Consider the following 144,179-nt stretch of genomic DNA (forward strand, 5'->3'; position numbering starts at 1 on the left):
GAAACTGAAAACCTATCACTTCCTGTTCAATTCTAAAGGCAAGATGGCCGCCTAGTGCCTGTAACCTGGGCAGAATTTATAGCCAATAAATGTTAATATACTTGGCGAATAAGTATGTAACATACAAAATAAAACAAACCGTAATGTTTTCATTTGATGTAGAATGCAAAGGACATGTAACAGGTTCGTTAAACTTGCATTCCAGGAATATTGCATTTACCGCGGCTCTTTACCGCGGCTAGTCGACACTCCAAGCCGGCAGGCAGCACTCTTGCCTCGGCATGTCCGCACCGGTCCGCACGGAAGCAGCCGGCTGCCCGGTTCTCTCTGGATCCCACTCGCATAGCGCCAGAACACGCTCAATTTGGTGGCGGAACACGCCAGGATTGGCCAACGCCAACTCAGTCTGCAGAACTGTCAAATCAAATCATCGACACGCTATGGCCCGCCTCTCAACTCTCTACTCCTGTAAAGTTGCTGTAAGGCATTTCAATTTGCATGTTGGCCTTTACATCCTCTCAGGCTGTTCAGCTCCAGCAGTGTGGAGGGCATCCTGCAGAACCTGAAGACAGATGGATCACCATTCGCTAAGAAACAAGCTGAGGTAGGTTCTTCCCCTGTGGCTTCATCAGAATCACAGACATCATTCATTTACAGGAATCTGTCAGCATTGGTGCACAGACATATTGATGACTTATACCTAGCAACACAGTTCGTACTGACACACGTAGAACAAGGTCAGCAGAACCTTGAACATTCTGTATAAACACTTATAATGGTTGTCATAGAAACCTTTTAAAGATAGCCTAGACTGCCTCTCTTCATTTCTGATCTGCAGTGCAGCTAGCCTATCCCAGTACTGCTGCATCCAGCCAGGGCATTATTTTGCATTAGTAGTAGATGTTACTAATAGTTAGCTAGATGTTAGCTAGTTTTTAATCATTTGAGTTTTAGACATATATGACACGACATTGGGCAATGATATGAAACAAAACAAATTGAGGTAGCTTGAAAAGCACATACAGTTAGGCCCATATATATTTGGAAATTGGACACAATTTTGATCAGTTTGGCTCTGTACACCACCACAATGGATTTGAAATTAAACAATCAAGATGTGCTTTCATTACAGAATTCCATCTTTAATTTGAGGGTATTTACATCTAAATAGTATCTGCTCATATTCAGTCAAATGCTTAAGAACTCATTTGACGATTGTATGATTATGTTAGTTTGTCCAATTACTTTTGGTCCCTTAAAGGGGGTGGGGGGCACATGTATAAACTGTTGTAATTCCTGTACTGTTCACCTGATTTGGATGTAAATACCCTCAAATTAAAGTAAGAAAGTCTGCTCTTAAAGCACATCTTGATTGTTTAATTTCAAGTCCATTGTGGTGGTGTACAGAGCCAAAATTATGAAAATTGTGTCGATGTCCAAATATTTATGGAACTGACTGTGTCAATTATGTCATGACCAAAAGGAAACAGCAAATCCACAGTCAAAAAACAGAATTCAAACTAATTATGAAAACCATGAAAACACAAATAAAACAATAAAATTGTCAAAACAAAACACAAAAAGAAAAAGAAAACAAAAGAAAAAAAGGTTGGTTCTGTAGGTAATAGTACTAAATGGACGGGTCATCAACTTGATCTAGATCGGGGCGGGAGAGGGAGGGGAGAGAAGCTGCAGGGACTGCAGGAGGGGGGGGGGGGGCATTTTTCCAGTTAAATAGAATACCGGTAAGTCTCCTGGCCAATAGTGTAACGAAAGCAAAATGTCACATTGGTAGGCCGACATTGAAGTGTCTCTTTGAAGAACACCAAAAAGAGCAGCGATAGGAGAGGGCTCAGAAGGGCTAGCAACAACTTGAGAAAGTATATCAAAGACTGAATTCCAGAAAAAAGTGAGAGATGTGCAGGACCAAAACACAGTCATTGTGCTAAGCTAACTATCAGGATGGTGCGTAGCTACTTTTCTATTGTGTCCACACACCCCTCTCGCCCTCCCCCTCCTCCCTCATTTTCTCATTTTACTTTTCCTTCTCCTTATTGCTCAAAGTCCACTCTAGGGTAAACAGTATGGTACCACTAACACCAGCTCTCAACGTTGGCCTAAGTTGAATGATAATTTCGTTATTATTTGTATTCCTAAGGCCGAGCCCCATGGTTTTTAGAATTAAAAAATGTGTTAACCTGAAGAGTTAAAACACAATTTTTTGTTTGATGAATAATGGTGAACTAGTGTAAGACTAAACAACTACTGTTCAACTGTTTTTGATCTGTTGGTTACAAGAGATAAACACCTCCCAAATGTGAATTAGAATTAGGGTTGTGCTGCTGCGGATTGTTTGGGGTTACGATAATGTGGCTGTAAGAGATTTAAGTCTAGAGAATCTGATATTATCTGAGCCTCTGTCTGCCTAGTACATTAAAAATGCATAGCTACGTTTCCTACTTGACATTTTACAGCATGTTTATCAGATAAGGTTACATTCTGAGATTAATAGCATGGGAGGAAGTGATTGCATGCCTCCACGGCGGCGATAGCCGTGGCCAGAGGCAATTATGTTTTTGGGTTGTCGGTCCCATTCTCGTGAATGCGATATCTCAGGAACGCCTTGAGGGAATTTCATTACATCTGGCACAAATGTCCACTTGGACTCAAGGATGAGCTGATTAGATTTTGGTGGTCAAAGGTCAAGGCCACTGTGACAAACAATGTTTTTGGCCATAAATCAAGAATTCATTATGCTAATTATGACAACATTTCACACAAATTTCTAATAAGATAAAATGAGGAAGTGATGACATTTTATATAGCTAAAATGTCAAACCTCAACTTCCCTGTGACATCATAATGTTGTGCTTACAACTGTAGGTGAGAAAACGATCTTGGGTCATTACATAAAATCGGTTGAAGTGCTGTCACTTACTTTTGCAGACAGCAAAATCATTTAAGTTGACCCTTAAAATATATTGAAAAAGTATTTAAAAAGTTCTTAAAAGGCATTGAATTTAACTTTGGGATTCCTGCATATATCCTGCATTGGTTTTGCTGATATTGAGCTTCAGGTGATTGTTGCACCATGTGACAAAGCTCTCTCAGTCCTCTGTAAAAAAAAATAAAGAGTCTGTGTGAAGACAGCATGTTTCTCAATGGAAATTATTTACTAGAATATACATGTCAAATATGGTGATAACTTCAATTTCGCCAAACAATACACTTAATACATGTATCAAGTCTTCACTGTATATTATGAGTCTGGACATACATGGATGTAGACTGCAACTTCACTTGTTGGCAGAGGCATACAACCACGAGGTGGTTAAGTCTAGTTTTTAATATGTAAAAGGAGAGTAGGCAGCCCACTCTCTGTAGATAAATTCAAGCTGAGGCCCGCAGGAGTGCATTTGATTCCAGAGATAACCGTCTTATCTCTAAACCGTCTTTGGACATGAGGGTTGTGTGTCTCTTAAACAGCAAAGGGTTCTGTATCCTCTTGCCCAGATCCTGTCCAGGATGTCGCCCACATCACTGAAGATCACATATAAGCAGCTGCAGAAAGGAGCTTCTCTGAGCCTGCAGGACGTGTTGGTGATGGAGTATCGACTCAGCCAGGCCTGCGTGGTAAAAACAAGAAAAGTCAACCTCAAGACAAAATAATAACCCCCATTCTCTTCATTTTCTTACTCTTCACACTTTGGGTGTAATTGGACAGGAATAGGATGATTTCTTAATTATTCTTCAGATTGAGCAATTAAGATCCCAAGTAACACAAAATATCCTCAACAGGTTTCTCTGAACCTGTCAGAATTTCCAAATAAGGCACTATTGTTCAGAAATGTATTCATTGACACATTAACATTATGCATTCCTCTCAAAGGTAAAACTGTAATCTCAAAACTAATCTTTAAATCATCTAATATGTAGTAGTTGTAGTAGTTATGTAATACTTGTTGTTTCTGTTGTTTTCGCAGAGAGGCTGTGACTTCTATGAGGGTGTAAGAGCATGTAAGTTTAAAATCAAAATGTCTGTTGTAAGTTTTTATATACACTTTTGTGTAAATAAGCCAAAAGCTATTGCATGTGGTCTACCGAATTGATATATGATCACTTTACGGGTCATGATGCAGTACATTGCCGATACTTTTCTTTATGGATATGGGAATGGGCAATATTGCCTTTAGGGCAGGGGTGTCCAAACTTTTTTGAATGGTGGCCAGATTAGATAATGTGAAAATGCCGTGGGGCCAGCTGCTTCTCGCATCATATGGGTTATAAAAAAATAAAATAAGAAAATCACATACAAATGTACTCTGAATATTTTGTTTACCATCTGAAAACATTAGTTCTGCATGTGCTGTTCCTACTTGGTGCTTGTACAAACTGTATGATAGTGCTATCGTCGTTAGATGAAGGGAAAAAAATGCAAATTGAACTTGCTTGATTTACCAATACTGTGTACATATAGCATATTTTGAGAGACAAGCCGGGGGCCACTTAAAATCTGTCCGCGCCCGCAATAATTTGGCCCCAGGGCCGGACTTTGGACATGCCTGCTTTAAGGGAGTATATGTATTTGAATGATGTACCAAAAATATGTATTTCAGAAATATATGGAATGGATTGCATAGAGGGCTATAAGGAACCAAAATACAATGTAAAAGAAAAATACTATTGATCGTAATTGTTGTTAAAGGGGCAATCAGTAATCAATCAGTATCGGTGCCAGTGACTTAAAGATTACTTCCCCCTGCAACACCTTTGAGCTATGAAGGCTTGTAAGCCTCATTCTCTCAAGCCAAAAAAGCGAATGACAAAGCAGTGTTACTACTTTAACAGTATTTTGATCATGATACATTACCTCTTCTGTTTGATGTTTGTATAAAGAGATAAGTTGTGTTAAGTGGTGGTGTTGTAATTCTTACTGGTTGCACATAAATGTCATAGAGTACTTTGCCCCCTTAAATTACCAGAGATGTTGCCCGCATATCGCTCACAACTCCTGACACCCCAGATCCTCTACACTACAGTAGCTAGCAGCATGCGGTGTGGTGCCACTCGGGGCTGACATGTGGAGCAATTACTGACCTTTGTGTTACCCATGTCTGTGTGTTGCCAGTGCTGGTTGACAAGGACCAGAGTCCGAAGTGGAACCCGTCCTCACTGGAGGAGGTATCAGACCAGAGTGTGGAAGAGTGCTTCTCCTCACTGGGAGAGAAGGACCTGCGCTTCTAAGTAACTCGGCGGCTTCCCACTTCACTCACTCACCACCAAGCCTTCCCTGAAACGGCTGACTCCCAGTCACCTTACTGTCCTCTTGTCCCTGCATTCACGGTCAGTCATATGAGGACTCTACTACTGAGCTTGGGTCGTTCTGAAGGAGACCCAGGGTGTGTTTGGATAGTCTGTTATTATGTATATATAACAAGTACACACTGTAAACGTACATGTGTATTATACTGGTGTGGTTTAACTCTAGGCTGCTAAATAGAACTTTGTCTATTCTTTCACCCTTCACCACCCTCATGGAGGTCAATGACAGGTTACAAGAAAATGAACAGTTACAGGGTGTTTCAGGGCAGCTGGAAAAAAAGTTCAGATTTTTGTTCTCAGCCAGAAAAGGGGGGAAAATTCAAGTCACACACACATCTTTTAGTTTCCTCCTTTAGTAATTCTACCAAGAGAGGACTGTGCAATTTTTGAGTTTTGACCAAAGCTGATCTTCCTATTGAAGTTCACAGCCAGGAATAGAAGCAGTAGAGACTGAGAGACTGTATGCCACATATCTCATTCTGTTGTGTTGTTAGCATAATGGCATTGGAAGTGGAGTGTGTTCTACACGTTATCCCTATCTGAATACCCTGCAGCTTATTAAGGACTGGAGTGAACCACACAGCACGTTATCCCTATCTGAATACCCTGCAGCTTATTAAGGACTGGAGTGAACCACACAGCACGTTATCCCTATCTGAATACCCTGCAGCTTATTAAGGACTGGAGTGAACCACACAGCATGTTATCCCTATCTGAATACCCTGCAGCTTATTAAGGACTGAAGTGAACCACACAGCATGTTATCCCTATCTGAATACCCTGCAGCTTATTAAGGACTGGAGTGAACCACACAGCACATTATCCCTATCTGAATACCCTGCAGCTTACTAAGGAGTGAACCACACAGCACGTTATCCCTATCTGAATACCCTGCAGCTTACTAAGGACTGGAGTGAACCACACAGCACGTTATCCCTATCTGAATACCCTGCAGCTTACTAAGGACTGGAGTGAACCGAACAGCAGCATTGCATTAACAAGATGACATGGGCGGAATATGATCTCACCACTGAGTGCTTTATTACATTTCCTGTGGGTGATTGTTGATGTCAAATGTATCAATATCAACTGTACTTCTGCTGAGCACTCTGTTGTTTTAATACAGGAAATGCATTGTTTTAGTTTACTTTACTCTCATCAGTGTCCTCCATCAGTTTAGGTGTGCTGTCTGGTGTACTTCTAGTTCTATAAACATGACATGGATAAAATGTGTTTTCTCTCATATCCACGAAAAATAATAATAATTGTTATATAACTATATATATATATATATATATATATATATATATATATATATATATATATATATATATATATATAAAAAAATTGTGGGTGGGGCTGGCTGCTAGGCGACATGAACAACACTCCCAAGGTAGACTTGAAAGTATATCTCACATCACTATTTATGCCCCATGCATTTACGTGTTTTGATTACACAAATTAGATTTTAGCAGTGAGATCATTGCACCAGGGAACTCGTTTGGAGAAGCCTTTTTTGATCAAAGTCCCTCTCCTAAACATGACTTCTCGATAGCGGCATCATTTATGAGGCAACCAGAGACAGCGATGCTAAAACAGCAATAAAAGGGTTGGTAATATAACTTATTTTGTGTTTTTGATCTACAGTATGTGTATATGCGTGCAGTGCAGTTTCTCAGTGCTCATATCTTTTGTGGTTAACAAGGAAGAACTACAATCGTTAAGGGTAGGATTCTTTTTTAATGTCCTGAGTATAAAGTGCTGCTGTTATAAATCTTTGGAAAAGTACTACGGTACATCGGAACATGAAAGCGCTGTGCTCCTGCCCAGATCTTAAGTCTAAAAAAAGTAAACACATTTAGTTTAAGTTTTTGTTGGCTTATACGTTCTTCTATAGATTGAGATGTACCACTACAATAAAAAAATAAAAAAATACATTATCAGCATTATCATTACACTTATGGATGCTTGGCTATCCAGTGGGAGTGTCCCTTTTTTGACCTGTATTTCACATTCATATGGTCTGACTTCAACACATTTCTGATTTCAGATGTAGCTTCAAAGTCTGTAGATCATATTCACTGAGCAACACTCGTACTGCCAAATCCACGGTTCCAAGCACTTTCAGTCTTCCACCGAAGCTAAACTACTCGATGGGATGACCACTATGTACTGTAAACAATAAGCTGCTATAAACACTTGAGAACACAGTCTCTTTGTCCAGGCGTCACACATAACTGCTCTCATGGTTTATGACTACAATTTGCTCTTCAAACAAGAACTGGCCAGGAGTCATTTGTACTTCCTTCTGCTTGCCCTTCTTGCAACTGAACTTTTAACCCTCAGTCTGTGTAAATGCTTAAAGAGGATGTATAACTTCCAGCACATCCGTGCGTCTTGTTTGAGGCAACACACATTTGTGTTACTGTTCAACACCACTTTATTAATAACATATTTTTTCTCAGTACTTTATTAATAACAACATACGTTGTCTCAGTACTGTATGTGCCGTTTTGAAAAGTAACACAAATGTTCTCTATGTGTGTCTCAAACACACCTGTTCAAGTCCAACATAAAATTCTCGTCAAAGACAAAAAAAGTGTCTATTCAAAGGCACCCTATCAAATACTTCATGATAGAAGGCATACATCTCAGATTTATTTGCATTGTTTTTGTTAATCAGTTTTTACATATATGTACAGTTTGCATGTGAAATGATTATTATATTATCAACCCATGCTCACTCTCAACTCGTCATACCGACGTTTAGTCAAGAGCTCTTGTCGTCACTTCCAGAAGAAAAAGGTAGCCCCCTCTTGTCAGAGAGCGACGATGCGGGCAGAGGTTAGGTTTACGCGTGGGGTTTGGGAGAGGTTAGTCTCTAACCCCTTTACCCTAACCCAGTGATTCCCAACCTGTGGTCCGCGGCCCCCTGGTGGGCCGCGAAGGTATTGCAAGTGGGCCGCCAAATCATTTCCAAAAAAGTATGATTTTTGAAAAAAAAAAAATCAAAAAAAAAAAAAAAAAAATTTTTTTTGGAAAGATTTTGAAAAATCATACTTGAAAAAGTATGATTTTTGTTTCTTTGATGTTATTGCTTTTGCTTGAATTGAAGTTTCATCTTTACATCATCTTTATATTGGGTTTGTGTTTATTTGTAACCCTATCGATTTAATGGGCTTTCTTCTGATATTTGGATTTTGTTTGGATCTGATATTGGATGTCAAATTGTTATGAGAATGAATTTTTCCATTGTTGAAGGATACCGTTATTTATTAATCATTTGTTAATTAGCCTGTTACAGACAGCCCCTTGCTTGTCATTTCTGACATCTGTGTGGTGCTGATGGACAGCTCCTTGAATGATTGGTGTGTGTGTGTGTGTGTGTGTGTGTGTGTGTGTGTGTGTGTGTGTGTGTGTGTGTGTGTGTGTGTGTGTGTGTCTGTGTGTGTGTGCGTGTGTGTGTGTGTGTATGTGTGTGTGTGTGTGGACAGCTCCTTGAAAACTGTAATACTGAAGGTGTTGCAACATGTTACAGGTGCTGTGTTAGTGACTGTGGAGCTTCCAACATGTTTCTCCTGTATTCAGTTCAGTCCTTTATGTTCAATTTTCAATAAAAAAGTGCTCTGAGAACGCATTATATGGCCTTTGTATTTATGGGGTCGGAGGTGGGCCGCGAACATTTTTGAGACATAAAAGTGGGCCCTGAGTTGGAAAAGGTTGGGAACCACTGCCCTAACCCAACCCTTAAACCTAACGTTTCCACACGCACGCCTAAACCTAACCTCTCCCACCCCCCATGCCTAAACCTAACCTCTCCCAACCCCCATGCCTAAACCTAACCTCTTCCACCCCCCATGCTTAAACCTAACCTCTCCCACCCCCCATGCCTAAACCTAACCTCTTCCACCCCCCACCACGTATCCCCCCTCCCTCATAACCTCTGCATGCATCGTCCTATCCCTGACGAGAAGGGGCTACCTTTCTCTTCTGGAAGTGGCGACAAGGAGCTCTTGACTAAACGTCGGTAATTGCTGAGTTGGGAGTGAGAATGTGTTGATATAGGATTATGCTAAAACGGTCACTCATTTTATATTATTTTACAATAATATATTAGCTGGGGGGTTGTGTCATATAGAGCTGCTTCCTGCCATCTAATTTACACCAATCTACCCCTTTGGCAGCAGAATGAACATGGAAATGGTGCAGGCTGATCTACTCATCTTCACCTGTCAAAACTAACATATCTAGAGCTAAAAGTGGCACAGCAGTGAAGTATGGGCTACTAGGCTACTACCTGATTTTAAACCCTTAAGTCAGTGGTTCTCAAATTGGGTCCGTGGCACTTTGCCAGGGGGTCCGCAAAAAGTTTTCAGGAAAATAAAAATAAAAGCTTTTTTGTTGTTGTTGCAAAAGCTTCATAGTTCAACAGAAATATTGTATGCTTTAAATCTAAAATGGTTCATGGATTACATTCTAATCTAACAAACCTATCACTTTAAAAGTCAAGCACGTTACCATGGAAACAATTAAGTTTAGCCCAAAATCACAAATCAGAATGAGGGGGTCCCCGGTATATTTTCTACTTCCTTTTGAGAACCTCTGCCTTAAGTTACTAGAGACAATGAAATGAAAAACTTCAAACCCGATCAGTTACATACAGTTCAAAACATTTTGAAAACTGCAATGCAACTGAGGTAATTTGCACTTTTCCTAGCATTTGATTTACAGTTGTAGTTGTTAGGCGGGAAGAGATCCCCCCCCCCCCCCGGGAAAAGAATAAGCCATATCAAAAGTAGTGTGTGTTGGGTTGGGCTTCTACGGCAGCGTCTCCCTTCTCTGTCCAAACACTGGCTTTCTGCTCCCTGTTGTAAAATGATTTAAAATGGGTGACCATTTCCATGAAGTTGACAATCACAGTTCCCAAAAGGAAGCATTAGCAGCATTTCAGTCAGTATCTGTGCTAAGTGCATTGAGTGGAAGAGACACACATTTGAATGAAGACATGGACATTTACACAGGAATCTGATTTTTGAGTCTTTGTGGAACAGATGTAGCCCCTTTATAGCTGTATAATTAGGGGCCATCAGATTCATTGTGATTGCTCCTTGTTTAGACAACCACAGAAATATCTGATCTGTGCCAGCCAAAACGGCTCTCTTGTGCCTGTGTAAATGCAAACACACATGATTCCATAATTTATACAAGACTATTTTTGTTCTACTTTTCCCAGTGTTGACATAACCTTGGAAATCCAACTTCATCATTCTGAACACTATCCAAAAAGCAGAATTACTGATATTAGCATCAAACCAGCATCTTTGATGTACAGCCTAGAAAATTGATTCAGTCAATTCATTTTCAATTAAGTCAAAATGGAAAATTAAACAGACTAACCCTCCATTATTTGAATATTGAAGAAAATCACCTTCCTTTTATTGAAGATTTTAAAATGAATTGACCAAAACCCCGGCTTATCCTTCTTTTCGTCACCGTTTACACAGCATACAGTATCGGTGTGGCGGTTCTCTCTTGTGCATAGTGAAACCAACCTTTTGATTTCAAAACCTCAAGCATCACAGAAGACACTTTTCAGAGAGGCTGTGACATTAGTTGGTCACGCAGTTAAAATGTGTGAATGTGGCATGGGGGATAATTGCATTTACACCATGTTTGGGAAGGCCTTGAGAGATCAATCTCTCCACAGATTATACATTTTATGTGTTGATTTTAAATGTAATCAGGGAGTATTGTTTAAAAGCAGTCGCTCACCACCCAGCTCACCTACTGTAAGCAATACAGTTTGTAAACGGAGGCCTTGAAATGCCACTACAACAATCTTCATGTCATATTTTGAATGTTTTTTGAATGATGCTCTTTACCTAGTGGTGGGTAGATTTCTGTCAAAGGCCAAGCCCTGGGGAGAAGGCAAGTGGTGAGAATACCCTGCCATTGTTTTTGTATGGCTTATCTTGTGTGGTGAATTGTTTTGATTGATACCGGTGCCCACAATCGTTTATACAAGAATGCAATTACTTGCATGTATTTTCAGAGTCGAGCCGTTATTGTAAAGGGTTGGGTGGCAGTTATGCTTCACAGGTGAAGAGATTAAAAGTGTGTTTAAAGGGATTGGCTAGCAATAGAGCTTAATAGATCCCAATGACATCAGTTTGAGTACCAGCACAGTCATTTGACTCAATTTTACTTTTGAGCCTCTGGCCTTTAGCCATGCTCTCCTTCTGGCTGGGAAAGAAGACCCTTCCACTGGATCATGAATCATATAAAACAATTAATTGAAGCCCCCTAAAATGTATTGTGCTTATAACATTCATTAAGGACTTTGGTAGTTGCGACACCCTATTCCAAACATATCAACTTTTCCTCACTGGTGTGTTTATCTGGCCCTCTTATAAACAGCACCGCACTATTTTAAGGAGCCACTTGCACTGGATTAAAATGGCCTTTGAGAGTTGCATATTTGTGGTGTTGTCCTCTATTGGGCAGATGGCAGTATTTCTTGGTCAGGCATTATACAATCACACAACAATGAAAATAAAAAATAAGCCCACATAACATTTTTGCCAGAATCATTTTCTTTTTTCCCTTTTTCTTTTGTAGTCCACAGCTCTGTTGCGGAGCCAGATCGTGTCTGAAAAGTATGCCAATCCTCTCTGATGCCCTGGTTTGGTCTGGATGATCTGTGTCCTAGTGTCATTCTACGCAGAAGATTCCAGAACTTTGTTGGCCATGGCGATATGGTATATATGTGTACACCATCTCTGGAGCATCACTTAGTCAACGTGACCTACTTTGAGGTCCTTGTCTGCTAGATGGATGGCTGTGGTCGAGGCTGCCTAATGGCTGTGCTGGGCAGAGCTGAAAGAGGTGCTGCTCACTGTGGCTGCACCACAGGATCTCCAGGGAGGCCATTAGACAAGACCTTCTGCCCGAGGAACCTTTTGTGGAGGAAGGAGAGCCGGGCAGCCGTGTGTGTTTCTGACCTGGTGACACCAGCAAAGGTTTTCAAGTGAGAGCCCTCACCAAATGAAGGGACCTCTTAACTTCCTTGGTAAGAGGGGAGAAATTTGGCCGCAGACAACATCCAGTGGGATCAGGGACAGAGATCCTGAACCAAGGAGATTGGAGAGACATACAGTAATTTGATCACACGTAGACCTGGACCCTCCAGTAAATGAAAAACAGACCCTTAATACAACCTTCATCCAGGTCAGGGCCGGGGGGGAGAGGGCAGTGTGTCCCCGTCTCATGGCACGTCACATTCGATGTAGGGGATGTCACTGTAGCGGCTGTCTACCTCCACCCACTGCTGCACGGCCCGGGCCACGATGTCCTCGGACAGCCTCTGGGCGTACTCCAGCAGCACTGGGTCCACCTGGGGCGAGTCCTGTGCTGAGCCCGTCTCCGTGTGGACCAAGTAGGCTTTCTCGCCCCGCGTCCTGGCTTTGCCGTCCGCCTTCTCCGCTGAGTTTGCATTCTGTGCTGCCGAGTTGCTCCGCTTGGATTTGACGCACCCCATACTCTGGGAATTGTAGCATTGATTTACTTTAGGTGTGGTGGGGGAGGGGAGGTTCAGTGGCAGTCAAGTGCGAGTGTCTTTGGTTCAAACGATTTGTCGCTCATCAATCAAATGTTTTCTTTTTTCTTTTTTACATTTTGATTCTGGAAATGAGCGGGCAGTATTCCCGAAGTCGCGCCTTTCACCTTCCTTAGTTCCCCCTCAACTTCTTTCTGTTGTTGTTTCTTTCGTACAACTGCTCACTCTCTCACCCATGTCTCTATTGAATAAATATGACTGTTAGGAGATGCTATGCGATAGAGGCCGGTGGTTCAGAGGGCATGGGGAGGCCACCGGCTAGGAGGTCCATCGCTGTCTGGGCCCTGCGGTGCTGAAACACTTCTGGTCATTCCTGTCGCTTCGCTGCCTTGAACTTGTCGCTTCCTTAACTGCAGAGAGAGAGGGGGGGTGGGGAGAGGGAGGATCTCAGAGAGAGAGGGGGGTGGGGAGAGGGAGGATCTCAGTGATTTATTTTCCATCAGAGGCGGCCTAAAAATACCAGACGAGGAAAGGATTGTGAACGGTTTTCGCAGTAGCTATATGGCATCTACATAGAGGTGGGACAATACCTCGATCTAAATAGAAATTACGTTATATTGATACGATATTGTATTGATGCAAAGTGAAAATATCGATATACAGTACATCATCTTTAAGACACGCCTTTTAAATCCAAGTTGATGAAGCATAGATGTGCATGGCTTATGTTCATAATTGAAAGGTCATCTAGGGCTATTTAGTTAACTGATTAAAAAAACATTTAGTTAGTTTGGTTTATTGTCCTTTCGAAAAATTATTTTCGCATCTGTGGCAGTCAGACAAAATATATACAATACAGTTCAGTACAATACAATACAAATGGTTACGACATAGCAAATATTTGCTCACAGACTGCTTCACACCAACCCTAGTGAAAGATTATTAGATTACTATTATTATACCTTTATTTTATTTACTTTATTTAGCAGAGCTATACTGGAAGGTATAAAAGATCTCTGGGCACAGGAAGTCCACAAGGGGTACCCTGTACCTCCGTCCTGATGGTAACAGCTCATATTCAGTATTTGCACTTAAACACACACACACACACACACACACACACACACACACACACACACAGGCAAGGGTGACCAAACTATGGTCTCTTGTTTTTAAGTGGCCCACCATGAATTGGGCGGGGGGTATAATAGTACATTGTATATAAATTATATACATTGACCATATTGAATTTTGGTGAAATGATCTCTCTTATAACCTCTTATAAGAGAGATCATATATATATATATATATATATATATATATATATATATATATATATATATATATACACACACACACACACACACACACACACACACACACACACACACACACACACACACACAGATGATTTAATGGAAGAGCTCAGAGATAAAATTGTCAATTCTTACTTGATTGTGTTAAATGGGCATATGATATTGTCTCATTCTCATATTGATCGATCGCAGACTTGTGGCAGACTTTGAGATATCAGCAAATATTATATCGTCGTCCAAAGAATGTATATAGTGTATAATAGAGTATATATAGTAGTTAGTTGTGATTCCCACATGTAGCCTACTGTAAGGGGACACAGGCTCCAGAGACGGTGAGGCCTCGCTCGGCCCCTGTAGCTGTGCTGACCCTCCTCGGGGTCACGGGGCCTCTTTTATCATTACTATGCGACTGACTGCTTTGCACACAGAGTGTGTAACTCACTCACCCCCTTTCTACGTCACGCTCCCTCTGTCTATAACCTGTAATAGAATAGAAAGGTCTCTGGCTTCAATCCCCCTGAAGCTGTTTTGTTGTAAGCCTGCGTCTCCATCTGTTCCACTAACCGAGCTACACAGCCTGATTCAGTGTGACAGCCTGATTCAGTGTGACAGCCTGATTCAGTGTGACAGGTCATCATTATCTAGGACTAGGCCTTGGTGCACAGGAAACATGCTTCATTCAAAAAGCCGCAGACTGTCCACAACAACACACAGGTTATGAATGGTTTTGGCAGAGTGTGGAGTCCACTCACACTGTGAAATAACACTTGTCCAAAGAGGATCAGACGCCAACAAGGGGAATTTGAACCAGGGCAGGAATTGAAATCTCCCTGCCAGGTTTGATGTGAATGGATCAAACTGTGGATGCATCCATTAGCTGTAGATGGGATTTGGATTCCTGGTTGGTTGAACCAGACTTTATCTAACAGTTCTAAGCTTTGTGTGTGTGTGGTCTGACTAGTTTATCTTAAATGGAAATACATGTGCTAATACATAGGCCTAAATTTAATATTATTAATATTTAAAGTCAACAGTCTAGTTGTGAACTCCTTGTCTGTAAACCTGTCCCATGTCATACATACTTTTAAGAGGGCGTGACATCCGCGTCACGTTATTCTCCATTCCACCCAAAAAATAATCCAGCGAGGGGAGGGGGAAAAAACACAAGGTCGTTTAGGCTAAATAAATAATAATCCAGACATAACCGGGGGTACCGTCCCGTCGGTCCCCCAGCTCTCCTTGGCTCTTCAAACAGCAGCAGACCACTGTAACTTTAAATTGAATAGGTATCGACTGTGGGCAATGTGTAGGAAACCAGGCAATCTCCAAGTTGCTGCTGATAGGTTTGGTTCCTGCAGGATGAACCGCTCCGCACCAGGGTAGGGTGTTTCAGAGCTGTACTCCAAATAATCCGGAGGAAATCACAGGCGAAAGGAGTCGGGTGGCAACAGATATTTCCCCTTTGCATTGTCGTTGCTCCACTAGTCTCCACACCATACATGAGCTGTTCAGCAGCCGGCAAAATCTGAGGTTTGGACTGACTTCAGTTCAACGATAGTCAACGGCAACTAACCGTTCTGCAACGATCTGTAGGGAGGCAGACGTAGATCAGACGGTGCGCATTGGACAGCGACTGTCCGCATTTTGGCTTGTGCAATATTGCCCTCTTGCGGTTTTAAAAGTAGGTTTTTGGTAACACTTTCTATAACGCCCATGCTATGTGCCCAGTTATCCAGTATGCATTTATAAACATAGCCTACTTCACTGAGCAATTTCACGTTGAATAGACGTTTAATATAGCCTATGTATTTTATACATATATTTGCATTATAATTATATATTATAACCTGCTTATAGCACTGTAACCTATAGTTATAAGCACTCATAATTATTCCCAATGCTTTATGACTTAATCATAACACATTTTATAACTAGAAAAGTGCACTCAGTTGAGTGCAGATCTCCACCAGGCCTAACCATGGCTAAACCGAAACCCACCTGCGAAGGGAACCGCTAGATGCGAAACATAAGCTAATGGAGTCAGATGGATATGATGACTTACATCATACAGTATCATAGGCCTACTTCATAATTGCTGGTCAGTAGTTGTAATAGCCTACATCAGGGGTGGCCAAACTTGTTTTGGTTGTGGGCCACATACAGGAAAATATAAGAAGTCGTGTTCCAAAAAATATTAAGTGCCGTTTTCTACCCGTTTAGAATGGGGGAAACATGTTTTTAGACCAGAAAACCCCCGTTCATTTTCTACCTAAATAAATATGACACATATTAGGCTAGTTTATTGATGTGCTCACCTGTTACAATGGGTATTTCTGTATTTTTTCAAATTGTCTATACAATTTCTATGCCAACAGGTTAAGACCATTGACTGTAAAGGTTAAGACAGAGATAATTTTACCAAAATTCACTCTTAAAAATGTAAAAAAATGCTAAATGGACTGGTCCAGGGTACTGAAGTATAACCCTTTTTCCCTTTTTAAACCAAAAATGGGAATGAGGAATTGTTTTTTCGTTTTTGGTTTTAAACGAGAGAGAAAATGGGCCCATTTTCCTACTTTTTGGTTTAAATTGGAGAACGGATGTACTTTAGTACCCTGACCCCTGTCTTTAATATATATACAGTATATATATATATATATATATATATATATATATATATATATATATATATATATATATATATATATATATATTCCTTTAGTTTAGGTGGACGTTTTTGGATTAATACAAACTACCAAATGGACCATACTTGACTACTAGGTTAGACCACCCCGGAACATGGCGCTAATGGCATTAGCATTCCCCAAACACATACTGTTTAATGTTGGCATTTGAGCTAACGCTATTGTAACAAACACTAATGTGATTAAGACATATTTAGGTGATGTATACCAGCCTGCCAGCTTTTAAACCATGTCAGGCTAATTTGAAATCAATCTATCTGAAAGCAAAGAAAAGTGCAGTGCATTGTTTGGGGGATGGTAGGAAGTGAAATGCTTGTTCATTTTCTTTTCAAAATCAAAGCCCCACGATGCTTCCAGTAAAATTAATAACAATAGTTCAAAGTTTCATTTGTCTCATGCCAAGGTATATGGATTCCTATTAATTTGCCATATGCCCAAGTTCACATGCTCTATTAATTAATTCAATAAATAAATAATGGTGAAATACATCATCTTTTTTTTCTTCTTCCTCTTGATGAGCTGTAGGCACTGAGGACATGGGACGGGGTACACACTATACTGTACCCACAGCGTCCCAGGCAGGAATCAAACCCAGGACCTTCTTGCTGTGAGGCAACAGTGCTACCACTGCGCCCATCTTAGTCATGTGTGTAGATCGGAGTTGTGATTGGTAACAACCCCCCCCCCCCCTTCCAGGATTCCACTTCTCAAAGGCCCTACTTTTTCCATACATGTAGGCTACAGTAACAATCACAACTAGAAATAACCGCCTTGCGGTTGTATGCCTCTGCCAACAAGTCACGTTGCAGTCAACATCCAGACTCATACAAGCACAAATACCTTGAAGCCCACAGCGCAGTGGTGTGGCCATTCAGCCTTATGGCACTTTAGGGAATGTTTAGGACTACCTCAACAACACAGCTACCGGTAATCATCTTCAACATGGAAAATGGTCCTACCCCTAACCATACAGTACGCTCCCACCACCCACATACCCCTACCCACTCCCCTACCACCCCTCGAACCCCGACTCGCTACAACCTTCCTATCCCTAGCTACGCTACTGTTCCTGTTGACACCGATCACACCATCGAAAGGTCCCCTCTCTACATCTGTACAAAAGAGTTACTTCTGGACTGTTCCTGGACTCAATTTCCCATAATCCTCCACACTTCACATTTGCCCTTTCCCCTGATTCACCCATGCACACACCTGCCAGTAATCACCCATGCACACCTGACAGCACTCTGGACTAATCAGCCCCACTCACTCTGCCACTGTGAATTTAAACCTTCTGCTCAGTGTTACTTTGAGAGCGGTTCTGCTTGTGTTGACCTGTGTGTGAATGCCACATGTAAGTAAGATTTATCCTTAATATAAGTTATAATGAATTACTATTTGAATGATAAAGGCCTAATTGTTGATTAATGATATTGTTTCCCTTGTATCTATTGTATAACCTGTAATTGGATTGATGATACTTTTCTCTTGTTGTTGCAGAACCACAGGCAAAACAAACTGCAACACAGCCTCAATAAATATATTCAAAGCTTCACCAGATTGGACTGGACCTTCCTCATTTCATACAATCTGATAATTGTACCAGGGTGATGTTGGTTTCCTCAACCCCCAACCCCCTAAAAAACCTAACAAATGGCGCCTGAACAGGGACCTGAACACAGTATTTGCAAATCTAGCTCTCTTGCCATGAAGTTCAGGGCCTTGTAATACCAGTAAGGCAAGACTTAGTGGCACAGCCCCTGTTTTTTTTTTTCCCGATTTTTTTATCCCATTTTTAACCCCCATTAGTGCTAATTTAATTTATTTATCCTGATTGCTACTCCACCCTCTGCCGATCTGGGGAGAGCCGAAACTGGCTCCATGCTTCCTCCGAGACATGGGCAGTTAGCCAGCGGCTTCTTTTCACCTGACAGGGGAAGCTTCACCGGTAGGACATAGCACGTGGGAGGTTCACGCTATTCCAACCAGTTCCCCTCCCTCCGAACAGGTGCCCTTAACGACCAGAGGAGGAACCACATTAGCAACCAGGATATTGCATGTTTTGGTGAAGGGGGTTCCTATATGAAGGAAACCCCCGGGAGGCACGGAGAGAACATGCAAACTCCACACAGAAAGGCCCTTTTGACGACCCCACCCGGGCGGTGAGCACTCGAGGACATGCGGACGGGCATGCATTCCTTCAGCGTTCACAGCGTCCCAGGTGGGAATCGAACCCAGGACCTTCGAGCTGTGAGGCGACAGCACTTACCACCGCCCCCACAGTCCCTCTGTTGAAGGGATACATCATCTTATGGCAACGATGTGCAGGAGCAACATGAAAATGTATTAATCGGCTTTACCAATTCTGGCAAAGTAAGATACAAGATGTTTATTGTCACACGGATGTACAAGTACACACGGTGAAATGCTTGAGCCAAGTTATGTTCCGTTACAAGTCGTCATCGTCATCATTGTGATTCACATTATCATCGACGACATCATTGTTTCCTGTCATGCTTAACTGGTACATTAACATCAGACTATCACCACACTGACCACAGGTAATGTTGAATACAATAGCTTGAGAACAAGATGTCGATTTTTGAGTTTTGATTGGAGGGGTTCTGATGTGATACACATCCAGGTAGACGCATGGCCAAATTGTGGCTTTATCATTTTACTTTTACACACCTTCCTTGCATGTTTTTGGCTTGCTCACACTGCTGGGCAAGATGAGTTAAGTTATCCTTTATTTGTCCCCATGGGGAAATTCATCATCTGCTTTTGAACCTTCCTAGAACTAGGACCAGTGGGCAGCCGCAGTGCAGCGCCTGGGGACCAACTCCAGTTCTTTTGCCAGTGCCTTGGTCAGGAGCACTGACGGGAGTATTATTAACCCTAACATACATGTCTTTAGGTGGTGGGAGGAAACTGGAGCACCCGGAGAAAACCCACACGAACACGGGGAGAACAACTCCACACTGGAAGGACCGGGTCGAACCCCCGGGACCTTCTTGCTGTGAGTCAACAGTACTAACCACTGAGCCACCGTGCCGTCCTGGTTGACGGCGTCTATTCATGATCCTGGAGTCAAAACGTCCAAAACTCGAATAGCTCTGTAAAGTTCCCAGAGTCACAACACTAAGATAAACGAACCCAAGGGCCAACTGACCAACTGTAGGCTATGCAACATCCTCCAGGCCTCCCTGGAGATTGTTCTTTTCGTTTGTCATTTTACATTTAGAAACCTTTTAAGTAACTTAAACAGTGTAGGCTACAGCCATGGCTCAGCATGCCGCAGTTTAGCCATAATGCATGTTAATCAATGCCTTGTGTCACATCCACCCCGCCCAATTTATGCGCTCTGTGTGTACACACACGCACACACGGGGCCCATGGTGGCCCCATGGCTATTAATCCGGCCGAGGACCGCAGCTCAGGTTTCCAGCGCCGTGCCTAAAATTGGGCTGTTGATGTTTTGCCACAAGATGGCACTAAATATCTTCTCTTAAAAATACATTGTTCGAGTCAAAATAAACCTGATCGACAATCATTTTGTACACTCAATTCTTTACATAAATTGAACCTAATCCACAACAGCTGCAGGCTGTAGAGGCTACCTGAACTGCGCAGGCTACAGCAAGTGTTTTTACTGTCATTAGACTGGATTAGGATACTGAGTTTTAATTTGTCAAGGAGGAGATTCATTTCCACAGATTCATCCATACAATTAAGACCATAGGTTACTCGGGGGCACATGACTTGACACATGACATGATGCACCCAGAATGCCTGCAGTTTGTGCGGAGTAGCCTAAGTGAGGATGCAAATTTAAGAGAAGTAACTTATTTTATAGCAGGCCTATTCAGAAGCCAAGTAGCTTACTATCGTTTTATTTCAATGATGGATTGGACAAAACGTTTTTGTTTCAATGATATAGTGCATCAATTACATTTCCTGGCAGACAGGTCTCATGCCTGCGCTGATTTCACAATCCCTGTCAGAAATATGAATGTATCCATCTGCAGACACGTTTAGCACATGCTTGCAGTTTCAACTGTACCCATCTCTTTATGGTTTGACAGATCCCCCCCCCCCCCCCCTTCATGTCAGTCGGTTAAATTCATTGTTGCCAGTCCAGCCAATCATAGTATTTGACGACACAAAAGAGGCTAAAGTTGGACTATATAAAGGTGCGCGCTAATAAAGTATGATCCCTATCAGTGTGGGACATTAATTCAACCCCAGTCCAGTCGCCTATCAACTCCAGCACACACCAAAGGAATCATTTTTAAAGCAAACTTCACACCTTAGACAATGCATCTGTCTCAGATTGTGGTGTATCTTAGCTTGCTGATTGCCTTGGGTCCAGTGGGTTTGGGTGACCAAGCGACGCACCCGCAGACCGCAGCCACCACAACAGAAGACACGGAGCAGTGTTCAACATGCGAGGTCCGACAGCAGATTAAAACCATGAGATTAAACGCGATCAAGTCCCAAATATTAAGCAAATTGCGACTGAAACAAGCTCCCAACATCAGCCGAGACGTAGTGAAGCAGCTCATGCCCAAGGCACCGCCGCTGCAGCAGCTTCTTGACCAGTACGATGTGCTTGGAGATGACAATGAGGATCGGACTATCGAGGACGACGACGACCACGCCATCACGGAGACTATCATGATGATCGCCATTGAGCGTAAGTTTTTGTCTTTCTTTCAAAGTGTAATTTGTTTCAATTCAATCGTCATCATGTGGTGCAGGACGCGCACCGGGCGCGCAATCGTCTCCAAAATAGTTACGCACGGGATAGAGCGCACATGTTCACGTTTCCGAGCGTTTTACACAAAACCGACAATTTGACACTTCGTGGCTTTTAGTAGGTATTCATATTGGAAATGTGTTTAAGATTTCACATAGGCTATTAAGGGCTCGGCTCCTAGCCTACATGACGGTGCATCGCATTTCGCTAGACCGTATGCGTCATTACGCACAAGCAGATTGCAGGATTTACATTTTTCGCTTTAAATTAGGGCAGGTCTATAGAATAAAATATATAGCCTAATATAATGTTAAAAGTCTTTAAGTCACATCACATTTGTTTTTTAGTCAGTTTGGCCTACTTTTGTTTGTGAAATGTATTTGGCGTACAGGGTCAGTAAAAATCGGGGTCATTTTTTCCTCTGTCTCTCTCCAGCGGAATCCATCGTGCAAGTGGATCGGGTACCAAAGTGCTGCTTTTTCTCCTTTAGTCAAAGGCTTCAACCCAACCGCATAGTCCGGGCGCAACTCTGGGTGCATCTCCGGCCAGCGGATGAAGCGACCACAGTGTTCCTGCAGATCTCCCGCCTGATGCCGGTCACAGACGGGAGGAGACACATACGGATCCGGTCCCTGAAGATCGACGTGAATGCCGGAGTCGGCTCTTGGCAAAGTATAGACGTCAAACAAGTGTTGACTGTGTGGCTGCGGCAGCCGGGGACCAACTGGGGCATCGAGATTAATGCCTTCGATTCGAGGGGAAATGACTTGGCCGTGACCTCCGCAGAGCCGGGAGAGGAAGGGCTGGTGAGCTGAGCTTTACTTTGCATTAAATGGCATTATGCTCATGTGTAAGAGACAAAGTATGTAGTCTATTAGCTAACAGAGTTGGAATAATAATAATAGTAATAGCCAATTGGTGACATAGGCTATTATAGCCTGTTCACTGCTGTGTGGGTGAATGGGATCAGTATAGACTCCAATCTGACTCTTAGCAGACTGAAAAGTCAAGTCAAGTTTATTTGTATAGCCCTAATTCACAAGCATGTCTCAGAGGACTTCACAGAGAATATATCTAGCTAAATCTAGCTGACACAACAGTAACAATTACAGTAGGCTACACAACAGTAACAATTACAGACAGTCCTGCAAAAAAGGTCCTGCATGGGCGATCATATAAGACTAAAAAACTTTCACTCTCTCTAAAAGCTCTACAGCCATGGTTTTCAAAATATTTTTGTATTCCTACTAGATTCTTAAAAAAAACGATTGGATTCTCTATTGGACTGTATACGAGCTTTTGATTATAATAGGATTTGATACGTTTTTGCTTGCAGAGAGGCTTTTCAGAGACAGGACAGGTGTAAAACCTTCATGTAGGCTATTTCATAGGAGGAAGAAGGAATCAATCAACATTAAATTTAAAAACATATGAAAGTCGATAATAAGCAGCGACTCATGTAGGCTCACACCTGCACCGGCAACAAGATTTGAGATTTTTTTGGGACCCGGCAAAAATAATCTAAAATCTTGTTTGATTACATAAAAGTTCACCTGCCCCAAATTCCGTGTGTGCCTGTGCAAATCAGAGTAATTGCCTACACACACACACACACACACACACACACACACACACACACACACACACACACACACACACACTGACACACACACACAACTATCGGTGACAAATACATCAGGCACAAATACTGGCACTTGGCTCTGAAGCAATTAGAACACTTGTGGCTAAAAATAAACCATGGCTATCCAACCTCAAATGATCTAATTTCTCCAAGTTTCACAATATTATCATGCCATGTTCGGAATCCAGTTCTCAAAGTTCAAGGGCAGCAGATGTAAAATCAAATGCTTCAATACACTTCCTTTTGCAAACCAATCTGTGCTATTTTCAGCGTATTCACAAACACTGTCTTTTCAGCAACCGTTCATGGAGGTGAAGATCTCAGAGGGCCCCAAGCGCTCCCGGAGAGACTCGGGCCTGGACTGCGACGAGAACTCGCCAGAGTCCCGCTGCTGCCGCTACCCGCTCACGGTGGACTTTGAAGACTTCGGCTGGGACTGGATTATTGCCCCCAAGCGCTACAAGGCCAACTACTGCTCCGGGGAGTGTGAGTACATGCACCTGCAGAAGTACCCACACACCCACCTGGTGAACAAGGCGAACCCCAGAGGGTCTGCGGGCCCCTGCTGTACCCCTACCAAGATGTCGCCCATCAACATGCTCTACTTTAACCACAAAGAGCAGATCATCTACGGCAAGATCCCCTCCATGGTCGTGGACCGTTGCGGCTGCTCGTGAGTCGGGATGGGGGCTTTGGCAAGGGGGAGGGGGCTGTGTCTCGCTCCACTCTCCAACTTCAGACTTGTTGACACAACCGATCCACCATTACCAGTGCTTTCCTGCAGAACGTGGTGCAATAGAACCAGAGTAGAGGCAACAGCCGACCTACCCGCTGAGCAGCGCTTTCACAACCGACATATCCCATTCTGTTGTTTTTAGTTTTAGTTTTATTTTTCGTTCCTCCAGTGACATCGTAGCCATAGAGGCTCAAGGTCAGGTGGATGCAGGAACACAGACGCATGTTGGGAGTGGATGGAGGCAGGAATGATAAAGTTATCCAAAAACTTTCATCTGTCTGAATGTTCTGTGCTCTGTCCATTTATTCAAACATGCTGACAGAATATACTCAAGCATGCACATACGCCATCCACTCCTCACTTGCCCACTCCGCCTCAACTGCTACCCCACTCCCAGGTTATTACACCTTTTGCTAAGCTATATGTTTGTGATAATCATTTTGAGAATTGTGTTTTCAGAGTGAAACCAGGAATCCTCATGGACTTTTTGAAAGGGCTTGGGAAACCACAGGTGGAGACTGTTTAAAATGATATTTCACGCTGGTAGAACAATGAACATTTTCAGACATACTTCTATAGCCAAAATTCGCTGGGGAACTGTAGTCACCACTGCATCATTGCTCTTATTTTGAAAACAGTCTAAAAATTATAACAGTAACACATCAGGAAATTTGGACTATTTAACGCAGGTAATCTTTGTCATGTACTGGATCAAACTTTTAACTGATTTTGCCTGTTTTTCGATTATCAAAATTAAGAGCTGAGGAATGATGATCCTTGATTGCGCCTGAACTTCTACAGAGGTTTGCACACTGGAAAGTGAGCATGTTCTACCAATATGAAAGATCACACAGTCTGGACTGGTCTTCATGTACCGTGCCACACATACACACACCAACCCACATAAACAAGGAGCGATGTTGCTCAATCTTAAAACCTCTTCACTATCCAACAAAACAGCCGGACCTGCCCGATACACTTGAATTATTCTGATTGTAAATTCACATTACTGGACAGAAGGACTTGAACTGAAGGCACAATGAATGCAGTCTACACACAAAGATGTGTTTAAGACAGAGAAATTGATGATTGAGATCTATGAATGTTGATCATGCTTAAACTGTCTTACAAACAACACAGTTTGCACTATGGCACACCAATAGAAATAATTGGTTGCTACAAAAGTTGTAAAAACTGATTTTGATATGTTTGCTAATTTGTATTGTATATATATGCCATTTTTTCCATTAGCAGTTGCCTTTATGAACCACTGTTGGTAAATGTATAAAACCACAAACTAGCAAGAAAAAACATGTACAACAGCAACTCTATACTGTATACTTGTTTAACAAATAAAGTTTCTTGCTTATTTGTTAAGTTCCGTTTCTTTGATTTCTTTTTCTTTTTCTGGGCAAAAACACCCTCTGTCCTGCCAGTTGCACTTCATGAGAAACTAATGTGTAAATTGGGGCTTTAAGACTGTTATCGTTACATAACTGTTCAAGTACATTTGGTCTCAAGCCAGGGTCATGTAAATTCCTGACTTTCCTTATGACAAACATGTAAAAGGTCACCACGTCATGATGTATTTTCTCATAACAAATCATGTCAGACAACACATGAAAGCATCATTTGCAACATATTTTAAACAGGACATTGAAGGTAGCAAGTATAAAACTCAGTTCTCTTGCAGTTTGGATATGGCTTTGTTTCTAGTGTGAGTACAGAGTCAGCATGGTGTCAGCTGACTAAGCGATCATAGCCAAACTTGATGTTTCATTATCACATCACATTACATTATATACATTACATTACATCATTATCCCAACAGTCTTAACATGGTCACATCACAGCCGCATTTCACACATCAGCAGCTGAGCCATCTATGTCTTCAACACATGGTGTAAACCCATGCGTTACGTGTGAGCTTGTGCTAGGTGTGTGTGTGCGCAGGAAAGGAATGACAACACCTGATTACACCTGCACAATCCCATCATGGTAAGCCTATTTTATTGCAAGTGTAATTCCCTGACTTTGCTTTTCTCCAGGCTTTTTGGAGTCAGGGATGTTGAAAGCATTGCAGTCTAATGAGAGGATGTGAACTCTGGCGTGCTCTGACAGCATGACCTATTCGACTGACGGCTTCATGGAGGCTTGACTTCCGCCCAGTAGAGGGCGAACTGAGCACTGCCCCCCGAGAGCCACTTCCTTTCCTGCTGGGAGCTGGAAAGCTGCCACGATGATTGGTCGCAGGGTGAAGTGGATCCACAGAACCTCTTTTCCCTGGGGAGGGTTTTGAAATTCTACCCTTCTCCTGTTGCTGTCTCTGTGTGCTGGGGACGCTGTAAAATAGCAAGTGAATGAAAATCTCTGTACTCCAGAGGGGAGTCTTGAGGAAAAGTAAAGGTTAAGTATACAATATGACCTGGATTAATTATTGGAAGTGAAGTCACTTTAAACATATATCGTGATAAACCAATAGCTAAAGGTTTCCATATTGCTTTTATCATGATAAGACTGCATTCAAATCTGGTTGGCAGGCTAGCTGCATGCATAGTTGCCAAAAGTTTGCTAAGTCGTTCTCTGGTACTAGCAGTGACCAGTACAGCGAAAGTGCCTCTGAGCAAAGGCACCTGATCCCCAATATAAATCTGTTCTAACCTGTTCCCAAAGGTCTATATTACCTAAACGCAATGGACAGTTGGTTACAACTATATATATATTTTAAATCATTGTGGCTCTATCAGTCAATAATTTGCAGGTATTTCAACTGGAGTGAGGTTAAATCTGTCCCTTCAACTATCAACCCTTCATATCTCTATGCCTGACTACCTGTACACCTATTATCATGTGATTAGTCACATCTCAATGACAGTAGATATTCCGGTAACACTTTACAATAACGTACACAAATAATGTAGTTACTAGTAAACTAATCATGAACTAATAGTTCATGAGTAGCTAATGAATAATTCATCATTAGTCAATCACTAGTTAATCATAGTTAATGAGTAGGTAGTCATTAGTTAATGATTAGTATCTAAGTTCCTGAGTAGAGTATTTAATCATTACTTAATGATTACTAAATGTCAGCCCATGAATATAGTAGTTAATCATTAGTTACTGATTAGTCAGTCAGTTCCATGAGTAGAGAAGTTAATCGTTAATGATTAATAAATGTCAGTTCGTGAATATATTAGTTAATCATTAGTTACTGATTAGTCGGTCAATTCCTGAATAGATGGTTAATGATTAGTAGCCTAAATGTGAGTTTGTGAATATATAGAGTAGTTAATCATTAGTTAATGATTAGTTAATGATTATTTTGTAGGTATATCAAAGCTGTTTACTCCAAAGAGTGACTCATTCATTATTACTTAACACCACTTACCTTTATCGTTCCCGCCTTAAGTGCTGCTCCAGAGTTGTTACTGCATGAGTACCGAATCATTACTTACTTATTACCTGACCATTAGTTATTCTTTTTGTGTACCCTAATGTAAAGTGATGCATCATACTGAGTAGTCAACAGTGTTGGGGAGTAGTGAACTACATGTAGTTGAACTATGTAGTTGAACTACATTTTGTAGTAGCTTGCTGGTAGTTCAACTACATTCATATTTGCGTAGTGAGTCAAGTAGTTAAACTACCTTTTGGTCATTTTGGTGTAGTTTAACTACTCAGACTACAAACTACAATTTTGGGCAATAAAATGAAAGGAACAGGCACGGCTCCAGGGTTTTTTCTAAGGGGGGGATTGGGGGAGGCTAGACTAAGAAAATAGTCGATTTTCATGACTTCAAAGTTACTTTATGAAGTCCCCCCCCCCGCCCCCAAATAAAACCAGATATGGCACGCAGCACATTAGCTGTCATTCAAAATAAACGTAGTTTTTAAATTAATTTGTCCAAAGAATATAGAAAATATATAGCTATAATACTACAAGTGACCACAAGGCAATGGCAGAAACTTTCACATGCAAATGTTTAGGCATGAGGAGTGATTGGTTAGGTTTAGGCATGATAAGTGATGATTGGTTAGGTTTAGGCATGAGGAGTGATGATTGGTTAATAATAATAATAATGCATTTTATTTATGAGCGCCTTTCAAGGCTCTCAAGGACACCGTACAGACATGGTTAAAACAAGCAGCAAGAATCAAGGCATAAAAAGGTTTAGTTAATATCAGGATAAGAAGAAGTCCACAATTGTAATAAGCCTTTTGATTGATTGGTTGATTAATTGAATTCATTTGATAATTGATAAAAAGATACGTATAACAACTGCCCAGCAGGAATACATACAGTACATTTAAAAAATCATCGAGGTTGAGAACACAAGAGAACACAATAAAACATCATGGACCATGTTGGAAATAAGTGTTTACACTTTTACATGCTATCCTTTGGATCTGTTATTGTCTCTATACCCATGAATAAAGTCAATCAAAAGGTTTATTCTCATTGTGGACTTTTTCTTACCCTGATATTAACCTAACCAATCATCACTCCTCATGCCTAAACCCAGAGTTGGGAAGTAACTAAGTACAAATACTTTGTTACTGTACTTGAATAGGATTTTCAGGTATCTATACTTTACAGAGTATTTATTTTTCTGACAACTTTTTACTTTTACTCCCTACAATTTAACACAAATATCTGTACTTTCTACTCCTTACATTTTTCAAAACAGGCTAGTTACTTTAATTGTAATGCATGACAGACAAATACGATGTAACGTTGTTTGTTTGTCTCTCTCGTCTCGCGCTCTCCCAGCTTTTACGCATTATGTGCACCTTTTTCGTGGAAAAACCATGTCACAAACTGACAACTACTACCAATCACAGTTATAATGCCTGAAGCTCTAAAAGAAACTTCTGGAATTGCTGAACTAGAAAGTTTACCACAAAATCATACACCTTGTCCATTAGGCCAGGTGATTTGACTGCTGGCTCAGGGTAACTTCTTATTTATTTGCCACTAGAGAAAAGGTTTTTGTTAAGTGTCGAAAAGCCCATCATAAAACCGTTGTCATCATTTGCCATTCAATCATCTGCACATCAACTACACCCTTGAAACATCTCCCTCTGGGTCCTCAGATTTTGATGGGTGTGCCACTTGCTTGCCAAGGCTTGAAGTGTAACCAGCAGTCCCTCAGTTTAGCACATGGTCTTTATACCCTTGGCAGTGGACATGGATCAGAGGAATCAGCAGCAAGATGAGAAACTGATAATGAGATCCAAAATGGAGCCAAACCCTTCAGAGTAAAAACAGCTGACAGAAGCTCACAGATGGAACAGAGCTTTTGTCGTTATACCCTCTGAACAATGGCGTGTTCACCCCACACACACACACACACACACACACACACACACACACACACACACACACACACACACACACACACACACACACACACACACACACACACACACACACACACACACACACACACACACACACACACACACACACACACACACACACACACACACACACACACCACTCCGTGGCCTCACACAGATCAATCAGCATCCAGATCTACTGGACCCCAGCTGATTTAGTACCTGGAAAGATCTGGTCCAGGTGACATATCAAAGACTGCAGGATACTGTGCATCCTGGTGGCTCACCTGGTAGCACATACGACAGAGGCTCGGGTCCGAATCTGACCCGAGGTCCTTTGCCGCATGTCATCCCCTCTCTCTCTATCCTCACCTTTCCTGTCTGCCTACTGTCCTATCTAAATAAAGGCAGAAATGCCCCCCAAAAAAATATCTTAAAAAAAAGAAGACATATTTACTGAAGATTTTCAGGCTCTTAAGTCCGGTAAAGAACTTCCTAATTGCGAAGCGCAACTTTCTTTTTCAAATCACATACTCATATTTCTCTCTTATCTCCTTCTTGTCAGACCTACTTCAACAGTCACAGATCAAGGTTTAAAGCTACAATATGAAAGCATTGTAAGAGGAAGTGGGCTGTAGATCACTCAGATAAACATGTGGATGTTGTGTGATGTTCAAAGATAGTTTGTTCAATCCCTGCCTCAGGCAGCACCTGTGATGCTCTTTTTTTTATCATCAGCAGTAGTTTGAACACTGATAGAAATAAGCTGATGTAGAAGTCTAGTCAGTCTCTGACTCTAGCTCAGTCAGATAAACAGCTGCTCACTCTTTCAATTCCACCCTATCTCACTCTTTATGCTCTGTGTTGTTGTCAGTGTCAACACAGAGTGTAGAATTCAGTAAGTGAACTCTTAACAGTTCATAGCTTGCCAGGATCAGTCACTGTGTCTGTGTCGCTACCTGACAGGTGGATTATTGGTTCTATTCCCGATGGAGGAGACATATTACAGCAGAGATGGGAAAAGTATAGACTTTCTTTACTTAAGTAGTTAATTGTGTAAAAAAGATTCTGGTAAAAGTACTGATTTAACTAAATTACTCAAGTAAAAGTAAAAAAAAGTACAGGCTCTGAAATGTACTCAAGTATAAAACTAAGAAGTATTTTCTGTGCAAGGTGAATAGAAACTCATATAATTCAAATACTAATAAACTTAAAATATCCCTTCAAAACATATTTTAAGATGCATAAAGACTATACTTTGATTCATAATTTGTGTATGTTTTTCCCCCACAAAAAAGGTGCACATAATGCGTGAAAGCTGAGTCAATTTTGAAGTTGTGGGTTCGAGCCTCTGTCAGTTTTGACGGGCGACAGCCAGAGCAGAGGAAAGAGTGATTTAAAGCCCTGAGAAAACCTGCCTTCAGAAGTCTGGCCTGGTGGCACAGAGAGTTGGCTTGCTGCCTAGTATAATTATTGAGGCCTCAGTCACGTTTGAGGGCGTGGGTTCAATCCTCAATCAGTTTTGAATGTCGACAGCCAGAGGAAAGAGTCATTTAAAGCCCTGAGAAACCCTGCATTAAGAGGGCAGGTGGCACAGAGAGTTGGTCTGCTGCCCTGCATCATTGAGGTCTCAGTCACCCTTGAGGAAGTGGGTTCGACCCTCAGTCATTTTTGAATGGTGACAGCCAGAGGAAAGACAAAAGTGCCCAGAGAAGAGTTGTGAGTATGAAGAACCATGAACATCACACACATGGACTTAGACTTGGACTCTTAGATCAGCTTACTAAGTTAACTAGAAGCTCAATTATTCTCAAGCTCAATATTACAGCTATTTCTGGTGATTAATTGCTTAATTGTCCAGCAACAGAGGAGAAACACAGCAGCAGTGGCAGTGTCTTGGTGGCACACTGTGTATGTCAGTTGCCTACTGAGGTAAGGTTTGTGAGGTCAAGTCCAGGATATCCACATATCTTTGGGTAGCAAAAAGATTTGTATTTAAATAAAAGTGGCAATAGGCATACACAGAGCCGTGTAGATAGAAGAGTCCCGACATCTCCATTCACTCCAATGGACCAGTTTTTTTTCCAGGAAGTAAGGTCCTGGAACTCTTGAGTAAAAAAAGCAGCACTGTTGAGTTGCAGCAAAATAGACAGTTTGTGTTGTACTCTGAAAGGGTTTTTCATCCCTTGAATCAAATTGTACATTATCAGCTTTATTTTAGCATGCAAAAGTAGCGCGAGACCCATTCCTGGCTGTTCATTGGCTAATGAGTCACGCATTTTGGTCGTCCGCTGACGCCACTCTCTCTCTAGAGGACACTAGGCATACAGTAACAATCAAGTGTTTTTATTACACTTCTAATTAATTGAAGATATTAAAGTTTTAAAATAAATGTTCTTCAATAAACTATACTGCAAAGGAGGGTTCCGACTGCACTGACCATACAGACAAACCCACAGACCTGCCTGTCTGTTGTTGGAGGATTGTTTCTGATTGGCTGTTTGCGATTTTGGAGATGTTTTTGGTCCCGCATTGTGAGATTTGTGATGATTTTGGTCAGTAATGATGTCATAAGGTCCATGACATCATCAGTGATGTCACTCAAGCAATTATGATGTCATCAGTGATGCGAAGTTGAGCAAAAGTGTGCTGCGCATGCCAATAGAGCAGGCGAGGCCACGCAGACGCAGCAGCCGAGCTGCGGGTGAGGCCACGCTCGGGGCTGGAACCCTAGTCTAAAACAATCTCACTAAGACTGCATGAGTCTCAGTTTCTAAATTCAAAGCTACTGCAATCATTTGGACCTTGATTTATCTTACATTGTTTCATGTAGGCTAATGGTAACATAATCCATGTGCATTTTTCCATGTGTTTGCATACCATCAAGGTCCAATTTGTAAGATTCTTCCACAATAATAACAACTAAAAGCCACAAACCTTTGGTACAACTGTTGCTCAAAGATTGTTTAAATAATCTGACTGCATCCATCTTTAAGTCAGCAGGCCAGACTTTATAGTATAACACTGTGTTTATCTCTATGGGATTTAGATTGCATAGAGATAAGCACTGTGTCTATCTCTATGGGATTTAGATTGCATAGAGATGAACGGATGGTTACGATGTAACCCAGGTTTCCTGAGGGGAGACTTCTCTCCCTCATCAATTCCATTACCTAATCCAGCGCAGCTGTTGTGGATTACCACTTTAAAACACTTAATTAGCACCACCTGGGTGTGATTGTTCAGGTGTGGCTGGTTGAACTTTTCACACTGCACTATGAAAAGTTCGACCTGTCTGGTTTAACTTTTTAAAGTGGGCTATTCAGCAAAACCTCTCTCTCTCTCTTTATCACTCTTGATGTCTGTTACCCAATTTCAGCTCTCTTACCCAATTTCAGCTGTAAAGCAACATACATCTGTCAAAAAAGTATACAATGGCTGAAAATATATTTGATAAATTATGGCCTGGAGTCACCCACAGGGCCTTAGACCCTCCATGCACCGAAGGGTCTTTCAATACTGCGGTGTAGCACTAACTCTATTGTAGCAGATTGGGCGTGCTACCCTTCCGCGGGCAACGTTGCAGACAGAGTAGGAAGGCTGATCCGTGAGCGGCTGCTTCCGGGACGCGGGTCGGGGTCTTAATCGGCCTCGGCTGGGTCTACTGGGCGAGGGTGTATGATGTTGACAGACCCGAAACACCTTACGACCCCAGTTAACATCACTGATGACGCGTCCCAGCGCATGCTGTAGTATGTATATTTTAAACATGGATGGAAGACAAAAAAGCACAAGTTAAAGGAAAATAACATAAAGAATGTGATGAAAGCACCTGACTTTAGTGTAAATATAATTTAACTTATTTATTATTTAGTGTTATTTAAAAAAAACTATGATTATCTGCAAAAATATTATTATTATTATTATTATTATTATTACTCTAATTAGAAGTGTAATAAAAACTAAAAGAAGATTGTTACGCCTATTTCCACTTTTATTCAAATACAAATAACTTTGCTGCCTCAAAAAGGACAGATGAAAGTTCAGTCTGTGCACATCCCAGGTTAGAACTCACAACCTCTCTCTCAAGGCAGCTGACATACACACTGAACCACAAAGGCACTACCACTGATGCTGTATTTATCTCTGTATGACTTTTGAAGTGGCTGGCTATAGGTCAAAAGGATATATTTTAGCTTTTAGTCAATTTAGAAATAGTTAAGTAGCTAATCTGTGGGCACTTTCTTCTCTTTCCTCTGGCTGTCCATTCAAAACTGACTGAGACTCGAACCCATGACCTCAAAAGCCATTGATGACTCAATGCTGCTGGGCAGCAAGCTAACCCTCTGTGCCACCAGGTCAGACCTCTTAAGGCTGATTTTCTCAGTGGTTTTCACTCTTTCCTCTGGCTGTTGCCGTTCAAAAGTGACTGAGGGGTGGGCTGACTGTCTGTAATAACTGTTACAAAATGACTACTAATTGATTACTGGAAATAATGACCTTCAGGTGAATGATTAAGCCCTCCGCTGCGCGTCGGGCCCAATCAATCACCTGTCGGTCATTATTTCGCCAGTAATCACCGGCTCACAATACATTATCCCTTACTTATACTGAGTAGTTCATGAATACTGAATCATTACTTATTTATTACCTGACCATTAGTTACACTTTTTGTGCATCATACTCAGTAGTTTATGAGTACTGAATCATCACTTCATTATTATCTGTCTATTAGTTAGTCTTTCTGTGTTCCCTATTGTAAAGTGGTGCATCATACTCAGTAGTTTATGAGTACTGAATCATCACTTAATTATTACCTGTCTATTAGTTAGTCGTTGTGTGTTCCCTATTGTAAAGTGGTGCATCATACTCAGTAGTTTATGAGTACTGAATCATCACTTAATTATTACCTGTCTATTAGTTAGTCTTTCTGTGTACCCTATTGTAAAGTGGTGCATCATACTCAGTAGTTTATGAGTACTGAATCATCACTTAATTATTACCTGTCTATTAGTTAGTCTTTTTGTGTACCCTATTGTAAAGTGGTGCATCATACTCAGTAGTTTATGAGTACTGAATCATTACTTAATTATTACCTGTCCATTTGTTAGTGAAAGTGAAAGAACACTCACTCCAGGTGAGATTTGAACCCTCAGCCCCAAGATTGTTAAATTGTAAGTCTGGTTCTCTCCCATCTGTAGAGCCGGAGACTAAGTATCTTTCCTCTCCACATACTACTTTCTGTTCAAGTACTTATCGTTTTGAAGATATATTCCACCCAAATACTACTTTCTCTCCAAATACTTATAGTTTTAAAGGTATATTCCATCCAAATATATAAAAATGTATATTAGGGTAGGCTACACAAAAAGAGTAAGTAATGATTAAGTACTCATAAACTACTCAGTATGATGCACCACTTTACAATAGGGTACACAAAAGAATAACTTTGTACAGGTAATAATTAAATAATGATTCAGTACTCATAAACTACTGAGTATGATGCACCACATTACAATAGGGTACACAAAAAGAGTAACAATGGACAGGTAATAATTAAGTAATGAGTAACTAACAATTAACTACTATACTCACTGACTGACCATTGACTAACCATTAACTAATGAGTAATTAGTCTAAAGGAACTAAGAACTAATCATGAACTAATGATTAACTACTATACTCACAATGTGACCTTAACTAATGATTAACTAATATATTCACAAACTGACATTTATTAATCATTAACAAACGATTAACTACTCTAGTCTACTCATAGACTACCTACTCATTAACTATGATTAACTAGTGATTGACTAATGACGAATTATTCATTAACTACTCATTAACTATTAGTTAATGATTTGTTTACTAGTAACTACTACATTATTTGTGTACGTTATTGTAAAGTGTTACCGAGATTCCAAAGTTTGTGTTGCAATGATTGCAATGAGGCTATGTGATGACAGGGAAAACTATATTATACTAGGCATCTCGCTCGCTGCACTCCTAGGCTCGCTTGCTGTGGGGGCTTGCTAGCTCGGCTGCTGAGCGGCCTCACCCGCCCTGCAGTTCGCCGAGCTGGCCCTGCAGCTCACATACGCAGCTTGGCCGCTGCGCAGCCTCGCCCACAGCTCGGCTGCTGCGTGGCCTCGCCTGCCCTATTGACATGCAGCGCACAAATGCTCAACTTTGCATGATGATGACATCACTCACTGATGACATCACAATGATGTAACAATGTCTATGACATCGTTTGCTCGAGTGTAACCAAAAACCACACTCGATGCTGTGGTTATAAGATGTGCTGCTGGTTTGAGTGGGAAGGCGGAGAGGAATGGGAACGGGATTGACGCTGTTAAGGGGTTACTGGATGAGGTGGGCGTATCTGAAGCAGAGATAGATGAAGTACTGAGGGATGCGTTTGGGCAAACCCGGGCAATTGTGTCGGAGTGAGAAGAGGAATTGTATAAAACACCAAAGAAGAATTTTGATGGATCCAGAAGAGGGCGGTAATGCAACATTAAGGATGCCAACTGCCATAAAACAACAAAAAGAAGGAGAAAAACCACACTCGAGTGACATCACTGATGATGTCACAATGCTTATGACATCATCAGTGCCTATGACATCATCAGTCATGTCATAAGATGGTTTTGGTCAATAATGATATCACTGATGATGTAAGACATTAGGACATCAGTGGGACAAAAATTGAAACAAACTGCCCCAGAGATTGCCCACTTGCTCCCTTTTATAGATAATAGATTAAGACCACAAACACTTTTGTCTGCAGGGGCATAACTTTCTGTCCCAATGTTATTTATTTACAGTGATGCCACAAAGCTGGCAATGACGGATGTTGTAAGTAAGGGAACCAAACCCTCTTAGAATCTGTAAACTCTATCCTCTTTTCTCTATCTGCGACTGTGTTGTTTCCATTTGCAATTTATCTGACATGCAGATGAACTCCAAAATTAAGTCCTATACAGGTGCATTTATGTGTATGTCTTGGGAAAATATGAAAGCGTAATTTTGTATTTTCCCACTTGACTGCTTATTAAAGGATAAGTTCACCCAAAAATGAAAATTCAGTCATTATCTACTCACTCCCATGCCGATGGAAGGATGTGCTGATGTAATCCAAGTCTTCAAAAGCCCTGAGATGCCAAGTTGACTTGAAAATATGTCATTTACACCCTGTTTTTAGCTTAAATCTTCACAATAGCCATAGGAAGAAGGAAGAACAAGTGCTCGTGGGGCTACTGTAGCCTGCTACAATGAATATTTAATCTAAAAACAAAGTGTAAATTACATCCTTTCAAGTCAACTTGGCATTTCAGGGCTTGTCCAAACTTGAATTATGCCAGACGAGCAGTGTATGGAGGCATTTATTATTATTATTACACTACAGTACAGTATACAACTGAAGTCAATGGTGACGGATTTCCCCCCGTTGTGCTGGCAACCTCCCTTTGTGAAACCTCACCTGTGTTACTTACAAAGGCCACGAGGGTGAGTAGATGACAGAATTTTCATTTTTGGGTGAACTGTTCCTTTAAGAGAGACAGAGTGAGACAAACATAATGAGTTGAACTTGAACTCACAACATTGTATGGCAACAGAGGCACCAAGACACCTGCAATTGTTCCCTTCAAAATCGTCCTTTTCACTGCAGCTGAAGGTACATCAGTCTGTGATTGTGGAAGTAGACTGGACCAGTGCAACCTGTTTTGTGTCAGTGATGCTCAAGCGCAGCAGGGCGCATCAGTTGGGTCCCGCGGTAATTGTTGCTGTCTGCTTGTTTCAGGCCTCTTCGTGAATGGGAAACATTTTGACTGAGCATCGCTACATCTGTCAAGAGTCAGACCCTGGAGAACCGTATCCGCCAACGACATTCCACCTCTGACAGGTGAGGAAGTGAGAGTGAGAGAACGGGAAGAAGGATGTTGGGGCGGGAGGGGGTGGGGGAGTAGTCCAAGGCAGCTGGAGACCCCGTTATTGGACTGGATTCCTGTTGTGCAAAGTTCATAGAATCTCAATGGATAGAACTTGCACCTGTGTTAAAGTCCTCATTACTAAGTGGACATAGCTGGCACACAATATGGCTGCTGCACGTGTTCCAAGTACACAAGTCTCATTCACACAAAACGATTTTCTCAACACAGTTATCAAATATTCTATAGCAGCCACCTTAGAGCCAAGCTATACCGGCCCGTGAATGCTCCCAAATGTCAGCCAACCCTGCTACTGGCTGCAGGGGAGTAGCACCAAATTCTGGGCCATATACAGTACATAAGCAGTCTATGTGGGTCCCCTTCCTATCATACAGTACATAAGCAGTCTCTGTGGGTCCCCTTCCTATCATACAGTACATAAGCAGTCTCTGTGGGTCCCCTTCCTCTCTTGATCCATGTCCTCAGGCTATTTTGAAATTCAATGGTCCTCCCCGCATTGGGGCCCTGGGAAGTCAGTCACACTCAACCCCCTATACGACACCCCTGATTGGCTTTACTGCGATGGCAGCAACTGGAGAGCATCAAGATTCACCTAGATCCAGTTCCCGATGGCTGATGTTAGCATTCATTCAATTTTGTGAATGAGAAACATAATTAAGGAAACAACACATTGTTTGTATTGACATACAATTATTTAGTATATAGCCTGTACTGTAGCCTACAGCCTGTCCACCCAAACCACAACAGTCAAGTGCATTATTTACAGTTATATGGTAAATAACAATATGGCATTGGTTGCTCTGTTTAGATAGCAGGTAAAGCGTCACATCAATACACCGCTGATGGCAAGATGCGCTCCCTCTGGTGTAGCTTAATTTGATCTCTCAGCTATAATAATAATTGATTGCATTTCTATAGCACTTTTCTAAGTACTCAAAACGCTTCACATATAGGAGGAGGACTCAACTCAAACACCACCGATGTCTCGCACCCACCTGGGTGATGCATGGCAGCCAGACACACCACATATCAGCTATCACATGGAATGTGACCCCCGTACACCCGTTCTCTTGCGAAGAGTGCCGATGGGATCTTTATTGACCACACACAGTCAGTCCCTGTCTCTGCCCTGGGGCATTGGGGATATTATTCAGCAGACCAGAGGGAAGAGCACCTCCTACTGGTCCTCCAACACCACTTCTAGCACCATGGTCTCCCATCCAAGGACGAACCAGAGTCAGCCCTGCATAGCTTCCCACAGAAAGCCAGCGATGTAATGCAGGAGTCACGGTGCAGGCTATACCAGTGATTCTCAACCTGTTTCATATCAAGGACCCTAATGTATTCCACATTAGAGCATACACCCCCATTTGATGAGATTAGTCTCTCTGACCCAAATCTGACAATATTTTTTATTGTTTTGTTTTATGGTAGTTGACCTGGGCGAATCCATCTCGTGTAAAAAAGTGTAGTCACCAGTGGGTCAGCAGTTGACCTGGGCGAATCGATCTCTTGTAAAAAAAAGTGTAGTCACCAGTGGGTCAGCAGTTGACCTGGGCGAATCGATCTCTTGTAAAAAAAAGTGTAGTCACCTGTAGGTCAGCAGTTGACCTGGGCAAATCCATCTTGTGTAAAAAAAAAGCATGTGAAGTGATGTCACTCAACTGGAAAAGATGTCATGCAACTGTGATATTATCTTAGTCACAATTTGTGAAGGAAGTGAGGGCAGGTGTGTGTGTTGAAGGCATTTGCAATTGCTCAACTGTGATGTCACCCGAGAAAGTAAAAGTCTGTATACTAACCTCGCGTCACCAGGCTCTTCTCGGCGAGAAAGAGCCTGGCTTCCGCTCACAATTGATTTTGTCACCCTACCTGGTTCTGGCCTAGAGCCCGCCCTAGACCGGATGGGCAGCGTTTCTAGCTCGTCAACTTTTACGTTAACTTGACAATTTGACCCAAGTATCAGAACGGCAAACAACAAAACAAAAGATGGACGTACCGAACAAAGTTTTTGAAGAAGTTCTTTTAGAAACATTGCGGATTCACAATCTCACATCTTTTAAGCCAATACAGGAGCTTTGCATCAGACAATTAATCGAGGCAAGAGACGTCAAGCTAACGGCAACAAAGACGTTTTTTGGTGCACTGCCTTCCGGTGTTCATTCTGGTTCCGTGGTTTACGCCTCATGACAAAAAGCGGGGGTGAAAGGTGCCCAGACTACTGTATACAGACACCACTTAACCAATTTTAACTAAGAAGAAGACAATTGCTTGAGTGAGATCACTGATGACATCACAACTGCCTGATGTAGTCACCTGTCACCTGTAGGTCACCAGTTGACCTGGGCGAATCCATCTTGTGCGAGTGATGTCACTGGCGAGTGATGTCACGCAACTGGAAGTGATTTCATGCAATTGCTCGACTGTGATGTCATCAGGCAATTCTGATGTCATCAGTTGCTCGAGTGCTTTTCCTCTTTCTTAAGCATTTGTTCAAGGCTTGACCCTGGTATTGCCACTTGCGGCTATATTTGTGTTTACTTCTTGAAGACCAGAGAGGTTGAAACGCGGTGCGTTTTTTGTGCCCCTATTTACTTTGAAGATGTACATTGTTTGTAAACTGGTTTCAGTACACATGTACTTTATACTTTGTTATTCAATTTCTGCTCCTATCTTCCAAGAAGCTAATTTGTTGTCTTGTTTACTTCTTGTAAATGAAATAATGGTGAAGTTTAACTATTTATTACTTTGCTGGGGACCCCCTGGACCCCCCCCCCCCCAAGGACTCCTGGTGGTCCCCAGACCCCACATTGAGAACCACTGAGCTTATAGTTCATCAGGACCTTTCTATCCCTTCTATTTCTAGAGCAGGGCCTCAAGATTCCCCACACATCTGGACAAAGGAGGGGGATGCCCTATCGTGGACGTAGTGCGAGGCCACGGGTAATGGGTGGGGAGGGGGAGAGGGGCTCGCCAGGTGCATTCAAAAACATCTGGAGCCTTGAACAGATGTCCGAACGATACCGTCTGTCTGGACAAGTGCTGCTGCTGACAGATCCCTCTGCGGGAAAGGACTTCCTCGACAACAGCATGGTTTAAGAGTGATGGTGACAGATGAAGTTGTCAAACCACGAAGTTTTGAAGTGACATGACCAAGAGATTGCTGTAATCATAAACATCAACCCAAAGGACGTTTGAAGCGATAATCCGCTGAAGATCTTTTCCTGACCTTTAAACAGTCTGAAGACAAGACAACTGCCACCTGTTACCAATTGTTCTGTGCAACACTCATGAGGTCAAAGACTCAAGCCTACGGCCTCCACTGCTGGAAAAATCAGTGATTTCTAACCTGGAAGGCCAGAAGTTCCTGGTATGGGGGATGAAGATGAGGTCTTACAGACAAGATGAGACTATTGATTTGGACCTCAATCTTTTTCAGCCCTACACCCAAATGTGAGACATTTTGTGTCACACTGGTTCATTAAATCATTAATTCATAGATTGTTTAGGTCCTGAATTGTAGTTTAAGAAACACTCAAAAATGGGTTCTATCCACCTCTTACCAAGCCAGGTAAATACATTTTGTGCTTTTGACAAAATGATATATAAATATAATATATTTATAATCGTTCTAATAATAATACATACATTTAAAAGCAAGCCAGAACAAACAAATCACCATTTAAGGTGAGGCAACATTTTGTGCTTTCAATGTGATATCAAGCTCAACGGTCAGCAGCTGAGATCCAGTTCTAATGAATGAATTACATGTCTGATTCCTTTTCAACGCCTGTACAGAACCATTGACCAGGGAAAACAGTGCCCACTGTCCACTTGAGCATTGCGCTTAGTAAATCAAATGTGTCCCTGGGAAGCCTCTTAATCTGATCAGTGCATGATGTTCAGAATACCTGTACACACATTGTAATCACTTAAACAACCAGCAGAGGATGATCACCTCAGGCCAGATGACAGGTTGTTCATGAAAATCTCTCTTGGGTCAAAGGAAAGCAATGAAAAGTAATAAAATCAGCCCGTCTGGGACACGGTAAGGGCCAGATGGCCAGCTGTTGGATGCTACCTGTCTTCACTTCTCTAGTGATTTATCCTTCCCGTCTGCACTCCGCTTGCTTTTTCACTTAGGGATGAGGAATCACTATTCCGATCCCAAAAAATGAAAGTGACCCCTGGGAAACTATCTTATGATTAATTACTTTCTAACGCTACTGGAAGTTTTGGACAGGACAAATTTGGTGTTCACTCCAGATATGTTTACAAAGTGCCTCAATGTCCATGTTTGTTTGGAAGGAGGGGTTAGTGACAAGCAACAAAAAAAAGTGGCCCAAGCCATCCAAGGTCCAAGGCAATGAAGCGTGGTCTCTCTGGGGACAGTGAGTTGACAGTGATGAAGAATAGATGTTCCTCCAAGGAGACGGAGGGAAGGCAGATTATGGAAACCTCCTGTCTCCTGGGGATGTCCCACAGACGGATGCAGAGTAGTATCAGGTATGTGTCAGATGGCTGGATAGATTCCCATGTCTCAGAAATAATATTTACCGGTATGGTAAATTTTTACAGATTACATTCAATTAATTTTTACAAGAAGTGACACTCATGCGGCAAGCAGGACTTTCCAGAATTAGGCCTTGGTGGATAAGTTCAGGCAGACTGGACACAGGTTTGACATTTATTGATATGGAAGGAAATCCAACTTTTGAAAATGTCTCAAAATGTTTATAGCATGTTAATTTGAAAAACAAACATTATCTTGGTATTAATATGAATAGAGTATGTGGTGTACCACGAATAGACTAAGTTGAAAGTTGAAAGGAGACCCTTTATTTTTCCCTTCCTTCTATCAAACCTAGTATAACGGTAGCCGCGGTCGTGCTGTGCAGTGAGTAAGCCTCACTCCGAGACCTCAAGATAATGCTCTAGTGATAGAGTCTATGGGTTTTAGCCCCCTTGGTAGAGCGTCCACCTCCCATGCTGGAGGTGGTCATTTGGCCCTGGAGCCATTGGTGTGGTAGAACTCGGATGTAGTAGTCTGAAACTGCTACTTCAGAATACCCTGTGTCACTGAATAATACTACACAAGCCAGATCAAGACTTTCGAAAGCTCACGATAACTAATAAATCAATGGCATTCATTGGAGGCTATGTAAAACTTTGATTTCCAGGTTTGATTCTCAAGGCTGGGAACACCCCCATGACCGACAGCCATGCAGGCACAGATGTAGCGGCATCCTAAACTATTTGCGCTGTGAGTTTCATTGGTTCAACCTTACATGTGGTAGTTTCTTCCCAGTAGCCCAAAGTTCCTGTTTTCTCTAATTACCTAAAATGTATCCCCCTAAGAAGCATGCGGTGGAGTATAACTTCAAAAGTTGCTCTGGGAATTGTTGACAAGTGATTCATAATTAAAAACAGTATGACCTCGCTGTGGATGCCTTTGACCCATGAAATTGAATGTGGTGTGGTTGTAAATTCTCCTACACTTGCGAACCTGTGGCGTTTTAACACCCATCACATTAGTGTGTGCCTGAAGCCCATAAAAGGCACTAACTGGCTCTTCTGTGGTTGGAGAAAAAAGTGTGCAGTCACAGCAAGGCACCACCAATTACCAGCTGGAAAAAAAACTTAGATGCAACAAAGTTTTTATAGTTGGTCCCATGTGGACCATGGTATGGTTTATGGTTTTAAGTTGCTTGATTAAGTCCTTGTGTGAAGTTTGGTGTTGATAGTCAATGTTGGGGTTTGGTGACAGATTTAAAGACCCTTGCTTAACTGACCCAAAGATTTGTGTGTGTGTGTGTGTGTGTGTCTGTATGCAGTGTTGGGGAGAAGTGAACTAAATGTAGTTGAACTATGTAGCTGAACTACGTTTTGCAGTAGGCTAGTTTGCTGGTAGTTCAACTACATTCATATTTGCGTGAGTCAAGTAGTTAAACTACTTTTTGGACATTTTTGTGTAGTTTAACTACTCAAACTACAAACTACAACTTTGGGCAATAAAATGAAAGGAACAGGGACGGCTCCGGGATTTTTTCTAAGGGGGGGCTCGGGAGAGGCTAAACCCATAGAGAGCCAAAGTGAAACGTCACTTCCTGCTTTCTCCCTGTACCAGCGCTGAAAAAAATATGAATGGCGGTGAACGGAGAATAACGTTACTTTTTTGATCCCGTTTGAATTGTGCCACGGGGTGCCAACGTAAATTTTGTCAATTTAAAACATAACTTTGCATGTAAAGAAAGTCGCAGTTTGTCGTCAAACTGAAACCTAGGGGTTAGTTTCGTATAAAAACTACATAGCTCGTGGAAGCTCGTGGCATGTCGCCGGTCTTCAGCTTTGCCGGTAGAGAAAGTGACGTCCAACTTTTCACAGTGCACTATGAAAGGTTCGACCCGTCTGGTTTAACTTTTTACAGTGGGCTATTCCCCAAAGCCTCCCTCTCTCTTTATCACTCTCTCTATGTCTCTCACCCAATTTCAGCTCTCTCACCCAATTTCAGCTGTAAATCAACATAAACATTACATTTCAGCTGCTAAAAAATTTCAGAGACTTTCTGAACTGTTAAAACAGTCTCTGTTTGTGAAGTCTCTGAAAATTGTTAATGGTAAACATAATAATACAGTAATTTGAAGATATTAAAGCCGGCCACTAGGTGTAAACAGCTAGTGATGTTAAAGACAGGGCAGTGCTGTAATATGTCTCCTCCATCGAGGCTACTTAACTATTTCTAAATTGACTAAAAGCTAAATTATAAAACGGCTCTCTCAAATCAAGCAATCTGATTGGTTCACAGCCATGGTATAAATACCGTAACCCATGGCCATAACCCATGGCCATGGGTTATGAGACGCAACTCTCTTACTAAAAGGCTTTGGTTTCCTCAAATGACAATGTAGAAAAAACAAAAATGGCGGAGACAGCTGTCAGATCCTTGTGAATCGATCTTCGCTTATAACTTTACTAATACTTCGCAGAAAATTATGTTTTGTACAAGAATAGACGCGGGCTAATGTCTTCTTTGCAAAAAAAAGGCTGTTAACCCCGCATTTCTAAATAAGATGTAACGTTAGTTGGTGTCGGGCTTTGCAGAAAGCTCTCAGCTTCTCAGCAAGCGCCAGGATTGGCCAATGTTAACTTCAGTCTCCAGAACGATCCAATCAAATCACCCGCACGTCTATCTTCTTGCTATAGGTCCCGCCTTACAGTAGTGTTTCAACTGACTCTATCAGAATGCCATGCCAGTCGGACTTATAGTATTATTATTATTATTATATTATCATACTTGGAAACCGTTTTATAAAAGCAATATAGCACTCGAGCTGCGTGTGTTGTGGCATATATCCCGCTGCTCAGCAGTTATCCCACTCGGCCTGCGGCCTCGTGGGATAACAGCTGATCAGCGGGATATATTTGCCACAACACACTGGCTCTCATGCTATATTGCTTAAATATACAGTAGCCTTTTACAGATTTTGACCTATAGCCAGGCACTTCAAAAGTCATAGAGAAATACAGTCATACAGAGAGAAGTACAGCATCAGTGGCAGTGGCAGTGCCTTTGTGGTTCAGTGTGTATGTCAGCTGCCTTCAGAGGGAGAGGTTATGAGTTCTAACCTGGGATGTGCACAGACAGAACTTTCATCTGTTTTTTTAGGCAGCAAAGTTATTTGTATTTGAATAAAAGTGGAAATAGGCATAACAATCTTCTTTTAGTTTTTATTACACTTCTAATTAATTTGAGGATATTAAAGCCAGCCGCTAGGCATAAACAGCTGGTGACGTTAAAGACAGGGCAGTGCTGTAATATGTCTGCTCCATCGGGAATCAAACCAATAGTCCACTTCTCAGGTAACGACACAGACACAGCGACTCATCCTGTTGAGCTAAGAGCTGTTTGGAGTTCAACACACTGTGTTCACACCCTGACCGCCCAGGGTAGTGCAGTGACCAGGACACATACCCCACCGGCTCAATGATGATCAATGATGTGTAAATAATTTACAATTAATTTACAAGGGTCCTGCATCCCCTAATCTAAAGTGTAAACCATTCATGACACATAAATGTGTTACATACAAGGGGGTAGCTCTGTTTGTCAAAATAGAAGCCAATGCGGAAGTGTCCTCTTTGCCTGCAGGCGGCGACCCATTGGTTTGTGGACTTGTGTTTTGTGGCCTCAGTAATGAGTTCATGTCTCAATCGCTAGTTTCAGACTATGTTGTAGTTACAGACTGTTTTGGGGTGTGATTGACACGTCGCTTGTCCACTGATCACACAGATGATCACGGACCAATAGCAGGCCATGCTCTGTGGGAAACCCCTGGACTTGTGTCGAGATCCAAGATGGCAATGGCTGAAATGCCATACGCATCAAAAAACAGAAGTGCACAGACCCCTGCAGGTCATTCGAAAGAATGCAGGTTTAAGTGCACTTCCACATTGGGAAAATTTGGCACATTTATGCAACACATTTATGTGTGATGAATGGTTTACACTTTAGATTAGGGGATGCAGAAAGCCTTGTAAATTAATTGTAAATGATTTACACATCATTTATAACAGGTGAGGAACACTTCATTTACTAAAAGTTTATAGATTACTTACAACAAATTTGTGATATGTTAATATATATATTTAAATGACATTATAAATGACTTACGACTGAACGTTATTATAAAGTGTTACCAAGTTGCTAATAAAATATACTATCATCATCATTATTACCTATGCTACCTGGAGACAGAGTTAGCATTCACTAGATGTGCCTTGTAAGTGGTGAGTGTGACCAATCAATCTTGAACTAGGCTTTGATTATCCCAATGAATGGCCTGGCATTGCCATAACATGGCAGTTCCAAGTGTGAAGCAATGAGCCTTTCCACTCGACCACAGAGTCCCAGTATCACATGTTGGGTTTTAATAGCTTTAATAGCTTTAATAGCTTTTAAAAGCTATGTTCTTCCACAAGAAACCCAGTAAGATGGCTCCAACAGCGGACATCTTGATCAAAGGTGTCAAGGTTGACGTAGTCTCTGACTTTAAATATCTTGGTGTGGTACTAGACTCCAACTTAAACTTTAAGAGCCATGTAAAAAAAATGGTTAAAACATTAAAGTACAACATAGTTAATTTTAGACACATCAGAAACTGTCTCTCCTTAGATGCAGCCAAGACATTTATGCACGCTATGATCCTCTCCCACATGGCATACTGTATCACATGCTGGGGACAAGCTAGTGAATCAGTTACAAGACCTCTTGTTTCCTTGTATAAGCAAACCCTAAAAACTTTAGACAAAAAGCCTATGCACTTCCACCATTGTAAGATACTTGAGAAACATAGGCTACTGAGCTTTGAACACCTTAGACAAGCAGACTCATGTATGATCTACAAAATCATTAATGGGTTGGCACCTCCTCCACTGTGCGACTTTGTGCACATTCGTCTTACAAATCCCATCAGAGCTACAAGAATAGTGCCAGCACTTGATTGCGTTAAACCGTTCCGCTACACTGTGTTTGGACACTCATCTTTTTCTGTAAAAGCAATAACTCAGTGGAACAGTCTGCCAGAAGAGATGAGGAGGTGTAGCTCAAATGACACCTTCAAAGCTCACCTGAAAGGACAGTTGCTAGCTAATCAATCCTGTTCGCACTTTCAGTAGGATACCCTTAATGGGGCGGGGGTTCTATATGTCTGTGTGAGTGTTTATATTATTGTTTTACATTGTAGATTATTATTGTATTGTTTTAAATTGTATGAACAAGGGACTGGAGATGTAAAATAGCAAAAGCTATAATCTAGTGCAATGCATCTTTTCTCTTCTGAGATTAATGTTTTTTGTGCATTGTCCCTGAAATAAACTTCTAAATAATAAATAATAATAATAGTTAATGCTGTGAAAACAGGACGGGTCTTTACTATCACTATGCTGGATAAAAAGTTCTGCGACACATGTTTACTGAGAGGTGACTGTCAAGTTGGATGGGACCTTGGGAGAAATCCCTTCAGTCTCTATTGACCTGCACGGCCTTGTGCAATGATTCTATTAGGGATGCACGATATATCAGCAATCATATCGTATCGGCATGATACGTGTATGATGTATTTAAAAAATAATCTGAACCCCCCCCCATGAAGATGTACTTTTTTGGACTGTTGATGTTCTATTAACATCTAACAGTATAGCCAAAATGTGCATCCGTGCGTCCCCCAAATGGAAATAAAAAATGTTGCCATTCTCTACATCCAGTTTCCTATGTCTAAACAGAAACAGGTGGTGCCTTACACTGAGTTCTGGGCAAGGTACTGTATGTGACTACTTCTCATAGCAGGGCCAAAAATAGAGTGGGAAGGGGGTTAAATATAGTTCACGTGGTTTTATTTTGGATTTGATGCGTTTGTTAAAGTGCTGGGTTACTCAGCTGTGAGAGTGGTGTACAGTTGCCCTGGCTGCTGATTACGACCCGAGAAGCAGTGGCTTTGCACATTAGAGGAGTAATAGGAGAATAAACAACTATCTTGATGACGCTGTAGCTGAAAGGTGTATTCTCGTTATTCTTGTTATGGGGTCCTGATATTTGACATTCTACATGCCATTCCAAAATTGACCCATATTGCCATTATTCACACTGCATCAGCCATTAGCAAAGAGCTCCATTCAGTTGCAAAAAAATGTCAAAAACAGTGTGACAGGTGGTTTGAATGACAGCTGGGGAAACGAACCATTGCTGACCTCTTACACAGTGTGGTCACATGGTCAAAAGATGATCATCATGTTAATCCTCCCCAATCGCTCCGATATGCCCCCTGGGTGCCGGAGGCAGCACGTACACAGCACATTCTGCTGACGCACGCATTTCTGGACACAGGCACTTAAGGAGCTCATATCCAACGGTGAGAAGCACAGTTTCAAACAAGAGTCAATGCAGGAGAGTGCAACCTGGAGGGGTGTGTGTGTGTGGGGGGTGTCTCACTGGTATTTACCCCCCCCCCCCCCCCCCCCAGAGGCTCTTCGCAGAATCTTGGTCCTGCAGCAATGCTGAAGCCATCTGGGGGCTCACAGTAGAGGCCATGAAAAACAAGACGTGTGCTGTGGCTTGACCTTTCACTGTCCTAACTATAATATTATCATAGGATGAGCGATCGGGTTGCACTTCTCCCCTGCGGTGTGACTCAGTGTCCATATGAAGAGGTGCTGAGTGATAACCTTGGGTGGCTACAATTATCAAAGTCAACAGTATTTTGTAGAATGCATAGAATAAGAAGGAATTGGGGTTAGAGGTTAGGTTAGAGGTGCAGCAAAAGCAAATCAGATTTGGCACATGGAGAACCATGCTTTGGACTGCCCTGTCACCTAGTTATACTGTATAAGACACTGATGTTTTACACTGCTGCTGGGCCTGTGCTGCATAATGCGTACTCTATGCAAAGGGTTCCCACACTTTTCAGCCCCCGACCTCCAAAATAACGATGCCAGAGGCTTGCGACCCCCACTATCCCCGTAGGTGATTGAAGCATACAGATGTTCGTGCGCACATGCACTAAATAGAGTAAACAAAACAAACAAACCTAACAATTATGGTTAAAATGTGCCATTTTTAAAAATAGATTTACATTGTATTTCACACATTCTCTACTTCATACGTGCTTCATACATTATTTTGCTCAATTTCACATATTCCGGAAATCATCTCGCGACCCAGACATCGGTGTCCCGCGACCCCCCCGGGATGTCCCAACCCCCACTTAGGGAACCACTGCTCTATGCAATATATTTTCTGTCCTAAAACCCTTGTTGAGGTGGCACTATTCCTCACTTCCTATCAGGTCTATTGAAAAAAAACAATAAATTATAGAGAAACAATATTTTGCCTGTTGACTACATTTGCTGTAAAAAAAAAATCCCAACGGGTCAAGCAAAGCCTAAATCAATTTGTTCCCCACAATAAACCCCAAGCATAGAGAATCTTGCTATAATGATTTCAACACTTACAACAACACTGCAATCGATAGCAACACTGAACACCAGAATGACTCCGTAATGGGGCTAATGTCTTTAGGAAGTCGCACCACTACAAGTTAGCACAGTGTCAAGGATTTGCTCAACTTTGTGGTTGGAATTACAGCGCAAATCTCTCAAGCATTTAATGCAGCCAGGGATTATATACAACTATCTGTCAATACTAAAGGCCGAGCAGCTGGCACTAATTGAGGGAAAGGAATTATGGGTAGTAGCTGGCACGAGGCACATTGCAGCTTTGGAGCTTGCCAACTAATAGCCATTCCAAAAGTGCCACAATGAGGCACGGGGGCAGTACGATGCTGTCGCTTTTGGACAGAAATCAAGTCAGGGAGTCAGATGTCACTCTGCAATTCAAAGAGCAAGAGGCATTTCTAAGACCACTGTTGTTCGTCCATGAAAAAGCTATGTAACAACAGAACCACAACACTGAATGTGTGGGCACGATTCAAACAGATATGGGAGGAACACATTTGCATACGGGAAAGACTGGCATCAATGCTCGTGTGAATCTAATTTAATCTCTTGTGAAGCAGATTGATTTGTAATTTGAAACTAAAGAGTGACCTTATTCGCCACAGAAACATCTAAATGCGCACCCACAGTCAGACTACTGTGGGGCCAAAGGAAAATGCCCGATTTCATCAAACTCCTTACTTTGCTGTCATCAGCATTCTCAAACTTATTTATGGGTGTTTTGCTGAGCATACATGTGCTTTCTCAGCACTGTTCCACTTCACAATCACATCCGAGAGCTGCTCAGTGCAACCACAAGCTATTAGCCGATGAGCAGCTACACACTGGAGCAGCTGGGTGTTCAGTGCATTGCTCAAGGGCACCACAACAGTATAAGTGGAAAGAAGGGTAGCGTTTCCCAGTCACTTTCCTCACCCAAATTTGTCAAGCAAGTCCAAGCCATCAACCTTCCAGAAATACTTTCCAAAGCTCAGCAAACCCCTTTCTTTTCATGCTCAAGAGAGCTTTTAAATTGTGCTTAACATTTTACCAAAGAGCAACTATACTAGGTTTGGCTTGAGCTACATTATGTTTGGCTAGGATTAAAAAGAGTTGATAAAAGCCATTTGTGATCTGATTTAGCTTCTGCAAAATGTATGGCACCGCATTTTAGCCTCTCAATTTACCATAATATGAGGTATAACTTTAAGCAAGCTGACAGCCAAAAGGTTACACAAATGTCTTTCTTCTCCAAATAGGACTAGATGACATGGACTTGAGATTTGACTTGGACTCAAGCATTAAGGCTTGGACTTGAATGAAGTGATGATAAAAACTCTCTAGATACACTGATTTAGGCCATTTATTACTTGTAATTTGTTGTAAATTTCTACCCTCAAATCCATTTCTAAATGTTAATTTATATTAACTCCGTAACATTTCATGATCTATTTTGCAAGCCATCAACTGTATTTATTACAAACATAACCCATTCAAAGTTTACAAAATTATAATGCATATAATGTGAAAAAATATTTTTTATTTTGTTACGGTTGAAGCAAAGTTGAAAAGCAAAAGAGCGGATTAGTCATAATTCAGGTAGCATAGTTTAAGAATAATCAACTGCTTAAAAACAAGTTGCTTCAAAATGGCTCATAGTTCATACACGTAATTCTGAATTTCCATAATCAATGTGTTTACTTTTCACAGCTCCAAAGGGCTGAACAGAGCCTTAGCTTCCTGGTCTGTGGATGGGATGTCAGACAGGTGCTGGAGAAATGGCCGTCTGTGAATGCAGGTCTGGTTGCCCTCACCAAGCTGCTGCTCCATCCGTACAAGGGTTTGCTCCACATCGTCCCTGGTCAGATTTGTAGGCAGCTGACGGGCAAGTCGGACAGCTTCACCCTTTGAGGGACCAGTCACAACACCATCAATCAATAAATCAAAGAAAATAATAGATACATTTTTTTTTGCATGACCTCAATTAAAATGTCACTCTGGTGTTCAATATCTAACATTTCTCACTTGCAAGTAGTTTGTGACTTTGAGCGGTCGGCACTCCTGCACAGTCTTAGCCTTCCTGTGCAGAACTGCAGTCAGGATCTCCCTGAGGTCCTCCACACCGAGGAAAGGCACGCAGTCTGCCATTGCTGTCACTTCCAGATGCCTCTCGGCTGACGGGAGGCCTGGCCAAAACAAGCAGAAAACAAGGATTAATATACTCCAGACACTATTACTATCTCCAGGAAAGAATAATAAATAAATATTGTGGTTTACGCCTGGACCGGCAACCAAGTTAAACAAGTGAAGGGCCAAATGGAGTGTTAAATGACTATTACAAGCCCTCAGCAGACTGGAAGGAAGTTGTCTTGTAGGGAGGGAGAATTATGGTTTTGCTCTTCATAAAGAATGACTGCAAATAGCGCACAATTCATACCTCTGATATATGACTTCGGATGTTAAATGAATTCAGAAAGATATTACAGAAATGTAGAGTTGCAGAAACAGTTACAATATTTCTTGCATATTTTCCCTTCAGAGCCAGAATGATTTTGATGGCCTTGGTACTTAAGTGCTGCTGGCTATTTTGCCTGTGCTAGACTGCACAGTCCAGTACATGTGGGGAAAAAACAAAACAAAAACAGTGACAATATTATAACTGACGGCAACATATCTACTTAATGTAATAACTGCTTGTTGAACTCCCTCACTTTTATCGTATTCCATAGTCAAATAACATGTCAGAGAAATCCACACAATTGACCCCAATTTTCATGAATTTCTGCATTTTTGCCACAATAAGACGTAAACATCTGTATAATCAAACAAAGTTTTGGAAAATCAACAGCAGCACATCTGCAATATCACACATTTGCAGCAATCACTAGAAAAATCCAGAGGAAATTTGTAGGGTGAAAGCATCTTAGATAGTGTTAGCTTCAGTCCCACGCACACCCACTGAGATTGGCGGTGCCAACTGAAAATTACTAGAATTTCCTAAAGGGCAAACGTTCTCATCACCTGCACACTGGGGTACAAACCCACTGTGAGACCAGATTGTCTGACACAGTGACAATGTCAACCGACTCCTCCAGCACCGAAAACAACCAACATTCAGACGACCCTGTCAACCCGTTGCAAATGAAAGGAGAAATAACGTCACCAAAGTGAGGAAGATAGCTGGCTTATGTAGTGACTGGTACTTTTTCTGGCTCATGAGGATGTTATGGCTATAATTTGCATTATCCTTGGTTTTCAGTTTATTTACCTCTGTACAACATACTGTAAATTCCGCACTATAAGCCGCACCTGCAAAGTTGACTGTTTTTTACATATATAAGCCGCACCGGACTATAAGCCGCGGGTGTTTTAATGTTTTTTTTATTTTTTTTATTGTGTTTTAATGTTTAATTACCATATGTAAGGGTTCATGCACAGAGGGGATTGTCGGGAAAGAGATGGCTGTTTGAGGAAGCTCCCATTAACATTTCAACAAAACAACATAACACAACACCACCTGTGTTGTGTTATGTTATGTTGTTAAAAGAGGGCAAGAGAGGAAATTAAAACAGAAGTGGATTTATAGTTAGAAAGAGTGCTAAAAAAGAGAGATTTTTTTTTTTTTTTTTTTGAAAAAATCCATAGATAAGCCGCACCGTTATATAAGCCGCAGGGGCCAAAAAAGCCCAAAAAACGGGGAAAAAGCCGCCGCTTATAGTCCGGAATTTACGGTAGTTAAACTACTTTGATGCATATTCAGCCAGATATTAGTGCGACCAAAGAGGGTTCAGGAAGTGCTAAGTCTTGAGAGATGTTCTTACCAACACAAAGTAATCAGATTGCCTCTGTATGATTGATTGCCAGTTTGCCAAAAGTAACATGTAAAAAAATGTAAAGATAAAAAAAAACTGAGACAATAATATAGCTTATTATGTTAAGCTTCTGTCTTATATCAGTCCCTCAACATCTAAAGTGAGAAGATCGAAGGTCCCTCTTTCATCGTTCATTGTTTTTGCTCATCTACCAATCACTCTGTGGCTCTAGGCCCAAATACATCTCTGACATGCTTGTCATCCGTCTTGTCAAATAATGCTTACTTGCACACGAGTGACACACTGTGGGAGGGGACAGGGCTTCTCATCAATCTGTGGATGGTGAGGTCTTTGACCAAAAGGAGACTCTATGATTCTCATCTGCCTTAGGCAGTGAGATCTGACATAAATATAAGATCAAGAGTAGAATCAGGAGGGACATGGGAATAGAAAATTCAAGAAAAACATACAGTATGGGTTCACTCACAATGTGCATCTAAAAGTGGGAGTATTTTTTTTTTTTTTATCTATTTCTTTTTATCTTTCTATTTTGATTTCAACTGCACTAGTTTACTTTTTAAGTCTTTCATCTTTTGTATCTCTTGTCTGTACGTTTGAACATTTTAATTGTAAATCTTATACCTTTTTTGCCCTAGTGTATGATGTGGTATACAAATAAAGCTGCCTTGCCATTGTGGACAGGTTTTCAGAGAAAAAGGGATCATTTGTCTTATCCACAACTAATCCAATACTGACACAGCAATGCTGTCAGAAATAATTGACTATAATCCGGTTACTCAAGACTGTATGTTTGACATTTCTAAATGATTGGGGAACTATGACATTAATGATGGCCAATGGCTCCAACCTTTGTAAAATAAAACTGGACAATCCATGGACAAGTCAAGTTGCAGTTTACATATGTCTGTCCAAACTCGTAAATATATGTAGTGAAGACTTTGAAAGAATTTAATAAAAGTTTTTTTTTTTTTAACGAAATGGAAGTTATCACCATATTGACATGTATGATACGTAAGGGTTAATGCACGACGAGGTGTACATTATCACTTTTTAAGGGACGACGCGAGAGGCGTGAACCGTCCGAGGCGAAGTCCCTTAAAAAGTGATAATGTACACCTCGAAGTGCATTAACCCGCTTATACCATGGTCACTTGCCAACAAAACAATAAGACCAGTCATTTATATTTCCATGTGTAATAAATAAAGCAATCTAAATGGCTAAATGTCTGTTATTCATACTGTAAATCAGTCTTCCACGAAATAAAATAGTCCCTCCCACCTCCACCACCCTCCGTTTTAAAGCCGACTCAAACGTTAACTGTAGCAAAGCTTGTGGGCTTGCCTCGTGAAGTGTGCTGGATCGTAGATGAGGGCTCACGGGCCGTGGGTATTCCGTCATGATGGCTTGCGCCCTGATGATGGTGACTCCTGCGCCCGCTGGGGCTGCGGGATACATGGGCGTCTCTGTCGTCATAGGTCAAACCTCCATGACCTGACCTGTCCCGACTTGACTGGTGGCCAGCTTGATGGGACCTGCCAGTGCGTTGGGATTCCTTGAAGTATTCAGTGGTGTCCCGGTTGGTCACCCTTTGGCGCGCGATCTTATGTTCGAATTCAGCCCTTGTCTGGGCTAGATCGGCTCTTGCCTGGGCTGCCTGAGCAGGGAGTCGGTTTTCCTGGTGGCTGCGGATGAGCTCCTGCCCCGATCGGATCGTCTGGTGGGAGTGTAGGGGGTCTGGCCCCTGAGTACTACTCCTGCTGTATCCAGATTCGATCTGGTGGGGAAAGGATTGCTCCTCTGGTCGGCGAGGTGCCGTGACCAGAGCGAGCTCACCTGACTCCTGTTCCATCTCTGAGCGTCGCAAGTCCTCTGATCCGCTCGAAGGACCAATTTGTAGCGAAGCTTGTGGGCTTGCCTCGTGAAGTGTGCTGGATCGTAGATGAGGGCTCACGGGCCGTGGTCGATCAGAACCACAGAGATGTCGGTCCTCGGACGCGGTTGAAGGAATACCACTCGTGACCTGGCTGGTTGTAAGGCAGTCGGTCACCAGGGCCTGGCTGGTTGTAAGACAGCCAGGGTTCAGCTCAGGTTCGGATTTGGTCGTGGTGAGGGTAGACATTATGAAGTAGAATAGAGAGAAGGTAAGAATACCGGATACAGCGTCACAGAGCACCTTATATTATGTCTGACATCGCCGATGACCTCACAGGTGAACTCTATGCTATGACATCATCGGTGACCCCGTAAAGTCCCGTCTGCCATCACAGTCAGCCTAGACCGCCTGACGTCGCCGATGACCTCACAGGTGAACTCTGACGTCATCATTGATGATGTCATCATCATTACGTCGTTGGCGCGCCGGCTCGTGGGCATCGACTGCCCCAAGAACAGGCCTGGCGGTGGGCCATTATGGACCCTTTTCTACATTAACTTTATCACAGGAATGCGGGTTTAACGATGTTTTGCGTGTCCTGGTTGCCATCCAGAAGTGAAGAGGGTAGACTCATACAATTATCTTGGTGTGCAAATCAATACAATTAATGTGATTATTAGGTCAACTTCCAACGTTTTTGTAGAATGACACAAGATCATCTTCTCAGCTACAGTGGTAAGCACATTATGTCACAGGGAATTTGACCTTTTAACTTTTAGATGAAATCATTACTTCGTCATTTTATCGAACTAGGCATCTCACGCGCTCGATTCCTAGGCTCGCCCGCCCTGCACCTCGCCGAGCTGGCCTACTTCAGGGATGCTGGATGACCTGTCCTGGAGCTGGCAACATACAGCTGTCCATGGCTGAAGATGGGGGTCTGAAGCCAGACTCCCACTTCTTTCAGTGTCTGCCCCTGGGACTTGATTTTGCTCTTATGACATCACTGATGACATCATCAGTGGGACTCTTATGACATAACGGATGATGTCACAACTGCTTTTATGACATCACTGATGATGTCACAATGCCTCTGACATCACTGATGTCACAATTTATGACATCACTGATGCCATCATCACTGGGACTGTGTGTGTGATGATGTCATCAGTGGGACAGACAAACAGAGCCCTAGCTCCCTTTTATATATAATAATAATAATAATGATAAGACATTTGTGTGAAAATGCTGTTATAATTAGCATATTCATTCTTGTTTTATGGCCAAAAACATATTTTGTGAGGTCACAGGGACCTTGACCTTTGACCACCAAATTGTAATCAGTTCATCCTTGAGTCCAACTGGTGCCAAATTTGAAGAAATTGCCTCAAGGCGTTCTTGAGATATCACGTGCATGAGAATGGGACAGACGGACGGACAGAGGGACAATCCAAAAACATAATGCCTCCGGCCATGGCTGTTGCCTGCAGAGGCATATAGGAAAAATGTACTAAAAAATCAGCAGCTGAATGTTCAGCTTATTGGACTGGCTCAAAGGGGTGGAGTCACAAATTTAATTTCCCATTAATTTACCTGGAGTGAATCTGATCTTAAACCCATTTGCCACAAGCCTGGGATCAGAGAAGAAGGCTCCTCCGTTCAGTTCCAGGCTGTGTTTCTCCATGTTGCACAGAGCCTGAATATACTCAGGCCCTCCTAGAAGTCTAGAAAAGAGAGACCAGCATATGTTTAATATAATGTATGCTGGGGAATTAGATCAGATTAACAGAAACCTATGATTATGATTTACTTGTATCTCAAAAATCATTAAAAAAAAATCAATATGCATGTTCAGGAAATTGGATGAGCCTGCAGTTCTATGTGGCTGTCAGGATTGGCATTTTGCTGGTAGGTGAGAGGTGAGTGATACGTTACCCATTTGTTAACTGTATAGGGTTCTGCAGACTCACTGCTGGAAGTATATTATTCTCTAGAAGTCTCTTAAACAGCAAGGCCTCCTCCACCCGAAATGGATTTAACAACATGAGCTTTCGACCACATAAAACGACCCAGGCGCTCTGAGAGGCCAGCCGGTTTACAAGATGGAGGCCCCGCGGTGCCGGGCGGCTCTGGGATGAGAGGCGATGGAGCTGCAGCCGAAGGGCAGCCACGCTGCAGGGGAGGGGGCGCGAGGGCCTGGCCGGTGGGCTCCTCGGCTTCTTCTGGGGCTGTGCCGTGAAGAGCTGGTCGAGCAGCTGCTGGTTGGAGAGCGGGGCCTTGCGTTTCTGGCCCTGCAGATGGCTCCTTGGAGTCCCAGCGCTCGGCTGCCTCTCAGGGGGTCGTGCGCCTTCAGCAGAGGCCAGCTTGGTCCGGTGGTCATGATTCTCCACGTGCTTTTTTGCCCTCTCCTCATACCTGCAAAGTTCAATCAATCGGGCATTAAGAGTGGCAATAAACAGTGAAGATTTCTGATACTAGTTGCAAACCCTTCATTTGAAAGACGTAATTCAGACTTCTGACAGGCCAGAAAGTTATTGCTTCATATATTGTGCCTGACTGCATGTTCATAACTAGTCAGTTACTTACAGTAATGCCTTCTGTGTTGTACAGCTGCAAAGCCATCTATAGACCCTTCTCACGGGGGCCATTTTGTGTCGAAAAGGCAGGGTAAACACAGGTGCAAGCAAAACACTAATGAAGGTTTCAAACTTCCATGATTGGAATTTGGAAACCCTCATTAGTGTTTTGCTTGCACCTGTGTTTATTCTGCCTTTTCGACACAAAATGGCCCCTGTGAGAAGGGTCTATTGTCTTTCAATGTCTACTGACTCAATATGTTCCAAATTAAGTATTTAGTTAATAGCTACTGGGACCAACTTTTTAGCATCATACTTGTTGCTTGATGAGAATCTGCCATACATAGGCTGCTCGGACACGATACTTTCCTGGGCAAAATAGGGATTTGCAGACTCATGCTTCCATATATATTCATATGTTAAGCATTAAGGCTTACACTTCAGCACCCCATTATTCAACTGACCTGTTTCGTGAACTCGTGTAAGTATGATTCCTAGAAGCGGTGTGCCACTTAACGGTGGCGCTGAAAGGAGCCAAACATTTGCCGCATCTTATTTCATGTTTAAGACAGCAGTAACACAAGGCAGGATTCTAAACAGATGTCTTTTTCCATACACTTTTCCATACCTTATATAAGGCCCCGAGTACTGCTGATACACATTTTCCACCCTTGCAATTACTTTAAATTGGTATGCAGTAATCTAACATAATTGGGTTGTTCATAATTGCTTTCCGTACAGTGTAATGGTGTTATTCCATGATGCTAGCTGAGTGGCTGAGTGGATAGAGATCAGAAGATAGCACAGTTTGTACTTTCTTTTACTGGCGTGTCTGTGTGCATCTGGATATTGTTAGAAGTTACTAATGACTGCGTGACAGGATTTACTTATAGGCCTAATTGATATATGGTTTCTTATGCAATCCATAGAGTGAAAAGGTAAAGACCACTTGCTTGTGCCCTGTGCATTGACTTTGAGTGCGTTTACATGCAAACATAATAAACGGATAACTGAGAATAATCAGGTAACTGGCAATAATCTGATTTCCGCGTTTACATGCACTTAGTAAATAGGGGGAACTCACCTCAAAGTGTGTGAGTGGACATTGACGGCAATGAATAAACCTGATGACTCAGCAGTAACCTAGGTGTGTTTATCGGTTTTCTCATGAACTGATAACGGCCTTTATCCGATAAAGGATGCTGTTTACATGACACCTGAATAATCACGTAACTCTAGAAATCTGATAATAAACAAGTTTATTAGTGTGCATGTAAACGCACTCTATGATGCTCACGTTGAACATGGAGAAAGGATTGGCTAGGTTCCCTAGAGAAACACTGCATATCATTTGATTGCTTGATTCTGATTCCCACCCCAATAACTCTTTTTCAATCCATCCCTGTCTTATGTTCATTGATTTAAATCCTTTGACTTTGAAGGGAGCAGGGGTCAAACACAAATGCTCATTACGTCCATCTGTTCTGGGCAGATTCTGTTCTTGGCTAGCCAACTAGGTGCCACTCTTTCACTTAGGAAGTAAACATAGGGGAGATTTTAGATGGACAAAGAGTCATCCAATGTATGGATTTTTTGGTGTGGAAAAACCACAGTAAGGTTAGAAAGTCAGTATGATTTAGGTGAAAAATCCACTTGTCACTGTGCTCATCTAATGTGCATGTACGCTGGATGAATTTGAAAATTAGGAGACATAGGATCATATCAATCAATTTCATGAGTCAATATTTGCCTTCTTGGTGCCACTGTGAATGCCTTTACTTTTAGTGAACAAAAGTAATTCTAATGGGTAGTTTTGGGGTTAAATGTTGAATGAGTGTTAAATCAAACCAGTGATGAACGCAACACTTGCGACACATGGCATATTTTGGAAACAGGGAAGACATTTCATCGTGCAAAGTACCTGTTTTACTGTGGAAAATGTTGCCTACCTAGTCTAACATTAGGCACAGTTGTCTGGAAAATAAAAACATAGCTCATATCAACAACATTTCCAGGTTATGTTTTACACATGCAAATGACAGGTCAATCCCTCCCCCCCTCTCGCTGACTAACAAATAACAAGAAAATGGAAACAACTCCTTGGAAGGCGAGGGTCTGGAAACTCACTTCTTACGGTCTTCCTCCCGCAGGTTTTTCCATCTCTCGTGAACGGCGGCGCTGATATCCTGGAGGCTGGCTGTGGGCTTCTCCCTCAGGACATCCGCTCTGGCCTCCTTCTCGAAGAGCGCGGCGGGGGACAGCGGTGCCCTCATGGCCCGGTTGCTGATCAGGTCGTAGGCTGTCAGAGTGGCCCGTTTCTCCGTTATGGCGTTGAGCATCTTTTTGTTCGGGCTGCTCTGACCCTTGACCTCAACTGAGTCAGAGTTATGGTGCCTGGAGGGTTGGTGGATTTGGACGGGTTGCAGGGCGCCGCCTGTTAAGGGGTCCGTCAAGGCGATCCCCCTGCTCCAGTCCTCAGCTGATATCTGGTCTTTGCTTCTGTCTGTGGCTAACTCCGCATTGTCCACCAGTCTCTCAGGAGACTTGCTTGCTGAACCTGTTTCTGTGGTGCCGCTCGCAGCCATTTCATCATTGAAGAAAAGGGAGAAGTTACACTCCAGCCCTCCTGGGACCTGGTTGACAATCCAGTCCTCTGCTACAGAGGAAGACGAACTGCTGTTTGTGGTCTGGTGGTCCAGTGATGCGTCAGTGCTCGTCCCTGTTGACAGAGGTGTGTCACAGGGTTTGGGTGCAGCTTTGACGAGGTCCACGTCGCGTTCGGTGAGACTGTCGTCCCGCTCTGCCCTTCCTCTGTTGGCGGCTCGTGAATCCTCAGCCTGCAAGGGACTGGGTGGTGAGGAGGATGCAGCATGGCTGAGTTGGCCCCCAGGTCGGGGCTCGGCGCGAGGCCGGTAGCCATAGAGAGAAACCAGCAATGCCTCCACTGCAATCAGCACAGCCTCCTGAATGGCAGACAGCAGACAGTTGGCAAGCAACATCTTGAACCTCCATTAACAACGTCTAGGCAGGTTTTTCGGACGGTTCATTTTGCAAATGAAGATCAAGACTGCACAATGACTGATATAGGGCTGCAACTAATGATTATTGTCATTGTCGATTAATCTGTTGATTACTTTCTCGACTAATCGATTAGTCGTGTCACAAAAATGGTTAAAAATGTCCATCACATTTTCCCCCAAAGCCTAAGATGATTGTCTTCAAATGCCTTCTTTTGTCCTGACCAACAGACCACAACACAAAGATCATCGGTTTACTGACATAAAAGACTACAGAAACCAGAAAATATTCAGATTTAACAAGCCGGAACAAAATAATTTTAGTATTTCTTCTTAAAAATGTGTCTAAACGATGGCTGGCGATTAATTTTCTGTCGATTGACTACGCTAATCAGTTAATCGACTAATGGTTGCAGCTCTAGACTGGAAAGTTCTCTGTTGCTGAATTAATCAAAAAGTGTCTGAAATGTACATGGCAGCCTAGAGATGCTTTTAATCAACATTTTGATTAACTATACTCGTGGTATCTTTTAAAACACTACCCCTTCTTGAAAGGTAGAAAATGATAATAGCTACCTTATTGTGAAGAAGAACTTGGGTCTTGTCTGGTGTCAGATTGACGTCCACTGAGGAGGGTGGGACCGTGATGTTTAGCATGAGGGTGGGGTAGCGATTTCGGGCCGAGTCTGCCGGATACTGAGCAGTGTAGTGTTGACGCAACAACTGATGATCAATCACAGAGTCGAATAAGGATGATGAATGTAGACGATAGGGAAACAGCACAGAAAAGAATGGTATTAGGCTCCATCAAAGCAAAAATATTGTCTGTATCACATTTATTCTATTGATCTATCGACCATTATTCTACCTTCATCATGTCTTTTTGGTGGACAGGCCGGTTGTTGACAAATATGAATGTTTTCTCATGGCTAGTTGAGCTTGTGGAACAGTAATCCGCTCCAGGCTTGGGAAAGAAGCCATCTAACAAAATCTAAGAGGGGAAAAAAAGAAGTTAATCATACAGAAAACATGAGACAACCACAAGGAGTACAACAAATTGTTGATTCAAATATTGTGTCCCAAAGCTGTTTGGAAAATACACAATCTTTAGAGTAAGTATTATCCCTACTAACCAAGATTTAGGACAAAATGTCTTCGGTCAAAATCCAAACCAATTAAACAGACTGGAAAACTGTTAGACACCCCACTAAAACGATTGGAATAATAAATTACAGGGAATTTTCTAAAATGAGAGCTTCAAATTACTCAATATAATACACAAAATGCACCGGGTAAACAAATTAACATCCTCAGCAGTTGGCTGGCACAGGAGGCGTCTAATTGGACTTTTAAGGAACACTCTTAATTATTCGTTTTGAAATGCTGGACAACAGGGGTTTACATTACGTACACTTTACCATTACAACATTTTCAATTAGAGTGACACGGTCGATCCAGTCCACTGACTCAGAGTCATGAATGAGGCCATTAATTCACTCTGCACTGGCAGCAGCCAGCAAACAGTGCCACAGCATAATTAGGAGGAACAGCTGAGTCTCATCCCCCCAAAAAGGTTCACTGCACTCATTTGATACAGCTTTGGCTGACCAAATGTCAAGATAAATTTCATTTCTGAAAAATGAGCACGGAAAGACAGGCAGTAAGGCGTCTGAACGTGTGTGATGACGTTGGAGATATGAGCTTCACTCACAATATATATCATGGCTTCACACAACCAGCTGCTGTTCAATATTTGTTTAGATTTGCATCTTACCTGATGACTGATCGCCTAGAATCACACCTGAGGCAGTTCTCATGAGCTATAATAGATTACCCGACGTAAAACTCAACAATTTCACTGTTACGATGTCAATGACTGTTAAAACACCATGAAGAATTTAAGCTAGTTTGAAATTATGGAAAGCTATTAACGTTCTACAGATTGTAGGGGGTGAATAGCCACACTTTTTTTTCTTCTTCACATGGCCCAGGGCTCGTTATTAGCAGTAAGGCAAGCCAATGAAGTTAATAAATGCTCTGCCGTTTCAGCTCGGGGGCCACATATGCTTCTCTCTATTTCTGCTCATTAGGGTCACTTTATGAGAGCACGAATGGCACCTTTGGCCCCCGGAGGGCCGCGGCTATGTGTAGTCACGCTGCCAAAAAGGAGTGTCACATTTTGTTCTGCAGAGGGACGGCTCTTACAACAACTCTCCCCTGAGCGAGGCCCCTGTGGGATTGTCAGCTTCGGTCTCGGGGACGGAGAGGAGAAAAGTCCTCTTTCACTGCTACGGGGAGTAAGGGGAGAAGGTGAAAGGTTGTTCTCATAACTGGGCACCAAAGTGCTGCAGCAAAATAACAACAACAAAGGGAAAACGGAGAGAGAAACAGGGGTGAGGAGGGCTGCTCCATATCTGTCGGACCAGATTAGTTGGGAGCCTCGCGGCAGGTAGCGGCCGCGTGACACCTACCGTGACCAAGCAGAAAGTGACCGCTCGGCGGTAATTCAATTACGCTCAGCGCAGCGACGCTTGTTGGCTAAGAAAGATCACTCAATCCTCATCAGGGAACAACACAAGGGAAAAGGGCAAGGAAATAGTTGGCTAGCTCATGATGAGGTTATTGGCTCACGGCCAAGTCATTTAATTTAGCATCGACTCTTAAATTCTTATTTTTCTAAAGTCAGCGAGACAAATCATATATTGGGTGTGAAAGTGAGACCATTAACTTATTTCCGATGCACATCAACTTGTTTCTTTTCATTTTGTTAATAATGGTGACACACATTGTCAAACATTTTGACATTTTGTCTTGTATATGATTTAAAAATGAATAATAATATATATATATATTTTTTGACAGACTTCCACAAAGTCCTGAAACAAGTGAAACTGCATTGGAAACAAGCGCAATTATATCACGCAATAGACAGAATGTAACCTGCTTATGATTTTAATTACTTCTATGATTTTCAGAATAAAAAAACATCTTACAATGGATTGTTTATTTTTATTTTTTTTGCGGAGAGCTTCCTATGAAGAAGCTGAGCTGTCTTTGCAGCTGTATTGCCATAATACCTCCATAATGAAGGGCAAAAGGGCATGGGAGCTGAGTGAACGCAACGGTATGGGAGCAAGGAGTGCAAGAGGTGTGTGTGTGTGTGTGTGTGTGTGTGTGTGTGTGTGTGTGTGTGTGTGTGTGTGTGTGAGAACAGGCAGGGAAGGCTAACATGCGGCTCTGAGCCAGGTCAGCAATGGTATGTGCCAATGACGCTCATCCATCAGAGTGCACTGCACTCCTCACGGTTGCTCCAAATTCACCGCATCATTTGTTACAAAGTTCGAGGTGACTTTGCCCGGTTATTGTCCATGTGAAACAATAAAAGTAACAGATAAATGTGAAACCTGATACAACAAACATACCTGTCCAATCAAAAAAGAGAACCCTAAATATAACATATTAACTGCTTTATATTGCATATCAAACTGGCCATGCATTTTCCGAAAATGTAAAATGATATTCTGGCTAGGACAGCTGACCACCAGGAATTGTTATTATGGGATGTCCGAGATACTCCTAATGAAGACAGCTTTGAAGAGACATGTAGCTAAAACAAGGTTTGTTTCTTTTTTTTACATAAACAGGTGGCTTGTTTTTTCTCTCTGCATCTTCTAAATCCAAACCTTGTTTACAATATCTTACGGGTAGAGAACTCGTCGCGTCGTGTACGTACATACAATTTAATGTTGCAGAGCAAACGGGGGCAAGGAACAACTGAGATAAAGACAAAATGGTTGAGTCTAAAATGCATGTTTGATGCTCATATCTCATCAGCTCTCAACAGCACTATCACTAATGTTAGTTGTTACGACTTTGGACCGGGACGTAACAATAGTTTAGAGAGCTAATTTACCTGTTGGGCCATAGGCTAAGGACAATGACAGCTTGGGTTTTCCAAAAACTAGCAGGTGAGATGTCACTGTTGGGTAGATTTGGTTTATCAACGCAGACAGTACATAAAATAAGCACAGCAGAAAAGTCAGATAGGTCGGACCACCATACATCTATAAACCTTACAGTTACGGCTGAAAATGACAACAGAAATACCGTAAACAAGTTTGCCGATATCTCTGCAATTCAAATCAATTGGCAGTTGGCTACCCGGAAGTGACTGTTGTTGTTGGCGCGATGCCACGGTGATTCGATCTACACAAGCATGACGCACTGACAGACTGGTGCTGTCCCTACTCTTGGAGGAACATATCTTGTGATTGATGAACAGCATTTTGACAACTGCCTAATAGAGCTGCTCCATGTTCTTTGTCGTCTTGGCACCCCCCCCCCCCCACACACAACTAACCTCTGGTTGCTCTTGGTGATGGCGGCAGGGGAGAAGGTTGGTTACAGCGCTGGACCCCAGTGTAGCTATGAGGGCGCCTCTGTGATCGACCGCCTTGGCCTTCTGCCAAACCGTCACCTGGGACAATATGACACCAGGCAACTTCAATCAGTCCACATCAGGAAAAGCAGATTTCATATACTCACCTGTCAGGAGAGCTGACTGGGCAGGGGCTACAAAACACAGCAAAGATGGTCCTTATCACATTCTACAAAAGGTTTTGTTCCAAAATGTGATCATTAAAGTGACACACCCATTGTAACAAAATGATTGGTGGTGGCACGAAATGAAAACAAATGATGGTACTTTTAAAGGAACAAGTAACCGAAGTCATGATTTTCTTCCAAATTGAATATATCGCATTTTGGATATGTACCACTGAATACAAAAGCAATTTGACATCCTTAATACACATAATATTAACTTTCCAATCATGCTTGTCGAACTGCATGAAAAGTAATGATCCGGTCAGATCTGAAAAAAATGTGATGATATGAAAGCAGGACACATTATTTCGACACCCATGGGTGGGCTTGTCGTTCACGTCCATCAGTGAATACATCTCCCGGGTGTTGATTTCTGAAAGCATGCACTCTGTAGCAGGGCATGTCTCAGCTATGAAATATGCAATTTGGCGCATGTAAACGGATCACTCCTGTAAACAGCTCTTGAAGAAGCTGTGAAACACGACACAGGACGAAGAGCAAAGTTGGAGATACAGGATAGGGGGGACCGAGTGCTGATGGTAGAAAAAATGGGCGCACTATCCTCCCTTGACGAGCTCAAAATTGATTTCAACGAAAGTTATACAGTGGTCGTGTGCCCCCTCCCTGACTGACCCCTCAACTCGTCCCTCCTGTGAACCCACCCCCTCATCCCCTTTTGTGTACAAACTGGCTGCAGCCTGAAACAGAATCTGGGGCCGGTCTGCAGCTGCGTTCAGCAACTTACTCAGGCGTCATAATCTGCCAAATTCAAGTTCACAGTCAGCCATAGTTGTGCTGCGGACACCCAACAGTTAGCCGTGGGAATGGGCGTAAGGGATGGGGATTTCTGGGAATTTCTAATTACCAACTAATTTCACTGCCGGTTAATCTAAAGTTGTGTAACGGACCAAACAGCTCATCTAAAACGGGGCGAAAACAAGCATTACTGACAGCATTTTTTTTTATTGTGTACACCAAATGTATTGCAACCCCCAGCACAACCCAGACCCCCCCCTTCCTCGTAAAGTTGACAAATATAAAATCTCCTATTGTCGACTACCTCAGACCGCAACTAACGGGCTAGTCATTTAACTGCTCCCATCGCGAATGGGCATCCTTGATATCCTTCAATAAACTTAGTGAACTCATGAACACATATTAATAAGTGCAAGAGATTCCTGCAGATCCATAGTCTATCGTAGATACGATAAATTTATGTCTCTGGAACGCGACTCCTGAAACGTGGTTAACAACCGCCCTCGCTTGACCGCGTCATGTGACTGCATTATGTGGGTATTTAAAGATGGCGTCTTTCATGTCAAGTTTGTCTGAGGAAGGGCAGGGTGCTGCCCGAAATGTTACCTATTTTACCGGTGTAAAATAAATACACTCAACTTGGAGCCTCGCAGTGTGCGAGCTTTCTTTTTTCTTCTACCAGTTTCTGCCTCGAGGTCTGCACCTGCCCTATTCAGGCTTGGATGTGCGACTTTTTCTCATGTGTAACACCCGCCCTCGGCCTCCAAGACAAAAAAGAGGCGTGACAGACATATGAATTGACGAACCAGCGTAACAGCCCAGCCAATCAGATTTCACCGCAGGATTTGTGTCTGCGGAACATGGAAATTTCACTTGAGATTTAGTCGCTCCGTCGCTGGAAGTGTGCGGACGTAAGACTTTGGGTCTGACCATGTGTGACTAATCCATAGCCATTACCTCCTTGATCATGGTACGGGCCCGGTCCCATAGTAGCTACACTGCTACACAGTGCTGACTTTCTTCACTTTCTGGACTGAGTGCTGATCGACGGAGACCCGGATGATGGATCACTAGAGATCTTTTAACCCAAACCTGAATGTCATTGCACTGGCTGAAATACCTGACTCAAATTACATCCTTTCATAGAAGCAGCATCCAAGAGGTTCATACGTTTTCCAGCCTAGATTGTGAATGCTTCAACAATGTCTCTGATAAAGACATGAAAAAGAACAAGTGTTTTTGTGTTATTTGTTTATTCAGACTGTTTATCTATTATTTGACTCAGCTGAAGATCAGACTTCATTTCAGGAGGAATTAATGCAGGAATCCAGGCAATTCTGAAAGGTTCACAAACTCAGTCACAACTATATGTTCAGATGACATCATTAAAATAATTCAATTTGGGTAACAGGTTGAAAAAGTTGTATCAAATGTTTTTATAACTAGTTATAATAAAAGCTCCATATTGCTCTGAATATATTATTTCTAAATTATGATAATCATCAATTTTCAGATGGTATAAGAATATTTTCTAGTTTGTTTTGCTGTTGACATTTCATCAAACTATTTACAAGTAGATGTGGTCTCAAATAGTTGTAAATTTTCTGTGCATCAAAAAACAAATCTGAATGTGTGTTTTAACACCAAACTTGTGTGTATGAACTAAATGACTTGATGATCTTTGACTATTCCATTCAAAAATCAAAGTCCACTCCCATTCTAACAGCCCTATAACCAATTCACAACTATAGAAATTGCGTGCATGTCATTGATAGCAATGGTTTCATATACCATTGACTTGCATTAGCCTTGCCAACAAAGAGGCTGGTGACAATTTCTGAGGAAAAACAACACTGGCATGAAAATACTTTCAACTTCTTCAGAGAGGGCGATTGGTTCATAATTTATAGGATAGGCATATATAAATCCTCAACCTTTAATTTAAGGGGATTTCTATGAAAAAGCACAGGTTTCTATATGGAAACTCACCCTAAATAGCATAAGAAAGTCACATCACATCCTGTGAATTGTGTATTGGTAGATATAGTAGCACACTGGTTGCATTAGCAGTGCTTTTATCAGTGTTATTATTATTGAGGTTACCACAAATGTGATGCTATATTGTAAACACTCTGGGCCTATCAACCGCAATTGAATGGGCTTTCAAGCCAATACTGGTGGGACATGAGACATCTGAAGACTGATGGCGACACCTTGTGGTTACTGTATGAACATGTAGAAGACTGAACGCAAATAGGGATCAAAGACCTTTTTGAAGATGGATTTTTAGGAATATGAAAACCTCATTCTATTCTTAAAATCATTCAAATCAATCTACAGGCCGTAGGCTCAAGAAAAAGTTGTACACTGCTCTGTGTTTTTGTAAACCAGACAATTCAGTAGTAGATTAGTTGGTTGATTGCTGGGTGGTGTGCAACAACAGAAATATTAGCTCTTACATTCAATTTAAGGTTGCCTAAATATTAATTAACAACAGTTAGTAATTCATATTTATTATATTTGTTGGGGAAGAAAATGTTATACTTTTCCCCCTTGGTACAGGTTGTGTGTTCTGGGCATACATAATAAAACAGCTGCCAATTACATCTCTTTTCATCTTCTTCTATTTTTAGTTAAGTGGGTTACATCACTTTCAATTAATCACCAATGAAAGAAATACCCAGCTCAGTAGGAAAGTATGAAAAGTGATGGGAGAGTTAAGCCCAATTTATGCTTTGTCTGTCGACACTTTTGAAACCGTCGCCGACAGAAATGAGGACTTGAGTCGACACTTTCAAGTGTCGGTGAGAGGTGTCTGCTACCTAGCGAAATTTCTAGTGTGGCTGACTACGTCACATAGTGTCGCACAAGTCTGATTGGCTATATAGACGGCACGCGCGCTTGACTTCCTTGTTTTGGTTTTCGCTGAAATGAAACCAATGAACGTGTCCCCGATATTTTTATTAGCATGTCCTTGATGTATGACTTTGTGAAAATCACATAGAACACCGTGACCAACTTCCCAGAGAGAGAGGAGGTGAGTTGTGTGGTTGTGTGTGGCTGCAGCCAAGTACGTTACATCTTGCCTCCGGCGTGGTTTCACTGTGCATTCCCTCTCTTGGCTGTCTGCACTAGTTCTCTCTATAGCATTCGAGTGTCACGTGACCGTTGAGCCGAGGAGAGAAGCATAAATGCAGCAACATGAGCGACACTTTATTTATTGTCGGCGACCATGTGTTGAGCGACACTTTCCAATAAGTATAAATTAGGCTTTACTGACTGCCACTGTACCTTGTTGTGGGTGAGTGTGAGCCGCAGGGCGGGCTTTATAACGGCGTAGGCCATCAGCAGGTCCTGCACTTTCTTCAGTTCCTCCTTGCATTTCTTTGTGTTGGCATAGTACTGACGTCTCACTGGAAGATTCTTGAAGAGCTTCAGCACACCCACCGTGGTACCTGGAAAACACAGAGAGCAGCGATGGGCAAGCTTTCCTGGTAAGATAATATTTGAGATAGCCGTAAACTTAATAACTCCGACCGACTTAATAAATCTAACATTGAACCAATTTTGGAGAATGACCCATCGATGTTGCGAGCGTGTGTTTTTGAAAGAATAAAGCCGTGCAAGACTGAGTTTGCGGACTTGTCAGGGATTCTCCTGGTGAAATATCTTGTAATGTGTGATCGATCGCCTGTCCCAGCTCAGTCATATAGTGTGAAAACCAAAATTACTCAAAGACTCCTGATTACAAGACAGACAGTTGTATAGTGTGAAAGGAACTGAGACTGACGACTCACGAGGATCTTGTAGTCTGTACGTGCTATAAGGCTCGTACCATGTGACCACAATGTAACCGGGATTTGGGGGCATCCGGGTAGTGCAGCGGTAGATTCCCCGCCTACCAACAAGAGGGTCACAAGTTCGAGCACCCGGTGTTACCTCCTAGAGTCGCAATTGTGCACTAGTGATTGGTCGGGGCACCTCGCCTGTTCGGGGAGGGAGGGGAACCAGGGTGAATAGCGTGATCCTCCAATGCGCTATGTCCTGCCGATGAAACTCCTCGCTGTCAGGTGAAAAGAAGTGGCTGGTTTCTGCACGTGTTGCAGGAAGTATCTCCAACTCTCCCCAGATCGGGGATTTGGCCAAGTATAATTGGGGAGAAAACGGGATAAAAAATTCTGAAAAAACGTATACGAAAGAAAGATAGAGAAAAAAGTAACCAAAAACAGCTACCGGGATTTGAACCTTTGTCACGTCATTCCCTCCTCTCTCCCCCAGTCTTTTGTGCTCTACTTTGAACTATGTAAGAAAGGGAAAACATTCCAAAAGGTAAGAACAAAAGAACAAAATAAAAAAAGGGGGGTGACTTGCCTTGACCCAAGTGAGAGGGTTTCTGAGAGACGATCTTCCCTGTGAAGTCAAGTGTGTACTGGGTGCTGATGTCGTCCTCCTCTGTCTTGGTGGTGACTGACACCTGAAGGAAAACAGCACAGTGAGACATCATCAGTCACTGCTCAGTTTCAACTTCAAGCTCCAGATGGAAGAGAAATGAACAAACAGATCGGCGCCCAACGCAACACATTTAAAAAGTAATTTCAAGTCTAAAGTAATTTTTTATTTTTGGTTCCCTTGGTTTGTATGCCTAACCCGGAAGAGGGTGTGACTTTGGCACTCTATTAAACACCTTTGAATTCAGCTGGACCTATCTGGACCTACCTATCCACCTTATTTTTGAATGCCCTGCTGTAAAATAATTATGGGTGCAAGGTCCGGTCTGAACGTGACTGATTGTCGCAGCTTGCCATTTCCTCGATCGTTAAAACTCCGATGCTGGGGGGAAAAAGTTGCTTGTCACAATCACTCGTTTGACGACTTATTTGAGGGAATGTAATAATTGTATCTATCACATCCCCTATTTCTGTTGCTCTTTCAACAACTCGGGATATTTATCGACAAGATTTTTGCCAAGCTGGACGTGATTTGCTCCGTTCGCCTGCAGCTGTCGTTTACAGAGGGGCACTTGCTATGTTGTGTCTGTGTCAGGCTGTCAGCAACGTAACGGGGGACAGGCACCGGAAGAAGCACCCACGTAAGGCAATGGTGGCTATAAATAAGGTGGATAGAACTGCCTATAGGTCCAGCTGCTAAAAAAAGACAGCAATAAGCAAAACAAAACTGCCTGGAAAGTTGCGCTGGGGAATTTACCGAAAATGTATCGAAATCAACCTTTAGAAGTTCCAAAGGCTCATGTCAATTAATTTAATTAATTAATTAAATATGTAAATTCGGGTTGATACTTTCCCCAATGCATGTGTTCATGAAGTCCCCTTAAAAAAATACGACATTGTGTTCAGTCACGTGCCTCCACCCCATCCAACTAACATTAGTCCGAGTTCAGGCGCTCACTCTAAGCGAAGCTGTCGGCATGGAGGATGACACGATCGAAAACACCGACAAACAGTACAGTCCAGACCTTGTCAGAGAACTATGAGGGCAGTGCAGGATTCCCCCACCTTCTTAAAGTCGAACTGAACCCGTTCGTCACGTGCATACGAGTCCGTTTCAGATTGAAAACATAGTTTGTCTAAGATGACAGGTTGAGAGGCAGGTCATAGTATCATGTCGATGATTTTATTTGACAATTCTGGGGACTGGATTGGGCTTTGGCCAATCCTGGCGTGTTCCGCCAGGAACACAGTCGATACTGTTTGGCTCAAATGCCAAACTAAAAAAGTCCCCTGGTTTTAACATTGTAGTCGGTGACATCTCGGGTTGCAAACAAAGAGGAATTATCATACCTAGGATGTATATTGGATAATAAATTATCAGGTGAGAGTATGGCTTTAAAAGCCATCTTTAAGGTAAACCAAAAGGTACATTTTTTGACTAGACGTTCCTCGTTTTTAGACAAAAGCACCCTAATACTGGCAGGTGCTCTTATTCAATGCCATTTTGATTATGCATGTACCTCCTGGTACACGGGCATTACCAGGGCCCTTAAAAATACACTTCAAATAGACATCTCAAATTAAACTAGTTAGGTTGTTGCTTTCACTCCATCCCAGGACTCACCTTCTCCCTGTCCACTTTTCCAGCCTCAAGTGGCTCAGAGTGGAGGAAAGAGTCAAACAGATAAAGTTGTGTATGGTCCATAGATTATGCATAATGCCGTCCCTAAATATCTACAGAAGTACTTTGTCAAGGTTAGTGATGTACATAATTACTCCACCAGAGGGAGCTCCTGCAACATTGTACCCTTTAAATTCAAGACCTGTATGGTAAGGAATTTATTTTTATATTCAGCTGCTCTATTGTGGAAAGGACTCCCGGACAGTCTGAAACTGGTTGACATCATCATTAAATTTAAGTCCACCCTAAAAAACTGGCTTATTTATATTTTATTTTAAACAGATTGTAGTTCCTATAGGTTTGTACTTTTTATGTATCAATGTTTGTTCTTTGTTGTTTTGAGCTGTCTGTTTGAGACCAAGGACCACAATGGAAACAAGTCCTCTGACTTTATTGTGTTTTTATCCTTGATGTTGTTGTCTGAGATGCATATCTTTTGTTCATGTACTCTTTTCCAAACCTATAACCTATAAAAAACCTATAAAACATTAGGGTTAAAATGAAGCATATCCCAAACTTCCAAGACTTTGTACGAACCATGTAAATAACTTCAATTTCTATTCTTGCACAAAATATATAAATTTAAGCACTTTCAATGACCCATGTTTATGTCTATTTTCAAAAACTTTCAAGGCCTTGATATTTTTCTCCCTCAAATTCAGAAACGTTCAAGGATTTCAAGGACCCGTGGGAACCCTGGCAGTGTTAAAAGAAAGAGTAAAAAATAAATAATTGTAATCAAAGTAAAAGTTTGAAATCATTGTGATATTGATTTGAAGTCCTTCACCCAGCCCTACTGGAAAGCAGTGACAAATCATGCTGCTGACTTCACAGGCGTGCAATAGCTACAGTGAAGGAACACGTCTGACCTCGGCCACGGCGCAGATGGAGCCCAGGGCTTCTCCCCGGAAGCCGTACGTCTCCAGCCGCTCCAGGTCGTCGTGGCTGCAGATCTTTGAGGTGAAATGTCTCACGGCCATCACAGAAGTATCTGCAGCTTTGATTCCATGGCCGTTGTCTCGTACTTCTATCCGGTCTAACCCGTAGTTCTCCTGCAATGTGAAATTCAACACAGGACAGTCCAGTTTAAGATAACATGCTTCCAATTCAGTAGGAAGGGAAATTATTGAGCTAACCATATCATGTGGCTCAGTTGTCATTGTTTTACTTCCCTGAACTGTACACAAACAACATGGTTTATTTGTTTTCATTCATATCTTTACAATTACTTATGTCACTACATGCTTTGATACAAAATGGGCCAGAAAACATATGGTCACACACACTTTCCTCTGCCAGTGTTCAACTGATGGCATCGCCATGACGCCATCTACAGTAACTTATCAAATAACCTCAGATCTCAAGGTCTGTAGAGTGACCTTTTTATTACTCATGCAGAAAGTCAGATCAGTTTCAAGAAATCACTAAATATTCTGACCACCAAACTCCTCAGATGCAAAACAAAACAGTAGTGTCAACAGTAGAACAGTAGTAGCAGCCCTGATGTATTTATTGGGTGTCAGTCAGCCTCCAAAAGACTACAATCCATATTGATTTTTACCAAGCATGGTACTGACCTTTGTATCTATGCATTGAAAGAGGTTATTGAATTTGATATGTAAAAAGGTAAGAATTCCTCTGTTTTAGTAGGATTTATTGATGCCTCTAAGGCATTTGACCGAGTTAACTATCAGAAACTGTTTTTAAAGCTGAGGGAGAGGGGCGTGCCTGGTAGCATTATTAGAATCTTGGCTTTCTGGTATGCTAACCAGACCATGCAGATCAGGTGGGGTAATACGGTCTCTGCTCCTTTTGGTGTTGGGAATGGCATCCGTCAGGGGGGCTTCTTTTCCCCCGCCCTCTTCAATCTTTCTATGAATTAACTCTGCTCAGCAGCTGCCGAACGGGATATGTGATTGGTAACACCATTGTAAATCACTTTATGTATGCCGATGATTTGGTCATCCTGTCTCCAAGCATTACTGGTTTCCAACAGCTGCTGAATATCTGTTCTGACTATGGAGGTCGTTTTGATGTGAAATACAATGCTAAAAAGAGTGTCACTATGATCTGTAGAACAAGAGGTGATAAGGATCTTTCTTTTCCTTCTTTTTATCTGTCTGGGCAGGTGCTGGCCTGTAAAACTAAATATTTGGGTCATATTATTACTGATCAAATGCGTGATGATGATGATGACATGTACAGACAGCGGCATGTAATGTATGCTCAAGCTAACATGCTGAGGAAGAAGTTTTATTTTTGCTCAGATGTTGTAAAGGTAAACCTGTTTAGAGCCTACTGTACTCCTCTCTATACTGCCCCCCTGTGGGTTAAGTTTAAGCAGGCTAGCATTCAAAGGCTCCAGGTTGCTTATAATGATTGACTGAGGATCCTTCTTAGGAAGCCAAGGTGTTGCAGTGCCAGTGAGCCACCTGACGTATACGTTTATCTGTCGTCTGAATGTGTCTCAGGATATGATCATTATGTTGCTGTCTCAACCTAGTCTCAGTGCCATTAGATACCAGTCTTGCATCTGGAAACATTGGTACAATGCCTTATTGTAGTATTGTTGCGTGGCTAGTGTTTTTGTTGTGATGTTTGCCTATCTTATATGTATTGTGTTTTTTATTGGAGCTTGTGTCTGTCAATAAAGTGATGATGATGATGATGATTTTAGCTCAGTTACTTCTACTCCTACTACAGATAAAATTGTCTATGTCCGCTGCTTAGGAAATCTCAACTGCTCCAATGGGTAAATCTGTAGGCTGTAAGAAACTGACTGTACCAGTTTGATGTCAATGCTTGAAGCTCCAGCGTCCAAAGAATTCTCCATCAGCTCCTTCACAACATTCACCACAGAGGTGATGACCTGGGAGCTGGACAGAATCCGCACGGTGTCTGGAGGGAGCTGTTTCATGATGCCAGGTTCCTGCTAAGGGCAAACAGCTGGCTTTCAGTTTGGGCCGACATTTGGTGCATTCAATACAATCCTGAGTGAGAAATGTTAAATTTTCGGGCTGGTAGCTTCCCAGACAGTCCCTAATTAACCGGAGAGATTCTAGTGTACATACACACACCATGTCATAAAATAGAAGGACAATAATAATTCAAATACATTCAAGTCTCCTGCCAGAGCCCATGGGATGATGGGCATATTAACAGTAGCACATGCTGTGGGGGGGGGGGGGGGGGGGGGATGACCTGTCCCTGGCTGGAGCTGTCCCTGAAAAATGTCCGTGATTTTCTACTGGCGTCTGCGGCTGATATGACTCTAGCTCTAGCAGGCTCATTCTTAAATCTCGAGTGAAGAAGATACTTATAGGGTATGACTGTAAGACCTACAGCATCCATTGGGACCAACAATGCCATGATACCTTGTCGGGAAGGGGGTTAAATAATACATTTTGAAAAACCGGCATATGGTCAATTTCAAAGGGGACCCCTGACCTCTCACCTCAATATAGGTATCTGAATGAGAATGGATTCTATGGCCATGTTCACATTACAGGCAAATCCGATTTGCTGCTAAAGTCATTAATCATCATTATCTTGATTGGTTTCCCAAATCTGATTTGGGAGTGTGTCCGCACTGCCACAAATCTGATTTGGGCAAGTGTTCAAGTCGGATCTGTGTGTCCAGACCTCCATATGTGGTTTGGGACAAGTGACACAAATCAGACTTGGAGCATCCAGACTCATAAAACCAATCTGGATAGAATCATTAATAGGTCATTAAAGTTCACAAATCTGATTTGGCCTCCTAGTCTGAACATGGCCTGCTATGAGTACCCACGAGTCTACCCTTTACAGACGTGCCCACTGGCCAACCACTCAGGGAGGCTTAGTGGGCCAGACCAGATATCGGTATCACTCAAGGTGGCAAAATCTAATCAATTTTAGATAGTTAGGTTTTCTTCTATATCAGACACAGGTTTTTGTTCCTACCTGACATGTTTCGACGGCAATACTTCTGACAGGACGATCACGCCTCTGTAAACAACATCAGCTGTTAAAGACACGTCACACACCATCTAGTGACACCTCTGATGAAGACACGTCACACACCATCTAGTGACACCTCTGATGAAGACACGTCACACACCATCTAGTGACACCTCTGATGAAGACGGAAGTATTGCCGTCGAAACATGTCAGGTAGGAACAAAAACCTGTGTCTGATATAGAAGAAAACCTAACGATCTAAGCAAAGTATAGACACTATGAACCTTTTTGGTCTAATCAATTTTTTTTTTAAAGGTACATGTCCATAGATGATATTTTGGTATGATAACCTTTGCTAAATGGTAGCTTTGTCAAAGTTATCAGCACATGAAGTTAACCACCCCCTACAATAAATTGGTATCTAGGCGCTGGTGCATATCCTACTTTAGGCTCATTTTCAGGACCTTTACTCATGTTTTATGAAGGCATGTTTGGTCTAATTTTAAAGGGTAGACTCATAAGTTAATTTAAGCAAAGTTGTGAGTCTGTCTAATAAACATAGAGGTCACATGGGCTCTTCAAAGTGTCAACAACATTCGTTTTTCCACCATTTCCGGCTAAGCTATAGTCTTTATTTGAGCATTATGACATGTAGGAACATCACTGACACAAATAACAAAACCTGAAATACTCACAGGACTGTAACAATTTAGGAAATGTTTGTATAATCTTCCCATATTATCCCACCATGAAGGCTGATTGTGGATGAAAGATGAACCCGGGCCAGAATTTTCACTAATTGGTACCACCCAAGTTGGCAAATTCTAGTTTTGTATTTTGAAAAGGTCTGTACCTTTAGATGATATTTCAACTTGATAAACCTTCCCAAGTTAGTCACAGTTAACCCTCAATGACACCAAACGTTGATCAATATTATCTAGGGACAATTGGACATGTACCTTTTCAAAAAATCTGACTAGATTTTGCAACCTTGAGTGATACCAATAAGTGAAATTTTGGGCTTTGGCCCATGGACTATTACGGACGGGTTAAAGTCGAGGTGAACCCGTTCGTCACGTGCATCTAAGTCCGTTTCAGACTGAAAACAAATTGAGAGGCGGACCATATATATATCGATTATTTGATTTGACAATTCTGAGGACTGGCTTTGGCAATGGCCAATCCTGGCGTGTTCCACCCCCAAATCGGGTGGGATTCAGCGTGTTGTCGTGCTACGCGTGTTGGATCCGCGGAGTACCAGGCAGCCAGGCTGCTTCGTGCGGAGCGAGCGGACAATCCGATGCATGGGTGCTGCCCGCCCGCCTGGAGAGACGACCCCTGACAGCCAGGGAGGCTGTCAGGCTCGGAGGCGGGCGCCATTATCGTTATAAATCTAAATAATATTCCTGGAATGCGTGTTTTAACAAGCCAGTTACGGTACATTTCTTTGCATTCTTAGAGATTATAGTTTTTGTTTTTTGTTCATGTTTCTAACAATTGGCCAAGTTAGTAGTTAGTTTATGGGATAGGAATTCTGCCAGATGACAGGCACTAGGCGCCATTTTCTCTTTCTTTTGGAAGAGAAAATTATCCTGAAATGAAGATTTGATTGACAGCTGCATGTCATGATATGATTGGTTGAAATGGGGTAGAAATTTGATAGTACTAGGTGACGTCAGCAAACTGTACATTACTGTTATCAATGAAATCTTGAAAAATGGACTTTTGATGTGAAAAAGTGTGAAAAATTAAAGAAATTTGACTTTTGTGATTTTGTTTGCATACATTATTAAATAGGTGCATTGCATACCCAGGTATTTGAACTAAAAGAAAAGAAAAGAAAAGTCTTTTTTGGGTTCAGCTTGAGTTTAAAAGCATAATAAGCATCACATGTCTGTTTGGATCCAGGCATTCAACAAGTGTTTACATGTTTTGCTGTTTCCTGCTCTTTCAGGAAAACATTCAAAAGGCAATTAGGTCACGACCAGGCCAATCCTGCTGGGGAACACATTGACATTTTTGTAAAGGGGCACAGTACAGTGAATGACGTACTGTGTGTGTGTGTGTGTGTGTGTGTGTGTGTGTGTGTGTGTGTGTGTGTGTGTGTGTGTGTGTGTGTGTGTGTGTGTGTTTGTGTGTGTGTGTAAGAATCCCCCTTTATTATTTCATAGGTAATAACATTGGATATATTGATTGCCGGACTGGAAATGTCCCCGATTTTCATTTGAGAAATCTGGTCATCTTATCATAATGCCCTTAATTTGGTTCCTTCCTGGGTGTTTTAAATTGGAGAAGCAGCTCAAGCCATGGCTTAAGCTAGCTAGCTGTTCTGCAATTTATAGTTAGCTTGTGAGGCCCTTTACATACAATGCAAGATAATAGGGCCCTTTACATACACTGCAAGATAATAGAGATTTACGAACCCAGATTATGATAAACTGTTAATTTCCTTACTCATTGGGCTGGGGGCTCTGAGTCTGTCTGGCTCTGTCTGTCCTCCTCGTGGGATCTTTCATCAACAACAAACAACACTGCGGAAACGACGTACATTTCGCGCTTTACGCCCCTCGAGTGATCCAACTCGGCGATTGGTTGGAGGTGACATGGAGGCGGGTCCAGAACGTCGTGAACCCACGTCTACTTCCGCTTTGACATTTGGCGACGTGCTGCGCCTCGAGCAACACATACACATTAACAGGAGGATAGCTTTTCTTTATAGAGCTTTGGTCTTAAATACACCCAGTGCTCGCTGCTACTTGAGTAAGTATGAAATTCGGGGTTGTGTGGATGTTATTTTACACTATTAAAACGTTACGTATCCCACTAGACCAACTTGGCTTGTGAATATAGATAGTGGTGATTTGGCTCAGACTACATCCTGGCAACGAAAGCATACCAATGGACGTCCCACTAGCAATGCATGCGAGCTAGAATGTAGAAATGTAACGTTACTAACTGTTTAGCGTTACATAACACCAGTCCATCAGCTCAATTTCATGTTGGACCAGGGCCGTGTCAGTCTGCTGTAGCTACGTCAGTTATTCAGCAAATATACTGATCCCTGCTGTGACTTTTTGGGAGCTTGCTAGCCATGACAGTGGCTTGCACAGTATGTATTATCGTTTAATTAGCCCGTCAAGTTTCTCTTGCAAGTGTCCACCATACCATAGATTGGTGTCACCAGCCAATCTAGTTGTCTGCAAACAACTAGTTGTCTGCAAACGCTATGACGTTACTTTCTAAAAAGCAAATTACCCTATTATCAGATACAATGTTATCAGCAAGAGTAGCCTAGCTACAGTATATCTGCAACGTAATGTTGCAACTTTGAACTTTGAGTCTCTCCATCAGTTAACTGATCTGGGTACCAGTTGTAGGCCAAATCTAGAAGTTGGCTTCGTGTTACAAAGGGCTATAGTTTTCAATGCTAATTTGATCCAATGATATTTTTCATGTAACTTTTGTACCGAACGTCATAGCTTGAAACTGTTTATGTGTATGCGTCTGGTAGCAGTATTAGAAGTAAGTAACAAGGATGAAAGCATTATGCTAAATCATCACAAACCAAACACTAATGTTACAGGTCAATTTGTCTAATCTACCACCAGCACCGTCAGTCAGCTGTTATTTATAGGGTGTTTTCTATTCCAAAATGCAGTTCGGCAGACACATTTTGAATCATTCAACCCCCTGTGGTTTGGGAATGTAGAATTTGACATCATCATCATCACCACCACCTTTAATTGTTGTAAGACTTGCTTGTTTTCATGAATCCAGTCTGCCTAACTGAAATTGTGCCAGAGGGCAAAGATGAACAAATTAATTGCACAGGGTGTTTTCATGTTGTTGGACTTGGCAGTTGGGGCAAAGTTCTACAGTGCCACAGCATGTGTTTCTAAAAATACATGTAGGCCACACAGAAAATTGAAAATGGTGCACCTTGCCAATTAAGATTCAAAGTAGGGATTGCCATTTGCAAATATTTACACAGGGCTATGCTGCTACATTTGTTTTCTGTGCTCAGATTCAGTGCCTGTTGAAGACACTTTATATACCGTAAATTCCGGACTATAAGCCGCGGCTTTTTTCCCGTTTTTTGGCCTTTTTTGCCCCCTGCGGTTTATATAACGGTGCGGCTTATCTATGGATTTTTCCAGCAAACGGCCACTCGGGAACCTCCAAAATCTATGGATGTTGGTATGAGGCAGAACGAGAGCAAGACAGACATTATGAGAGCGAGACCCTGATTGGATGATGTTGCAAAAAATGTGCCTCGCGACCTGATTGGAGCACTGTGCCACTACTCTCTCTCAGCCACTACGGTAAAACACCCTCCCTCCCTCCTCCCTCGCTCCGGGGGGAAAAAGGCAGCGATTGAGCCTGAAAGACAGTCTGAATGAAATTGAATGTAACATTCCCAGTTCTATGTATTACATTCTAAAAAACTAACAGCAACATTTTGGAAGGCTAAGCCACACAACTAGCTCGTTGTAATCTAACATCATGCTTCAAAAGATGGAGAACTGGCTGTGTTACGACGATGGCGGCGATTGAGCCTGAAAGCCATGTCTGAGACAGTAGCGAGACAGGAACAACAACAGCAGCAGCAGCAAAGGATCATGCACAAACCCGAGACGAAAGGGACTGTCCGTCAGGGCGCGGACGACTGTGTGTCAGCAACTCCCTCCCGACTACCAGGAGAAAATTACAAACTTCGGCGAATTCACACAAAGAAAGATCAAGGAATATTCCATCGGACCGGAGCAGATCATAAATATGGATGAAGTGCCTTTGACGTTCGACCTGCCTCTCACTAGGACTGTTAACAAGAAAGGTGAATCGTCCATCACGTTGAGAACCACAGGTCACGAGAGAACGAATTTCACTTGTGTTCTTGGCTGCACAGCAGCTCCCGCCGATGGTGATTTTTAAGCATCTCACAATGTGTGATTTTGTCTGGGGATTAGTGACCTGACTTTTGTTTTGTTGAAATGTTAATAAATGGGAGCTTCCCCAAACAGCCATCTCTTTCCCGACAATCCCCTCTGTGCACGAAGCCTTACATATGGTAATTAAACATCAAAACACCCGCGGCTTATAGACCGGTGCGGCTTATATAAGAAAAAAATAGTCACCTTTGAAGGTGCGGCTTATAGACCGGTGCGCCTTATAGTCCGGAATTTACGGTAGTTTAAACTTTACAGTCATCTTCTTTCGGATGTTACTTGCCTCCCAGACTTTCTTTTGTAGTAATTGCAAATGTACTTGCATTTGGCACCGTGACACAGATGATAGAATCACTTGACCCTCAGAGGCTTTGACAGCTCATCTTGTTTACTCTCTGGGGCCCAGAGTGCATGCGTCGAGTGTCTGGTCCCAGACAACTAGCTGATTCTCATCAAACTTTGTCTTTTAGAAGAATAACAGCTCACTTTTTGAAGCAACTAGGACTCCTATATGTTAAGGTTGTTCCATCTGACCCTACCCATACCTTCAGAATGCAGAAATAAGGTGAGTTTAATGCCCGGCACAGATTTCCACAAGTATTCAGACTGCAAGGTAAGAGAGCGCTTTGCCCAGAGAGTCAGCAGGCGAGCTGTCAAAGTGTCTGAGGGTAAGACAAAACTGGTATGGCTGATGGCAGTACAATTTCCTGATGCCAATAGATGTTAGAATGTTATATCATGATGATTACCAGGACAACCAATGATGAAAGAGGGGGAGAAGTTACAAAAGCTATATGTTCCACCAAAGTGGAATGTGGTTTTTAACATGAATCACTAACCGTTCTATTCTTGTCCACAGACCAAAATGAATGTGGGTGTGGCACACAGCGAGGTGAACCCAAACACTCGGGTCATGAACAGCCGAGGGATCTGGCTGACCTACGCTCTTGGTGTTGGAATGCTTCACATCGTGCTTTTGAGCATACCATTCTTCAGTGTGCCTGTGGTGTGGACTCTCACTAACGTCATACACAATTTTGTAAGTCAACATTCTCACACTGACTGTGCCGGTTTTCCAAAACAAAAATAGGCTTGTGTTCCTGATCCAGATTATTGACAAATCCTTCTCCAAAACCTTTTACAGTTTTAATTTCAGAGTATTTTAAACCACCAGTCTAGAATAAGTGGTTTCTTAGCGGTTTAAGGTGTGATAAACCACTGCTTGTGCCCTTATTTATGATTGTTACAATTTCTTCACCGCAGGTCTTGCCTAACAATCACCACCCAAATAAACTCATACCTCAGTAGATTACTTATGCATGCTTATTCTGCAGGCCGAAAAACAAAGTACGGTCTCTATATTCCCACTGCCGAGTCTTTGTTTTGCTCAGACTACTTGTTAAGAGTTATGCTCTATTTCTGGGAAGCGATCCTTGTGACAGCCCGGCTGGTGATCCATTCTCACTCCGCGCCATGTCCGCACACAAGACTAGCCTTTCATTGTTATATGGATGGCCTCAAATAAAGAAACAAGGTCCATGTGTGTGACATCATTTACTAGCCCAGGCTTGATGCAGTTAGCAAGGATTGTGTATCGCAGCAATACGGCAGGCTGTGAACAGTAACAGCTAGAAGTGTGCTAGGTGAACTATCGATTGTTTCCCACACAATATAACACCAGTGTCGTGTGTTGATTAGGCCTTGGCTCAGTGTCAGCATTTTGAAATTCTCACTTTTGCCCCACCATACTTTCGCCTTTCGCCCGCCTTTCCGTTTAATTTATTTTTAATCATGCATCACAAGTCCCAGAGCAGAGAGATGGAAACAAAAAGGCTCTTCCGTGTATTGATTGGCTTACCATAAAACACAATAAATCCACCATAGTTTTGTTTTCTGTACACGGTGATTAGCAGAGGTGTGGACTCGAGTCACATGACTTGGACTCGAGTCGCAAATTTGATGACTTTGGACTCGACTTGACAAAATCAACAAAGACTTGCAACTCGACTTGGACTTGAACACCAATGACTTGTGACTTGACTTGGACTTGAGCCTTTTGACTTGAAAAGACTTGATACTTACCTTCCTCCAAAAACAAATAATAAAATGTGTTATTTAAATGTGCATTAATTTAATTTCTTTTCCTGAATCAACTAACGACGGCAGCCAATGAAGTTGCAGGAGAGAGCCATAAAGAAGGAACATCACTTCACTTCCTACTTCCTTCATTGAACGCCAAAATGATCCCAAAGATAGTTTCTTTCGCGTATCACAACTACGCAGTAATCAACAAGAAATGTCTTGCTGTTTGCAAGACATGCGGTTCGAAAATTACGGACGGAGATGCAACCACTTCCAACTTCGTTCGTCATTTAAAGCTGCACAAAGAACGGTAAGTCAGTCTAAATGTCGATGCTACGTCCCAGTTACTAACGCTAGCTACTGCTACACTCACAGGCTATGTGTCGGCGTGGCTCGGCCATTGTACTGCAATGATATGTTTAAAACACATGAGTGTTGCAGGTTCCCACCGACTCCTGCTTTCATGTTGAGCCAAAACGAGAAGACAAATAGGTCCCTATCGTTGCATCGGCGCTGTTTCTAGGCCGAGCGCCTGGCGCAGCTCAAATCAGTGGGCGTGGACCAGCGCACTTGATATCGTCGTGCTGGCGCTAGGCGCAGCCTCAACCATTACAACCACGCCTTTTAAGCGTACAATTATGCACCGTCATGCTCATTGGATAACTGCAATAAACGAATCGCACGCTTGCCTTTTTAGCTCCAATTCCAGTGATCCCGCAAAACCAGACGAAAGCCAAACGATCTGCCCCCCCCCCTCCCTTCATCCAGTCTGTCTGTCTGCATTATAGGCTATTATTCCATATTATTATGCTTCTCAAACCAATCTAACTGCAGTTTCAATACTGCAAGCATGTAAATACGCTACACTATAGCAAGATCAAAGTGAAAATAATGTTCTAAATGCATCAGCTAGAAAAATATAGCCTATTAGATTGGTGAAAGTTTGTCCAGAAAGATATCATTTTCTCTCGCCTGCTGCAGGAAGGATGATGCACATAAATATAGCCTACATTATGTAAAGTCATTGCATAAATGTGTTTTTATTGTAAAACTAAATGTGGAGTAGGGCCAAGTTATTGGAGCGGACATCACAGTATAGCAGATGACAGTAGAAGCTTCCGAAGCGCGTTCCGCTGTCACTTATCTAAATCACGTTAAATCGACAAGGGATATTTATAGCCCCAGTAGGACATATGTTTCACATAGGGTGGTGTTTTCATTTCGATGTTTTATTTGGTCCAATATTGAAATGTTCTACAATTGGAGGTTGTCTTACCATTACACATTATTTAGATCCTCCCTTAATATAGGTGTGACCTTACGAGAAATGCTGAGCAGGTCTTGGACCTCTAAAAGGCAAGCAGCCAGACACTAGGAGAGTTTACAGAAAAATAATCTTTATTCACAATTTCTGTTAATGACAGTTTCTATTCCAAGAGAGGCAAGTTGAATATACAAAAATAATCTTCTCTTTGTGCAACAGGTTCACAAATGTCTTTCCTGAATAATCCTAGGCTACAGCAGTGACCACATAATCATCCTAGAATAACAACACAACAGGAACAATATTAACCACACACATAAAATACATCCACCATGTGTACAAATGAATAAATAAACTGCCCACTTCCCGAGCAGTAGCAGCAATGCTCACCCCTTAACGGAGATTAGAGGTCTCACTCTGGACTCGAGCTGCAAAGCCCCGGGACCCACCGCTACGACCAACGGCGCTAGGAAGAGTCACAGCCCATTAACCCTCTGACACATTTAAACATCTTGACAAGCATCCGGACACATCGATTAGAAAGAAAATGCAAACAACATATAAACAATAATAAAATACCTGCGCAACACTGGCACGTGCCTACCCCCCTCCGTGAAGCCTGCCTGGCCGATAACTCCTTCCTGGAAATAGTTAATCACCCATCAAGCCCACATTCAGACACTTCACTAATGTTTTAGAATATTCGTGCACAAAAGTACTCGCATACTCACACGTCCTGATAAATCAAACAGCTTCGCTATAAGCGTGCCTCGCTGTAGCTCACAGTGCCGCTCCGGTATTAACGTCTCGGCTGTAGTTTACTGTGTGCCGTGCTGACTCCGGTATTAGCGCGTCTCGGCTATAGTTCACTGTGTGCCGTGCTGACTCCGGGTCACACAACTCAAAATGCAGCGCCTGAGTGCCACACGTCCCGACTCAAGCGACCAGCGCGCGTCTAGATTCAAAGAGAAATGTTTGCTCGTGCTATGCCGGCGGAAATACAAAACAGGGAAAACCTAGGTCCGCCCACATCCCTGTCCGACACGCAACCCGACCTGCGTTAATCGGTTCCACCCGGCCACACTCACCCCCCCAAAAAATAAATCAGTGTCCCACTGATGCCCATATGATGTACTAACACCTAAAGCCCAATTCTCCCCTGGCCACCAACAGCTGACCTTGGCAGATTAAAAGGATTTGAATGCCAGCCTGCAGTGCTCCGCTTCGACCTCCGCAGGGGCCCGGGATCCCCAGTCTCTTCGGCCTCGGAATCCTGCGTTCCAGGGTCGCTGTCTCCTGACCCCTCCTCCTGCCCCATGCCCGCAGCTCCTGCCCCAAGTTCAGGCTCCTCCTGTGCAACATCTGGCACCTCCTCCATGTCTGACCACTGCTCCTCCGACTCGTTGGGAGCCCTGATGCATATTATGCTGTCATCCTCTTCGTCCCCGCTCTCCTGAAGCTCAACCCCCTGTGCCGCCGTGCCTTCCTCCTCATCTCCCGCCAGTAGCACTCCAGGGCCACACAGCCGAATCTCAGAGCGATGTACATTCCTGAGAGCCCGTGAGGAATCCACCGGGACAACTGCATAGACGGGCTTGTGAGGACTCAAGCGAGAAACTATCCGATGGGGAATGGGGAGCCAGAGGTCTTGAATCTTATTCCGCCCCATACACTTCCGGTTCCGTACATAAACCAGCTGCCCCGGCTGCAAGTCTGCATTCTTGGTCGGCGGCCCCCGGTGCTGACGTCGAGCCTCCGCCGCTTTTTCCATCTGCCTCGCCGCCTGGTCATATGCCGCTCGCAGCCGTTCTTGATGCTCCTGAACCCATTCCCCCGCACATCCAACAAAATCGTCATCTCCCCCACTCAGCATAAGCTCCAAAGGCATGCAGGGAGCCCGTCCAAAAAGAAGGAAGTAAGGAGAGTATCCTGTGCTCTGATGTTCTGTAGTGTTGTAAGCGTACACAACCTCTGGAAGATGCTCCGCCCATCTTCGCTTCTTCTCTGGAGGGAGGACACGCAGCAAGTCATGGAGAGTTCGGTTGAACCGTTCGCACTGTCCATTACCTTGCGGATGGTACGGCGTTGTTCGGCTCTTCCTCATTCCATACAGCTTGCACAATGACTGCACCACCTCAGCTTCAAAGCATCTGCCCTGGTCTGAATGCAACCGAGCTGGCACTCCATACGGCTGAATCCAATGCCTGACCAGACACTTGGCCACGGTTGCCGCCCGTTGGTCCCGTGTTGGAACTGCAACAGTAAACTTGGAGAATACATCGGTGAGTATTAACACATTTTCCCTCCCATCCGATGACGGCTCCAGGACCGTAAAATCCATCGCTACCACTTCCAACGGCCTGGACGCCAGAAGACTCCCCATAGCTGTCACCACCCTTGGTTGTGGGGCCTTGGACACGATGCACCTCTCACAGGACTTACAAAAATCTTCAACCTCCCGATACATTCCAGGCCAATACCAACGGGCATTCACCAGCTTAAATGTTCGTTCAACTCCCTGGTGCCCGTGCCCTCCATGCATTTGGGCTAGCACCTCCTCCCGCAGCGCCCTGGGCAAAATCATCTGCTTCAAATGACCTTCCTTCTGGCTTTCTCGCTTACGAAACAGCACCCCCCCACAATCGACCACCCTCTCCCACTGCCGCAGCAGCTCTAATGTCTTTGGCGACTCCACCAATCTCTCCTCCCGGCTAGGTCTCCCCGCTCTAAGCCAATACTTGAGGAAGGCTGAAATATCGGGGTCGGCCTGTTGCAGCACAGCCAAGGACTCCATACTGTAGGAAGGAAAGCTTATGGTGGACTCCTGCTTACAGGGGGACACGATCGTCTGCTCCTCACTGCTGACAGCCTGCCAGAATGTGAAAGGTGCAGCATGCCCGCCAGCATCTCTTTCAGCGGACGTCGGCTCCAAGTACTGCCTGGACAAGGCATCCGCAGCTGCATTTTGCCGGCCCGGGCGATATACAATGTGAAAGTCAAATCGGGCCAGCTCGGCAACCCACCGCTGCTCCACCGCCCCCAACTTTGCGGTCTGCAGATGGCTCAGCGGGTTGTTATCTGTTAGCACGGTGAACTTGCTGCCGATCAGGTACTCTGTAAACTTCTCTGTTACCGCCCATTTAAGTCCCAGCAACTCCAGCTTCATCGGACTATAGTTCTCCATGTTTCTCTCCGAAACCCGCAGCCCCCTGCTGGCATACGCGACTGGCCTCCTCTGCCCATCAACCTCCTGGGACAGAACGGCCCCCAGGCCCTGATGGCTGGCGTCGATCTCCAGGGTGAATGGCTTCGTGAAGTCGGCATACGCCAGCACGGGAGCAGAAACCAACCTCCGCTTCAGGGTCTGGAACGCATCCTCACATGCTGCACCCCAGTGCTGGTTAAATAAATGTGCAGGCAGGGGCTTCCTGTTTTTCTTCGATGGACCCAATGTGGAAAGGGCATGGAGCGGGGCGGCAATGCTAGAAAAGTTCTTAACAAATCTCCTATAAAAGCTTGCGAATCCCAAGAAAGACTGCAGCTCCGCGGCACTCTGAGGTCTCCTCCACTCCGCCACAGCTTGGATCTTCCCCGGATCAGTCGACACCCCCTGTGCTGAGATGACATGACCAAGATAAGACACTTCAGATTGAAAGAAAGAGCATTTACTGAGCTTCACTTTAAGATTACACTGCTCGAAGCGTGACAAAACCATCTCCAGTCGGAGTAGGTGCTGTTCAAAGGCTGACGAGAATATGACTACATCATCCAGATACAGCAGCAAAGATTGAAATCGCTGGTCCCCCAGGATGCGCTCCATCAGCCGTTGAAATGTCCCCGGTGCATTACATAGACCGAATGCCATTCTATTAAATTCATACAGCCCGAACGGCGTGCAGAACGCTGTCTTCGGCCTGTCCTTCTCCAACATCTCCACCTGGTTGTACCCGCTCGCTAAATCCAGCGTGGAGAACCACCTCGTCCCACTCAAGGAATCCAGGGACTCTTCAATGCGTGGAAGTGGATACGCATCTTTGCGGGTCTTGGCATTCAATCTCCTATAATCTACACACATGCGAATTGAGCCGTCTTTCTTTCTGACGATCACCAGGGGAGAAGAGTACGGGCTGCTGCTTTCTCTAATCACCCCCTGCCCCAAAAGCTTCTTAATGTGATCTTTCACCTCTTCATACTGGCTAGGAGGGATCCTTCTATATCTCTGACTCACTGGAGCATCATCAGTTACAGGGATTTCATGTTGGATAAGGCTTGTACACCCCAATTCACAATCTGAAGAAGCGAAGACATGAAAATATTTACACAACAGCTGCTTGGCTTTCTCTGCCTGGTTGTCTGTAAGCCCTGGAAAATGCAACTGGGCTATCTCAGGGGGCACTTCCTTATCCCCTATGGACACATGCTGCTCCCTTACCGCAACCTGCTCCTCTTGGGGACCCACCCGCTCAAAACAAACGGACACTCCCTCCCCAGCTACTACCTCTACAACACGCAGCGACGCAAGGCGTGTCTGAGGTGCCAACTTAACATCTGTAGAGCCCACATTAATTACAGGAACAGCTAAATGCCCATTAGTAACCTCCACATATGCACTAGACACTACTAGACCCCCAGGCAAAATGCCCTCCTCAAACCCCAAAGGCTCCACTAGAACAGAGGACTGTGACGAGAACTGCCTAATAGGCCCTGCTGCTGGGACAAAGCAAACCGAACCAGCAGGGACTATAACGGGAGACACAGCACGAGCAAACGACTTGGTATCTAGCGAGACCACCTGCTCATTTTGACACACAGCAAAAGCCGTCCGCCAAGCTTTACCACATACCGGGAGTGGTGGTGGTGGGCTAGGACCAACGTCCGGGAATAAGAGCTGATAGCACTTTTCAATCACATTCATGCCTATCAAACCTGGTACTGCTCGCTTACGGTCTTTTGCTGCCGGGCTAACTGGATCTTTCACTACCAATATACACCTCCGAGATATAGTTCTACCCAGCGCCACCGCCTCAACATCTGTTTCAAAGTAGCCAAGGTAGGGGATATCCACCCCATTAGCACCACTCAATGACAACCACCCACAGTCAGCCAAACCCTTACCCCACTTTGGCAGCAAATGTTCCCAAAAGAAACTTTCAGTCACGGAAGAAACATTCGAACCCGTGTCCAGTAAACATTTACATTTAACACCCCCCAAGGAAACCTCAACAGTTGGACATTCCCCCACAAGACATTCATATGTTTCCGGATCAAAAGACACCGCTTCAGAGCCTGACTGCCCCCCACCTGTGGTTTGGCTCCTCACCGCAGGGGGAGAAAGTTTCCCTGCTGCTCCGATATTTGGGCACCCCCGTCACTCTCCACTGGTACAGAGGCTATAAAGTTGCCGTCTTGGCTATAGTTAGCCCGGGACGCACCGCAGTACCGCGCAATGTGGCCAACATTTTGACACTTAAAACAAATGGGCTGACCAGACGGATCAAATCGGGGCTCCCACCTACGCCCATTTGCTCGCCTGGGCGCTGGTTCCCGCATGTTAGACAATTTTCGTGACAAATCGTCGATCATAGCCTGCTCTTTCTGTAACATGTCCATAACCTTAGCAAGGGTTGGGTCAGGTTTCACATCAATGGCTGCCGTAACGGCACTAGCCTCCACTGCCGCGGCCTCCATCTCGCATGAACCCAACACCCGCTTCACACGCTCTCCACTGACGCAAGCCTCCTCCCCCCACTGTACCGCCTCGTTACGGAGCTCAAAAAAAGAGATTGAAGATTGGTGCCTAATTGTTTTTTTCAGCTCCCTACGGAGCCCGACATCGCACACATTTTCAGCAAATTGGTCGCGTAGAGCAAAACCGCCACACCACGCCTCCCCTACACCGCAGTGACCGATTTCCTCCATAATTGCCATGAGCGCATGAGAATACTCCCGCACCGACTCCCCCTCCCTCTGCCTTCTGTCGAAAAACTGCCTTTGCAGCTTAGTGAGTGACTGGGGCTGCCCATACATCTCCTTAAGAATCTCCAACACACGTTTAGGATCTGCCCGTTCCACCTGAGGGCGGTATTTTATCTCTTGCCTAGCCTCCCCTCCTAGGTGTTCGTAAATATACGCCGCCTTCTCAGCCCGAGCATAGGGGCGATAACCCAGTGTGGCATTCAACTCATCCAGCCATTCGTGAAAAACAGTACTCGAACCCCCCGTAAAAAGTGAACACTTTTTCTCCTTTGGCAAATATATGACCCGCCCCAGATTCTCACCCACCTCCCCCAAAGGGAGAGTAGAGGAGGGAGCCGCCCCCAACTGCTCCTGCAAAGAGTCATTCTCGTCCTTTAATTTAGATATGGCGTCCTTATCCGCCTGTACCCTTGCTCTAAGAGCGAGTAGCTCAGCTTGTACCTCCGCCTCTGATGACATCGTCCTCCCTTATCAAACAGTCTTAATGCTGAGTTGGCAAATGCCGACCCACTTGATCCAATGTGCAGACAGGGACTCGTGCTGGGATGTGGCGACCTCCTCCGCTGTGGCTGGTTCCGCTGCTCCTGGATCTGGAGTGGTCACTGCCTTAGCCCACCCACCTATCACACCTTAAGCACTGTGCACATCCAACCTGCCTCTCTGTAGACTGCTTTTTTCCAATAAATATGAGATCCTGCTAGGGATGTTCATTTTGAAAATTTTCCAAAATCGATAATCGGTGAGAATTAACGATCAATTATCGATTATCGATTTTATTAATACTTAGAAAATTTTCAATATTTTCAATTTTTTTTTTTTTTTTTTTTTTTTTTTTTTAACAAAATGAATGCCTATGGCAGAAAATACGAAAGACAACGTGTTCTCCTCAATGAACTCTTTATTTCAATGTGTCTCCTCTCCAACACTGCTGTCCCCGGCGCATGCCGGTGTGAATTTCTCATGTTTAAAACAGTTTTGTTGGCACAAAGGCCCGTGCCCAGCCAGAAAACTAGAGACTATATGAAGCTCCACCTCACGTTAGTCGGCTGTGCAATGGAGTGGGGCGAGGAGGAACGAATTCCACCCAAACCTAGTCCAAAAAAAAAAAAAAAAATGTTTTTTTTTTTGTTTTTTTTTAATAATTAAAAAATCGATCCAAATGCCACAGGATCGATTCCAATCCTTAACGATCGATTATCGATTTTCGATAATTGATGAACATCCCTAGATCCTGCTCACAGCGCCAAACTGTGACCTTACGAGAAATGCTGAGCAGGTCTTGGACCTCTAAAAGGCAAGCAGCCAGACACTAGGAGAGTTTACAGAAAAATAATCTTTATTCACAATTTCTGTTAATGACAGTTTCTATTCCAAGAGAGGCAAGTTGAATATACAAAAATAATCTTCTCTTTGTGCAACAGGTTCACAAATGTCTTTCCTGAATAATCCTAGGCTACAGCAGTGACCACATAATCATCCTAGAATAACAACACAACAGGAACAATATTAACCACACACATAAAATACATCCACCATGTATACAAATGAATAAATAAACTGCCCACTTCCCGAGCAGTAACAGCAATGCTCACCCCTTAACGGAGATTAGAGGTCTCACTCTGGACTCGAGCTGCAAAGCCCCGGGACCCACCGCTACGACCAACGGCGCTAGGAAGAGTCACATCCCATTAACCCTCTGACACATTTAAACATCTTGACAAGCATCCGGACACATCGATTAGAAAGAAAATGCAAACAACATATAAACAATAATAAAATACCTGCGCAACACTGGCACGTGCCTACCCCCCTCCGTGAAGCCTGCCTGGCCGATAACTCCTTCCTGGAAATAGTTAATCACCCATCAAGCCCACATTCAGACACTTCACTAATGTTTTAGAATATTCGTGCACAAAAGTACTCGCATACTCACACGTCCTGATAAATCAAACAGCTTCGCTATAAGCGTGCCTCGCTGTAGCTCACAGTGCCGCTCCGGTATTAACGTCTCGGCTATAGTTCACTGTGTGCCGTGCTGACTCCGGGTCACACAACTCAAAATGCAGCGCCTGAGTGCCACACGTCCCGACTCAAGCGACCAGCGCGCGTCTAGATTCAAAGAGAAATGTTTGCTCGTGCTATGCCGGCGGAAATACAAAACAGGGAAAACCTAGGTCCGCCCACATCCCTGTCCGACACGCAACCCGACCTGCGTTCCACCCGGCCACATAGGTTTTCGGCTCATTTGGTTGCTATTTAGTAGCGAAATGGAGAAACACAATGCATCTTGGGACATTCACATTGCAGTGAAGTTACAGCTTATTTTTCCTATGGGACTCTGAGCGAGGGAGTCAGAGACAGTCGGTATTGTGCCTGTCAGACAGGAGAGAGGGAGAGAGGTGACACAGAGAAGGGTGAAAGAGGAGAGAGCCAGAGGGGAGGGAGAGAGCCAGAGGGGAGCGCTCCGCGCACCTGGCCCACTGAATAGGCCTGCTTTTCAAAGGCGCAAGGCGCTAAATTAACGCCAGGTCGGAAGATAGCAGTACGCCGGTATTTAGCGCCGACACGCCCACTTTGGCCCATTCTGGGACTGCGCCACGCCCATTCGGCCTAAAGCGCATTTGGCAGCCTAAAGCCATATTGATATCGTCCCCAAAACAGGCGCAAGGCACGTTTTTTTGCGTTTAAGGCCCGTTTTAGCGCCGAAGGCTTGTGGGAGAATAGGGCCAATAGTCTCCTAAATTAGATGGCCACGTGCTGCAATATAACTTTAATGTTACAGCAGTGAAATCGCATGGTAACGCAGCGCAAACGCTAACTTTACTCCATTGAAAATTAATGATTTCCACCGGTTTGCCGTGTATTTGGATTGTGTTTGAGCATGAGCCCTAACGTTAGACACAGTCAGTGCATCCGAGATTGATACACGCCTGGTAGGCAGTTGGTACTAACTAGTCACAATAATCTTGTCTTATAAATTCAGTCATGGTTATGCGCCTATTTCACATGCAGCCAAAGCAGCCATTTTGTGTCAAAAATAAATTGTATATACCATTTATAGCAACAGCAGGGGATTAAGCTTTGATATCGTGTTACTGCATTTTCGACACAAAATGGCTGCTTTGCCTGCATGTGAAATAGGCGCATTAGCTCGCTATCTGATGTTGGCCAACAGTAGCTGTATCGTTGTTGCTGTTCACATTTCTGATGTATATTATATGTTTACCTCTTACAGATATCAAGAATACCAGATGAATGAATGAATGAATGGTTTATTTTCGGTCATAGGTTATAATGAACCACAAACAAATGTAACAATTTGTGTGAATATACAGCAAGAGAACATCATCATACCTGTACAGACCATTTCACACAAATACAATTTATACAGTCAATGACCGAAAAAAGGAATAGGCTGAAGCCAAGGCTTATTTTTTGCCTATCCTGTATAATCCATTAGAAAAACCCAGAATATCTGCAACAAAATAAAGAATAGAAAGAAAGACAGAATTTACTGTAAGTTATAATCCTGAATTATTTTACTTTTTAAGGCTTTTTTAAACCTCAACAATTATGTACACAATTTCAAATCATCACAAAGGCTATTCCATAGTTTAACTCCCAAAACTGAAACACATCGAGATTTGACATTAATTCTCGCTTTGCCTGTTTTAAAAATGCATAACCCTCTTAAATTATAATTTCCTTCTCTTAAATTAAAAAAATGTTGAATACAAACTGGAAGGCTTTTACTCCTAACACGGAAAACAATTTCTAACGTTTTTATATACACAATATCTACGAATTCTAAGGTGCAGGACCTTATGAATAATGGATTGGTCGATTCGAGGTAACCAACTTTATTTATTATTCTAATAGCTCTTTTTTGTAGTTTAATAATAGGATCTATATTTGTTTTATATACATTACCCCAGACCTCAACACAGTATGACATATATGGCACTATAAGTGAAAAATACAATATATGCAAACATTTCTTATTCAGCAGATCCCTAGTTTTGTACAGAATACCAACAGATTTAGCTAGTTTACTTTTAATATATTCTATATGTGGCTTCCAACAGAGTTTATGATCTATAATTACACCCAATAATTTAGTTTCATATACTCGTTCAATTTCAGCTCCATTTAGATTCAACTTAATTTCACAGTCAACCATAACACCACCAAACACCATAAATTTTGTTTTGTTTTCAAAACAAAAAGATCAACAAAAGATCAACAAAAGCGTCACAAGAGAAGAATCACAACAGCGTATAATCTCTCAGTTCCTGCAAACCCGTGTTGGGCAGTACAATATGACTCATCCACAGCAAAAGGCCATCACCAGCACTATACTTTCGGACTTCGTTATTGACTGCAACTTGCCTCTGTCTATTGTTGAAACTAAGAGCTTCCGTCACTTTACGACAGTAGTTGACAGTAAGTACAGCCCAGTGTGTCGCAGAAAATTGAGTTCAAAAGTAGAGACCCTTGCTGCAGAGAGACGTTCAAAATTGAAAACTCAATTGACCAACACAGACCATGTTTCAGTCACCGTGGACATTTGGTCTGACCAAAAGATGAGGTGATTCCTTGGTGTCACTGTGCACTGTATAGAGAGAGACTCAGAGAGTTTACAGCTCAAGTCCAACCTCTTGGCCTGCGACCGCTTCAAAGGCTCGCACACTGCAGAAAGAATCTGTGAGCAGTTTGAGGTCATCTGTGATGAGTACAGCATTAAAGATAAATTGGACTACATTATTAGTGACAATGCTGCTAACATGCGGAAAGCATTTACGGTGTGCTTCCCCAATGAACAAGAAGATGAACAGGATGGGGATCATCTTGATGACCCAGAGCTCTGGCATGACCTAACTCAGGAAGATCAGCAAACAGTAGATGCTGCTATGGCAAAAAGACAGCGCTGGCAGTGTTTTGCCCACACTCTCCAGCTGGTGGTGGGAGATGGTTTGAAAGAAACTAAAGTTGCTTCATCCTCTCTTTCAAAGTTATCAAAACTCAGCTCTCTGCTGCACACAAGCACAACATTTAAAGATGCGTTTGATTCTGAGTTTGGAGAAAAAAGAGGCATCCCTGCTGCTGTAAATGGTAAATGGCCTGCATTTATATAGCGCTTTTATCCAAAGCGCTTTACAATCAGTAGATAGTCTACATTCACCCATTCATACACCGATGGCAACAGGCTGCCACGCAGGGTGCCTACACACCATCGGGAGCAAGGAGGGTTAAGTGTCTTGCCCAAGGACACAACGACAGCAGCTGGGAGGGAGTGGGGATCGAACCGCCAACCCTTGCGTCATTGGCCGACCCGCTCTACCTCCTGAGCTAAATCCGCTGCTGTCAATACAAGATGGAACTCGACACTCAAACAAGTGAAGGCAGTTCTCCAATGTGAGCATCTAAAGGTCTGCCATGTTTTAGAAAAGGCTGGGCACAAGTTCACAGTCGTTCACAGCACGGGAGTGGAATCTGTTGAAGGAGTTGGCAGACATCCTCAAGCCGTTTGAAGAACGCAGACTTGACGCAGGCCAGGGGGAGAAGATTGTCACAATCAGTTCTGTTGTTCCCTCTGTCCTGTCCCTGAATCATCACCTTGAGAAGCTGAAGCCTAATGTTCGTTTCCTGAGTGGCCTGGTCAGAAGTCTCCAGGCATCCCTCAACAAAAGATTTCTTGGAATCTTCATCAATGTAAAAATGGTGAGGACACAAGATGGAATGACTGCCCCATTTTCAGATCCAGTCTACCTCAAGGCAGCAGCATTGGATCCAGCCTTTTCTCTGATGTGGGTGGAGCACCATGTGCTGGTCAATCGTGAGGTCAAGGCAGAGGTGACACAACGAGTGAAAGGTAATTATTATATTACTTATAATTATAATACTTATTATACAGTATATAGTTTAATGTAACTTTTTCCCCTCATAATTTGATATAATTCAGTCCCTCCAGGAAATTGCGATTTTGCGATCGCAATAATTAATGCAAATTCAACCAAACTCCACGATATTTGCGGGGGCTTGCAATTTTTCAAAATTCCCGCGATTTTGCCGCAAAAGGTTCGTAAAATGCCGCATCTTTACCTGGGTTTGAGATATGTGTGCGCTGTCATCTTGTCTGGTTGCTGTGGGAACGAGGGACAACAATAGGAAGTGACGAGAGTATGGGACGTAACGTAACACGTCATCGCATTGCAATGAGGAGGGCAAACCCCTCACATTTGCCAACAAAAATAACCGCAAAACAATTACCAAATGTTTTGCATGAAAGTGGAGGCAAACTAATTTGCACTCCGTGCAAAACTGTCGTGGAGGAACACAAACGGAAATCATTACTGGACAGCCACTTTGCTAGCGCGAAGCATTTGAGACCCACACACACACACACACACACACACACACACACAGGTGGCATATTTAGCTTAGGGTCTAGTTGTTTGAATATTTAACAAGGAACAAGGAACAAGGAAGGGATGAGGAGGACAGGGAAGGCATGAAGAGGAAATAAGGATAAGAGGAAATATATAAAGCACTAAGCAAAAAGTATGAGAAAAGGCAAAGTGATAATGGCATTACTGAGGATGAGGAAGAAAGGAGAAGAGAAACGATGAAGGGAGGAAAAGAAAAAATGTAATTAAAAATTAAATCGCATTTTTTCCCTCAACTCCGCAGTTTTTGCCAGTTCCCGCAATTTTACCGCAAAAAACACATAAAATGTCGCAAATTGCATCGCAAATTTTGAGAAAAGCAGCCGCAAAATCAAGCATTTATGATCGCAATAATCACAAAAAAACTCTGCGAAATCCTGGAGGGACTGATAATTGACTGCAACAATATTTTTTCCTGTTTTAACCCACTGCATCACCAACATTAAGAGTAATAAGAGCTGTTTTGTTTCTGCCTTCTTCTCTCCCCCCAGAACTTAACCTGCAAGATGCTGCGGAGACAGAGCAACCTGTGCCTCTTGTTGAGGAAGAGCGAGAGGACCTTGGACAAGGGGAAGGGCTGTTCGCTGTGTACCACAAGAGGCAGAAGAAGGATGCGGGGACCACTACAGCTAAGCCACTACTTTGACATAGCTGAAGGACAGAACGCCCTCTTGTTCTGGGCAATGAACATGAAGGCTCTTCCTTCACTGTTTCGAGTGGCCACCATCAGGGTGTTGTCAGTTCCTGCCTCCAGTGCTCCAGTGGAGCGAGTTTTCAGCCATGGTGGCATCATACAGCGGCCCCATCGTGCACAAATGACTGACAGACTTTTGTCCAATTTAGTCTTTTGCAAATGCAATGCGACATAGGGCCCTGAGATAACACAGGGCCAAGTGTCCTTGAAAGTTTGTGAATTTGAGGTGAACACTTTTGTAAATGGGCCATTGAAAGTGATTGAAATTAGATATGTTGTGCAAGAATAGAAATTCATACTTTTTTGCATACCCTGTGGGTGAATGAAACTATATACATTTGTTATGTATGTGGTGGGATCAAAACAAGCAAATTTATGGTGAAAATCTTACATATAAACGGAAAACTTAAATGGAGCCAAGCTTGTTGAACTGGTTTCAGACTTTTAGACATATGCAACGTAAATGTAGAGGAATGGTACATCTATAGATTTCCCAGAGAAACAGTAAATCTGTAGATCTCGTGTTAGTCATGTGTCTGATGTGTTTTTTTAAGCCTAACCCAAACCTTAACCTAAATGTAACCTTAACCAAGTTGTTTTACTTGCCTACCCTTAACCAGCAAGTTATGCTTGCCTAACGTGGCCCTGCCTCATGCCACCGGGCAGGGCTTTGCTTTTTCTCCACATTGCCGGTCTGCTGAGAATTGTATTTCCTGGGAAATCTACAGATTTACGGTAAAAAGTGTGTGTGTGTGTGTGTGTGTGTGTGTGTGTGTGTGTGTGTGTGAGAGAGAGAGAGATTGCATGTAAAGGTGGCAAAAATGTTTTCATGACACTGGATGATTCTTCTCTTTTCTAATGTGTTGTGTCTCAGTGTGTATTGATTTAATGTTTTGACCTGGGTTTAGTTTGTTTGAGTGAGTGAGGTCAAGGCTTCTAATTACTGTATAGGCATTTCTAATGGATATCCTAGCTGTCATAATAACTCGCACGGTTCCAACGAGGTTGCAGGAGATGTGGGTGTTTGCAAACTGTTTATGATTTATGTTTATGCAACCGTTAATGCTCCCTCTCTCACACTCTCACAAACACTGAACCTATCTGTATTATTATTTTTACATTGTTTTATTTCGTTTAGACATAAAACATGAAAGTATGACAGTGCAATGTCAGCACTACCGTATTTATTATTCAGTTCAAGCAAACTTGTTTAAAAAAAAAAATACAAGTTACACTGTAAATAAATACAAGTTTTACAAAGTATTCATGATTTGTGTAAATTTAATCTATCATTACTCTGTTAAAATAGCATTACATTTGGTGAAGAGCACATTATGACTTGTTTAAGACTCGAAACTAAAAGTGTATGACTTGGACTTGACTTGGTACTTGTGAGTGTTGACTTGTGACTTGACTCGAGACTTGACTGTCTTAACTTGGGACTTGAGTGCAAAGACTTGTGACTGACTTGTGACTTGCAAAACAATGACTTGTTCCCACCTCTGGTGATTAGTGATGTAAACTTTGACCCTTCTGGCTTCTGCACTAATTACTCAATTGTCATTACAGGGGATGTATGTGTTTATGCATGCAGTGAAAGGCACGCCTTTTGAGACCCCCGACCAAGGAAAAGCCAGACTGCTTACACACTGGGAACAGCTCGACTACGGCGTGCAGTTTACTTCATCCAGAAAGTTCTTCACCATCTCCCCAATTATTCTGTATGTATTAAAGATATGATTGTTTTATTTTTGCCTTAGATTTGACAGCCATGCCTTGCATGCCTTGCATAAGTCAGACCTTGGGTATGCGCTACTGTGATACTATAGCCACATCTAAACATGAAGTCTGGACCATGGCCGTTAGTCAGGGAAGGATATTTGCCGGTTTTACCCTTCTAGACATGAGGGATCTTAGTTTCTAAACATGGGGAAATGTTCAGTTTTTTCTGGCCGATGGCGAGTAGAGCGGGCGGGGGGAGCGTGCGGGTGGAGGCGAGCAGTGGGGTGGGATGGGGGATGACTCATTTTGTGCGGAGGAGGAGGAGAGCCTGAGGCAGCAATTGGCAATGCCCAAAACGTGCAGGTTTCCACTGCATCCACAACACGAGATGTCTGCCCAACACTTTTCTCCACTACTCCATAACGCACATGTCCCCCGAAGTTCCTGATGCAATCCGATGCTTTCAGGCAATAACATGGGGTGGCAATGTGCCAGAAAGTGAGCGCTTGCCTTGTTACATCGCCCAAAAGCCTAAAAATTGTGGTCGCACTAACGTTAAACGGTGGATGATTTTACAAGTGGCATTCAAGTCATATCTGACTAGTTTTCAATGTATTTCTCTCCACAAAAGTTAGGCTATATGTCTCGAATATATAATGCAACACTATCACCCTCTTCAAATAAACCATTCAAGCCGTTTTTGCAGCACTTGAGGAAACCGTGAGTTTGCTTGTATAATTCATTGATATGAGTGATTGTGTGAACATTAATAGCGGGCACTTATCACCTAATAGCCTAATGCAGTACTAGGCTATCATCTCCTTGTTGCATTTTCTAACTGGCAGATGGGGGGAAAAGAAACGATTCAACTTTTACTTTACTCACCAATTTGGCTCTCTTCCAAATAATCCAGCCACTTAACTATGTCCATTCATGAAATTATGAAATAGCACAGACACATTAATGGTTTGTAAAGTGCCATTTAACCACCCACCCACTCAGGCATGCTCCGGAACATGAGCTGGAAGCTGCTAAACTACAGCTGCTCTGCCAGCGATGCGGACCTTATACTAGGGGCTCGGGTGGTAATGATCCGCACTCGTGGGAGTACACATACAGCGGATAATTGTTTCTAAACATGCAGGCCGACCGGCTAGCGTCTGGTTATGATCAGGAGTTCACTGCATGTTTAGAAGGGGCTCATGACTACCAGGGCTCAAATCACAGATGTCAGTGCAACAGCAAGAGCAAACACAATACTCATTAGTTATTACAGGGTTTCTATGACATTGGTAAAACTAGAAAGACCGCACCAACAAGTGAGCAGTCGACATCCATGTCTGACCAGAATTTGATGTTTGAGCCAAATGTGAAGAAATTCTGTCAAGGCGTTACTGAGATATTGCGTTAACGAGCTTGAAAATGGCGTCCGTGAGGTCATAGTGACCTTGAATTTTGACGACCAAAATCGAATCAGTTCATCCTTGAGTCCAAGTGGACGTTTGAGCCAAATGTGACAAAATTCAGTCAAGGCGTTCCTGAGATATCGCGTTAACGAGGTAGAAAATGGCATTCGTGAGGTCACAGTGACCTTGATCTTTGACCTGTGACCACCAAAATCGAAGCTGTTCATCTTTGAATCCAAGTGGACATTTGAGCCAAGTTTGACGAAATTCCATCGAGGCGTTCCTGAGATATCACATTAACGAACATGGGACGGACGTACAGACGGAGCCTCCGGCTCGGCCATAGCTGGCGGAGGCATAAAAACAGTTAAAAATATAGCCGCAAGCGGCAATGGCAGGGCTTCGAGCCTTGCGCAAATTGAACACCTAATAGTCCTTGAGGCAAATTTGTAGAGCACGTTCAGGTAAACATGTGGAAAAAAAGTTGCTTGAAAATTGGAGAAACAGCCTGGGAGTTACAAACGGGTGTGAAGTTATGGCATATTTTGTGTTAGGCCACGCCCGCTTTTCAGATCTGTGGCGCCCCCTTTTGGTCAAATAGCAAAATAGCATGCCAGAAATGCCATTCCAGATGAAGCTGAGAAGTTTGCAACCGATGATGCGAATGGACTTGATTTACCGCTATTACATGCTTACACCATAGACCCCGCCCAATTTCACCAATGATGACAAAACTTCAGATTTTGACTAGAACATCCTCCTTGATATATCTGCCAAGTTTCGCGATCATTGGACAAACGGGTGCGGAGTTACGGCCTTTTTTGTGTTAGGCCAAGCCTATTTCTGGCGTTTATGGCGGCCCTTTTGGTCGAATTGTACAAGATTTGACAGGCATGGTCTATGATGGTCCCCGAACATCTCCAGCAAGTTTCGTGGAGATTCGTTAATCTGTCATGAAGTTATGACAATTTAGCTGAGAGGCCACGCCCTCTCACAACTTTAATGATGAATATCTCCGAAACGAAAGTAGATTTCAAAAATCCCAAATTCAGGATTGTAGAGCTTGCTCCATAGATGCTCCCTGGCGATTTTGGTGGAAATCCGTCAAACGGTCTAGGAGGAGATGTCAAAAAAACTTTTCAAAATATCTCAAAAAGTTTCAAGACGGACCTTTAGGGTCCTTATGGCAAAGTTGTAGAGCAGGTTCACCTGAACATGTGGAAAAAGAAAGTTTGAAAATCGGACAAACGGCGTGGAAGTTATGGCCTTTAAGGTAAAATCTCTAATTATAGCGCCACCTTCAGGCCGATTCGAAAAATATTTCTTGAGCAGAAACCAGCCACCAATATCTGTCATTGTGCCAAATTTCAGGTCTCTGGCATTTACCAACTCACGGGAATTTGCGTCAAGGCAGATGGAAAACGACAACAACGATAATAAACCGGCACAAAAACAATAGGGTTTCAGCCCCTTCAGGGCTTGAACCCCTAATTATGATTATAAAAAATCAAATACAACGTGCTCCACTCCCGATGTATTAGAAGAACTGGGTGCTGGATCCTTAAAATAGTAAATAATAATTCAAAAACACAAGAACAGCACTCCAAATTGACTTTTTATTGCAGAATTGCTATAATTATTTTAATGATTTTAGGTCAAAGTAATATTTCCGATGTATCTTGCCCATTCTATGGCCAGGCGAGTTATATTGTCATGTCATGGTGGTTTTGGGGTCATTAATAAACGAGATTGATCCTGTTATTTTTCTATAATTTTCTGGGGTAGTGCTAGTTTACATTAAAGTCAATGGGAGAGGCTTGTGTTTTCCCCCTAAAAGGGGGCGGGGCCTATTTGCGATCTGATGTATTTTTATGCCTCCGCCGGCGATAGCCAGGCCGGAGGCATTATGGATCCGGGTTGTCCGTCCGTCCGTACGATGTTTGTTAACGCGATATCTGAGGAACGCCTGGACGGAATTTCATCAGATTCGCCTTAAACATTCACTTAGGCTCAAGGATGATCTGATTAGATTTTGGTGGTCAAAGGTCAAAGGTCAAGGTCACTGTGACCTCTCGAACGCCATTTTCAAGCTTGTTAACGCGATATCTGAGGAACGCTTGGACGGAATTTCATCAGATTCGCCGTAAACATTCACTTAGGCTCAAGGATGATCTGATTAGATTTTGGTGGTCAAAGGTCAAAGGTCAAGGTCACTGTGACCTCTCGAACGCCATTTTCAAGCTTGTTAACGCGATATCTGAGGAACGCTTGGACGGAATTTCATCAGATTCGCCTTAAACATTCACTTAGGCTCAAGGATGATCTGATTAGATTTTGGTGGTCAAAGGTCAAAGGTCAAGGTCACTGTGACCTCTCGAACGCCATTTTCAAGCTTGTTAACGCGATATCTGAGGAACGCTTGGACGGAATTTCATCAGATTCGCCTTAAACATTCACTTAGGCTCAAGGATGATCTGATTAGATTTTGGTGGTCAAAGGTCAAGGTCACTGTGACCTCTCGAACGCCATTTTCAAGCTTGTTAACGCGATATCTCAGGAATGCCTTGACGGAATTTAATCAAACTTGTCTCAAACATCGACTTGGACTCAAGGATGAACTGATTAGATTTTGGTGGTCAAAGGTCAAAGGTCAAGTTCACTGTGACCTCTTGAACGCCATTTTCAAGCTTGTTAACGCGATATCTCAGGAATGCCTTGACGGAATTTAATCAAACTTGTCTCAAACATCGACTTGGACTCAAGGATGAACTGATTACATTTTGGTGGTCAAAAGTCAAAGGTCAAGGTCACTGTGACCTCTCAAACGCCATTTTCCAGCTTGTTAACGCGATATCTCACGAATGCCTTGACGGAATTTCATCAAATTTGCCTCAAACATCGCCTTAGACTCAAGGATGATCTGATTAGATTTTGGTGGTCAAAGGTCAAAGGTCAAGGTGAGCTCTCGAGCGCCATTTTCAAGCTTGTTAACGCGATATCTCAGGAATGCCTTGACGGAATTTAATCAAACTTGTCTCAAACATCGACTTGGACTCAAGGATGAACTGATTACATTTTGGTGGTCAAAGTTCAAGGTCACTGTGACCTCTCACACACCCAATTTCCAAGCTCTGTAACGCAACATCACCGGAGCGCCTTGACGGAATCTCTTCCAATTTGCCTCAAATGGCGATTTGGACTCCAGAATGAACTAATGGCGGAGGCATAAGTCCGCGTTGCGGTCGTTCTAGTTTCATTCTTGCATCGGGGGAAAACGCAGTTGTGTTGTTTGCGTTTTCATCCTGTCTAACGTTAGAGCTGCTGCTTGTTTCTTGACAGTGAAGATCTCTCTCGTTTCTCAAGCTCGCTGCACCCCGCCCACATCTATCAGCGGGCTATCAGCATCACCATCAGACACAGGTGCTGCCAATTGTGCACAAACAAGTGGCTTTTAAACATGAAGTCTGGATCATGTCTGGCTAGCCAGAGCAGGATATTTTCCGGTTGTGCTCAAACATCACAGAACGTGCAGGCGTTAATTGCGCGTTAAAAAAATTTGTGGCGTTAATAGGAATTTGAGTTAACGCGCGATTAACGCTTTAATGCTGACAGCCCTAGTTAGCACCCATGTTTTCCGGACTCATTCCAGCAATGAGGAGGAGGACGGGAAGTGCGTTTGTGAGCCGGATGGTAGAAATGAGCGGGAGGGCAAGGCACGGTAAGCTATAAGGAGCGCGCTCTGTTCCTAGTCAAAGGCCTGCATGTTAACCATTGGCAGGTACAGTATGTGTGGTCTCACTCCTCATTGCTGATACTAAAGGGATTTTAATTCTTGTTTTGCTCTACAGATATTTCCTGGCAAGTTTCTACACAAAGTATGACACAGCACACTTCGTCATAAACACTGCATCGCTTTTGAGCGTGCTGATCCCCAAGCTGCCACAGCTACATGGAGTGAGGATCTTCGGCATCAACAAGTATTGAGATGAGTGTTATAAAGTCCTGTGCCCCCCTGTAATCTGTACCACCGACGTGTGTACTAAGCTGTTTCGTACAGTTTGTGTAAATGTCACTGTCGTCGTTTAGATATATCAGGTTTAAGGTGAGATGTTTAAAAAGAGGAGTAGATTTGTAGGAGACAGGATGCCATATGCATTACTAACTTAAGTGAATATTTAATGGTGTATTTGGGGGGGTCTGCACAGACCTGGGCAGGCCCAGGTTTGAGCGGTGACACTTTTGGTTGTTCCTTCTTTTCTTTTTCGGTTTGCCCTCACTTCACACGGTGACACAGAGACTGAGTCACAATTTCTAGCCACGCCACGATGTCCTAAATATATTTTTAATTTTTAAAAGATGCTTTCTTCCTAAGCGTAGGAGCCTATGGCTCATTGTGTACATTGGTACACTCTCATTCTGTGATGGGTGTCAATCTCATTCATGCTGAGTGAAGAATGAAATCATACTCTTTATTTGCATGATTTCCTTGATATGTGAATCATTTCTCATTTGTAACTCAATCAAATAGGGCAAGCATTTTTCATTGTATATAGTTTTTTTGTGACTGTTATGTACTGTATGTTTAAAAAAAGAAAGTCTTGTATGTAGAAATGGAGACAATTTATTGTTGCCAGATTAAGTGTTTACTGAGGCAGGTCTACAGTGTGTCTATTATGTACTTATTCATGTAGGGTTAGGGTTTAAGTTGAGTGCTAACTGCTTTGTTTAGATTATGACTTTTGCTATCTACAAGGCAGCTAGTCCTGTTTTGTTTGGCCATAGCTCATAGTAATCTTGAACCCTTTTGTTCCTAACCTCATTAAAACATTTTGTGCCCTCAAAGTGTTGCACCTCTTATGTGATGTGTCGCTCAGTGGTCACTGGTCCTGGTGTTTCTGGAATATCATTGCATTTTCAGAGCTTTATAGAGTGCCAAAGTCACACATGGGAGAAGCTAGCCATGAAGGCTTTCTGCCAGAAAGGGATGACGCAGAATAGAGGAATCGCCATACAACTCTTCAAACATGATTCATTGCATTTTTATTTTTAGGATGTTGGTTGTTATGGTTAGGCTAGTAAAACAATTTGGTTAAGGTTAGGGGTTAAAAATGTTCAGCTGAAGTTGTGGTTTGGGCTTGTGGGTTAATAGTTAAGGTGCTTGCTTTCTGAGCTGAGGGCTGGGGTTCGATTCCCGGTCAAGCCACATCACTTTTTTAACGAGCATTTTTCTTATTTGAAAACATTAGATTACATTCCAAAGATTGCTTATTAGGGTTAGGCAAGTACAACAATTTGGTTAATTTTTTTTACTTGCTTAACCCTAACCATAACAACCAACATCCTTAAAACAAAAATAAAATGCAATGGAACAATGCACCCCCCTTATTATTATTTTTCTAGTCTGGACTTTTGGCATACATAGGACCTCTAAAATAAAGATTTTGATGATACCAAGAAAAGAACCTGTCCAAAATGTGTGTTTTTCCCCCCCAATGTTTTATTACCCCTATGAGACCCGCAAGATTGCTGGCAGGAACGCCGGTGAGACTGTCTTTCAGAGACTGTGGCGCGCTCAGGGAAGCTCAGGCTTGTCGGGAAGGGGGCTAAATAACTAATGATTCAAAGTCAGACAAAATTTTGGCGAGGGAAAAACGGCCATCACCAATTTCCAAATGGTCCCTTGACCTGTCACCTCAATATACGTATCTGAATGGAAATGGGTTAGATGGGCATAGCCTCCCCTATACAGATATGCCAAATTTATGCTCATCTGATGCAGTTTTGGGCAAGAACCACACCGTTCTTTACATGCAGTAGGCCTGGAAAAGTGTCATTTGGTGTATTTGACATTTCTGCATACTAGGGTCCCTAAAGAGTCTTGGAATTTCATAAATTTGGGTATGACTGGACAGTTGAGACTCTTATAGATTCAATAAGGCCAATTAGCAGCTATTCATGTGTGATCTTAGTCCCCAGAGTAGCCATTTCATTGTAGTGATACACTTTTTATGCCTCCGCCGGCGATAGCCAGGCCGGAGGCATTATGGATCCGGGTTGTCCGTCCGTCCGTACGTCCTTCCGTCCGTCCGTCCGTCCGATGTTTGTTAACGCGATATCTGAGGAACGCCTGGACGGAATTTCATCAAATTTGCCTCAAACATCGACTTAGACTCAAGGATGATCTGATTAGATTTTGGTGGTCAAAGGTCAAAGGTCAAGGTCACTTTGACCTCTCGAACGCCATTTTCAAGCTTGTTAACGCGATATCTGAGGAACGCCTGGACAGAATTTCATCAAATTTGCGTCAAACATCGACTTAGACTCAAGGATGATCTGATTAGATTTTGGTGGTCAAAGGTCAAAGGTCAAGGTCACTGTGACCTCTCGAACGCCATTTTCAAGCTTGTTAATGCGATATCTCAGGAATGCCTTGACGGAATTTAATCAAACTTGTCTCAAACATCGACTTGGACTCAAGGATGAACTGATTAGATTTTGGTGGTCAAAGGTCAAGGTCACTGTGACCTCTCAAACGCCATTTTCAAGCTTGTTAACGCGATATCTCAGGAATGCCTTGACGGAATTTAATCAAACTTGTCTCAAACATCTACTTAGACTCAAGGATGAGCTGATTAGATTTTGGTGGTCAAAAGTCAAAGGTCAAGGTCACTGACCTCTCAAACGCCATTTTCAAGCTTGTTAACGTGATATCTCAGGAATGCCTTGACGGAATTTAATCAAACTTGTCTCAAACATCGACTTGGACTCAAGGATGAACTGATTAGATTTTGCTGGTCAAAGGTCAAGGTCACTGTGACCTCTCAAACGAATGCCTTGACGGAATTTCATTAAATTTGCCTCAAACATCATCTTAGACTCAAGGATGATCTGATTAGATTTTGGTGGTCAAAGGTCAAAGGTCAAGGTGAGCTCTCAAACGCCATTTTCAAGCTTGTTAACGCGATATCTCAGGAATGCCTTGACGGAATTTATTCAAACTTGTCTCAAACATCGACTTGGACTCAAGGATGAACTGATTACATTTTGGTGGTCAAAGTTCAAGGTCACTGTGACCTCTCACACACCCAATTTCCAAGCTCTGTAACGCAACATCACAGGAGCGCCTTGACGGAATCTCTTTCAATTTGCCTCAAATGGTGATTTGGACTCCAGAATGAACTAATGGCGGAGGCATAAGTCCGCGTTGCGGTCGTTCTAGTTTGAAACTAGACCTGCACTGTATGAAAAGCAATGACCTATGGCTACCTCTAGGACAGGGGTTTTCAAAGTCTGAGACTGTGGGCCTCCCCCCAGACAAAACTTGGAAAAAGGAGCCCCCCTCACTCAACTCCTGGATGCCTATGGTATCAAGATCTTGTTATTTGATCCCCATAGACACTCAACAATCGACCCATGATAGCCTGATATTGCTGTTTGACATACTTCAGACTACACCAAATACATAAAAAGGTCTGTCTGAAGGCGTTTATTTGCTTCTGACTCTGGGAAAGTCAGATTCCCCAAACTACTGTATCTCTGAACTATCTCTTTAACCAAATCACACACATTTAGGCTATACTATGAGATCTCCTTTTAATAACTAATATAATATTTTTTCACTTTATAATTTGACTGAGCCCCTGAAACTGCTTGGAGCCCCCCTGGGGAGGCCCGCCTCCCAATTTGAAAACTCCTGCTCTAGGATATTCATAGCATCATGAACCTTTGCAACCACGAACTAGAGACCTGGGTCATTCAGACAATGCATGACTTTATTGTTTCTGAGCAATATCCAAAACAGAAGTGCTCTAGTAGAGGAAGCTTTAGTTCTAATCCTCTTCATCATCATTCAAGTCAGCCTCAATGGTCTCATCTTGCTCTTCCTCTTTTTCTTCATCCTCTTTGCTATCAGTCTCCTTAGCAAGTATGTCAAGCAGAGATGGGGGCATGATGGGCAAGAGTACTCCTCTTCATTCATATGGCTTGACCCCGCTCAAAGATAGGTGTAGCTGTATGCCGCCTGCCACTCTATAGTTGCAGCAATCAAGATGGGGTGGGAGACGTCCAAGGTCCACGTTTGACTTAGCCGAGTGGGACTGATCCTCTCCGACCATCTTGCGGATCATCTTCACACGCACTGCATAAGCTTTCTTCTCACGACCATGGTCATACATGAGGCATGTAAAACCTTCCAGTTCCTCACAGCTGCTTGAGAGACACCATTCCACACCAAGTTCCCAGACAGATGGGTAAATTAAGCAATTTCGATTTGGAATAGTGAAGACGGTGAGTAACTTTGAATTGGATCAGATGGTGTCTGCTGTTAACTGAGCAAGACTGGACCATAGACAAACTCCTGTCCCATATAATCTGCGATAGATCAACACCAAGTTCGTCCTGCCATGCCTCTCTAATCCTCTCAGTGGAGGCCATAATATAGTTATATAGTTTTCTCTCCTTTAAAGTTATTATTTTGTGCCTTGCACCTGCGCTTTTAAAGTTTGGTGAGTGTGCTCGGCCCTGTGTGAGCGTGACATCATCAATGATGTCACATGTAACAGTATGCTGACTTTTAATCTGAGAATTCTGACTTTTTTTATTCTCAGAACTCAAATACATTTTTCGCATGTGGCCCTAATCCTCTAAGGTAGTTTTAAATTGTGTATGGTGTTAAGAAATAAAATAAAATAATTTAAATTGTGTATGGTGTTAAGAAATAAAATAAAATAAAGAATCCAGGCGACCCCATTTGAATTCCAGGTGACCCCACGAGTCACGACCCCAAGGTTGGGAACCACTGCACTAGGTTTTAGCAACATTATGCACTAATTACTTTTTTTTAAGTGCCCCCAACATTTTGTAAATGCCCCTAGTTTTTAGACAGTGGGGGCAAAAGTTTCCCCCTAAATATTTTGTAAATTTCCTACACTAAGAACAAAGCAGCTTTAGCCCCGGTTCTAATGAGTCCAATTTCATCTTTTATATTTTGCATCGCTTGTCTGTACTTTTTACGTTTTGCATTGGAACACTTTATTATTATTATTATTATTATTCTGTAAAGCACTTAGAACTGCTCCCATCAGTGCAGGAAATGTGCTATAAAAAGCTGCCTTGCCTTGCCTCCTGTGATTCAGATAAGTGTCAGACAATTCTAATCATGGTCATATTCAACTTCAAGTCATAAGCCATGTGGGGCACAGGAACAGGAACAAAATGATATGATAACAAAATGGATCATGATTTCAAGTGCTTAACAACACAAAGACCAAGCTAAAAAATGTTTTAAGTTATTAAGTTAAGTTATCCTTTATTTATCCCCTTGGGGAAATTCATCCTCTGCATTTGACCCATCCTCTACTAGGAACCTTCCTAGAACTAGGAGCAGTGGGCAGCCACTGTGCAGCGCCCGGGGACCAACTCCAGCTCTTTTTGCCAGTACCTTGGCCAGGGGGCACTGACAGGAGTATTAACCCTAACATACATGTCTTTCTTGATGGTGGGAGGAAACCGGAGCACCCGGAGAAAACCCACACGGACACGGGGAGAACATGCAAACTCCACACAGAAAGGACCTGGGACGGACCAGGGTTCGAACCCGGGACCTTCTTGCTGTGACCACTGAGCCACCATGCCGTCCATTTTTGCCATGACAACAGGTTCAGTTAGTGAGAGAAAAGCATACTGTAGACTGTGGAAATCAAGTAACCAAATTGAACAGGGTGAAAAAGAGAATTCTATCAGCAAAGAATAAAAGGAGTCCAATATGACGGCAAAAAGCTATAGATACAGTCGGTCATGTTACTTCCAGTATTGTGTGTGTGTGTGTGTGTGTGTGGGTGGTCAATGGGTCAGCCTGGGGGAAATGGGAGGATTTCCCCCAGGCTGACCCATTGACCACACTTCTGACTATTATATGACAAGACACCGCCTGCATGTATGGAATGTGTTGAATGATATTATGGGTACCTTTTACTCATTACCCACTGTTCTCTGTGATCAACGTGGATTTTGTTCTGATATTCATCTGTACAGGACTAGAACAGCCACTGCTGCACTACTTTCATTACCATGCCCTAGAACTAATGCAATGAAAATACTGTATTATATAGAGCCTTTTCCTTATGGAACAAACTTCCTCTGGACCTTCGAAACATTCCTGGGAAGATAGAATTTAAGAGACGAGTAAAATCACTTTTTCGTCTGCACCTCTTTTACCATTACTATTCGGTAGCTACCTATTCTTCTGGATGTCTAGTTTCCGCCACTAATACCAGTCCAGAAGCTCAGCTCTAGCTTCAAAATTGAGCGTGTGAGAGCTGGTCAAAAGGTCAAAACCAGACCTCTGCCATCTTCTTCCCACAGGGCCCCCCTGGTGGCTGCAGGGCCCTAAGCAGCTGCTTAGTTTGCTTATAGGGAGGGCCGGCTCTGGGTAATAAAACATTATTATGTCCAAAAACATTTTGGACAGATTTGTTTTATTGGGATCATCAAAATCTTTATTTTAGAGGTTCTATGGATGCCAAAAATCCAGACTAGAAAAAAAATAAGGGGGGTGCACGTGGACCCCTCAAAAGTGCCCTATGGCAATTCCCCTGTTCTGGGTCATCCCTTTCTGGCAGAAAGTCTTCAAGGCTAACTTCTCCCATGTGTGCGAAGAACTGGATTTTCCAGCATTAATTTCTTTCGATAGACATTTAGTAAAATGCTTATAAAAAGTTTTACTTCGCCAAAAGAAGTGGTTCAACTATATTTAGAATCAGGAGAGACCATGTAACATTTCATTCAGACAAAAAAAGTGGTATGAGTGAAATGTCTGTGGAAAAATTAATGGCAGATAATCCCTTGGTTCGTATACCTAACCTGGAAGAGGGTGTGACTTTGGAATTTGATCAATTCTGACAGGGAATCTTGAGGAATTTTACAATTGGGCTACTTAAGTTGCAAGGTTTCCTCTATATACATTTAGTAGCGTATAGTAGTAGTCACTGTTGGGGACAGTTGTCTTGCCTTTGCGCACAGAGATCCACACAGAAGGAAACACTGTGTCGGGTGGGCAGATCCATGCGCTTGGAATAAGCCTTGTAACAATTGTGTGATGTCCAAAGTCACACAATTGTTGCAAGGCTTATTCCAAGTGCACCGATCTGCCCACCCAACATTTTCTTCTGTGCATCATGGAGAGTGGTGTGCTGCTGCCGGAGTGCACCGCAACTTTACTCCGCCACCTCCCAAGTGAGCAAATAGATAGAATATTCACAGTTCGCATAATCCGGTTGAAATTCATACACATTTTATTGAGGGCCCTATCTCCCCAAAAGCGCTAATTTAGCGTTTGCGCTTGTTTAACGGCATGCGCAATGCAAATTGGGGGCGGACACAAGCGCATGCCTGTGATAATTGTACTGGGCATTGGCTGCCACAAGCCAAGCAGGCGTTTCAGCGCTAAAATGTGGGATAGATGGCATTACCCTATCGTCAGCAGCGCGCAATTACTTTGCGCTAATTAATAGCTTTGAAAAGGACCTCTTAGGGCGCAAATACCTCCCTGCGCTGGGAGCGCACCCGTAATCTCCGTGCAGTGCAGTGCAAAGTAGAATTCCTTTTGGAGATGTCATTATGCACCAGGCACGTGCACACATAGACATGAAAGGGGTCTTGAGCCCCTGCCTTTTTTTCAGTCTGTAAAAAGTGCCCTTTTTTTTTTTTTTTTTTTTTTAATTATAATACATTTTTCATTTTCATTCCAACAACACATGAACAAAACAAACAGCTCAGACACATGAAAAAATAAAATAAAAAGTGCCCTTTCCTGACCATGAATTCATTTCTAATGATGCTTTGTATGGAAATTGCCCTTTCCATGCCATCACTGAAGGCAGCATTCAAAGAGAAATGCCTTTTCCGAGCTCTCTTGGCCTTGAATGCACCATTTGTAATAGGCCTCTGCATGGAGCAGTGTTTTTCTAAACCGCCCCTGAAGGCACCAACCCAAAAACGCACGTGGTCCTTCCCCACCCACTCCAGCAGTGCGCACTCCACTCAGCCAGAGCAACCATGCAGACGGACAGCAGCAGCACAGGCGCACACAGTCTGACAGATATATCAGTCAGTCAACGTGAATCAGGTATGTATGTTTGTCAAAGTCTCATCCTAAAATGAGATATTCCTCTAAATCTGGTTAAAATCGGAATATTTAAAATGAGTTATACCTCTAAATTGGCCTTCAAATTGCCTCAAATTTCCGGCGCCGCCCTCCGGACGGCGGCTGTAGTGCCCTTTTATGAATTTGAGCCCTTGCCCCTCTAATGTTCTCTGCACGTCCCTGTTATGCACAGCCTAGACATCAATATGTTGCTAAGATTGGGTATTAGCAGATAATTCAGTGAGGCAATCAACTATAACTCACTGAGAAACTTTTATCACATCGCAAAGAGGGAAATTAATTGAGAAAACATGTTGGACAATAGACATAGGCTATTTACCTTCATAGCCCGGAGGGTCGTTGGCACCACAGACGATCTGTCAATAAGCTCTCTCTGTCCTCGCACGTCATTCTTCTTTCAAACACTTGTGCGTGGAGATATAAAGCATTATGAATGCTGAACTTATAAGACATTATATCCACCACTTATAATTAAGCAATATATCACGAGAGCAAGTGTGTTGTGGTGAATATATCCCGCTGATAAGCTGTTATCCCACGAGGCCGCAGGCCGAGTGGGATAACAGCTTATCAGCGGGATATATTCCACAACACACGCTGCTCGAGTGCTATATTGCTTTTATAAAACGGTGTCCAAGTATAATAATATAATAATAATAATACTATAAGTCCGACTGGCATCGTATTCTGATAGAGTCAGTTGAAACACTACTGTAAGGCGGGACCTCTAGCAAGAAGATAGACGTGCGGGTGATTTGATTGGATCGTTCTGGAGACTGAAGTCGACATTGGCCAATCCTGGCGCTTGCTGAGAGCTTTTTGCAAAGCTCGACACCAGAGCCGTATGCCGACACCAAGTAACGTTACGTCTTATTTAGAAATGCGGGGTTAAGAGTGAGGGCGCGCGAGAGAGGGGTTAAGACATTAGCCCGCGTCTATTCTTGTACAAAACATCATTTTCTGCGAAGTATTAGTAAAGTTATAAGCGAAGATCGATTCACAAGGATCTGAAAGCTGTCAGTTGCGCCATCATGCGTCTGGCTGCAAGCGAGTAGCTTTTTGTTTTGACACTACTGTAAGGCGGGACCTCTAGCAAGAAGATAGACGTGCGGGTGATTTGATTGGATCGTTCTGGAGACTGAAGTTGACATTGGCCAATCCTGGCGCCTGCTGAGAAGCTGAGAGCTTTCTGGAAAGCCCAACACGGAGCTCGAGCGCAGAGCTGCCTTTTAGTAAGAGAGTTGCCATGGCAACCAATAACCCATGGCCATGGGTTATTGAACTCGGTTACTGGAATTATACAATGGCTGTGAACCAATCAGATTGCTTGATTTGAGAGAGCCGTTTTATAATACTTTATAAACCTTGTTATAAGTTGCTATGCATGATTATAAACATTTCTAAAGGGTCTTATAAAGCCTTATAAATGCATTATAATGCCTTATGAATGTGCTCATAATGCATTACATGACCGTCATAGAAAGTGTTACCAAATATTTTCCTTTAAATCCGCATTTTTTTAAAATGTTTTGGTCCGAATGAAATGTTACCTGGTCTCTCCTGTTTCTAAATATATCTGAACCGTTTGGTTTGAACAAGTAAAACCATTTTATAAGCATTTTACGAAATGTCTATGGGAAAATAAATGGGCGGATGAAAATCTCTGGTACAGTGCTGAAGCAGGAAGTAGGCAGTCACTTTGCCTTTCTATACCTGTTTTATGGGCTGGTCAGGCACAAAAGAATAATTGCCTGACCGTATGCAAGATGGCCGGTCCAGCCCCTGTGTGAGCGTGACATCATCAATGATGTCACATGTAACAGTATGCTGACTTTTTCCCTCAGAATTCTGAATGAATCTTTTACTAAACCAAGTTACAGTTGTACAGCATAGAGACACTGCGTAACGCGTCATCATTCAGAAACCACACCCAAGACGGGGGAAAACACAAACTCCTGTCCAATCCTGGCGTTGCACGGTTGCGTGTGTAGCACCAAAAGATCGTATATACGGAAGATGAACACTCCAACTTACTTCTTGACAGCTAGATCCACATTTTTCTTCTCGCCAATTCTCAATGGCTTCCTTGTTTTGCTCAGGAGTACAAAAAAACTTTAACTGGCGATTTTTTACATTTGTTTTCTGCGCAGCCCACCACACAACAGCTTTTAGCTATGTTTAATTCAAGGAAAATGACGCTGGTGTGTGGAAATGAACGGAGCTCTTCCCCCGTGATGGGCGTGGCCTATTACATGCAGTGTCTCTATGAGAAGGGCAGAATAGCAGCTTATGTTCTGTCCAACAGCAGTTAGCATAGACATATTGACACCTCCTTATGCCCAGACCCATACACAGTATGTTAGCCAGTTAGCCTGCCCAACCTAAAGGACAAATGGCAATGCACGTAGCATGGGACTGTTTAATCCCTTTTTGTAGCCTGACCCAGGAGCCTACACAGTAGCCTTCCTCCAATGGAGTTTTAGAGGGAAAGACACCAGAGAAGCCAGCCTTACTCCATTGTCTGTTTGGAGGCTACTTATAGATGATGAGATGATGATGATGAGATAAACTTTATTGTCCCAGAAGGGAAATTTGTCTTGGGCAAAAAGTGCACATAGCCACATCCGGCATTACAAAAACACAAGTAAACACAAACAGAACAGACACAGCATTGCACTAGGACACAGTGGGGAGATGCCAACTGAGACATTAAATTGCACAGCCCTATTGCACAATTTGTTTAAATCATACATACCCGTAGGTAAAAGAATATAAAATCAACAATAAACAAAACCAGCAGCGGGATAATGGATAAAAGAATAAAAGAGTAAAAGAATAAAATAATAAAACATTAAAATAAGATAAAATAAAAAAATAAAAAAATAAAATAGGAAGGTAAAACATGGGGCTAAGATTACCGTTCCTACTTAAAGTGCCTCCACCTACAAACTATGGGTTTCTACAGCCTGGGGGAAGAGCAGGCTGTTTGTTAAGAAGTGTAATCCAGGTGGGGAGGAAGGAGAGCTTGTAGCGGTTGCTCTGTATCTGCTGGCTCTGAATCTTCTGCCAGAAGGTAACAACTCATATTCAGTAAATAAAATGTGAGAAGGGCACAGATAGGGGCACAAATAGGGGCACAGACAGACAGACAGACACACAGACAGACGCGGCCACAAACATGATCTCCTGGCGGAGATAAAGATAATAATGGAGAACAGATGCGTGAACTTTTTGTTATTTTATTTATGTTTATTTATGTATTTATGTTGACAACTGTGCAAATGTAGGCTTTATATATAGGAAACCATCAAGCCAAAAATAATGTGTAAAGAAAAACAAGTGTAACTATTTTAAATCACAATATCTGCCTCAAATAGTACAATACTCAAAATAAAACAGTCATAAAGATACAATAGAAAACACAACACAAAATACATCAGCACAAAATAACAGTCATGAACAGCAGCACATCACAATATATTCCTACTTTTCCACTGTGTTCCAAAAAGTAAATTTTAGATAAAAATAACAGGTGGGTAGTCTCAGAAAGCACAACAGTTCACATTTTGTGAGTATAGCAGCAGCTTGCTGACTGGTGACGCACGAAAAAACAGTCAGCACACTGTCCTGCTACACAGACCAAAATGTAATCTGCCTACATTATTTTCCTCTTTTGCTTGTTTCACAAAGACTATTCACAGCACAGGAATGAACAGAGTGACATCTACAGAATAAAACCACGCCTCGAAAAACATCACTGTATTCAAAAGTACAAATGCAAGAAAACAAACACGACAGTCACCAAAAGCAGTAGCCTATGGCTAGTTAATCTCCCCAAAATGGGTGTGCTAAACTGAAGCTTTTGTTGTGTATTATTTACAATATTGTTTATTATTGTTGATTCAAACGGATCCCCATTAGCTGACGACCACTACTCTTCATGGGGTCCAAGACAATAGGTATACATTGCATAACAGACAATACAATAGAATACACAAAAAACATGTATCACATAAGATAAAATACACAAATAGAATATACTAAAAAACATGTAGGTCTATCACAAAAAACATGTATCACATAAGATAAAATACACAAATAGATTATACTAAAAAACATGTAGGCCTATCACAAAAAACATGTATCACATAAGATAAAATACACAAATAGATTATACTAAAAAACATGTAGGGCTATCACAAAAAACATGTATCACATAAGATAAAATACACAAATAGAATATACTAAAAAACATGTAGGTCTATCACAAAAAACATGTATCACATAAGATAAAATACACAAATAGAATATACTAAAAAACATGTAGGCCTATCACAAAAAACATGTATCATATAAGATAAAATACACAAATAGAATATACTAAAAAACATGTAGGCCTATCACAAAAAACATGTATCATATAAGATAAAATACACAAATAGATTATACTAAAAAACATGTAGGCCTATCACAAAAAACATGTATCACATAAGATAAAATACACAAATAGAATATACTAAAAAACATGTAGGTCTATCACAAAAAACATGTATCACATAAGATAAAATACACAAATAGAATATACTAAAAAACATGTAGGCCTATCACAAAAAGCATGTATCACATAAGAAAAGGTGAGATGAAAACAAGAGATAAAAGCTAATTTAGAACCAGATGAAACAATGTATGTAGGTCCGCAAGCACTCAAGCTAGCCTGCGGACACATTTTTCATTCTATGTATGAGTTTATGTAGAGTCTAAGTTTCCTTTTAAATCAAGCCTTTCCTTTGATGTAATGGACATCGCCTGGAAGGCTGTTCCATGACACTGTCGCCCTGTAAAATACAGCCCCTTCATATAATTGGACTTTGGTAGAGGTAAAGTTAACAGTCCACCTCTTGCCATGGAATGTGTGCGAGTAGCTACTTGAACTATAAATTATAATGAAATTTAGCAGTCTGAGTTTGAATAACTCTATGAAAATATATAAGTAAGTTAGCCGATAGTCTTTCCTTAACACTGAGCCAAGTGAGACGTGCATGCATGCATGTCCACTACTAGCCTGGGTAAACCCAGCCTCCAGTGACCTGCTCTCAGGCTTACCCTGCTTACGAGTGAGAGCAGAGCCCTGTACTACGAAGCTAGTTTAACAGATCCGCGATAAGTCCCTTTGATCTGGTTTGACTGAACAGGATCAAAGCTATCTAGTTTAAGGATACTACGACGGTGGTTTTCTAGTCGATAACTGAAGCTGGGATCTGCCTGTGCACGCGCACGTTTTTCGCTCGTGCACAGGCGCGCGTCCACGCGAAAGAGGTGCGCTAGCCAATCACATTATGAACAGCTGAGTTGATCCACGCCCACACCCATTTCCACACCCATTTCCTCATTCAGCGCAGCCACAGTGTGATCAGAGATTTTTGCGGATATTTAATGTATCCGCGATTTAATGTCAGAATGAAAATCCGCGTTGGATAGTCTGCTGAAGGGCTGTCTAAAGCAGCAGCTTGTATTCACATCAGTCATTTGATTTACTTTGATCAGCGATTTCTGTCTGATACAGCTGCATTGATACAGGCAGCAGCAACAAATGTAAAAGTGTAATCTCAGTCTATACATTTCCACAATCTGTAAGCCTATTTAGACCATAGATTTAGAAACGCATGCTCAATGAATAATGATCTCTATCACTCATGTGTGTGGTTGCACTGATCGAATAATTCATATATAAAATAGCCTAGTATAAAGCCTAATAGCCTACTATAAAAGAGAAAACTGCTGAACTGAATTGAGACGATGCGGGCATAGTTATCATTGATAAAAAACTAGCCTATTTTTGCTCATATATTGGCATACAGCCTACAGGACACAGTTCCAGCTGAAAGATGCAAGAATAGCCTGCATATTTAGTATTGGGGCTATCCCATATTTATCCCATATCTATTTATATGTATAGGCTTTTCTGGCATGTAGGAGAATATCACCCTCACTCCATTTGAGGGTCCGTTCATGATATGCGCGCGGTGATTAATAGTGATAATATTTCTCCACGCATCGTTGAGCTGTTAAGACATAAAGTGGTAAGTAGGCTTAATTTAATTATGTAGCCTACAGAGCCACGAATGTTTTGCTTGTTCTATTCTCAGTTGACTGCAATCTATTTTTCATATGGCGATCTTATGAATGGTGAGTGACTCCAGAGAGCCGATTATATGGGTCTCTCATGGATTTTGATCTTATCCTCTGAAGCTAACCTGGTCGCGACCAGGTTAGCTTTGCAGCGTCAGTTGCCATGGTGATTGAAAGTTAACTTGCTTTGTAGTACGGCTAAACCAGGTTTAAACTCAAACTTACTCAGATAAGGCATTAAACTAGCTTCGTAGTACAGGCTACGGGTCTGAGAGAAGGTCACGTGGCGGCTGGGTTTACCCAGGCTAGTCCACTACACTAGACCTACAGTAAATGTGAGCAGCCCAGGACCAGTCTAGCTACCTTGTTTTGAGCTACTTGTAACTTTCTGAGTAGACAATTGGATGCATAATTAAACCGAACATTATGCACATTGTTTTTTATATGTTAAGTATTTATGTTGTGCCATAAATATTTTTGGTCCTGATTATTTTTTTATCATAAAATAGAGATTTACATTGTTTAATGTGGGGTAAAACAAAACCCAAAATTATAATGAAGGAGGGGTTTTAGAGTAAACTCCACCTCCCATCATTCATATTCAAACTCCACCTCCTCCCCCTTGTCCTGTAAATACTATGTTCACCATCTGTTCTGGGAGTCGATCTGCTGTATAAACTGTTGAGTAACAGAGCTCCCATGCGTGCTTCAGAATAAATCCTAGATTCTTTAAGCAATAGTGTTGTTCTTTATTCAGTAGATAAGATATTTAATGCGACAAATGTAATACCGTTGGTCACACGCACGCACGCACGCACGCACACACACACACACACACACACACACACACGCACACGCACACACACACACAGCATACTCCTTAACTATCTTATCTTATATATATATTGCTAGACAAATTGCTAGAAATGTATTACTAGAAAAAAAAATCACTTTCTCATCAGCAATACTGAAGTGAGGTTTTGAGCCGCCTACTGCAAAAACAAAATAGTAAAATGGCAAGTGCAATCAGTCAGCTTTACTTTGAGTGTTCCAGTGAGTCTATTTTTTTCCAATATTTTATTTTGCAATTTTCAAAACGTGAAAAACAAAAGGCTCAGACACAGAAAGAAAGAAAAACAAAACAAACATATAATCCACATTCCAATACTACAGCTTGGCACTAAAGTGCTTATGTGCTTGTAAGAGATGTGCGTGGGATCCCACACAAAGTGTCCATGAGAAGTCAGTCAGGCGAGCTACGTATCGTTATTAACCTTGTCCAAGTAGGCCAGAAACGGGTCCCAGATATTTGAGAATTTCCTAAGCGAATTGGTCCTCAAGAAACGGAGTCTCACAACTATGCTGTTATTAATACATTTATTGGGATGACCTTTGCTTAACCCAGCCAGCCATCTAAACATCATGTTCAAACTGTGGAACAAATATTTTACTCCCTAAAGGAAGAAATAGGCTATAGCCCAGAACATAGACTCACTGTGACTGCACTACTGCAGCTTCTTTTTAAATGGACTGCCTTTATATAGCGCTTTTATCCAAAGCGTTTTACAATGGGCCTACATTCACCCATTCACACACCGAAGGCAGCCAGCTGCCACACAGGGTGCTGGCACAGCCATCGGGAGCAATTTGGGGTTCACTTCAGTGTCTTTCCCAAGGACACTTCGACATGCGGACTGGAGGAGCCGGGGATCGAACCACCGACCTTCAGATTAGTAGACGACCTGCTCTACCTCCTGAGCCACAGCCGTCCCCTTTTTAAGCTTTTACACACGGGCGCGCGCACGCACGCATGCATTTGACTTCACTTCTGGGGATGTTACGTATATTGATCGTGATATTGTGGCATGTTATGCTGAGGAAATGACCGTGGCTGGCTCACCCGTGACTAGTTGGAGTAGATCTGCATCTGATCTCCTCTCACCCCCTCTTTCTGTAACATTGCTGTCAGGTTGTTTATGTGTGATACAGTGACCATTGTCTCACTTAGGCTGTCTGCGGTATTGAAGTTTCCAATGCTTAAAACCAGGGGCGTAGGCAGAAATACAATTATGGGTGGGCCTGGATAAAATTGGTGGGGCAATTGCATGACGAAATTTTGCACGGGAAGCGCGCAAAATTCCTAGATGTCATGAAGTCGTCATGCATTAGGCTCTGGAGATGATGTGCTCTGTGTTTTTAAGCTACAAAACCATTAGCTAGCAAGGCAGCAGCAAGTTTGCCTCTAGAAAACAACCAATTACATTTTTTTTTTTTTTTTTTTTTGGGTGGGCCAGGGCAAGAAGTGGGTGGGCCTGTGCCTACCCGGGCCCACCCGTAGAAACGCCCCTGCTTAAAACACTCCCATTGTATTAAATTGCACTCTGCTTTTTTCTTCCTTGATCAACACAGCTGTAGTGACAACACAGTGCAGTCTCACTCACATGCGTGTGTTCACATGCTGCGGTGTTCACCTGTGTCCGTGACCGCGCTTTGCTCAAAGTTTAGTGAAGCATTTAGTGATAGGTTAGACTATGGATCGGATCAGATTCTACTTCTTTTTCCCATCAGACATCCAATCCAGTGATTTTGGCCGGATCGGCTCCGATACCGATACTGAGTATCGAATCGGACCATCCCTAGTCTCGACTCGGTCTCGACCCCCCTCGGTCTCGGTCTTGACTCAGTCTCAACCCCCTCAACTCCCCCCGGTCTTGGTCTCGACTCGGACTCGATTCACCAATGACTCGATCTGGACTTGGACTCGACCAAGGCAGACTCGACTACAGCTCTGACAGGAAGTGTAAACACAATCAGAACTTGTGTTTACACTTCCTGTTAGTCTCTCAAGCCAGACTGTCCTACATAAGGTGAATAGGCTTCCAAAGTGTATGAGCATCTCAGTCGCCCCAACACAGTATGCTTAAACGCATTCTATTGTAACAACCTGTCCTTGGCTAAGACCATGTCCCCATGGTTAGTCTATCTCGTCCCTCTGCCTGAGTTGTATGACCCAGGATGCACCTCATTGAATGGAAAGGAATTGCATACAAAAATTCCCATTCTCTGGGGTGGAGTTGTCCAATCTCTACAACCCAGTTTCCCAGGAGTTGTAGAGATTACTTGCAAAGCCCCATTTAATGGACAGCTTGCCTAGGTTACCTGAAAAAGCCCATTTAATGGACAGCTTGCACAGTTTACCAGGAAAAGCCCATTTAATGGATAAACCTGGGGTCTCCGAGGCCTGGGTGGGAGACCCAGGGCCCCAGGACCCTGCAGAGGTCCTGGGGTTGGGTCGAGACCCCCCTTCGGGGGTCTCCGACCCCCTGAAAGGGGGACCCCTCTCCCATGCCCCATGCCTAACCCTAACCCAGACACTAACCCTAAACCTAACCTCTCCCACCCCCTAACCCTAAACCTAACCTCTCCCACCCCCCACACCTAACCCTAACTCAGACCCTAACCCAGACCTTAACCCAGACCCTAACAACCCAGGGGTCTGATGCCTAACCAGACCCTCCCCACACCTGCAGAGGTGGGCAAGGTGGTCGAGAGAAGAGCCAATGGAGAATCCTATCCATTAAATGGGGTTTGCAAGTAATTGGGGTGGAGTTGTACAATCTCTACAACCCAGTTTCCCGGGGGTTGTAGAGATTGTACAACTCCACCCCAGAGAATGGAGGCATTTTGATGCAATTCCTTTCCATTTAATGAGGTGATTCATCATTAATCTAGTGCGAATTCAGGGTTCTGATCCCTCTCCGTCCAGTAACAATGCAGCCTGGGTAGTGCCTGCCTCACCTCCCCGTTCCTCAGCCCGTAGACAATCGGGTTGATGCAGGGTGGCACCATCATTAGGACCAGCAGGGCCATGTGGAGCACGGATTGGGAGACCACACTGTTGTCCTTCATTAGAGACAACAGCATTTGCATGATGGTATAGAACAGCCCTGGCAGGATTCCCAGCACCTGCATAACACAGTAGAACAACACAGTCTTACGCGCTCTGGTGTTGACCATGTCGAAGGGTTCCATGGCCCTACTCGCGTCTTGGTACATCCTAATGTAGGAGAACGAATGGAGCATAAGAGATGTCAGGATGCAGAGGATGCCCGTGAACATGCGGAAAATCTTAGGCACATGCGGGAAACCCAAGTTCTGCTCCACCGCGGATGGTTCGCACAGCAGCCCCACTATGAAGGGGCTTGACCGGGCCGTCTCTTCTGATGGCAGCAGCACAATGTAGATAATGACGGTAGAGATGACGTAGAGCCAGATTAGGCTGAGGCAGAGCCGCAGGCGCGGTTGGGTGATGATGACCAAGTAGTGGATGGCATGGCACACGTACACGTAGCGCTCGAGAGCCATGAAACCGATGGTCAGGATGCTGCACAAATTGGAGGTGGTGACAATGAAGAACTGGATGTAGCACCAGGCATTGAATGGCAGCATCCGCCAGTGGATCAGGCAGTGGATGACTGTTGGACCTATGGTGACGGTCTGGAGGAGGTCGCTCAGGATCAGGCTCTTGAGGAGGCAATAGCGTGGCTGCCAGGACACGTCATCGGAACGTCCAAGCGCGAACAGACAAAATCCGTTCACCACCAATGACAGGAGAGTCAGTGTCACAAACAGGCATATCAGCATGGGCACTGCCTCAGCGTGGGGCAGGATGCGAAAGAGGCAGCCGGCTGTGTGATGCCCGGTGGAGGTGTTCCACGGTGGCTCGGTTTGGTTCTCCTCGCCGAGCCAGGCACACACGTCGCCGGTCAGGTTGTGCACCTCTGCGGCCTTCATGCTGGGTGCAGTGTTGTAGTCAAGTCACTATATCTCGAGTCCGAGTTGACCCTCGAGTTCCTAATGTTCAAGAGAGACGAGCAAGCGCACACACACACACACACACACACACACACACACACACACACACACACACACACACACACACACACACACACACACACAGAGCACACACAAACACATGCAGAGAGAGAGAGGTAGAAGAGACTTGTCAGAAGATGAGAATACTGTGTGGCCCAGGGGCCATATGTATCTGATGTAGATAAAATTAAAAGAAATAAAATAAAAGTTCCATTCATTTGCATTCAATAAAGCAATAATTGCATACACATAATTAATTGTAATGAGTTATAGTTATATCATAAGGACAGACTCATATAGACAGACACTACAAAGACAGCATAATCTGTCATGGCATTGAGAAGGTCAAGGCGCGGATTGAAAAATCGGGCACGTCGGGCAAATGCCCGGTGGCCTGGCCTGGTTCAGATGTCAGGACTGGCCTGACATCTGAAGCTGGACCAATCATGTAGCCTGCTATATACAGTACATCAGAAATAAAAATGAAAATAAGTGAAGAAATAAATAGGCTAAATATTTAGTGTGCAAAACTGTCCTCCGCCTGCCCATATTGAGCCAAATGGAGAGAAAGTTCCAAGGCACCACACAGTTCCAAGACACCCCACACACACACACACACACACACAAACACACACACACAGGTAAAATAAATGGAGTGTCTATTCGTACCCGGGTGTAAATATCTTCTGCCGTGTTGTGGGGCTATTTGTATCCCCTATTGACAGGCACAACAGAGCGGAGGAGGGTCCGAGCTGCAAGGCAGGGCAGTAGGCTACAGCCTGAGCCTGGTAGCCTATATGCACGCACACACTACATCCATGTAGCTTTAGTTCATATTTAATTAAATGACCTTATTTTGCGAGACAAAGATAAAGCCAATACGCAGAGCTGTCTCTCTGTCTCTCTTACGTTACTGCTGAAAATATGGTGGCCATATTGTTTTTTACTCCTACTGGCCTTAGCTGAGAGTGGGATGTCATAGAGGAGGTCTCCCCGAGCGTGTGCATATATGGTTTGCACACGCGGTTATATCTTGGACACGGGGGTGTCCACTGTCCATTTTGTAAAGGCTATGCAGTCCAGTGAACAGCATTTATCCATTGAGATAACATTCTCAATGTTATTGAAACAGTTGTTGCGTAGTTTATTGTTTAAATGTGCAAACTTTTCAGTGCATTTTAAAAACACTAGTGCAGTGCCCGTTCCCCCATGCACCACCCCGTGGGCGCTTCCCCCCGGCACACACACTGCACTCTGTCAGGTCCCCCTAAGCGCAAGTTTGAAGTCGATCCGACAAACGGTTCTCAAGATACGCGAAGGGCAGACATACAGACAGTCCTGGAATAAGTCAAAATTGCATGAAATGCGGGACCGCACTCCATCGGGGCCGAGGAGCGCACTCGCCAAGTTTGAAGTCAATCAAACAAATGTTTCTCGAGATAAACTGCTTTTTGTGTTGCCAGTAGGTGGCGAGGGAAATTGCAAGATTTGCAAGAAATTCAACGCCGCAGTTGCATTGCATCCATGTCCCACGACGCCACCGTCTGTTTCTCCACCGGAGTCTGTGTGCTGCAGCTTTGCTCTGTTTCAACTCCCTGTGGGCGTGCCAAGTCCGCCCTCCCCTGTCTCACTAGGCTCTTTCACACACAGATCGCGGCAAAAAAGCAGTTTAGGAGTCCCGCAAAGCCCGCAGCCTCGCCACAGAAGTTGCTTTCACACAGAGCCAAGCAGCACGGCCACATTCCCGTCCTGCAGTGTACTTTCAGGTGAAATCCCCTGCTCCCGGATTGAAAGGCGAGCACCACTCCCATGGTGGGCGGACTCGCCTTAATATCAAAACGCATGCATCTGCCGACTTTCTGGCAGCGAAGTGTTGCATCAATTGCATTCAAGGAAAGCCAACTTTATTTATACAACACATTTCATAGAAGTAAATTCACTGACTAAGCAGATGGATATGGTGTCACCTTGTGTAATTCCTTGTGTAATGTGTTGTCCACATGCAGCATGGTAACAAGGCTTTCAATATTCATCTGATCGACTTTATGCACACACCATCATGTAGCCTATTAGGTAGGCTACAATGCTAATTCTTTTCTTTTGGTTCCAGTTTTTTGTAAAGCAAATTATTCCCATCAAGTAGCCTAATTAGGGGCCGTTCTGAAAGAGACGCCCGCATATCAAACAGCTGCAGTCTGCATAACGTTCGTCGGGGGAATAGTAGCCTATAACGTTAGTAGTTTTTGTAAGGGAATGCACAGAGCTGATTTCGAGAGGGAATATCCTCAGACCAACTCGCCACAGACAGCTATAGCCCTCTGAAGCTTATTATTATATCCGTTAATTTTACCTACTAATGTCAACATCGTTTGAGCATAAAGCCTAACCGCACGGAGCATTCCTCCTGGCGTCCCTGCAGTCATGATTGTATAGGCTATTTTTTTTACTTTCACTTACTTACTCACTTACTTGCACTTTCTTGCTACATGAGGTGATTTCCCCTGTAATTTTTTTTATGAATGAGCTGACCATTCGCACCTTTTCCGGCTTGCTGCGACAACGCTTTCAAGTGGAGGTGGGTTGCCAGGTAACCCGGTGCTGTTACTACCTACCGTGGCGGGACAAAAGGCGTAAAACAATTATCCACCAACGCGCGTTCACGACATTCACATCGGAGGCGCGAATCCTATTTTTCGTGCATTTTTCGGCTTCGGTGTGAAAGAGCCTACTGACACTCCACTCTCCAGTCCTCTGTTCAGTGTACATGCAGTGTTGCCAACTTGGCGACTTTGTCGATATATTTAGCTACTTTTCAGCAGTGTTGGGGGTAACTCATTACAAAAGTAACATATTACATGTAATATTACTTTTAGCAGTAACTCGGTAATATAACTTATTACTTATAGGATTTCAGTCATATTATACCAGTTACTTTGTCAAGTAGGCTAACTCAAGTTACAAATTGAGTTACATTTGATTAAATCAAAGCACATATTTAAAAAAGATACAATCATTTCCTAATCAAACTGTGTTTTATGCAAATAACCACTATAGATGACAATAACAAAGAAAAGAATAACATTTAGAATTTTGGATTGTTTACAGTGACTTCAAGACGGTTGAAATTATTTTTCTGGATGGTTCCGGGGCGGTGATGTCATTCTGCTGCTGCTGCTGTTGTTTTGGTCAAAGTAATGCAAAAGTAGTGTAATAAGTAACGAGTTACTCTACACAGAAAGTAATATTGTAAAGTAACTTATTACTTTCAAATGAAAGTAACTAGTAATAGTATATTACATTTTGAAAGTAACTTACCCAACACTGGTGTCAGACAGGCAGAGAGAAGGAGAGAGAGGGAGGGAGAAAAGCAAGCACATTTTTCGCCATTCCCCCCAGTGTTGAATCGGTGGCTATGGCCTTGCTATAAGTAATAAGTCATATTACTGAGTTACTGCTAAAAGTAATATATTAATATGTTACTTTTGTAATGAGTTACCCCCAACACTGTCTGACACACACAACGCTTCGCCTTCACTGCAGCCTCTATCCTACCTGAGAGCAGCAGGATAGGGTTTGCTTGTAATTTCTAACAGCTTATGTCGAATCTGTCGGAGTCAGCACTTAATATTACAACCATACAGTCAGAGTACAACGGCGTGCAGGGCAAGCCCACCGCACGGCATGGACACATCAAACTTTGCCGCCTGTAAACGATGTTTACACAGCTGCACAGGCAAAAGGGAGACAACACGTCCACTTGACTTGCCAAAGCATCTCTCCAACAGACAATCCGTCTAGTAGCCTACAAAGTGTGACAGTTTAGCGAATGTGATAGTCAAGGTCAAGCGAGTGTGATTTATTTTGTGACAAGCAAACTTTTTTCAGCGTCGTTTGACGAGGCAATTAAAGGCAATGCTCTCATCAGCGCCTAACCTCTGCCAAGGAGGTAAGCTATTGAGTCATGACCGGTGTTGGGCAAGTTTCTGATTGATTGATTGATTGATTGATTGATTGATTGATTGATTGATTGATTGATTGAAACAATTTATTTCAAACAGTTAAAACAATACATAAAGTGAAAAAACCAGTAAACATAACAGTCTAATAGACTTCAGCAAAAGGAAAATACGTAAACTCAAACATAAAAAAGGCAAACTGTTTGAAAAGGGGCAGGAAGAAGCCTAGGCTTATCGAGTCCTGCCCCCAAATCATTCATAAACAAATTCATACATCCCTATATATGCATATCCCAACTCCCACGCTCCTCCGCTCATGTATACATGCATACGCTACATACATAGGCTATATATACACATACATAGGTATACAAACTTACCCATACACACAATATCATAAATCCACCCACATATCCCTATCAATACTTATTCATAATAATACATTCCAATATTACCCCAATAACCCAATGCTTTGATATTAACTTGTGTTGAACCAATGCATATAAGAATTTATACAATGTAAATCTGTGCATCATTCGTTCATTCGTTTTTCAAAATAAAACCAAAAATAAAAAAAATATTTTTTTGTACTTGATTTTGTACTCAAATGAAAAATGGAAAAAACGGATAATGAGCGTTTCCCGTTTCATTCAATTTTAATAAAGCAAGTTGAGTGACCCGGAAGTATTGCAAGTCACGTGACGCCATGCAGCCCAGAAAGGAAAATTCTCAATGCATGGGGACAGCTGTGTAACAGTAATATGAACGAATATAAGACTTCCGGTTTGCGGAGCTAGCGAATATAAGACTTACGGTTACCTTCAGAGTAAAAGCGGCGTAATTCATGTTTTTAAAAGGCATAGAAAAATGGTTAGTTCGCAGATTAAAACAATAAACAAAGCATCTAAACGAAGGTATACAATACAAATTATGTTTCTGTTTAACACCAACTGTTTTAATAACATTGAGAACGCTCTTCTCAGTAGCCTATGTAAATGGCTAAAACCTGTTCACTAGAGTGCTAGCCTTTACAAATTGGACACTGGACAGGTTTGTGTTCAGCTGTGTCCTGTGAGCGAATATAAGAGCTAGCGAAGTTCCGGTGAGATTTTTCAAAAAAATTCAAAGTAAAAGAAAGATTCTGCACAATTATAGAGCAGACAGGGGCGATTGAAAAATCATTATTTTCCACATTAAACTAAGCATTTAAATGAAGCTATACAATACAAATGATGTTTCTGTATGACAATAACTGTTTCAATAACATTGAGAACGTTCTTCTCAGTATCTTAATAGATAAAAGCTGTTCACTAGAGTGCATAGCCTTTACAAATTGGACACTGGACAGGTTTGTGTTCAAAGTGGGAGCTTGCCAAACATATGCACACGCTCGGGTAGATATGGAGAGATATATGTGTCTTTATTCTGTGACTGAAAGTTTACATCCTGTAACCAAAGAGTGTATCTGTGAGAAAATAAATCCACTTAGTAATCAAAAAATAGATTCGTAAGCAAAAACATAGATTTGAAAACAAAACTATTGTAGCGAATCGCTTATTCGCCAAGGAACCGGAGACTTGTAGTTGGTACAGGGTTCTTTATTCACAGGCTCATTCTCCTAGCTTCCAGCGGTAGCCTTGCTGCTAGCTCTAAACACACCCAGTCAGCTCGCTCACATAGCTTGACTCACTTCCGCCACGCGGCCGCTGGTCCCATATACCCCCTTCCCCCTAGGAACACACCCACACACATTAGTTCCTAGCTACACACGGAAACACCACAATACCTGCGATTACCTGGATCGCTATATCCCCCACTCAACTTTAATTGTCCCTCCCACGCGACACCCACAACCCACACATATCCCCCCTGTACCAAAACACACCAACACCAACACTTTTTGTATTCCCCCAATTTGTCCCTTATTATTTCACCACTTCTTAATTTTCGTTCCACCACCACCATTTGCATTTCTTTTCATTCCTTCCTCTTTTCCCATTCCTTTAAATTCAGCCCACATTTCAGTTCACATTCCCATTCCAATAGGCCTTTTCTTTTTTACACACATTTACATTCGACTCAATAACCCGTTTACGTTTTCCCTCTTTTCTTTACACTCATCTTCAATTTAACTCAAACCCATCACATTTACATTATTTCGTTTCTGACCTTTTCCCACTTCACTTCAACCACCATTTCCATCCCCCCTTTTACAGCTTCTGTCCCACCCGAAGCACATTACAGTCAACACAGCTAAGGCAGTAGTCCTCTACGTCTCCCTTCATCTGTACCCAGTAGAAAACTCGACAAAGGCGGCTGAGTGTCTCTTCAGGCCCGCGATGCCCCTGACCTCTGCGGCCCCTGTGCGCCCCCCGCAGCGGCAATCCCCGCAGGCAGCTGGGCACCACCACGACGCTGCTACTCTTCCCGCGCCCATCCAACCCCAGAATCCCCGACTCCCTCACCCTCAGGTCCGGAAACAACTCCCACAGTCTCTTCGTGGTACTTGAACACATGCACATCTCCTCCAGGTGAGGCCGGCATCCGGCCGCCACCCACCTGCGCACCGGTCCAACGCTAGCGTCCTCCGCCTGTCTGCGTATCCACTCCTCCAGATCGACATCCTCCATCGTCACGTTCTCATCCTCCAGGTCTTGCACTCGCTCGTCCTCCCATCCTGCTCCCCCAGGGGGCGGCGCGTTCAGGACAGCAGGGCGAACACCACCGGCGTCGATCTCCACCTCGGCTCTCTGCAGTGCAACCATGGGGGGTGTGTAGCGGCTAGGCTGGACCGGTTCCCCCGGCGGTAACCCCCCAGGCTCACCCGGCGACACGAGTGTCACTCCCCCGACTGCAACAGCATTGCAGGTGATGTCTCTCACTTCCCTCTGGCTGTTCAGCATGATCCCCGCTCTCCTGATGGTCTCGTCGCTGATGATGATGTCGCCCTCTACCGGCTGGTATGCAGAGCAGCTTGGCTTCTCCGGCGTTAGCAACACCCGTCCATCTGGACAAGCAGTCCACACTCTCCTGACCTGAATGCCCGGCTCTGCACTGCTCCGCTGCTCCGCTGCTTGTTGCTCAGGCTGCTCCACTGCTCCGCTACTCCGCTGCTCCTCTGCCTGTTGCTCCGGCTGCTCCCCCGGCTGTGTGTCTCTTCCAGCGTTCACACTCTCAGTGCAGCCTCTGGCTAAATGCTCAGGCGAACGGCACGTCCAACAAAGTCTCACCTGTCCGCCGCCTGCACGTCTCTCCTCTCCCGCTGTTCTCCAGTCCCCGACAGCTTCTTGACACTCTCTGGCTATGTGTCCCAAGGCACCGCATGCCCAGCAGGCTCCCTGCTGTCCCCAGTACCTTTGCTCCGCATACCCGGTCCGTCTCCCGGGACCGCTTCGGCACCACCTCGCCACGTGGCCCGGTTCTCCGCAGGTCCAGCACAGTCTCTTTTGTGGCTCCTCCGGCCGTTCTCCACACTGCGCTCCCTCTGTGCTCAACTTGTCCACACGCCGCCCGACTTCCCGCAGCGCCCGCCACAGCTCCACTGCCCAGGCAGGAATCGCCTCCGCCAGCCATCTGACCTCTCTCAACAAACGGGCTTCCATGCCCGCCAGCACCGAGCTGATCCCCGTCGTCAGCTCCTCTTTTCTCCCGTTCCCCAATGGCCATTCTTCACCGCGCACCATCACACGTGGTCTCCTAGCAGCTAGCACCCGCAGCTAGCCTGCTACCGCTAGGTCGCTCGAGCCGTCTGATCTCCAACTTTTCCTCCACCGTTCCTCCTCACTCTCTCCCCTCTCAACCGAATCAGAGGCGTTACCGCTTCACTTCTGACACCAATTGTAGCGAATCGCTTATTCGCCAAGGAACCGGAGACTTGTAGTTGGTACAGGGTTCTTTATTCACAGGCTCATTCTCCTAGCTTCCAGCGGTAGCCTTGCTGCTAGCTCTAAACACACCCGGTCAGCTCGCTCACATAGCTTGACTCACTTCCGCCACGCGGCCGCTGGTCCCATATACCCCCTTCCCCCTAGGAACACACTCACACACATTAGTTCCTAGCTACACACGGAAACACCACAATACCTGCGATTACCTGGATCGCTACACTATCAACAATCAAGAGATCAAGAGAAGAAATCAGCTGTCAAGAGAGAAGCTGAGTATGTTCACACCAATGTTTTTATGTTTGGTCAGGTTACATGCACCGGTCCAAACATAAAAACATTGGTGTGAACATACTCACGGCTTCTCTCTTCAATCTGTGGTTATAACTGGCGCTGAAATGGCATGGAGATTCCTTCAGGAAATACTTCCGTTCAAGTGCTCGCCCTCCGCCTTGTCTTGTACTGGATTGGATGTTGCCAAGCTATCACTCCGATCGACACTGGCCAATAGGGACGTGCGTTACTTCTTTCTGCTGTAGGTCCCGCCCTTATTGTAACAGAACAAGTTTTGCAAAACTCAGGTTTTGCAAACAAAACTTTTTGTTTCGCAAAAGAAAAGTTGAGTTGTTTTGGAGTTGAGAACAAAATATTTGTGTTTGCATGCAACTTTTTTTAATTCACATTAATGAAAAATCTAAAAACATTTATTTTATTTTATTTTTAAATTTTTCTTTGATTGGATTTGTTAATATGACTTGTTGGCACCTCTGTTCTATTCTTTACGGTACCCATGATGCTGTGCTGGCTGCGCACCGTGATGACGTGTTATGTTATGTGCCGGGAGCGGCAAGTTGTCATGCTGTTGAGAGCGGAAAAGTAAACGAACTGATATTAAATATACGTCTCATTATTGAATTAACATGGTAGCAGAGGATGGCTGCCTCTAATAACTACAGACTGCCTCCGACATTCGACGAGGGGAAGTCGTACGAAAACTGGAAAAATGAAGTTGAAATGTGGAGACGGGTGACGGACCTGGACAAGAAAAAACAAGCACTGGCTGTAGCGTTGTCGTTGGATGGCTGACCAAGGGACATTGCTCTAGAAATACAAGCGGACGATCTAAACAAGGATGATGGTATGAACACTTTGATTCGGGAACTTGACAAAGTTTTCATGAGAGAAGAGAAAGACCGGGCTTATGAAGCGTACTCTGTGTTTGATCGAGTGTCAAGGAAAGACGGCGTCGCTATGGCTGAATATATAGCGGACTTTGAACAGAAATACAACAAGATCCGTAAGTTTAATATGGTTCTGCCCGACGCTGTTTTAGCGTTTAAACTCCTCGATGTCAAAGACAAGCAACTAGCATTAACTGCGTGTGGTACGCACACTTTTGCTGATATGAAGTCAGCGCTCAAACAAGTATTTAGTGAGAAGAGTGAGCAGAAGACTGAAGCAATTAACGTGAGCCAAGATGCCGTGTACTACACGGATCACAGAAGAGGAAGAGAGCAGTCACAAGCCCAAAGTAGCCAAGCTAGAGGAGGACCACTCGCAGGCACTAACCCGCTTGATAAATATGGACGACGAACAAAATGTGGAATTTGTCAGAGCACATACCACTGGGTGAAAGACTGCCCACACAAGAAAGAGCATGTAAAAATGACAAGTGAAAATCAATGCAGTGAAGAACCTGATGAGTGTAACTTAACACTGTTTTCAAAGGAATCAGATTCTGAAATATTCATGGTTGAAGCTCTAGGATCGGCTGTAATCGATACAGCATGCACGAGGACAGTCTGTGGTGAAAAGTGGCTGAATAACTATGTAAAGGGACTAAATGAGAGAGACGTACAAAAAGTGATAAACACAGGCAGCAGCAGGCCTTTTAAGTTCGGGGATGGACATGTTGTGCATTCCACAAAAATGGTCAAAATCCCAGCCAAGATAGGAAAAACAAAATGCTGCATAGAAACAGAAGTAGTCCCATCTGACATCCCCTTACTGCTAAGCAAAGCCTCGCTAAAAAGAGCAGGAACTGTCTTGGACTTAAAGAATGATACAGCAACAATGTTTAAACAACAGTTAGCTCTGGAGGTTACATCCTGAGGCCATTATTGTTTAAACATATCAGATAAAGATTCCCCAAGTGATACATATGAGAACATAATACTAGCAATTACAGACAACATGACTGAGGAACAAAAGCATAAAGCTTTACTTAAGCTGCACAAGCAATTTGGCCATGCGTCAGTTGATAAACTTAAGAAACTGCTGATTAATGCTGGAAATGTTGATGATAAGAGCATTGCTATTCTAGAAGAGATAGTAAACAAATGTGAGATATGTCTCAAACACAGCAAACCTAAACCTAAGCCTGCTGTTGGTTTGCCCATGGCTTCCCGTTACAACGAGACTGTAGCAGTGGATTTGAATGAGCTGGAGCATAATGTGTGGTACCTTCACATTATCGATCACTTCACTCGCTTCAGTGCTGGCAGCATTGTCACCTCCAAGAAACCAAGCGTGATTGTGAAACACATCATGCATTCCTGGATCAGTGTCCACGGCCCACCGGAGCGACTTTTCAGTGATAATGGAGGGGAGTTTAATAATGAGGAAATAAGAGACATGGCAGATAATTTCAATATTGAAATAAAAACCACTGCTGGCTACAGTCCATGGAGCAATGGCTTGCTGGAGCGCCATAACCAAACGCTCACGGAGATATTGCTGAAAGTTAAACTCGACAACGGATGCGACTGGAGAACGGCCCTGGATTGGGCACTCATGGCGAAAAATACAATGCAGAATGTGCACGGCTTCAGCCCATACCAACTGGTATTTGGACAGAATCCAAATCTTCCCTCTGTACTAGTCGATAAGCCACCGGCTTTAGAAGGAACCACGATGAGTGCATGCGTAGGACAACATATAACAGCGTTGCACACAGCAAGGAAAGCATTCACAGAGTCAGAGTGCTCAGAGAGAATAAGGAGAGCTCTAAGAAAGCAGCTCCGTCCAACAGATGAGAAGTATGAAACCGGAGACAAAGTCTTTTACAAGAGAACAGACTGTGTTGAATGGAAAGGTCCTGGAGTTGTGATAGGACAAGACGGGGTAGTGATATTTGTACATCATGGTGGGACATATGTCAGGGTTCACCACTCTAGGCTGAGGAGGGCTAATTGTGATCACAGTGAAGGGGGCGGGGCTAGTGCTGAGGGCCCAGAGCCCCCACCGCAAAATGACAGTGATGGAGGTAACTTAGCCGCTACTGATAGTGACATAGAGGATGATAATGATGCTGGTTATGTTGCAGGGCTCCTCAACAATGCTATAGCTAATGCTGATGGTGGTGATCATCAGGATGATCAGCCACAGCCAATAGGCATAAGAGTAGGAGGCTCTATAATGCTAAAAACAGGACAACAAATTAGCTATGTGGACAACGACACTGGTATTCCTCACACAGCAAAAGTGATGGGACGAGCAGGAAAGGCAACAGGCAGACACAAGAACTGGTACAACCTACAGTACTCAGAACCCCCTGACATTGCAGGTACAGAGAGGTCAGCTGATCTTACTCAGGTAAACAATCTTCAGATTGTGCCACTGAACAATGATGTACTATGCTCTGAGTCTTCTGTGCATGAAAATGTTTAATTTGAAAATGCAAAACTTGACAATGATGTACTATGCTCTGTTATACATGAAAATGATGTGTTAGTCACAGAGGATGTTTCATTTAACAATGCAAAACTTGACGAAATTAGTAACTGGGAGAAAAATGGGGTGTTTGATGAGGTAAAAGATATTGGCCAAAAGAAGGTATCCACCAGATGGGTGTGTACACTGAAAGAAACCCCTGATGGTATAGTGCCCAAAGCACATCTAGTAGCTAGGGGCTTTGAAGAATTTGACACAAAACATCTTCCTAAAGACTCTCCCACGTGCTCCTCAGATTCACTCAGGATACTGATGTCAGTTATATGTCAGAGACAGTGGACACTACACTCCATGGACATCAAGTCAGCTTTTCTTCAGGGGGCGGAGCTGTCTAGGGACATTTACATTCGGCCTCCTCCTGAAGCCAAAAGTGAAGGAACATTGTGGAAGCTCAGGAAATGTGTCTATGGACTAGCTGATGCATCGCTCTACTGGTACAATAAAGTCAAAGCAACACTGCTGAGAACGGGGGCCACAATGTCACAAGTGGATCCTGCTGTTTTCTTCTGGCTTGATGAATCCTGCAGTGTCACTGGAATCCTCGCTTGTCATGTGGATGACTTCATCTGGGGTGGCACTGACACATTTGCCACTACAGTCATTCCCCACCTCAAAAAGGCTTTTCAAGTGGGGCGTGAGGAGCACAACAGCTTTCGCTATGTGGGGATGGAATTTGCCACAGTAAAAGGAGGAGTGGAGATGCAACAAGACCTCTACATAAAGAATCAACAAGAGTAACTAATGGACAGGTAATAATTAAGTAATGAGTAACTAACAATTAACCATACTCACAAACTGACCATTGACTAACCATTAACTAATGAGTAATTACTCTACTAAGGAACGAACAACTAATCATGAACTAATGATTCACTACTATACTCACAATGTGACCTTAACTAATGATTAACTAATGATTAAGTAATATATTCACGCACTGACATTTATTAATCATTAACGAACGATTAACTACTCTACTCATGGAACTGACCGACTAATCAGTAACTAATGATTAACTACTATATTCACGAGCTGACATTTAGTAATCATTAGGTAATGATTAACTACTCTACTCAGGAACTTAGATACTAATCATTAACTAATGACTACCTACTCATTAACTATGATTAACTAGTGATTGACTAATGGCAAATTATTCCTTAGCTACTCATTATCTAAGTATTAGTTAATGATTAGTTTACTAGTAACTACTACAGTATTTGTGTACGTTATTGTAAAGTGTTACCCAAATATTGAACACTGTACACCCCTGTGTCAAAAGTGGCAGCACAAACGATATACGCGCTCGGGTAGACCTCTATCACATCACGCTCTCAGCTAACCTCGGGAGGAGTAAAAAAAACATGATAGGCCGTCAACCCACCCAGAGGTCACTCATATTGTCAAAAGTAAATAGGTACGTTACTAGTTACGTTAGCCTACTAGTTACTTTTTTTTTTTTTACCCCAAATACCTTACACTTAAGTTGTTACATGTCTAGCATGTCACTGTATTAATTATTTTCGCTTAAGAGTGATATGAGGTTGCAAACTATTATGTTAACTGTCAAATAAATCACATACACTAAGTGATAGAGAATAGAATTATAAGGGACATCAGATTACTGCATACCATGAGAATGATTTATTTATTTAGAATAATCCATGATTAATGTTATACTAATTGTCAAAAACCCACCTACATGTATGAACAAACAAGAAAACACTTGACACCACATAAACCACAACATACATTTTATGGCACTTAATGATGAAGCTCAAACTCATGATTATACTAAAGTAGACTGAACAGAAATTATTCTATTCTGCGCTCTACTGAACACATTTCCTCGTTTTCTATTTAGTCAAATGAGATGCCAGCATAATCAGCACCAACTCAGTTGAGGCAGCCTTCCCCAGCTATCTTTGAACACCACAGAAAGTATGATGAAGACTCAAAAGATGAATTTTAACTTCCATGTTCTTCTGTCATCCATTATTACACTACTTTTCCTGTCAGGGATGCTGACCCCCCTCTTCTCACCATTCCTTCAACATTTACTCACAGCAATGTTTACTTTACCCCCCCTCATTCTCACCATTCACTCTCAACGACTCTACTCACAGCAGTGTTTACTTTTCTCTTACTGTCACAGAGCGACCCGCCCAGATCAGCTGGGGCTTGAAGGAGCGCAGAATTGAACACACATGTATAAATATTGAACGTGTTTCACGTCCGAATTGCACTCCGTCAGGTTCCCTTCAGTCTACTCCCGAAGTTTGAAGTCGATCCAACCAACGGTTCTTGAGATACGAGAGAGAGAGAGAGAGCTGCTGGAGTGTAGAGAATGAGAATGGAGTGTAGATTAGCGCACTCCCAAAGTTTGAAGTTGATCCGACCAACGGTTCTCGAGATACACAAAGGACAGGGAGACAGAGAGAGAGAGAGACAAATGATCCTGCTAGACCGGGAGCGTGCGCGGTGAATGTGGGCTGCTGCTGCGCCCCCAAAAAGCACCATGGGATGGAGATATAGAGAGAGAGGGAGGGTGTGTGTTTGTGAGAGAGGGAGAGAGAGACACACACATACACACACGTCACTCACGAGCAAAGCCCACCTTGGGCAATAGACACTGAATAAAATACACTTGTTCGTTTGATCCCCCAAAGGCACACACACACACACAACAGGCCGGAGTCAGGTATTGAAAAAGATACGTTTTTATTACACAAATAGTATTTATACACAGCAATTCATAAAATGTACATGCCTCGTGAGACCATTATTAGGCTTCAACATTGGTTAGGTTAGGTTAAGTTTATTTGATATGGACATTACAGAGCATTGGAGATGTAACATACATGTATGCACAGTAACCAGATACAGTGTTAAGTAGGGGTGTCACAATATATCGTCCCACGAAATTTCGCGATAGTAAAACGTCACGATATGTATCGTTGAGATGAAATCTCATATCGCCCAAAAAAAAAAAAAAAAAAAAAAAAAAAAAAAAATTTTTTTTTTTCTTCAAAAAATAGACTAAGAAACGTCTTTGTTTGTTGAAGTTCAATGTGTGGAAAGTAGTTCAGTTGAACAAGTCTCTGAAGAGACACATGAGAAGTTATACAGGAGAGAAACCATTCAATTGAGTTTCTGGCAAAACTGTTTACTTGACAGGAAAAACTGAAGATGCATAAAAAATAGATTAAGAAAAGTCTTGTTGTTTGAGTTTGAAGAAAAACTGAAGATGCATAATGAGAATTTATACTGCTGAGAAACCTTTTAGTTCAAAGTAAATCTAAGTGACGGTGTAACTCATTCTATTTCAAGATAAGCCTTATCTCCAATCTCATGTTTTTTCTAGTTGTTATTGTAATAACAATTTCCCACAACAGCATGTTTTGTATTTGTGCATTTCAAATAAAATACTACTTTTCCAGTCATATATTGTCATTATTCAAGTTTAAAAAAATATTGTTAAAATCGTATCGTATCGTATCGTTATCGTGAACCCAGTATCGTGATACGTATCGTATCGTGAACTGAGTGTATCGTGACACCCCTAGTGTTAAGTGTATATAGCAGAATGCTAATTTTCAACACCTGTCCACAGGCGACTCCTACACCAAAACACAACCCAAAAGGACATACCCAAAAAGAAGCAAAACATAATTCAAGAGCTCATCCTAGGGCAGGAGGATGGAATTGAAGTTGTCGCTGTTATTGCTACATTGTTGAGAGTAAGTAGTAGAGAAGGAGCCAGCACTCAACGATGTTTTTACATCATTGCGTGCTGGCTCCTTCTCTACTTACTTGAAACTCTTGTGCCTTGCACCTAAAACTTGATTTATCCGGTGAGTGTGCGGGCTGATAGCTCCCCAGCTATATCTGCTTTGTACATTGTTGAGAGGCCATGCAGATTGAAAGTGACAACATCGAGGCAATTGTGAACTTTGAACAGCAAGAGCCCATTCATGACCATGCACTGGTGAGAGTTGGTCGGCACGGCGTCGTCGTGCACACTGGCCGGCCCGGTCGCCCACATTAAATGTAAAGTGCCTAGTTATCTCAGCCCACCAGTGGCGCTGTTCGAGGTCAGCCACCCCGACCTGAAACTGGGGCAGCTAGGTCTTGGCGATGGCTTGGTTGAGGTCCACCACACCAAGTGGCCTTATGTCGAAATTCCAGTGTTGGGCAGTATATCCAGACAATCGACAAAACAACACACCAGAGACAATATTGAGGTTAACAATGTCGACTCACCTGACTGTTGACAAAGATCAACCAGAGCAACTGTCCAAACTGTGGCATCCCCCCGTCGATAAGCCATCTCAGCACCGGACAGCTCCATGGTGCTGAAAGAGCGCACAGGCTACCGGTACTTCCCAAGCATAATGAAAAACAAAACACATAAAAAAACATGAGAAAATGAAGATTGTTATATCGAGTAGATAACAAAATAATAAGTCGTTATCATGGGAAAACAGACTTTGTTATATCGAGATAACGAAATAAGTCGTTATCATGATAAAATGGTAATAAAATAAACGCTTGGCCTTTCTCGGTTTCCGTAGAGTTCAGCAGGATAATCTTCACAAACGTTAATCACTTTTATGCCTTTTGAAGGGTTTTCTAAAAATCTTGTTAAAAAAATGCATTTACGTTCCAAAAGTCATAAAAGTTATTAATGTTTGTGAAGATTATCCTGCTGAACCCAAATTCGTGCTCCCATAAACTTTTGTTAACCACAGTGAAAGTGAAATCCCCATTCAAAACCCCATTCACTTTTCCCTTGACGAGCCCGGAAGTATACTTCCGGACTCATTCCTGCGGTGCTGGAGCATGGATCGAGAGAGAAGGGTCCAGCTCCGGCCGGGGCCAGTAGGCTAGAGCACGCCCCCCTAGGTACAGAGCAGCTACAGAGCACGCCCATACCGGCCGGAGCTGGATAATATTGGGAGCATGTGCTGGAGGCAGTATTGATGTCTGTGGATATGCTACACATGTTCCACCACTAGGTTGTGCCCTTAAATTAAAAAAATGTTGAATACAAACTGGAAGGCTTTTACTCCTAACACGGAAAACAATTTCTAACGTTTTTATATACACAATATCTACGAATTTTAAGGTGCAGGACCTTATGAATAATGGATTGGTCGATTCGAGGTAACCAACTTTATTTATTATTCTAATAGCTCTTTTTTGTAGTTTAATAATAGGATCTATATTTGTTTTATATACATTACCCCAGACCTCAACACAGTATGACATATATGGCACTATAAGTGAAAAATACAATATATGCAAACATTTCTTATTCAGCAGATCCCTAGTTTTGTACAGAATACCAACAGATTTAGCTAGTTTACTTTTAATATATTCTATATGTGGCTTCCAACAGAGTTTATGATCTATAATTACACCCAATAATTTAGTTTCATATACTCGTTCAATTTCAGCTCCATTTAGATTCAACTTAATTTCACAGTCAACCATAACACCACCAAACACCATAAATTTTGTTTTGTTTTCAAAACAAAAAGATCAACAAAAGATCAACAAAAGCGTCACAAGAGAAGAATCACAACAGCCTATAATCTCTCAGTTCCTGCAAACCCGTGTTGGGCAGTACAATATGACTCATCCACAGCAAAATGCCATCACCAGCACTATAATTTCGGACTTCATAATTGATTGCAACTTGCCTCTGTCTATTGTTGAAACTAAGAGCTTCCGGCACTTTACGACAGTAGTTGACAGTAAGTACAGCCCAGTGTGTCGCAGAACATTGAGTTCAAAAGTAGAGACCCTTGCTGCAGAGAGACGTTCAAAATTGAAAACTCCCAACACAGACCATGTTTCAGTCACCGTGGACATTTGGTCTGACCGAAAGATGAGGTGATTCCTTGGTGTCACTGTGCACTGTATAGAGAGAGACTCAGAGAGTTTACAGCTCAAGTCCAACCTCTTGGCCTGCGACCGCTTCAAAGGCTCGCACACTGCAGAAAGAATCTGTGAGCAGTTTGAGGTCATCTGTGATGAGTACAGCATTAAAGATAAATTGGACTACATTATTAGTGACAATGCTGCTAACATGCGGAAAGCATTTACGGTGTGCTTCCCCAATGAACAAGAAGATGAACAGGATGGGGATCATCTTGATGACCCAGAGCTCTGGCATGACCTAACTCAGGAAGATCAGCAAACAGTAGATGCTGCTATGGCAAAAAGACAGCGCTGGCAGTGTTTTGCCCACACTCTCCAGCTGGTGGTGGGAGACGGTTTGAAAGAAACTAAAGTTGCTTCATCCTCTCTTTCAAAGTTATCAAAACTCAGCTCTCTGCTGCACACAAGCACAACATTTAAAGATGCGTTTGATTCTGAGTTTGGAGAAAAAAGAGGCATCCCTGCTGCTGTAAATGGTAAATGGTAAATGGCCTGCATTTATATAGCGCTTTTATCCAAAGCGCTTTACAATCAGTAGGTAGTCTACATTCACCCATTCATACACCGATGGCAACAGGCTGCCACGCAGGGTGCCTACACACCATCGGGAGCAAGGAGGGTTAAGTGTCTTGCCCAAGGACACAACGACAGCAGCTGGGAGGGAGCGGGGATCGAACCGCCAACCCTTGCGTCATTGGCCGACCCGCTCTACCTCCTGAGCGAAAGCCGCTGCTGTCAATACAAGATGGAACTCGACACTCAAACAAGTGAAGGCAGTTCTCCAATGTGAGCATCTAAAGGTCTGCCATGTTTTAGAAAAGGCTGGGCACAAGTTCACAGTCGTTCACAGCATGGGAGTGGAATCTGTTGAAGGAGTTGCCAGACATCCTCAAGCCGTTTGAAGAACGCAAACTTGACGCAGGCCAGGGGGAGAAGATTGTCACAATCAGTTCTGTTGTTCCCTCTGTCCTGTCCCTGAATCATCACCTTGAGAAGCTGAAGCCTAATGTTTGTTTCCTGAGTGGCCTGGTCAGAAGTCTCCAGGCATCCCTCAACAAAAGATTTCTTGGAATCTTCATCAATGTAAAAATGGTGAGGACACAAGATGGAATGACTGCCCCATTTTCAGATCCAGTCTACCTCAAGGCAGCAGCATTGGATCCAGCCTTTTCTCTGATGTGGGTGGAGCACCATGTGCTGGTCAATCGTGAGGTCAAGGCAGAGGTGACACAACGAGTGAAAGGTAATTATTATATTACTTATAATTATAATACTTATTATACAGTATATAGTTTAATGTAACTTTTTCCCCTCATAATTTGATAATTGACTGCAACAATATTTTTTCCTGTTTTAACCCACTGCATCACCAACATTAAGAGTAATAAGAGCTGTTTTGTTTCTGCCTTCTTCTCTCCCCCCAGAACTTTACCTGCAAGATGCTGCGGAGACAGAGCAACCTTAGCCTCTTGTTGAGGAAGAGCGAGAGGACCTTGGACAAGGGGAAGGGCTGTTCGCTGTGTACCACAAGAGGCAGAAGAAGGATGCGGGGACCACTACAGCTAAGCCACTACCTTGACATAGCTGAAGGACAGAACGCCCTCTTGTTCTGGGCAATGAACATGAAGGCTCTTCCTTCACTGTTTCGAGTGGCCACCATCAGGGTGTTGTCAGTTCCTGCCTCCAGTGCTCCAGTGGAGCGAATTTTCAGCCATGGTGGCATCATACAGCGGCCCCATCGTGCACAAATGACTGACAGACTTTTGTCCAATTTAGTCTTTTGCAAATGCAATGCGACATAGGGCCCTGAGATAACACAGGGCCAAGTGTCCTTGAAAGTTTGTGAATTTGAGGTGAACACTTTTGTAAATGGACCATTGAAAGTGATTGAAATTAGATATGTTGTGCAAGAATAGAAATTCATACTTTTTTGCATACCCTGTGGGTGAATGAAACTATATACATTTGTTATGTATGTGGTGGGATCAAAACAAGCAAATTTATGGTGAAAATTTTACATATAAACGGAAAACTTAAATGGAGCCAAGCTTGTTGAACTGGTTTCAGACTTTTAGACATATGGAACGTAAATGTAGAGGAATGGTACATCTATAGATTTCCCAGAGAAACAGTAAATCTGTAGATCTCGTGTTAGTCATGTGTCTGATGTGTTTTTTTAAGCCTAACCCAAACCTTAACCTAAATGTAACCTTAACCAAGTTGTTTTACTTGCCTACCCTTAACCAGCAAGTTATGCTTGCCTAACGTGGCCCTGCCTCATGCCACCGGGCAGGGCTTTGCTTTTTCTCCACATTGCCGGTCTGCTGAGAATTGTATTTCCTGGGAAATCTACAGATTTACGGTAAAAAGTGTGTGTGTGTGTGTTTGTGTGTGTGTGTGTGTGTGTGTGTGAGAGAGAGATTGCATGTAAAGGTGGCAAAAATGTTTTCATGACACTGGATGATTCTTCTCTTTTCTAATGTGTTGTGTCTCAGTGTGTATTGATTTAATGTTTTGACCTGGGTTTAGTTTGTTTGAGTGAGTGAGGTCAAGGCTTCTAATTACTGTATAGGCATTTCTAATGGATATCCTAGCTGTCATAATAACTCGCACGGTTCCAACGAGGTTGCAGGAGATGTGGGTGTTTGCAAACTGTTTATGATTTATGTTTATGCAACCGTTAATGCTCCCTCTCTCACACTCTCACAAACACTGAACCTATCTGTATTATTATTTTTACATTGTTTTATTTTGTTTAGACATAAAACATGAAAGTATGACAGTGCAATGTCAGCACTATTTATTATTCAGTTCAAGCAAACTTGTTTAAAAAAATAAATACAAGTTACACTGTAAATAAATACAAGTTTTACAAAGTATTCATGATTTGTGTAAATTTAAT

The 144,179-nt window shown here is 42.9% G+C and overlaps 6 protein-coding genes across 6 annotated transcripts in view; 3 read left to right on the forward strand and 3 right to left on the reverse strand.

The window, feature by feature from the left end:
- The window catches only part of LOC310781216 (3-hydroxyisobutyryl-CoA hydrolase, mitochondrial-like), a 56,695-nt gene extending 50,131 nt beyond the window's left edge, over positions 1-6,564 (forward strand). Inside the window, exons 11-14 of the mRNA XM_083641775.1 lie at positions 523-604; positions 3,514-3,633; positions 3,984-4,017; positions 5,129-6,564. Coding sequence (XP_083497901.1) covers positions 523-604; positions 3,514-3,633; positions 3,984-4,017; positions 5,129-5,244 — 352 coding nt within the window. The 3' untranslated portion in view covers positions 5,245-6,564. The remainder of the gene's footprint in view (positions 1-522; positions 605-3,513; positions 3,634-3,983; positions 4,018-5,128) is intronic.
- A 6,022-nt stretch (positions 6,565-12,586) lies between these two features.
- Positions 12,587-12,859, reverse strand: akap19 (A-kinase anchoring protein 19; the record flags this gene model as incomplete). The annotated part of the gene is made up of 1 exon (XM_083641745.1): positions 12,587-12,859. One exon carries the CDS (start codon positions 12,857-12,859, stop codon positions 12,587-12,589), a length of 273 nt encoding a protein of 90 aa, XP_083497871.1.
- Positions 12,860-21,215: 8,356 nt separating this feature from the next.
- On the forward strand, positions 21,216-23,976 carry mstnb (myostatin b; the record flags this gene model as incomplete). Its single annotated transcript, XM_083640953.1, has 3 exons — positions 21,216-21,594; positions 22,093-22,463; positions 23,596-23,976. 3 exons carry the CDS (start codon positions 21,216-21,218, stop codon positions 23,974-23,976), a joined length of 1,131 nt encoding a protein of 376 aa, XP_083497079.1.
- Positions 23,977-50,844: 26,868 nt separating this feature from the next.
- pms1 (PMS1 homolog 1, mismatch repair system component) lies at positions 50,845-78,583 on the reverse strand. The gene is made up of 13 exons (XM_083641914.1): positions 78,511-78,583; positions 74,900-75,046; positions 72,984-73,166; positions 70,357-70,459; positions 69,277-69,440; positions 64,985-65,101; positions 61,493-61,615; positions 61,201-61,347; positions 59,735-60,570; positions 56,967-57,446; positions 56,625-56,755; positions 51,350-51,510; positions 50,845-51,229 (listed from the first exon to the last, which is right to left on the reverse strand). Exons 2-13 carry the CDS (start codon positions 75,029-75,031, stop codon positions 51,029-51,031), a joined length of 2,778 nt encoding a protein of 925 aa, XP_083498040.1. The 5' UTR covers positions 75,032-75,046; positions 78,511-78,583; the 3' UTR covers positions 50,845-51,028.
- Positions 78,584-78,719: 136 nt separating this feature from the next.
- ormdl1 (ORMDL sphingolipid biosynthesis regulator 1) lies at positions 78,720-105,425 on the forward strand. The gene is made up of 4 exons (XM_083641908.1): positions 78,720-78,816; positions 81,862-82,041; positions 99,034-99,185; positions 104,441-105,425. The coding sequence occupies exons 2-4, from the start codon at positions 81,868-81,870 to the stop codon at positions 104,574-104,576; spliced, it is 462 nt and encodes a 153-aa protein (XP_083498034.1). The 5' UTR covers positions 78,720-78,816; positions 81,862-81,867; the 3' UTR covers positions 104,577-105,425.
- Positions 105,426-122,607: 17,182 nt separating this feature from the next.
- LOC310780475 (olfactory receptor 2AG1-like) lies at positions 122,608-123,678 on the reverse strand (the record flags this gene model as incomplete). The annotated part of the gene is made up of 1 exon (XM_083641053.1): positions 122,608-123,678. The coding sequence occupies one exon, from the start codon at positions 123,676-123,678 to the stop codon at positions 122,608-122,610; it is 1,071 nt and encodes a 356-aa protein (XP_083497179.1).
- Positions 123,679-144,179: the final 20,501 nt, after the last annotated feature.

The sequence above is a fragment of the Poromitra crassiceps genome, assembly GCF_964638095.1.
Source record: "Poromitra crassiceps genome assembly, chromosome: 8".
Lineage (NCBI taxonomy): Eukaryota > Metazoa > Chordata > Actinopteri > Beryciformes > Melamphaidae > Poromitra > Poromitra crassiceps.

Bases quoted from the DNA above. Each gene is read 5' to 3' on its own strand.
- pms1 (XM_083641914.1), bottom strand. From the start codon at position 75,031: ATGAAACAGCTCCCTCCAGACACCGTGCGGATTCTGTCCAGCTCCCAG. The intron at 70,460-72,983 runs GTCAGACGTGTT...GTTTTCCTTCAG, and splicing joins CCATCTGCGCCGTGGCCGAG to GTGTCAGTCACCACCAAGAC. The intron at 56,756-56,966 runs GTAACGTATCAC...TCTCTTTTCTAG, and splicing joins CCTATACAGTTAACAAATGG to ACTTCTAGGAGGGCCTGAGT.
- ormdl1 (XM_083641908.1), top strand. From the start codon at position 81,868: ATGAATGTGGGTGTGGCACACAGCGAGGTGAACCCAAACACTCGGGTC. The intron at 82,042-99,033 runs GTAAGTCAACAT...TTGTCATTACAG, and splicing joins CTAACGTCATACACAATTTT to GGGATGTATGTGTTTATGCA. The intron at 99,186-104,440 runs GTATGTATTAAA...TTTGCTCTACAG, and splicing joins ACCATCTCCCCAATTATTCT to ATATTTCCTGGCAAGTTTCT.